Raw genomic sequence first — 121,896 nt, 5'->3', positions numbered from 1 at the left:
AAAATTCAACTTTTCCCATGAGGAGAAAGTATGGCACAATTCTCCTCCCTGAGAGCCCTGGGCTGGTAACAACAGTGCTGCTCCTTGTCCTGTGTCAGGCAAGGTTGAGACAGATGCCTCTCCTGGGGAGAAGTGTGACCTGCAGAAACATCAGGAAGCTGGCGATGTGGTCAGTGAAGACTCGTACAGTTTCCCTGTAAGAATTTCAAAACAGTCCCAAAGCATAACATGAGGGTTTTTCCTCCCTGTTCTCCTTCAAACTATCACTTATCTCTTGTACTAAAAAGGTGACTTCCATCTTGACAGAGATATAAAATGCACTGAAGGTAGATTATATAATTACCTTCCTTGTGTTGTTTGCTTTTGAAGGGCTCATCAAAGCATTACAGTGAGAGAAGGCTGGCTAGCCAAAGCTTTTCTCCCTGGGAAGACAAAAAATATCCTCAGTACTGCAGCTGGGCAGACTATAACACTTAGGAGTAGGTATCTTTCCTTGTGAGTTACCAATTCAAACTATATCTGAATGGGGGCCTTGGCCAATTACTTATCTATGGGAATGGACTCATGCTCCAGTTCAAGGAAGAATTTACATCCCAGCTGGAGCTCAGCAGTTTAGCTGTCAACAATCCCAGAAAAATGAAGCGAAAGATATCCTCCAAGATGACTGGAACACACTGCTAAGTGAATCTAAAGAAAAAAATTGCACCAGCTGTGTCTCATTTCTTTGACATATAGAAAGAGAGGGTTTATTTCAGTGCTAGCAAAACTGGCTATACAATTAGCTTTGCAATTACACAAGCTCTACAGGAAAAAAGTGTGCTTGCCTGTGAAACATTTCGTGTCATAATCCATCATCTCTTTTTTTGGTTTTGTGACCTGATCTGAATCTTTTTTATGGACACAGAAAATACGCTGCACAAAAGAATGAACAAACCAAGTAGGAAGACACTAATCCCAAGGGATTTGTAGATGGAAGAAAATGTTGACCTTACTTAATCTATTTCCTATGATATATACCATATTGTGGTATAGAAAAAGTGTACAAACATGGATATTTGCACCTGAAACAGATAAAATATATATGTGTTGATTTATGGTTTAAAAAGTCTTTTAAGAACATATATCAGATTGAATGTGATAAACATTTCAGAACAGAGTTCCCATTGTCATTTGGCAATTTAAGCAAGGTGTTGCAATTATTCCCCTGGTTTAGAGATGCAGGAAGAATCAAGGAAGCTTTGCCATTGTATTTGAATGTAGAAATGGTCCTAAGTCATTTCAGGGAGTAAATTAAACAGCTCAATTAAGTCCTAACACACAAAAAATTATTTGATTTGACCTGTGTAATTTTACTCTCCAAAATGAAATAGCAACAATCCTATTATTTGTAAAAATTTTATCTTCAGTATGATTTGAAAACCTTGGAAAGTCTATATGTAGAAAGAATATTAAAATTTATTTGGGGAAGGAGAAAAAGGTGGGAGAATGGTTTTAACTGTAGGAAATGCTATGGAGAACTGTATTCCTATCAATAAATACTGAAAGAATCCACATCAATTATTGTTAAGGAAAGCTACAAACCCCTCCTGGGACTTAATTTTAATCCATTAATTTTCATACATTGATTTTCATGCTACATGGATAATAGAAGTAAGAATTCAGAGCAGTAAATGAGTTACATTACCTGTCTATGCTGAGGTGCTAAAATCAATTTTCTGTAAAAGCAGTATGCCTTTGATCTCCCCCTTTTGTATTGTAGAAATAGGAATGCACACGTGAGCAGGGGAGACTGAAGCAGGACCTGGAATGGATGGTTCCAAGGTTTTTGGTCCTGAGCCCGGTTCTACAGGATAAAGATCACTCCTCCATTGCCAAATCAAGCAAGTCAACCTATGCAATTATGAGAAGGAGCTGGAATAATATGTTTTAGGAATAAAATATTTAGTCCTGCTTGGTTTACATAAGGGGAAAGACATGAGCAGATAAAAGGAAAGATACAAAGTTTATAATTAGAATTTTAAATTCCAGCGGTAACTGAACTACCTAATGGTTTATAACTGTAGGAAAAAAAATGCATTGGTGGACTCAATATGCAGGTTTTTGTATGCTGTTGAAGGATGGTATGTGTTGCAGTGACATGTGACTATATTAAGCAGAATGTATCTTAATGTTGCTGAAAACAACTGCAACTGCTGCAGAGAATAGGGTTACTGAGTCACTTCCAAATAAAACAGAAGCGGGTCAATTAATCTACTGATTCACAGTAAGAAATATCTCTGATCTCTGAAGGTACATAGAATTCACTGACACTGTGGCTAACTTTTCTGTACCACCAGAACACTGGCCAGGCTTGGCTTTCTCTGAGCCAGAGCCATCTGTCAGCAATGAGTCACAAGTAATAAATGATCCAAACAAAGAGAGGGAGTGGGTGTCTCCACTGTCAGTAAATAAGGGATAGGACGTTGCTCCAGCCCAACATCTTTTATTTCAGATCTCAAGAACGCAGTTGTGGTAGTTTTGAAGTAAGTGCCCACGTACCCCTTTATAAACCTTTTACCTCCTAAAGCTCGTAGGATTGCTCTAGCCAACGCACTGAACTAACCATTAAGCAATTCCATTTTGGAGCATATCATTTGAGTGGAAAGAGAAATGCTGCCCTTTGCTCAGCTCTAGTCCTGGAGCCGTGCATGCACAGCTGTGTTGGTTCTGTAACTGTGACTGATAGCAGTGTTCCTGTTCTCTGTAGGACCTATGGGTTTTGGGAAAAAACTGCTATTTTACATTCCATTCAGACTGGTGTAAACACCATTGATCAATAGCAAAATTTACTTCTAGCCTAAGAAAGATTTCTATCTGATTTGCATCAGAGAGTATCACACAAATAAGGCCATTTAAATGAAGTGCTGGTCTCCAGAAGCTTCTTTCCTTTATTCTGATTGTTTAATTTTTTTACTGCTACTTTTTAAGAGTGTCGAATTCTTAAAAAAACCCAGAATTTTCACTAAATTCACCAGTCACAAAATATCCACCTAAGTATTCTAAAACTTTTAAATTACAACAGGAAAGCAAGCAAAGGGCTATAATTTCAAAATGTGCTTGTAGTCTGAAGTACATGCAACTGTTTATAAGATTTGTCCACACTTCCCAAAAGATCAACTGCTGATTTGCTCATTTTCTTCCTGAGAACATGTACAGCACTTGACACTCATCACTGTGCAAGTTTATTTACTTACCTAAATGGGAAAGTAGACACCAATGAAGAATTGCCTGGCCTGAGATGTGGAAGCTGGCACTGCTGCTGATGCTGCCTCACCAGCTGGCCCTGTCAGAGCTTTATCAACAGAGAAGGGGCTAGAAAAGTTCCAAACCTCACTGGTCTTCCATGCAGCCACCTCAAATATTTATTAGCAACATGAATGCTGCAATTTGACTTAAAAGACTCACTGAGCCAGGCATAACCTCTCCTTTAAGCAGAGGCCTTTGAGGGACCTTTGAGGATATGAAGGGCACTGTGACAGCTATAAATTGAAGAAGCTTACTAGAGAGATTATTTTAACATTGTTTGCCTCTAGATTAACCAGAGGCTTCTTGTACAACCTTCCACATTCCTAAATCCAGAGGTACTTGGGAAAAAGGATCATGTACCAATAACTTGCATGCCAAAGTTCAGGTTACGTTAGCAAGGAAGAAATGTGAGGTATACACACTGTTAAAAACACAGAGCAGTACATGCATAACTTAAAGGTAACAAAGAGCTTCAGGACTACTACTACTACTACTACAACTAAATCAGAAAACTATTTTGGATTTGAAGAAGAATGTTTGAAGTACAGTTGTATTTATGAATTTTCTTTAAAACCCAAACCCCAAACTGACCAGCGCCTGCCCACACAGCAGGCCTGAAGATCCAGTTATAAAGCTGGGCAGAAAGAAACCTGTATCCAGATACACCGTAAAGACAGAAACCAGATTTTTCAATGTAGCCACCGAAGCAGGTTCTTCTGTCTTTACACAGTTCACTGCAAAAGCACATTCTGTAATCTGGGATTTAGGAGAGCTTCTCATTCAAGTGAGCAATGCCAAGATCTGGACAAGAACCAAGCAGCAGATTTTTCATAAGCTGGTTGTCAGCCACAAGGTTAAAACTCTTTGCACAGGAAGCACAGTTGAGGAGGGATTATTTCAAGCGCCTGGAATGAACTCCCACAAGAAGCAATAAACACTTTAAATGCAATCTTCTTTTCCTGACACACTTTGGCCTGGTTTTTGCTAACAAATATAGCATACATATATGTATATATATGGAATTAGAATATGCATTTGACAGGGAGTCCTTGCTTATTGAAATCTAGGACAGTGCTCACATGCAACAACTACAAAGAACACCATAGTAAATATATTTATTGACTTGGAAAAATTAGAAAGTTATAGCAGTATTGTGGAGTAGATTACAACACTTAGATAATTAAATAACATTATTACTTTTTGTTAACATGGTCTAGATTATGCATATTATTGTTGTAATACTTTTAAGGAATAGATCCACTGCATTTCTTGTACAGATGTTCTGAAAAACAATCTAGCTGGGGAAAGGACATTGTGTTTAGTGCAAAACTAACATTCAACATTGAAAAACAGTGCAAAAAGCACTACTGAAAAATTTACAGTAAGCCATTAATTCTCACAGTTTGCTAATAAACCCACAAGAAATATTTTCACGTTTTGAGTGTGTTAGGACTTGTTTTGAAGTCATATTATTGCTTCAGCAGTAGCTGTTTTCATAGAGGAGGTTTCTAAAGGCAGAGACCTCCATCTAGAAAAGAGAATTTGTTACATTCTCTGAGTTCCCGTATGCGTTCTCCAGAATTATCATTACTGGATTCTTTAAACTAGTAAACTGCCTCTACCTAATGGAATTGTTAAAAATTGTATTTTAAATATGTGCTTACACAATTTAAGAACTGTTTTGTATGACTCGGGCTCTTCCCAAATGTAACAGTCAAAGCAGTTACAATAAAAAGTGCAGATGAAAATTATTAAAGATTTCAGTTTTACAGTTTGAAACTGTGTTGGCAAGCAATTTTCTCTTAACCTTAAGAGAAAAGCTAAATTCCTGTACTAGAAACTTGTACTGAAGGTATCTTCCAGTACATCTTTCAATGTACTGGATAATGCAAAGACTGCACATATCAAATGACTGGTAAAATAAAAGGGTAAGAACTAGAAGTAGTTCTCTTACACTAAGGCTCTTTGTCTGTGGTCCTGAAACGCAGTTCTGCTCTTTTGAATTTTGTTAGATAATGATACTCTGGCTTTCAAGAAGAACATAACTCTTAAAGACAGACTTGACCTTTTCTTAGAGCTATTGCCCTGCCTACTGTATCAGAAACTTATATACATATAAGAACTTGAAAATGCCATACTTATCAGCCAGTTCTGTCATATACCATAGCTAGTACTGCAAGTAAAATGCAATAATAGTGAAACTGACCTCCACCAAAAACACAGCAGGTTTTAAGTTTTATTTCTGAAATGCTGATATACACCGTTATTAATTACAGATTTTTTTAAAAAGTTATCATATTAATGAAATGGGTTTAAATTTTAATACAATGACAAAATTAAAGATAAGAAGATAGCTGAATGTTGTAACAATTCTCAGTTGTCACGTTTCCATCCAAGTAATAGTGTTTCAGTCTTATTTCTGGCCAAGCTGGGACAGCTAAACATGAAGAGAGAAAAGTCATTAGATTGCTAATCTTATTCTTTCAGTCAAACTAATATCCAGTTCATACAGCAAATGTTTCTGTCTTACATGCTTTGCTTGTCTCTGAGAACCAAATGTCTTTTGGTGATAGAATATTTAACACATAACCTCAGAGGAGAAGACCTGAGCTTCAAATTTTCAGACCTGAATGTATCTCATGAAGTAAAGATACAGTGTACACAGCCAAGACCAAAAAAAAAGTGAATTAAGATGACTGAAGAGTTAAAAGCTAGTAAGTACTATTTGTCTCCTTGAAGTGCAACAAGAATTAATTTACTTCTTTAAAATGCAGTTTTGAATAACAACTTACTCTCATCTTAGTAGGACATAATACCATGGGTGGTGACAGCTACTGAAGGGCTGCTATTTGCTGACCACAAATAATTTTTATTTGTATTTGCATTGGAATGAGGCATAGAGAATAATAATGTTCTTAATAACACTAAAAGACAGACTTTAGTATAGGTATGGACATCAAGCTCCCACTAGGCCAGTACTTTTATATCTATATATCTGTAGATATTTATAAACCAGGACAAAGGTTTAAACATCTTGTAACTTGAAAAAGTTGCAAGAAAACCCTGGAAAGAGATGCTGTTTGTGGAAGTTCCAAGAACTGACTTAATTTTTTTCAGTAGGATTAATGTAAAGACAATTATTAGGAACTTGTTTACCTGCATTACCTGTGAACTCACATTGATAACAGGCCTTCAACAACTAATTAAAAATAATGACTTCAAAACCCCACTTCAAGCACATAAAAACAGGTAGCATGTATTAATCTTTCACAGATTAATTTGAGTTTTTTTCAGTAAAAAATCCATGGAGACATAGAGTTATGTAAGTCAACCTACAGATAAAGAAGTAATAAATATTATAGAGGTTATTGAAGTGATCTACCTGTTTTATAAACTGTGTAGCATTAAAAAGTTCACTGCAGCCATACAGGACATGTTTGCCTTGTTTACCCTAAAAAAGAAAAGTCCATAGGAAATCAGTTGTTGAACAGAGTGGTAGAAGATTAACAAGCAGTATTTTTAAAGCACCTACAAAGGGAAATGAAATGATGTACTGAATTCTTTTGCACACAACAGTATGCCAGCCTCTTTTTGGAAGCTGCCTATGGCTTGCCATTTTGATGAAATGTTTCCAGCATGTTGAATTGAACTTGGAAAATACACTTATTTTAAGGCACAGTCTACCTTAATGACAGTATAAACATTTACTTTTTGACATTGTGGGATAGTCTATTCTAGCACAGAACTACAAATAATTAGATTTGAAAGTTTCTCTTAATTCCTCTACAAAAAAATCCCAGAACGTCAAAGCTGAATGAACATTGCTTCCTGTTTTAGAAAGTTTTAAAATACTTTCTCTGTGCTTTCAGAAGCAAACTGGCAAAACTGATCGTGCTTAGAAAAATAAAGCCGTGAATAAAATCTCTGTGGTATCTGCTTGCAAGAACAGAGCTGTTGATTTTTCTCTTTTTTATTCTGGAGGAAGACTGATTGAATTTGAGAATAATTAATAAGCTACATCTGTGGAAACAATAGATGCCGGAAGTCTACCACGTGGAAAAGCAAATTTTGTTGGATAAGACTGTGTCACCTGGGAGAGGCACACACGTTTCCAGGTGGTGGGAGGGAGAATAAAGGTTTTCATTAACCTTGTTTTTTCAAGAGCAAAGGGCTAAGTGGAGTAAAGGTGAGGGAGTGTTCCCCCTTGGGAGGTCATCTCCCACTGCTCAAGTACACAGTCTGAGTGGAGAAACATACAGCACCCTTGAGCTGTGACAACTGTGATGAAAAACCTCTGTTCACAGGTTCCAGAAGGAGTATGCTCAACTTCTGACTCTCCATAAGATCTAACATTACCATTTCCATAGTTTTCAGTTCCTTCTGTTTGACCTCCTGTTTGCCCTCTTACTCCTCTGAAACTTCAGCTTCCTGCCACTTTGTACAAAGTGCTGAGTGTTTAACTTGTCATGACACAAGTGCCCTGTATATACACACACAGAGCAAACCTCAGCTCTGTCAGCACGCAGCTACAATCAGGGAAGTGAACTAACCTCTAGGGAATCCAGAGATTTTGTTTTTAGTAGGAAGTAACAAATACTCATCCTCTTAGGCATCTTTTGGATCGATACAGTAGCTAAAGTGGCTTTGGGTATACAAAGGAGCAACCTAAATGTTTGACAACACACTCTGCCACAGGTAGATGCTTCACTGAATTAGTTACCAAGGATAGTGACAAATGCTAAGCCAAATCTAAATGATTAATTTACATTCCTCTTCCTATCCTTTCCTCTATCCAGGCCATCTCTGTTCTGAAATGGATGCCTGTTTGAGGGAGAAACTCAGCACACATGCTCTGACTTTGCATTCTTCAAAATTTACCCGGACGTAAAACTCTCCTGTGCTTTGTAGAATAACTGTTTTTCAATGACTAATGCTCCATATTTATTCTTTTGTGTGAAAAGCCTCAGTGCAGTGTACTAGAAGACAGACAACTTTACCATGAACAAGGTTAAGATCAGGAAGAAAGAATGGTACAGTGCTGCTGTTGAATAATTTATTACCTTCTTCAGAATTTTACTAAGGTTACTTGGGCATTTTTTTTAATTCCTGGAAAGCGCTTGAATATGACTCCTGCCTCCCAGGAACTGTAACAATTTAGCTATTTTTCTCCATCCGCTGATTTTTGGTATACATGTGTTCTGCTAGTCTGGCCAGTTGGAAATAGAGAAATTAAACCTGCTACACCAGCATTACATAGTTGGTTACCTATTTTCTTACTTGCATATATGACACCTTGTATGATTTTTACATGGAAATAAATAATGCAGTTTAACAAGAATAAGCTTCTATTAACTCGCTAGAGAAAACTTCTAACTGTGGGTAAGTAACAAATGCTTAGATATTGGTGCCAATCTGATATTTCTTTTAACAGATAGCATAGTATTTGCATTATGTTGGTTTCTGAAACTACATACTTTATGCTCAGGTAAGACTGTCATACAATGAAATGTTGTTATCTGCAGGTCTGAGTTTGAACTGACTCCACATTGCAGTTGCATACAAAAAAGCACTGGGGTACCTCTTTTGCAAGATTTATGAAAACTAGAGAATTCTGAGCAGTTCCTTACTTTCAAGGTTATGATATGCTGCAGCTGCTTTATTTAACACCAGCACATGAAAACTACTAACAGGACTCTAAAAGAGGTTAATTCAGTTTGCTACATCTGCTGACAGTTTTCAACCACGTTGGTGTGTATGAATACAAAATAAAAGAGAACGCAGTTTATTTACTCAACTCCAAAGAACGACATGAGCAAAATACCAGAAACAGTAAGTCTTTGTTGGTCTGAATTAATAATCCACAATTTCTACTGATTTCTTACATTCATTTTTTCTCAAACTCTGTATAGAATATGGATGTTAAGGCTAATTTTATAGACTTTGTCTTCTAAATACTAAATATTACAGAAAACATGCTCTATCTGGTTTCTATCAGTAAGTTAAGGACTACAACTGACAGAAGTACACATACCTTTATGTAGTCAATAAGATTCTGATATTCAATATAGTTGCCTCCTCCAACTACGAACACTATGGCCTAAAAGGCAACAGACATATTACTAGAGTACGCATTCAAATTCTTAAAATTTCAGTAGTGATATACCAGATAATTAAACCTACAACAAAAATCATCACATTCAACTAGACACAGAAGCACTGCTTCCTGTCTGAAAGAAGATATTTGAAGCTTTGGTAGGATGCAGAATAGCAAGCTGAGAGCTTTTAACACATCACTCTCTTCTATAAGACATACTCAATACATATAAAGTTTCAACATGTTCCTTTTTTTGTCCAGAGATGTCTCCAGTGACCACAGGAACAGTTAAAATATCTCCATGGATGTTTAAGAATTCATTTGGGCCATAAATAAAATACTTCTATCATAAAGAAATACACTTTCTTATAATTTTTTCCCTTCCCATCTACTACCAGTAATAATTTATATTACATGTAAAGGCCATCAGTATTTTCTGGGCTGTGTTTAAAAGAGAACAAATAACGACTAGAGAAAGGAGACTTAACAATTGTATTATTGTTAACATTCATTATCCAAAATAGTTTGAGCTATATGGATTATATGGATTTTATATAGAATTTATCTTACTACTGACATTTTTGGTATGACCATCTGTAGCCATATACACATATATATATATAATCTATCTAGGATACCACATGGTATTTCTTTTGTTCCTGAGGATAATTAGGACATTTCATGAGAAATCTGAAACATTCATATATAGCCAAGGCAAATATTTTGCTTATGAAACTTGGTTTTATAAGCAAATTTCTATTTGTAAATATTTATGTAGAAAAATACTGAAAGTTACAGACATTTGTATGAAATTATAATTTTCATTATTTTGCTTTTTTCTCCTTTAACTGCAGAGACTCCTTTATATAGTCATTGACAACACTGTTGGTTAAGGCTGGACAAAGGATTAAATCTAGAGAGCATTCTGAAAATCTCGTCTAAAAATGGGCAGTTTAAATAGCTCACTCAGTTGTGATATTAGTAAATCCCTGTATTTACCTTCAGGAAAATTTTCTACATTTTTTTCTCCAGTATTAGTTAATACTTACATAGCCCTTTGAAGATGAAAAGCTTTAGAATAACAGCTAATTATAATTAATACTAGATATAATTAATCTAAGTGCTTTTTTGCAAGTAAGACCTCTCATTTTCTTTATCACGATTGTCAAAAAATGACTGTACTTCAGGATTTATTTATTTTTAACACATGAATTGAAAAATAATTTCTGTGTGACTTACCTCCTGGAATGGATTTTTATTTCTTGGAACTGAGCTATAAAAAATACAACACAGATTTCATTACACATTAATAGAAATACGCAAAATAAGCATCATTTATGCTTATAATCACATTTATGGAGTACTCTATAGTATTAGATAAAAATATAAAATAGAACAGTAACTGTCTTTCCATTTGTTATGGAAAACCATTCATTCTACAGGACTGAATACATGAGTAAATAGGAATTTTACTTCATCATTTCTAATGTTGCTGTTTGAATAATAAGCTTTATGACAACAATTCTTCCATCGTTTAAAAGCTCCAACTATAGCACTGTTACCTATGAGTAAATACAATGAGTAAAACGTGTCATCAGCATTAGCACAATCTATTGCACTTAGAAATCTTGCCTCCTGGAATCTTAGCTAGGTAAGCCAGCCACTTTGCAATGCCTGCACACACACCTACTGATGTTTCCAAATCTCAAAATCTACTATAGGCAGCAGGTATGTAGGATTAAAATGATTAAGGGAGGAAGAAGGAAATTACAGGTTTGGGTAGTACACACTCTTCTTCTCCATTTGAGTACATGGGCAGGTAGCAGGGAGAGGGGGAGAAACATCTTTTCCTGCATCACTTTGCACCTTCAGGGGAAGGGGAAATTGAAGAAAAAGCTGTGAAGAGTCAGTGTGCTCTCCTGCCTTTTGCTCACACACTGCCCTCCTGCCCTGTCCTGGCCTGCAGTCCCAAATAGTCAAATACACCTTATATTCCAACATAGCTTAAAACCACTGCATTCTCCCCTTCAAACTACCTTTTCCCCTGTTTCAAGATGTTTTCTTTGAGTGACCAAGAACAACAGACTCAACACAGATTCCAGTGTATCAGAAAAACAGGTTTGAAAATGGAATGGCTATCTCTAATGTGTTGCTTTGTCTGTCAGGAATACTACAGACTTCCCATAAGCAGAACTGTTACCCCAATTCTCTCATCTTGTGAGTACGATATGACAAATCCACATACATTTTGTGTCATCTTTTCAGAGGACAAAGCCTGTTTATACTTGAGGTTGGCTGTACACAGGATAGAAAGATACTGTTTTGCTAACACTGAATTACAGCAATGCAGTTACTACTCTATTTAAAACACAGTAAGGAGAAATGCCAGTATTTCTCAGAATGGGAGAAGATTAGAAAATAAAATCAGTCACTTTGTAATTAAATCCATTAATTGTACTATTTTATATCACTATTTTGTCAAGACAACTAACACATGTTTTTATTATCTACAAAAATTTGAAGGGAGAATTAGACAAACCACTATATGGGTTTTGCTATCATGTCCAAATATGATTTAAGGAATATAACTTGAGTTTATGTACAAATCCCAAACAAGAAATTAAAAGCTATTCACTATAAAGACTATTGCAGCTAAACAGAATGCCACATTTATGAACGGCTGTAAATTAATATTTCTACATTGTTTAAAGCAATGTAAGAACTATACAGAGAGGTCAAAAAATTGAGAAAACCCTTTGGCTTGAGTAAAATAAATATTTGCACTTTTGCACAAAATCCACCAAAAATGCTATAAAAGCATCACAAACCAGTGACAGTTGAAATCAAAATAAAACATAAAATACTAGTACTTTTCTCTTTTGATAATTTCAAAGTTTGCTTATCTTTGAAATTCCATAACCTGTAATACTTAACATACATATCCTCTGAAATTTATATCCTTACTTTTCATATTTCAAGAAAAAAGCAGAGACAGAATTTTCATGCAAATAACTAAAACCAAGCCTGGATCTGCTTTTTCCACACTGATCCTGTAATAAAGTGGTGCAACCAAATGAGATGATTGTTTTCCCACAGGTTCAATGACAGTTATTTTTAGAAGGAATATCAAAATTAAATATCTTCTCTGTTGCTAGGATATTAGATTAGGTGAGGCTTTCAGACAATTATTAGTTAAAGATGCAAAGCAAAACAAATGATTTATAAACTTCTGATGTAATTCCTCTTCCTCTCTTTTACTGGCAAAATAAACTATATCCAAGCCTCCCCTCATATGCACATGAACATAAAATGTGCATCTACTTAAACAAAACTGAATCCAGTCAAATTTTATTTTTTTTTTCCAACTTATTAACAAATTACTAAAGAAGGTTTGTATTCAAATCAAAATTGTAACTGTTTAAAAAGTGAGTGACAAAGAAATTTTGGTGCACTATCCAATGACCATTAACAGTGAAAACTCACAAAGTTTCTAAGAAACCAAGTAGTATAACTATGAAGAACTCTAACATTTATTATTGCTAAATATTAATGCACATTCCTGTGGCTAAACTAATGTACATGTTAGCATTTATTTTTTTTAGACTTTTTTTTGCAGTCTTATAAAAATTTATCTGATTGATCCAAGTTCCCAGTTGTGAATTCCTTCAAGACCAACTGTCTTAACTTAGAATTAATGATTAAAATAATTACTTGTAGTCAGCAAGTAAATAAAATAGATTTCTTAAGTTAGTATTTTCATGGAGTAAAAGAAAAGAAGCAAAACTCACCTGTCACTGCCTCGTAGCATCTTGGGGTCAAAATACCGGTAGTCATCTGTCTCCTATTAAAAGTATGTTTTTATCTCAAAAGACTGGAACTTTGTCTAATGAATTTTTGCTTGTATATATTGCATAAAACATTGTTCAAACAAGTATCATTTCCCACCACATCAACATTAATTGTGGTGTCCGCTAATATTTAAAAAGCTTGTATATAACTGAACTAGTATAGAATAAACAGCGAGAAGCTATGAAGGGTGCTATTGAGCTTTTTATTTCTGGTTCCCCTAAAACTGACTATCACATATTTCCCAGAAAATACATTGGTTGCATAATAAATCCCAACAGAAAGACAGCATGCAGAAAGAAAAATGTTGTTACCAGCTTTAGAGGAACACCAGTGGTTAGTTACAAACATTAAAATTTTCCAGGTTACGGAGATCTGTTATTGATTTAACATTATAAAACAAAACGCTTCTGTGGCAATGAGTGCTAAGGACAAGACAGATCAAAATCTGCTACTGTTATGTAACTTATCCTTCTCATTTCATGATTTATGACTACTATTAAACCAAAATTAAGCTCCTGAAGAAGAAATGAGTTTCACAAAAATTTGAAAAGTTTGACTGTCTAAACTACAGCAAAAAAAAATTTTCACAGAGAACACTGAGGTACTTTCAATATTTTTATTGGCAACAAGCAGGATTTTTTCCCAATTACTATGGATGAAAAACAAAACTTCTTCATAACTTCTTCTGACAACTTCTTGGCTTTCTCCTGTTTCTATACTACATTTTCATCCAGGTACTATGAAGCTTAGTTTGTCGATAAACTGCATGCAGAACTACAGCTGATTTTATCTGTGTGCTTACATGCAAAGACCTCTGAAGTTTGATGATTCTGTAGAGCAGAAATAATACTTCTTGAGTAGTAGACAAATTATCTGGGGAATTTACTAGAGCTCACATAGCATAACTACATCTAACATTAAAAAGTATTTAATATACATGTGGTGGTAATACACACACACAAAATAAATCTATTTGATATTACAAACTTAAATATAATTACATAAAATAACTCTCTTATCCTGCAGTTTGGCTTTTAAAAAGAAAGTAATTTAGATCTAATTTCCCACTGAATCTCTGTAAAATGCTTTTATATGCTCCACTGGGAATTTCAGCTACTGGAGTCTGCCAGCATTCATGATATTGCAGCTTCACACCTAAAGGTGATATAGTACCTCTGGGGTAATGAGAGAGCTGGGAATGGACACATATTGATAGACTAAAACTGAGAGGTATTTGAGAAACCTTTACCCGGGATAAAGAGATGCACTTTCTCTGCTTATTAGACTGAATTACAGATTAATGACAGAACTAAAAATCAGAGTTAATAAACTTATTACAAATATTTACTCCTGAATGTTTTACTGCTGTGTTTTTTCACTATGGGCTTGTGTAAGTAGATACACAGAAAGTAGTAAAGCAATAGAAATGTGAGAACCTAGGGATTTTCTGTCATTGCTGTTTAACTACACTATTCCTGCTGAAATCAGTGCTGAGGGTGTAGGGAAAAGAAACCCTAGCAGATTTTATTTTCTTTGAGAAATTGCAAGTCTGCCAATAAAAACAACTGTATAGAGTTTTCCCTACACATAACTGAATTTGCGACTTCCCTAAGCAATTCCAGAAGAAAATAAATACTTCTGAATGTATAAACTTAGTTCTCAATATTTCAAATTAAAATGGAAAAAGACCCATGGAAATGTCATTGGCTTTCAGTCTGTATTTGTTTTTCTGCAGAATCTAAAAGGACTAATTTGGATTAAGGAAACCTACCTTCAGAATTTTAATTTGTAGTGCATGAAAGATATATCCTAAGTCTGAAAGGTACCATATACAGTGAAAGGGACAGTATTAACCAAAATAGTTTTATTAATATATCACAAATAAGATCTATCTATTTCTTAGGTCAATACAAATGCACACACTGTATTGACAGAGGCTAAACCACTTTGTAAAGGTTCACTTTTCAAAGATTTTCCTCACTCAGTAATCAAACCATTTTCTAGAAGAGCCTTAGAAGAATTCCATAACTCTATAGTAAATGGTCAATTTCATAGTGATGGATTAAAATTTGTGTATACTTGACAGTAAGATTTTTTTTTTGTTTATGAAGATTTAAGGTTTTAATCAACCTCTATTTAATGACACCAAAACAAAACAACTGTTTTAAACGTTTTAGTTTTATGAACAGAATATTCCTTAATTAAAATATAACCTTAAAAGCAATTGCCTAAAATCGTGCTTTTAACAAGAAATATTATTATTTAAAATACCCACAAGTAAGTGATTACTTTTAAGGTCATCAAGGAATGTTTCTGAATATGTTTTTCAAGAAAAAGTGTAACTGTAGTTAAAGAATCTAGAAAAATTTAAAAAGTTACAAGATAGTATTATGGCCCAAAAGATCTGTTCTAGCTGTTCCTGCTTCTGAAAGACTTGGAAAGCATGGGTGTAGACTTATTTATCCTTGCCAGGGAGATAAAAGAAACAGCAGAGACAAGCAACACACAAAGTGATTTACAGACAACCCCACAGAGTTTTGTACAGGATATCATTCTAAATAAGATTTTAACTGACAATAATATATGTCAACGTTTGTGGTACAAGTTGTATGTACATTTCATGTATTTCCTCTATTGTTGCAGTTAATATCTAGAAAATAAGTTATTTACATTCATTGTAATTCTTTTTGACTTCTTAATAATCTACTCTAATTTTGCATTAAACTTTTTATCTGTATGTACATTTCATACGCTGATTACTATGGTTAATAAGATTTCTTGAATTATAAAGGAGACATTTTTCTGTGTTGTAAAAAAAATAAAGTCTTGAACTTTTTTTCCTCTCCCTTTGTATTTTGCCGGCAGTGCAGTTGTTTTCTATTCTGGGGAATAGAGAAGGATCCCACACATCAGAAGATGAACAGAAGCCACAGTGGTGTATTTCCATGCATTGACCTTTTCCAGACACAATTTCACTTCTGTTGGTAGTACAGAAAGTCTAAACACATTCCATAATGACTCTCTGGCTTGATTCTTTTAACTGAAACTTACTCCCAAAATTGCTGTCAGTTTTCCTGCAGGTTAGGAGAATCAGTCTTTAGGGATTGCCTGGTCTCCTATGACTTGAAAAGTGGGACTCCCTGTCCTGTGCCATGAGTATCAGTCTCTGCCATGGCAGTGGAACAGGAAGCTGCTGACTGACAGATTGGCTCAATTGCTGCTTTTTAAAGTGAGAAGATCAACGTTTTCTCTAAATTATCAAAGTGCCGGTAGCTGTTTTCTACTAAGTAAAACGTGAAAAAATCAAGTCAGAAAAAAACCTCATATGACTTGTAAACTTTTCTAAATCAACTCCCAAACTTGTAGCCTGAGGAAGCTAATGTTTCTTTTTAAAATATTTGCTTAATTTTTCACTTTCTTGTAAATTATCTGTAGTTTTAATTTCAACTTTCTATGGTAAATGTTCAGAGTGACCTCTGCTGGTTGACTAAATAAAGTTAGCCCTGTACTTCTTTTCCAAGTCTTTCAAACAGGAACAACAATCCACTAACGCTGGAAACATTAGTGTCAATTCCTTTGTTAGTTAAGAGAAAGCAAATTATCTGCTAAGAATCGTGACGTATATAATCTATGAAGTTCAGTTTAATAAAGGCTTACTTGCATTTTCATAATTTTCATATTTTACCATTATTTTTTCTCTCTGTACATACAGTTAATACATGCAGGTGAAAGTGGAGTAAGAAGTGTACTAACCAGTGTGAAATATTACAATTTTATCTCTCTGACTGACACTGATGGCATCAAAAGAGGAAGACTGATACAATATGGCAAACATATTAAAGCTTTCTAAATGATTTCTAAGAGGTGATTTTTTCAGGATAAGTTTGTGCACAGGTTGGTTGTATATAAGGAACAAAACACAAGAAGAATGACTTCATGCATAAACACTCAGGCCTACTTTTAGTTGTAAGTTCTAGCAAATGGCTTGACTGTGTAGCTAACACGTAAGCATTTCAAAACTTCATAACATATAAATTTAAAATAGTCTGAGTAAATTTTCACAGAAACAAGAAGAGGAATTTTCTTACAAAAAACACCTCTACTTGCAAACAGAATGACTAAATCAGTAGTAAAATATTTTCCTCTACATAGCAAAGTTTAAAGATGTGGGAAATGTAATTTTCTCTAATACTACTCTCTGCAAACATTTCACTTTTGAAATTGTGCTCTTTAGGAAAAAAAACAAAGACTTTGATGAAAAGAAAATTTCAGTCCACAGCTTAATGTAGAAATTTAAGAGCAAAAGAGGCTTAGTATATCACAAGTGTAATAGAATCTCAGAACAGGAAAAAACTAAAAGTATTAGTTCCAATGAGACACAGTAAATTGTCATTGTTTAGGACTATTTTAATGAGAGGGCTTATTAAATAATTATAAAAATGGTGCTATTCTTCAAATACAGCATGATTGGATTCAACTGCACTACCATGAAAACAATTAGCCATAGCAAATGTGATACTACATATCACAGCCTCAAGATTTAATCTGCTCCACCTCTCTCTGTGTGAAGGCAACTGTACTCACAGGGTTTGACTTCATCTCCATAAGGTTGTCCAAAATACGTGTGACTGGCAGATTCTGTAAAACATAATGTGAAATCGATGGAATGCTGAAAAGCTTACTAAGAACTATTCCCAGGCACATTATTACTTTTGGAAGAGTTCACAGAGCATTTGAAATACTATTTTAAACAGTTTTCCGCTTATGCTTTGTAAAGGTTAAGCTTATTTATTATCAACGAAATTACTTTTCTGTAAAAAAAGGCAAACATCTGAGATGCATATAACTAGGGGATAAAGATAAGACAAAGAGCAAAAACTGTGAAGATAGGAACAAAGATGTATTTAGGTATTACTAACATATGCAGATGTGATCAAATATGAATACTTATTAAAAAATACGCTGCAGTTAGGGAAAGAATTTTAATACTGATGCTTATAATTAAGTGTGTGATTCTAAAAAAGAACTAATGTTGTCATAGAAACGGGTTAAAAAAAAAAATCAACCTTGCAACAAATGTTTGGATGACCTGCAAAGGAATAAATGGAGGTGAAATTCAAGATTACTGTTCCTTATTTAGCATGGGAAATGTCAGCTGGGACAAAAGATCTGAATATTGAAGAGTTAAACTACTTCAGTTATAATAAACTGAGGGTGAGTTTACATAGCAACAGGATTGGAAATGAGTCTTGTTGACAGAATGTATCAAAAGAGGACATTCCAAAGGATGATCTACATATTACACTGGAAAATCAATGTGAATCCCTGAATTACTGAAGGAAAAATAAAGTTAGCTGTAACAGAAATACCACAGACCTACATTAGGCTTACAAATATGAGGAAGAAAGGATTCTCATCTGGCTACCCTAAAAAACCTGGAGAAGAAATGAAAAGCCAGAAAAGGCGTATCCTGAAAACATTGGCAAATTGGCTTTTTGCTCACTCAGAATGCAAAACAATGCAAGCCATTTTGTAAAGAATAATATTAACTCTTTAAAGCCAGACATTTAAAGAAATGACAAAATGTTTAATACAAGAAGAGGAGGAAGTCTCCTGGAGAATAGAATTATTTTCTATTATTACAAGTAACAGTTTATCTGAAGAGTTCTCTATAAAATAGAACACACAGGCAGGTTGCATATTTAAATTTTCCTCAATCATACTTCACTAAATACCACTGAGTATATATTTCATTATATACCACTGAGTAACTCTGCAATGCAGCTTATCATTCTAGTCATAGTGGAATTCCTGCAGAATTAACTTCATTAACTACCCTACAAAACTGAGATCCCAATTTTAAACTTTTATGGGATAGCTAATACCTTTCATGTATAAATTGTATGTATAACAGGCTGAATAAACAAACAGCGACAATGATAAGATTAAGTAGGTCAAAAAGATGAACCATTAGTTATGATTTAATTTTATTTAGTTCTGATATGCTGTATTTCTAATTTAAATTCTGACTCTTCAGCTAAATTATCATGTGATGAATGATCCCTTTTTTCAGAAATCTTGATGTGAAAATACTATACAATTAAGATTTTAAACTGTAAGTAAGTATTTATTTATATGTACAAAAGTACATATTGGGAAAATAATGTATCCTCTACAGAGAAGCAGGTTTCTGGGAACCACAATTCAACATTCCAGCTACAAGTTATACAACCAGTTTGTTTTTTGTTATCATTGTTTGTTTTCTTTGGGGTGGGGTGGGGGGGTGTACATTTACATGCAAGTTATGCTCAGAAATATTTTATAAAGCTAAGTGAATATTTGAAGGTGGTCATGTCATTATAAATACGTTTGCATTTTCATGCACATTACAAGATTATGGTTGCTGTACATTACATTTGCATGGGAAAACAAATGGTTGAATTAAAATTTCAGCCTTTTAATCACTCTGGAATAGTTTAACTTAATACATGTAGTTCTAAGTAAAGATACAGATAACTATATTTTTTTAAGGAAAAAAAAAAAAAAATTATGAAAGTCTAGTTTACTTTGAGTATTCCACAGCTGTTCTTTTCATAATGCTGAAATCTGTCTTAATTTCTACAAAGAGGTCTTCAAAGACAATATGAATTATCCGTTACTTATCTGATATCTGGAAGTTACAAAGTGATAGATCTATCCATAAGCAGAGATCTATGTTTATGTTTTCACTGTACAGTGAATTTTATTAGTATGACAAAGGTATTGAAATTTGTTTTTCCTAATGTTCACAATACTCATGATAAAATTATTGTTTTTCAAACTTACCTGTTGCTTCAGTACCAAGTTCTTCACTCCTTCCATTACAAACTGTGATCCTGTATTCATAACACGTGAAAACAGACTGAAAAAACAAAACAAAGATGATGTGCAAGATCTCTTTGTTTTTAATTTGTATTCTTAAATTTTATACTAACATCCAATTCCCAATAAAGTCAATAGGACCTAAGTACCAAGTATTTCAGTTTGTCATAAAATACATTCTTCATATCACATGGCAAGCAAGTGTACAGGAATACACTACCAGATAGACCCTCACCTATCAATGGGAGTCTTGGATTCTTAAGTCCATTGAACAGTTTATTTTACAACTTCCGTAACGTAAGGATTTGAATGCTCCTTTCAAGTGGGTATGCCAATCACCAGGGTTAACAGAGATGCTGAGCATCTCCAACAAACCAAAGAGAAATTTGTCCAAGTGAAACAGCACCAGAATTCTCTCTAACCATACTGTGCCAGATTCCTTACGACAGTGACAGGGCATTCCTGAAAGTAAAGTTGATAATGAGGACTGAAGTCCTCTGAAGAGTGGAAAGACCCAAGTCCTATATCCTATATGGGATGTAACCTTGGCTTAGTAATTTTTTTCTCATGTCTTGAAATAAATAACTACACCTTTCAACAAGCAGACAAACACCCAGACCAGGACATTCTAATGAAATAGCAGTGTGTTCTTGCAGCCCTGACAGTCTCCAAACCCAGGAGAGAAATGATTTTGAATATACAGGGCTGTTTTTATCTTCTATCATTGACTACTTAAGGCTCAAAGTGATGGCTGTCATAGATCCAGTTCCTGGCACTGAATTCTCCTCATGTGAGAGTGCGTTTAATGTGCAGGTGCAGATTACACTGTATTAAGATAGTTGGTGAATTTAGTCACAGATCCTTTTGTTTTACTCTCTGTGTGTAGTGCGCACTGTTAAGGGGAAATGAATGCTTGTCATTGTTGTAGCTTAAAAATTTTGCAAACAGGGAGATGTTTTGTTCTGGGCCCTATGTAACACTAACCACACTTCCAGCACTACTAAAATAAGAAAACCTAAAGGCTTACAAAAAATCAATCAAAAGCATACCCCAAAGGTTTAGGTGTAGCGTTTCCATAGCTGGTTGGAGCTGAAGCCATCTTAGTGAAAGCCCTGTGAAAGTAGAGATAGAAAACAAATATTTATCTCAGGTACACATTTCTGTAGAAGCTTTCACTCTAGTCATCTGAAAGTGAAAAAACCTGTATTTCTAACTCTTTCAGGAAGTAATTATTTATTATAGGCATCCCTCTTGCCTACAAATAAAATAGGAATTAGATTTTATAGTCAAAAGACAAAGATTTCATTCAGATAACATGTAAAACTACAATAACTGATATGCAACATGACTCCTTGGTATGAATTAATAAAACCTCAGAGTCTGAACTGGCACAACTTTTCATTTAATTCAGTAAGTTGTTTCTGTCCTGGATCATTAAGGGCACAACTATATGTCATGTTCTAGAGTGTTCTGGCACTACTGGAGCTTAGTTTTAAAATAAGATTTGCATGTATTACCATAACAAAAATTTATACCAAATGAATATTTAAGGATAATTTACCATTTAAGAGAAGTAACACATAATTCCTGAACACAATGCTGGCTTCTGTATTCCCCAGTTAGCCTCATATAGGAGAAAAAAGAAATTACTTACTTCCATTGTTTTATGTAGCTCAAAGGAGCGAGATTACAACCTGCATCCATCAATGCTTTTTTATACTGCTCCAAATCAATCTGAAATCATAAAGTGGAAAATTATAAAAGGTTGAAGCAACTCTTTTACAAAGACAAGATATACTAAATATTAAATAAGTAGTGCAAAGTTATAGCATTGACCCAAGCTAAAAAGTTATTATGAGTCTTAATCTCATTTCCTACAAAGTATGGAAATGCAACTTGAAATACAATTTGCAATGAGCAGATCCCATTAAACTGAACAGTGTTTGTGGAATTAAATCCTGTGCACTTTCAGACATGGAACAGTCCTTATACTAGCATCAACAGAATGCTGGTTTCTGTAGAATGTCAAAACAGTAAATAATAAACGAAGAGGAGCTAATGTACATTAATACAAATACTTTCTATTTGCCTAACCAAGCATTTTTTTCCATCAGATAATGTTTCTATGTAGTTAAAATTTTCCTTGAAATTAATCATCCTAAGTTCAAAAGAAATATGAAGAAATTATTTCCTGAATTAATCAGATATTGGCAGATGAATTTCTCCTTCATTCACCTGCTAGTCAACTGACTCGATCATTCTTGAATATATGGAGTAAAATGACTCATATTTTTGTTTTGCTTTATCTACTTCTTTGAGCAGTGGAATGGAATAATAGACAGCATGCTAAGATGTGTCTTGCAGTAACTCTGATCTAAATATGTCAAAATATGATATTCCTTCTTACTAGTCATTCATATCCTTTGAAATGGTGGCTAAAGCTTTGTGAGCAGATTTCCTGGCAATAAGACAAAATTTATTTAAAGTTTTAGAATCTCTTGGGCATTTCATACTTCACTTTTCAAAGGAACAGAAATATCTACTTAGTGTTGAAACAACACAGAAAAATCTTTGTGGTAGAATCTGGTGTTGGAAGCTGTAAAGAACATGGGTACCTCTGAAGGTGCCTGAGCTGAGCTTATGTAATAGATGAGAAATAATCGCATTTTGTCTTCAGGAGTTCCTGCTGCAATAAGAAAAAAAAAAAAGAATTAAAAACTACAATTGTAGTTTGCTGCTGTGTTTTGCTGCTACATTAACTGCTCTTCAGCAGCCATATATATGTACATGCAAATCATTAGTTATGACAATAAATGCTATCAATAACCATGGCCTTCTTCAATATGTAAAACGGTAGAAAGCCAGACAGCAATTTTAGTAAGAATTGGGTTAGATGTCCTCATTCTTTCAGAAAGTTTTACACTTTCTCCTTGTTTGTAGTAAACATTATTCTTCATATAACATAGTAAATATATTATGTAGAGAAATTATGACTTATTTTATGTGGAGATTGGAAACACCATCTGGAAGGAGGTCCATGGAAAAGCAGACTAAAAAATCATAGAAGTAAAAGCATATTATGTTTTAGCTCTACAACTTGCTTACACAGCTCTATGCTTCACTATATTGAAATACTTGAGGACTGCAAAAGCATTCATATGAACCTCCAGTCAGGAAAAAAAACCCTAAACTTCCAACTTGCCTTCAGAAAGGATTTCACCTCCTAAATCCTCTTTCATTGGAGAAAAACACTTCCTATTCTTGGGAAGCACTATTCATATGCAATCAAAATTCATCTCTCCAGATCAAAAGGTTGATGTAGCCACTACTTAGACTATAAAGTACTACATCAGTTTTTGGACAGAATCTTTTTTATTTTTCTAGAAGAGAATCACTGTTAGTAAAGACAATAGCTTCAAATGAAGTGTTCAGAAGAACAACTTCTCAAAACAAACACTGTAAATTAAAATTCATTATAAAAGCCTGATACGTTTATTACAATACTTTATAAGACTGCACTTTCTTGTACTTGTGGGTAAGAAAACTACTTTCTTTCCTGTTTTCCTTTTTCTGTTTTGTTTGTTTTGGGTTGTTTTCCCCTACTACGGAATGTGGATCATTTCAGGAGGAGACCATCTGATCTAATCTGCAAATTTTATTTATAAGTGAGCATATATTTAGTCTGGCAGAAGTTAAGAGTAAGCACTGTCATAACGAGCATTTATGACTTGGTACAATCTTCTCTGCAATGTAGGTTTTACTAACCTTTACCAAACACCAGTAAGTCTGAAGATCAAGAACTGAAGAAACTTTGTATTACCTAAACCAAAAGCCAAGTTTCAAGATAGAGATCCACCTGGAATTCACTTGGGCAAAAAAAGCTCTGATAAACAGCTGTAAGACTCAGGTCAATTGAAATTATTCACTACTTTTTTCTAGACTACGATCTGGCAGCACAGAGAGGCAAACTGCTCAACATTCTGAAGAAAATGTAACTTGGCAAACCTAGAACAGACCAATTATATATTCAATTGAAAAACCAGCAGGCAGCTCTTAGCTCACTACTCCAGGATAGAGTAAAACCCACTAAACTGGGAGGCAGCTTATAGTCCTGCGTGGTAGATTAGAACAACACAGTAACAAATAGGAGGCTGAAGCCTGAAGCTGTTGAGTGGTCACATCTAAGTGCTTTCATGACGAGCTCTGCAGATCTCATCGTCCACAAGACAAATATCCCCACACATAATGCCAATAAGTAGTTCACCAGTGGAAGCACAGGAAGACTTGATGTATTATTCCTTAAAAATGTTTTCTGCTGGCATTTCTCAGTGAATCACACAATATGAGGCTGGACAGTTTTACAGGACAGCATGCCTGGAAATAATCACTGTGATTTAACTTAAATCTTTTTCTTACATGCACTTAAACCTTGGCAACGCATATAAAATGCTAACATAACACTGTGAAAACCTAAATACTTAGCTTATGAAGAAAAACTCTAGCTTGTAAATCTAATCTTTCTCTTGTGTAAAATCCAGGAACCTTGCTAATAGGAATGTTGGTATGATACATCAGCCTTGGAAAACAATTTGCTTTACCCTGCAATCTAAAAAGGCATAGAATATGTGGATTCAGGTAAAAAGTAATTGATCCAGTAGGACATATAAGCAAGCATAAAAATTTGTTTTCATATCTAAGTTTATGCAAACATAAAAGCTGAAATCAAAACAGTACATGAAACGTTAATTCTTTACATTGAAAATTACTAGTTTGTATTGATGCTTAATAAAAGTACACATTATACATATTTTTATTAGCTTAATATACAAAATGAATATATTTACTGAATTACAGATTGATACCTGACATTAGATTTTCTGAAAGTTTATTAGTTTCTAGACTTGACCCATTATCCGATCTTCAAATTTTTAGCTGAGATTTCTACCAACTGTGCACTTTATCTCCTTCCTTTTGATTATACAGCATGGACACTATTAAAAGATTTTTGTCAGCAGGATGTATCTATACTCTTTCTATAAATATGAATCATTATACAAACTCCAAGCAGGCACTAAGCCCAGTATGTAGCTGCAAGTTGCACACATAATCATGCAGTAACAAAACATTTTCTTAAAGAGCACACTGGAAAAAGAGCAGAAACCCTGTGTCTCTAAATACTTGAGGCTTGCCAACATAATTGCCAGTATGCAGACAAGTCAGAGATCATAATTTAAGTTTTACAGTTTTGCTCTGCATGTTATTTTCTTCCAGCCAACCGGTATCCGATCATACTGAAGTCTGTCAAAGGGTTATGACACGCATCAGGCTGTGATAGATTGAAAGAAGAATTGATGCTGGAATAGTACAAAAAGCTGAGAATTCATTTGGGTCTCAGCCTTTCAGAGAAAGCCCCCTGGTGACTCCTGCTAATAGAGAACCCGAGCACCCCTGGTGTGCAATGCTCTGATATGTATGACCCATACCTGACACAGAAACTGAGATGCATTGCTTGAGCTCTTACATGATGAAAACAGACATGCCACAGCTGAATCAACACATGCAAAGCTTCAGGTGAGCCTCATTGAACTGGCCAATTTACATCTCTTGTCCCTTCTCTCCACTTGTCCTGTTCATCTCTTCCGTAACACAAGCAGGAGCTACCTACATTGCAGCCCCTTGATCTAACCAAATTCTATGAAGTTTTCATTGTGTTCGTGAGGTATGCGTATGTTGTAAAACATGCAGTAGAATTTTAAAGAATTAGTGTTGTTCAGACCACAGAATGCCATGCTACACTACTAACTATTGGAAAAGCACAAAAAATAAAATGTTGACCTACAAAAAATAAGGGGTTAGGAAAGGATATTAATCGAGCTGCAGAAGTTGCTAATATTTTGGATATTACTCAACTGAAGTATTAAACTCTCTAGACTGCTACTGAAGATAAATCAGAAGCTGTTTTCTTTACAAATCTTGCACAGGTTGCTCCTTACCAACCCTGAAATCCAAACAGGTAGAGATTTATTGTGTAGCTTAACAAATTTTATACCAAGTTCAGATTTAAAGTACTCACCATCTGGGTCAGAAATCATGTCCAGCAGAGATTTATCCAGAGTGGATTTGCTCATTATTTTTTCCTCATATTCAAAATACACATCCAGCTTTCGACTCTGTTTAAGAGTAAGCATTAGGGTTAACATCTTAAAACTGTGAAAGAACATTTCCTCTTTTAAAAGGTATGTAGTTTTAGTTATAAATACAGTTTAAAAGATTTTATTTTTAAATAAATTATCAATAAAAGTAACTAATGCTTGCATTATAATATGCTTTTATTAACTCTCAGAAAGTTTATGTGTATTTAATTATCATACTAAAAGTGAAAAAGCAAATTAAGCATGGGGTGACTGATATGAATACTGAACTGGAAGAGAAGCTTTGTTTTCAACTATGGCTTTGCCACAGCTGAAAACTACATGCCATCATATACATTACTATGTTGTAAAACGAAAAAATAATGGTCAAGTGAATATCATGTCAAATATATTCTGAACCTCCAGGCTCTCAGAACACAAGACAATTATTCAATGCAGATAAATGTAGGACATTCCTTTATACATTATGGCATCATGCCAAAGAAACATTGGTAACTGCCAACTTGGGTAGGTGCTGAAATACTACCTCAGATCAAAGGCTTGCAATAATTCACTCACACCAAAGATGGAGAAGTTTATTATTAAATTATCTTGTTAACATTGGAAAAGAAGTCTCTCATTATACAATGACACACCAAGATGTTGTGAAAATCCTTTTTAGGGAGGATGGCACAGGGACTATACAAAATTATTGAGGCAAAAGCTTTATGGAAGACATCTCATGGCCATGCAAGTAATGACTGCACTGCAGCACATCTGCACAGACAAGCTTTGCACTTATTGAGCATGATCTTACAAGCTAAAAACAGAAAAATACAGTCCAGAACTTATTTTAAAATATTACAATGCAGATCATTATGTGTGTTTGAATGTTAAAATGTAGCATCACAACAAATATTACAGCTACTCAGCTTACAAAACCTTAGTATCTGGTAACTAACTAAATCCTGATGTTTGAACACATTCAGCTATGTATTGGCTCAAACAGAAGACTGGCAGAGTGGATCTCCATCTTGCTGCTTTGCAAGTGTGTCAGCTCCACATCATCTCCACCGTGAGACTGAAATGATACTGCCAGAGTGAGCAAGAGTCACCTTGCTTTTCTTGGGTTAAATGACTTGAGAAATTTTGCCTGATAATGCTAAAGCATTTAAAACTGTTATGGCACCTTTAATCCAGTGCAATAGTTGTTGTAATGACAGTACATAAAAACTTTGAAAATTCGGCTTTCACATATTTATGAATTCTACTAAAATTATTCCTGAGATCACAAATAAAAAAACTATTTTTAAAAAAGTTATTTTGCCACCTCACCAAAAAAAAATAAAAAGGTGCTTCTCTAGCATAAAGCTATAAGGATGTTTCACCTTCTGAGTACTGTAAGTTCCTCAAAAAAAGAGCCAGAAAGGAGAAAACAAAGTAAAAAAGATAAGAATTACAAGAATATTTTTATATTGAAAGCATATGGTGATCAGCTTATGATGCAGGTAGCTATACAACACTTCCATTTCCCAGCTACTACTTAATGAACTCCTTGAGAAGAGCAGTTACTTGCAAAGCAACAACTTAATTTAAAGCTTTTATGGATGCTTGCAATTACAGCTTATAAAGTAAATTACCATGAAGAGCACTCAAAAATGACCCCCTTTTAGGGGCAGGAGAATGTGTTCTGTTGATTGTTATAGAGACTATGACTACATAGAAAGTGCATGAAATGAGGGAAAAAAAAAAAGAACCATAGCTTCTTTCAAGCTATATTTACCTTGAGCTTACGTTAAAAGAGTAGTATGAAGTCTGAATAGAACTGAACTACCAGCCTTTTTCTAAGACCTTACATCAGATGCAATTTGGTATCTGGCAAACCATGTGAGAACTCAATCCTACAGCATCTTGAAGATTTTTTGGGTTATAGTTTCCTTAAATCTCTCTAGAGACATAAAGCAATTGCAAAGAAACTAGCACTATTTTTTAAGTCTTTCCATTACATTCAGTTGCTTTTTGTGCTTTATCTACATTTGTATCTTGTTATGTGAGGCTAAATTCAATGTTTTTAAGTTTAAAATATTTTTCCCAGACAAAAGGCATCCAATAAAAAAGGGATTGTCTTGAAATGTGGAAACTCAATCTTATAAAGTTAAATTTATTACTGTTGAATTTGGCAAAGCCTGTATTATCTTAGCTGGTGATCTGTTTACAAGAAATTTATTCAGATGGCATGTAAAAATGTACAACATAAAAAGATTCACTGAGTCTCTGTATTTGTTTACAGATCAACTTCTAAATAAAATTTCGTAATTCAAACATCAATTACTTTCAATTGTAAGAACAGATTGGCAATTGTTAACTTACTTGGAGCCCAGGCTAGGTAAAATTCTTCTCAGCCATGTGCAACTTTATGACTGTATGACTATGGCTGTTGAACAAAACAGATTACCAGCAGCAAACAAAATTCACTGGTTGCATATATATGCTATACTTTGAGTCTAAACTGAAATATTAATGATACACGGACACTCACTCTCTTCAAAAATTTTGCACGATTACTTTTAAAGTGCAAACTCAGCACTCTTTTGGGGAAAAAAACCCAAACTGAAAATCTCAAAACTTTAAGTCCACGTTTTTCTATCCACTGTCTATTTTTTTTTTCTATCCACAATAGGAACATCAGAGGTAAGCAGCAATGTAAAACTTTTGAGACTCTTTCTGATGTGACAAACTAAAGAGACAGATCAATATGGTAAGTCTACTCAGCTGCTTCACTAGATAACTAACAAAAGTTACTAGCAAAGATACTAATTAGGGCAATATTTTTCTTAAACTGCTTTGCTAGGAATTAGGTGGACCCCAAATCAAATTTCATATGGGTTACTGAACAGCCTTAAACACTACTAGTTACCTTTTGACAGATATCCCAGATATGCCACATCAATGAGACAGTTACTTCTTGAAGAGCCAACTTGTCTAAGAGGTGCTGATAAGAAGCAGATGTCCCATTTAACTTAAATAAGTGCAATTTTGCTCACTCAATGGCAAACTCAGACATGCCAAGAGGAAAAGCTGGGGAATAGGAGCTAAACAATCCTGTAGATTCAATAAAAAAAACAAAACAGCAAAGAATATGTTCTTATGGGTGCCAAAATGGCGAGCAATGTGAAGAAAATCAATAATGATAAAAAATAATAAAGATGCATTTACATATAGTTATTCCTTTTCTGCCTTCTGCTCTTGACTTTTTACAATGACATCTTGTTCCACACCAATCTCAGTCAAAAGACCTTTCTGGCTGCCTTTTCAGAAACAGGATTCTATACTACAGTTAAAGTGCCACACTTCAGCTTGCTTTTTTTAAAAAAAAATTTATTTGTGAAAGCTTTCGACTTATCATCTTTAGAAATAGGCTGTTTGTAAGCCAAAACTTATTTTAGGGAAAATTACTAAAGTGCATGGGAAAGTCTGCTTGAGCACTGTATTCCAAAATGAACACAAAATTCCTTCTTTTTAAAGCAAGTAAGTGGAAGCAGGACCCATTAAAATCTCTTCGAGAGTAATTTTTTTAAGGACTTGCTGGAAGATCTCCTATCCTCTTTACACTACAAAAGTTCTTAATTTTAGACAGAGAGAATATGCAGAAGAGAGAAGACATTTTCTAAGAAACTATCTGAGGTCTTTTTCAAAGATGCTAACAGAAAGCAACCAGAAATAACTGCATCCAGAATGAAGGAGGCTGGTCAGGTAATTATAGTGTGCTGCTATCAAGAGGAAGAGAAGCTCTGGAAGAAAGCTGGAAGTGGCAGTCACAGCCAATTCCTTTCCACTGAACTGCACAGAATGACGATAGGAAGGTCACTGTAACTGAACTCAGAAAAATCTGTTTTGCTAGAAGGCTACTGAATTATCACTTCTGAACTACAGAAAAACAGCCTGGCCCATTGTGACATACATATTTCACAAACACATACCATTTCCCATGGTGTTAGACAAAAATGTAACCTTATTTAAAACGGAGTACTTAAAATAGTGGAATTTGAATTTAAATTAAATATTCATATTTAATATATGAATTTGAAAATTTGAAAGGCTATTGTCAATCTCAATTAAGGGACTCCAAATTAGGAGATCATTCAAAGTACCAGACCTTGAGATTAAGCAAAAGTACAGATACATAATAAAACTATATAGGAATTTAAAAAAACCCCTAAACCAAACAAACACAAGTAATTTAAGACAGACAACAATTCATATAAAAATCTGTCACTTAAATCCACATCTGTAGAATTCTAGCAAGAGGTTATCTAATCTATCCCCAACCGTCATTTTAGAAGAGTATATGTATGCATCTTTTTATATTCATGATTTAACACACATCAGTATTTCTATTCATATCAGAGTGAGATGCAAAGATCAGCATTACTTGAAATTTCAAAGCAGTTACATAGGCAAGTCTAGCCCTAAATCTGTTCTCTGTTGGGTCCAGACCTTCAATCACCAGGTTCAGCAGAGGAAAAACCAATAAATGCAAAACAAGGATGCATTTGTTCTAAGCACTGACCATAAACACTTGATGGTTTGCTTCATGAAAAAGTGATGCATACTTTCCATTATTTCACTAAAAACTTAAGCCAAAAATCTGCCAGGACCCGTAAGTATGTGATTAATTTCTGCTTTCCTCTTGCTGTGTCTTAGAAAATGATCCAAGAGAATGTGGAAAGCAGCTGAAAATTGAACATTAAAATATGACAAGAAAAATTATATTCACTTAGTATATCTGAAGGTTTTGTTGCATTCTTTGTATAGATCCTTATATACGCAGTGAAGAAAAATGCTCAAATAATTAATATAGTAAAACCCCATAATGGATAATGCAAATAGTCTATTTTAAAGTATGAATGCACTTCCTGATTATTTTAGAAATGAAAATATAGCAACCTGAAGAAGAGCATGGTGCCTCACTAGTTCTTCCTGACCTCAGCACTTGCAAAAAAACTTCTGTCTTATCCTAATCTGGTTTCATTATTTAACTGTATATAAAACCTATTAACCACAGAGTCAAGGTCTCATCAGAATTTCTTTTAAAAGTACTGGATGAGACACTGCCCTTTTTCAGAGTATTTTTGAGAAATTCATTAGGTAGAATAACATCCTGCATACTAAAATTCCACAGATCAAGACTGAAAGATATGTAGTTTCTAACACAAGAGGTGAAAAGAGAGGACAAAATGGTCAGGAGAAAGCAGTTGAGATAAACTTTACAGTGATTCAGTTAAAAGGTTTTACCATATGCAAATTTCAATAGAAAAAAACATGTCTGTCTGCATTAGTTTAAGACAGTTTCCCAAATATCTGGAGATGAACTGATGTTTTCTAAATCAAAAGAAAAGATGATGGAGATGTACATATCAATATATTGAAGAAACTGCATGGCCATTTGTCTCACAATTTTCTTTGACATTGATACAATAAGAAGGTAAAGAGCCTGCACACTTTGCAGGACCAGAATTAAGAATCATGGAGGAATGGACCACCACTCCTAGGGCACTCCCTAACAGCAGGCTCCCTATCAGGGCAGCAAGCCAAGGGCTGGCTGGGCACCCAGATAAGGCAATTCCTTCCACCTCTAGGTAATCAAGTGTGTTGCTATCATCTAATGCATCTGACTCCAGCTAATTGCCAACAGGGTACTGGAAAGCCAAACTGATGTTACTGCCATTCTACGTCTTGCTCTGAAACTTGTTTTCCCACCAAGAAACGATGTAAAGAACACTACTGGTCTAGGCCTGCCATTATCACACCGGTATCTTTCTCAGAAAAGGGAATTTATAGACAAGGCACCAAAATATCAATATTGTTGACTTCATTTTTTTTTCAGTGATATTAAAGTACTGCTTTTAAATTCTCAGATATGAAAATTGACATATCTAATAGTGCAAAAGCCCATATATTAGTCCCCTACAGTAATGAAAAAGTAAAGCACAGAGAGACACTCATCACCCCTTCTCCAACTTAATAAATACATAAAATTAATTTATTCATTTAATTAATGAAAAAATTAAAATTAAGAATTGATCCTTTGTTTATATAGAGAACTTCAAAGAAATTCAGTAGCAATAATAACTGAGGACAGATCTTACATTCTTTACAAATGTTAAAGCTAGCTTCAAAACACATGGCCTTCCATGAATTTTAAGTAGCTTGGGGTAAAACTCTAATAATTGATTTTCAGCGAGACTTGGTGCTTGAAGCACTTTCCAAAACTGAAAAGAATTTCAGGGTTTCTGAAAGCCTCGCCTACAATTTCTGTTTTCATACTGTGAAAACAAATCCATTTTCCAAGTTATCCTAGCAGTAACCAGGGCCTTCACTTGGCACCAATCCCTCTGCAAGGTCTCTGACAAAAGCAGCAGACTTAGAAAAGACAAACCCCCTTGTGAAGTTCTTAAATTATGCACAAGACATCTAACATAGACCCTGGTGGAAAGACCACTTCAGTAACTTGCACCATTACTGCCACATCTCTGGGTATGAGTTCTGTTGGTGAGCAGTCAAAAGTGCCCTTCTGACAAACACATACAGAACAGAAGATTGCTTAGACTGAAGTAATGAATTGCCATGACACATCTCTAAAATAAAAGAAATACTTCCATCATAGACTTATTTTTTGAAAGACTTCAATGCACAATAACAGTTGTGACCACCATTAAGAAAAATGAGAATATACTAGTAAATTCTGGTAAGAAAAAAACTGGTGTTCTTTGCTTTCCTTGCAGAGACACTCAAAATTCATTATTTTTACCCTTCAACGCCAAGTAATGCTACAGAGTGAATTCTGAAAAAGTAGCACCATTGAGAAGGCTCACTTTCTTATCTTCACTGCCTCAAATATATTCCTTCAGTTAAAGAGTACTACTGGCAGAAAACTCAAGTTAGAGAGCAATTGTACCTTTATGTGCTCCAAAACGGCTGTTGCAACATTTGTATGAAGATCAATGAGCCTCTTCTTTTCCAGAAGTTCTGGAAGAGAGCTGAAGAGATTAAATACAAACTAACTGTGCTGATTTGCACTGTTAGCTGAATTGTGTACTGTACACAGTAGGTATTAAAACATTTATGGAATCATAGAACAGTCTGGGTTGGAAAGGACCTTTAAAGGGTCTTAAAACCTAAAATTACAGAATAGGGTTGGAAATAAAAAATGACAGCATATAGATGTAATGATTCTCATAACCATACCTGAAGAAGAGGATTTCACTAATTTTTTTAATGAAAGAATGCAGAGGTTGGGGATTTTGGTGGAACAGTGCAAGAAAATTTATGATGCACTTAGATTACTTGTCTTTGCTGAGAAAACACTCCAAAGTCAAGCACATTGTGGAAATTACATATGCAAGCACTGTTTTAGGACACTGCATTTAACTTTATCAGAACTATAAAGCATTCAAACTATATTATAGAGCTGAACAGCCTACATTTAAAGATATTTATTTCAAAGAATACTGACAGTACAATAACAGAAGAAATTAGAAATGGTTCACAGATAATTAAAAAATAATGCATTATTGACTACTTACCTGACAGCTGAAGTTAGCTTAGCTGTATTATCTGAAAGCATACTTATTGCTCCTTCATCCTCCCCTTCAATGCCCTGTGTTTTGAGGAAAGGTTTGAAAAGAGGATTAAAAACAGCTGTAAGAAATACAAGTATCATACATGCAGATAAAGTCAGTACATTTAGAATTTATTTTCTCATAATGATATTAATGTCTGGATTGTGTTTTTCAGTTAGTATGGAAGTTACAATTGTAACACCAAAGAACAAGAAATTGAAACTTCTTATGAAATATGGTACTTCCAGTGTTACTTTTAAGATTGTATCATGCCTAAAATTCAGCATGCACTGAAAATTTTTGTCTGTGGGATGACAGGGTGGGCTAGGCATCTCTACAAGCCCTATTATGCTTTATGTAAAAACACATAGAGGTGATAAAACTTACCATGATACTTTTAAGTCTTTTGACTTCATCTTCTTGGGCTCTGTAAGATTCCAGTTCTTGTTGAACAGACTCAGCCACCTCTGGAAAAGGACTAATGCAATAGTCTGCATTAACCTCAGTTAAATCAACAAACTGAAATACCAGAACCAGACAATAAAAACCTTTTTGGAAATAACAATACACAAATCAAGCAGCAGAATCAAATCACTGAAAATAATCACATCTTCCTGTAGGTTTACTTAAGCTTTCTAAGATATAGCCACTGCTTTCAATAATTTTATATAATTTTGATAAGAACAATTTTGAGCTCTGTAACAAATAGCTAACAGACAAATATCATGGACAATGAATACTGGCAATGATCATTCCTTATGTGGTGGGTTGACCCTGGTTGGATGCCAGGTGCTCACCAAGTGACTCTATCACTTCTCTCCTCAGCAAGACTGGGTGAGGAGAAAGCAAGGTAGAAAACCCCCAAAGTCATGGGTAAAGATACAGGCAATTGAAAAAAGGAAAGCTTTTGTGTGAAAGGAAAGGAAAACAACAGGTTTTATTCTCTGCTTCCCACCAGCGGGTGATGTCTGGCCATTTCCCAGGAAGCCAGGCTTCAGTAGGCAGAGTGGTTTCTCCAGAAGAAAAACATTTTAAAAAAAAACATGGAATGCTGAGCCCTTCTCCTACTTTCTCTCAGTTTTTATTGCTGAACAGTGGTATGGAATGAAATGGAATGGAATGGTACAGAAAGGTGTGGAGTATCTCTTTGGTCAGTTTGGGTCAGCTGTCCTGGCTATGCCCCCTTCCAAGATTTTGCCCACCCTCAGCCTGCTGGTGAGGGGGAATTCCAGGGAGACAGAACTGATGCTGTGGGAGCACTGCCCAGCAATAGCCAGAACACTGGTGTGTTACCCACACCTTTCTAGCTACCAGTGCATCACACAGCACTGTGAGGGCTGCTGTGGGGAACATTAACTTCATCTCAATACAAGACCCAATACAACTTAAAAAAAACCCCAAACCCAAGCTAGAAAGTATTTTCAAATAAGCTTAAAAACAGAACTACTATATATGAAGAATACTTAGAATTTATACTGACTAAACTAATATAAACTGTATACCTTTATGGCTTACCTGCCCTTATGCTTTTGCCAGAATTTATCAGATGTAGTTAAATCATAGGACTTCTTATTTTTTTTCTTAGGTCTAGCACCTGCTGGAGTATTCTCTGTTCCTGCTGATTCTTCCAAGTTAACTCTATTCAAATGGAAATCCTAAAATAAAGAGGAATTTTATGTAAATATTTGACAGTTTAATTCTTTATTCAACATAAAGAACATAATCAACAAAGTATTTTCTAGATTACTTTCTTAAAAAATATGAACACTGCTATTTATTAGCACTTCAAAAGTAGGCAGGAAACAGTTTACTAGTTAACTAGATAATAACAACAGCAATATAAGGACTCCAAAATTACTCTGTTACAGAACAGTGATCAATTCAATACTAAACAAGGCAACAAATGGTATGCAAAGGTATTTGGTTATCTCATATGCAAGCACTCTTCTGACACTGAACTTTGAACATTGTTTTCTGCATAGTTATTTATTAGTTATTTTTGCAAAGTTATTTAGCAAAGACTGTGCTCTAACAACTCTCCAAAACTTTGAAGTAGAAGTTTCTATGTTGCAGACAAAAAGTGTTTCTAAGTCTGCTTACTTACATAACTACAACATATGTATCAAAGCTGCCAAGAAGCTGATAACATCAGCAACAGGATTATTCTCTCTGAGAACTATTTAGCCACAACTTCACAGCTCTTTCCCTAATTTTTTGAGCACTAGCAAAATACTGAATGTATGATATAACAAAACTTTGCAACAAAGCTGCTATTTTTCCATATAGTTTTTCTTCTTCCACAGATGAATGAATGCAGAATGCTTTGCTAGAGGACACAACTATGCTCACGTCACCACACTGCTCCCTGTGGCTCTTCTAGTTCTTTACCCCACTGCTAAAGACTGCCTTGTATTTTCTTCAGCTTAACTATTCTCTGGTTTTCAACAAAAAGTATTAACAAGTATTCCACTTCCTGACTTTGTCCTAGCCCTTATCAAGAACATTTAAAGCTTCTGAGGTCCTCTTTGCTTGACAAATAGAGTGAAATCTTCAACTACACAGAAACTGTTATGAACCTCTTAAAATAGATATTTTTTCCAGAAATAAAACAACACTATTATTTTCATCAAAGCATATAGATATGGATCACTGTGAGTGAAACTGTCAAATAAAGTTTTAAAATGTTTCTAGTTATCCCTTGGCAGGGACTTAAATACTACAAATTATTCATGCTAGAATAGAAACATAACCAAGTAGCTACTCAATAGAAACACATGCAGTTGATGAGTGCAAACCTCATCTTACAAGAGGTGTTTAAAGTTTCAGCAAAAAAATATCATTTTTCAAGTACACCTATTGGATAAAAACTTGGAAAGAATTATTTTGATTGCAAATTTAGCTGTAATTTTTAATGGAGATCTATGTTTTGGATCATTTTAACTCAGCAGTGACCTGCATTTTCAAGTTAGCTTTGGCATTTACAAGTTTTCCCAAAACGATTCTTATTGATTAGTGTTCTTCCTTTCAACTCCCCATTTTGTCCTTACAAGGCCTTCTAATCATGCCTCCCATTTTATTGTATGCACTGATTAAAGGTTTTTTATTCAGAAATAGGAATCTATTCATGCAAGCATGTTTATGTGTAGAAACAGCATGGTTATAATCTCAGTGGATGCAGTACTCAACTGGGTAGTTCAACACTGCATAGCATTCCTAGACTTTGATAACTGAGACCTTAAACAAAACCCAGTTTGTTTGAAAGTATAGTTCACACAACCAACATCTTGATAACACTTTCATGGTTACAATTTATGGCCTCTGAAAAGACTACTGCAGTTATTTCATGAAATATTATGCTCAGTACATGAATAGTTTGTCAGGCTTGCCTTTAAGTAGTTGACTAATTTTGAAATTAAACTTTTGCCCTTGTCATGGAACCACAGACCCCTCGGTTACAATTTCACTAAAAAAATTCCTAATCCTGTGTACTTTAAAGACTCAACATTTAACAAGCTGGTCCAGAGAAACTACAGAAGCCTGATGCAGTAGAGATCCAATGATCTTAGAGTAAGTCTTCTAGTGTTATTCCAATACCCCATCATATTTGTGGCACTAGTTGTCCTCAGCTTCCAGTACATCTTCGATCACTCTGCATTCTGATGAACTGGAGTCCTATCTCAACTCACACCTGAGGCCACCCAACACTATTTCAAGAAGAAATCTGTAGAAATTCACTACTTCTACCTGTGAGTCTCCAGCCAGTTCAACACTTACTGGAGAAAACTCGGTTCAAACTGTGTTTTTTTCAGGTACACCTTTCCTAAAGAAACTAGGCCAAAAACTGTTATTTACAGAAAGCACTCTTAAATTAAAGAGGAAAGGACTTGTGATAACAAATTAATTACATAAAATAAAATTTACAAGTGCCTTAAAACATTCCATTAGTGCTGAAATATTTTCATCGTAGCAACACAAGTTTCTGGACACTACGTAGGACTATACAGTTCACCATCAACTTTACATATCAACACATATGTGCATGTGCATATTTCATGTATGCTTCTAATAGTCTCAATAATCAACCCAAAATAATTCTCAAAGCTAGATACTGAAATGATTTTTACAAATAATTCTCAGCATATAAAAAGCCTCCAGATACTAATTATTCTACTCTTACTCCTTTTTTTAAAATTATTTACTCAACACCTATACACAAAATACACAAATCTGAGGTAAAAAGAATGAGATATCATTCAAGTACATTTCTACTATCTGTTTTATAAAATAAACTTGAGGAAATAAAGGCAGCTTAAGGCTATCTAAATTTCCAAAGAATTTTTCTTAAAATCTATTTTAGATTCCTTACAGTAGGACTGTATACCACTCTGCACTGAACACCTACACCACCTTGTGGAGAAAAACAGGAAAAAGTATTTTTAGAAGTTCAAACTAAAACCAAAACTGGTTTAAAAACACCATTAAAAGCATTTATTTTTCAAAATTGAGTTGCACTTAATGGAGTTTGGATATTACATAACATACAGATCATGAGCTACTAAATTAAACCCAGGATTGCTGAAACAGTGATCTTTTGATGAAAACAACATTTCAACTTTTAAAATATTTTAGAAATAATTGCTAAATAAACTTTCTAGAGAAAATCTTCCAAGTTGTTCTTTACTAAAGCAACTTCCAAGTAAAACAGACATAACAGATTTTGGATTAAGAGAGAATATGGTAATAAGTTTTAACAAGAAACTGAATGAATAAATAGTTTTGGTAACAAAATTGGATTTATCCTTACCAGAACATCATGCACTAAAGCTTGGTATGTCCAAGTATGATGTAGAGGAGTTGCTAAATCTATGTTTCTGTCAACAAGGACTAATAAGGGCCTTTGGAAGCTGAAAAGATGACACTGCGTTAGTACTTCTTTAAACATGGTTAAAGCACCCCAGTAACATCCTGAGTGATATCAGCCACCTTTATATCATATTTCAAGATAAACAATACTGCCTACTCCTGAGCTCCTCCAGCCTTCCTGAAATAACTGTGGCTGATCACAATGATAAATTCTATGAATCAAATCTTAGTAATGATAAAAAGATTATTTTATTTTGTGTTAAGTGAAATTATCAATATATAAATATTTAGCAGAAGTTGAAACACTGAATATCAACTAACTTTTTAGGTATTAACTAATACATCTCTGAGTGGATACACATTTGAGTTCCAGAAAGCTTTCAATGGGTAATATTTGACCTTAATGTCCATTACGATCCTCAAATATAAAATCTCACTTCCAAAGGTTTCTAATTTAATTTTTCTCTCTACTTGTACATAAAGTCCATACAAAAATAAATTATGAACTTCTGACATGCACTGTGGTAATTCCATCAATACTCAATTTTGTGGTAAAAAACACATTCATGCCTATAGGTCTTGGGCTATGGCTACATGAAAAATTTATAGTGAAGATAGGAAGATTGTGAGCTGACAACATTATAACAACCATTTCTCTTAAGCACATTATTCCTACAAACATGCAGTTAAAGAGCATTTGAACAGAGTAAAAGCATTAAAATTCCATGCTCTGGATTTCCTTGCAGTAAACATATTCACTTAAATATATAGTTTCAAGAGCCTTAGTCACCTGATTCTGAAAAACCAAACTACAGATCTGAAGCCATTCAACTAGTTAAAGTTTCCTATGTTTCCTTTACTGTGCACTTTAATTCTGAGGGCAATGAGCTACACTACCAGAAAAACAAGCCACACCTCTGAAGGAAAAGCAGCGCTTACAATTCAATTCCCATGAAAATGAAGAAACTGGAATTTCACAACTGTTCCGCTCTCCTTTCATTCTCCTTCCTTTTGCCAGCTTTGATGTTTTTGTGCCTTTTATCCAAGCTCTGATTTTAATTTGAGATAAAAGTATGGTGACTGTTTTATACCCAGTGAGCAGATGATAAGTTTCCCTCAGCTACAATCTTGCCAATACATCTCCTCCTTTTCATGTACAGTATAAAGTCTCATCACACACCTTCCTAAGGCAGCCTGTGGAGTATTCAGCTATCTGGAGGCAACAGTATACAGGGATGCTACTGAGAACACATCATCAGATGCACACAAGCCTCCACAAAGGATTCAAATGGTCATGATTTAACAGACCCTGATTATCCAGGTAGTAGTCCTCAAGCAGTCCTCTCCTCTAGTCAAGATAGGGATCAGCTGGGAAACACTTGCTTTTGATATAATTAAACTGGTAACAGTGTTCACAAGCAAGAATATGTCTTTCTTTTAAAGGACTAAGAGCTGCTCAGAGCTATGTTCAGACATCCAACTGCATTTCATAGCCCTGTTAACAGTGTATTTGCAGATGTTTGGCTCTTGCTGGGTTTAGAGGTTGAACAAAATTAAATGGTTTGTAACATCTGACTTACTGTCCTAGGACCATAGATTAATAATGTATGTACATTAAATAAATGGGTTATGCTGTGGGATTGGAAAACTCCCTTGAAAGTATGTAAATTCTTTCAATATAGAATTCAAACCAAATTCTTGTAAATACAGTTTTCAGTACAGTGGTGACTTATCCAGACAACTGAAATATGAAAAATAAAATTACTAACACAATACCTGAACTGGCCAGCTCCAAGAGTGTCACCTGTAAAAAGACTGTTTCTGGCATCTCTTAGATTCTCTCTGAGCTTCTTATCCAATTTCTGAGGAGGGGAGAAACAAAACCACTTTTAACAAACCAATGGCTACCTAACTTCTTTACACAATCGACATTAAAAGATTCATTGTGCCTTTTTTGTAGTTTATAAATGCCTTAAATGCAGGAAGACTAGGTCCAGTGCACATGGGAAAGAAAGATACCTTTATGTATTTTGTCCCTGCAGCTTTTATATCTATGTCCAGGACCACACTGAAGATGTTTCCCTTATGTCTACTAATCTCCCAGACAATTCGCACCCTTTCCCTGAACATGCAAGTAGAAAATACCAGTAGGAAGCATCAAGAGGGAACTACAGCAGAAGCAGCAAATTGGGCTATCAGACACTGCCACACAATTGTTTCATAAAAGTGAGATTATCCTCAATATGAGTGCATGCACACTGCATGCTTAGGTTTAATCAGTATTATCATTTCACTGACAAAGAAGATGTGAAGAAGATGGAAGAAATGAACCACAGTGACTCCTAATGAAGACAGGTTAATTGTGATTAATTGAGATTAACTGTGATTTAGTTTGGTCATTTCATCCCTATTTGAGGATCAAGTTCAATGTCAGTTTAATTTGCTATATTAAAAATATTTTGTACTTAACAGGGTTTCCCAGTAAGATAGGTAAAAATTTCTTATTGATACACACAGAGGAACACATGCCTGACAGCCACTTTTGAAACTGTGTAGATGCAGCCTAATTATAATGCCTATTAGAAGATCTTGATAAACTCTAGATTAGGAATAATTATTTATGTTTAAGTTTCTCATTATCTGATTCCTCAACATAACAGTTTCTACAGAAGTTCTGTGGAACTGAAATCAGAAAGGAAAATGTATGTATCTCTTTTCCAGTTTAATTTCCTTCATAACGAAAAGGATACAATGACAAGATCTCTACCTAGTACTGAGAAAAGCAAAAGTGATGTTTGGAAAGTTGTAAAGCAATGATAGATGCTTAGAAAAACAGTTCTTACCACTGCCACCATTTCAGCTGCAGTTCCTCTTGAGCATCTGATTATAGGTATAGCGCCTGATAAAAGACACATTGACTTCTATGTGCATTGTCATTTTCAGATTCTGTATTATATTACTTTTCATAAACAACTTTTACTAATGCTCTGAGATTAAATACAAACTTACATTAAACTTTTCCCTTGCACTCTTTATCTATGAAATAAAAAATACTATATAGAAATATTGAAGTTTTACAGAAGTAAGTGAATATCCCATACAACAATTTATAAGAAATAAGAGTGTATACTAGAAAGAAAGCTAATGTGCTGTTGGAGGGGACAAACTATCTCATACAGATGCATTAGAAGTTCTTTTCAAAAGGTTAGAAGTCCTTTGAACGCAACAATAAGAATTATACCACCACAATGTACATGTTACAACTCATTGCTATGTCCAGAACTATCTGCGGTAATGTTTTCAAAAGCACATTTTCCACTGGCTTTCAGGTTCCAAAATATTTAGCTACTGTTTCTCACTTATCTATACAAATATGAAAATTCTGAAACCACAGATTTTAAGTGATGGAGGAAAATACATTAATTTGTATCACACAAACACTTAAAAGAACTGAATAAGTCCATGAGAATCTCTCTTGAACAGACCGGCCCATAGCAATCCCAAGTTCTCCTTGTAGGAAAGCTATCTGAAATGGACCAATTTCATTTACTACCTAAATTAAATGTAATCACTATGAAACATATCAGCTAAGCATGAAGGAAACTCACAAATAAAATAAGTAAACTTAATATATCTTCTTATTATATCTTCCTAACTTTAGGGTTAAAGTTTGGAAAGTTAGGCTTCCTAACTTTGCCGGGTTTGTGTGAGGAGTTTTTTTCTTCTAATTCTACAGGGTTTAGGGGGTTGGGTTTTTTTTTTTTTTGAGAATGACAAATCCAAACTCAAAGCACTATTATCTTCACTGCAAACTAGGATTTTGTTACAACAGTGAGTCCAAACCTTTGCATTTCAGCATTCTTCTCCCATTGATACTGAAGACTAAGACTCAACTCCCATGAAGGACAGCTTTTATTGTACTTTGCAGTGATATAAAGAAGTAATTTGAGCAAGACCATTATCCAACCCTGTGAGTTACTGAGATTTTGGTCACAGATCTAATTCTGCTTCTAATTTTCTATATGAAATCACTATACTTCTAGTTATCTCACTGAGAATGGAAAATATGCTAGAATTTGGAAACTTACCAAGTGTAACAAAAAAACAGAAGAGACTATCAACAATAGTGTCCATTATAGTTTCCATTTCTGTGTCTGTTATATCTGGTCGGTTAATGGCTAAGACAGTGTGAAAAAAAGGATAGGGTTAAATAAGTTTATGCCACTTTAATAGTGAGAGAGCAATCTTCTTATGTGATGGCTGTTAATAGTCAACATCTTTTGTTGCAGAATAGATTACATCCTGAAATGCCCCTCATTGCACATCTATTAGTTTCCATCCCCTTTTTTTTCTGAGAAAAAAATTTGCAGAACTTGTTTACTGTATAAGATAAACCACTACACAATCATTTCCAAATCTCTCTCACTGCATATGTATCTTTTGGATTGCGTTAGTATTGCATTAACAAAAATCTACTAAGAATCATGTTATACAAGAGAAATGGCCATCCGCTTGGCAAATATTTTTCAGGAAGAAAATCCTCAAAAAATTACCTACAAATAATTAGGTAAAATAATTAGCTACAGTATGCAGTTATCGATATTTAAAATTTATAAATCCCATCTCTTGTATGGAGATTCCTTCTTTTTTATCAAAAATTTTACCATCAGCCTCTAAATTAGGGGCAATTCCCAAGTTATAAAACATTTTACTTCACAGATAAGAGATTTCCCTCCCACATTTAGGTCAGATCAGGGGACATGCAGCAACATTTTTCTTAAGTAACTAACCCTGACAAGAATATAATAGCCAACAGGAAACATCAAATCAAATCTTATCACAGATCTCAAGTCAAGCACTATCTCAGGATTCATGCCATAAATCCTTTACCTTTAAAAATTTCTCACATAATTACCTGTCTTATCCTCTTTCTTCAAACATGAGCTTTGCATCCTAAATTTATGCATGGACAGCCATAACCATTCTCCACCTTTAAAGGTGCTTTTTCCCCCCCAGCTTTTCTCCTGTAACAACTTTATGAGGCATGGATTATATTTCAGCAACTATACTCAGTAAGCCAAAGTTTTGACTAGGCTAACAGCTGCAATAGAAGTTTCAAGTTTCCGAAATATCAGCATCAAGAAAAGCAGACCATTCCCAATATCTGTATTTTTCTATAATGACAAAGCTTTGAAATTCACTGAGGTTAGCATTCTGTAGTTATCTCCAACTAATGGTCTCCCAGTTTACAGGGGGGAAAAAAACCCCTTATTTTTACTCTCTTGCCTTTTCCAATTTTAAAATTTATTTCCCATTCTGTTATTATGTTTAAAGCACTCATTTCTGATGTTTCAGTAATCTGCATACGGTCACTGCCTTCTAATTTTGTCTACCATGCACATTTTAGGAGCACATTCCTTTTCTTGTACTATAGCAACCAACACAGATACTTAATATTACTGCTCCTTAGATCACCCTTTGAGAAACTTCATTAAGAATCTTTTGGTAAAATGTTCTACCATGTTTTCTATAAGTTTCTCTCTCCACTCTAACAAGCTTACGGGGAACGCATCTATTACAGAAAAGTAAGCACGGGTCTCCTACATGGTCCTGTTGTACTACAAAATATAACAAAATTGTAAAGAATAGTAAAGAAGCACTCAAATAGCATGAAACAGGATGTCTCAAATATCAACTTTATACCAATATTGCTCATTTACTCTTCCTTCTACACATTCTTAGAAAAACAGAATCAGAGGGAGCCTGAGGGATTAACTAGTTGGTCCTCCTTTAAGGTGAGCTAAACCCATGTAATTTCTGTATCTAAACCAATTCGAAGAGCTTCCCAGTCCTAAAAATACCATAACATTTACAGGTAATCTAATATTTTTATATTCTATTTTTAAAGTTATAAAGTGCTCCTAATATCTGATCAGAAACTTTCTTGTTGCATTTAACTCATCACTTCCTGACCATTGCTAAACAGAGAGAATGTACGGTGTCCTTTCTGTCTAGGAAAGTCCTTCACATAATTGAAGGATTTTATGTTGCTTATTTGTCCTGACATTACCTCTCTGTAAAAGCAGTCATACAGCCAAGGAATCAGGAAACTGAAAAGTAACCTGTTTTGTTATATTTGTTCTTAGTTCACCCGTTCAGATACATTTGTGGTTACACACAGTGGTGCTGCTGCAAAAATAGCAGCCATCTTTAAGTACCCTCAGATTTACACTGACTTTTATAGATTATGAAATTGGCAGTCTCTTGCTAGGGTTACTCTCCATAGGCAAAAAAGCCCACTTCTTCTTCACCTCTGCATTCCTACTGCCTGTCTGTGTCAGATCTAGAACTCGCAGAATGAGACAGATCAGCTACCGAGCTCTAATGGAAAACTCATCACTCTCTGTGGGAGATTAGATTTCTGTTTGATGAGCTTTTGGAAACAACCCACTTCTACATTGGTTTAAACATATTGGCAAATTTCAGTGGCCCAAGACAGGAAAATAAACTGATGGGAGCAGAATATTTTCAGTTATTTTAATTCTAATTCCTTGCCAGCATAAGAAATCTTATGACAGTAAATTAAGTATCTTTATATACATAGGAATGCAGCACAGAACAATTATTATTGGAACTCTTCAACATCAGGTTCTTGTGAAAAAAATAAAATCTGCTTTTCAAACAAAAATGGCCTTCATTCTGCCAATGGAATCAATCCCTAGTGTGAGACACAACTCAATTATTACGGATCCAGTTTTAAAGAAAGGTACTGACTTCAGATATTGGGCAAGAGAGGAGAAAAATCTCACTGCAAAATATTAGACATACAGAGACTTCTCATCTCTATCTGGTTACAATGGAGTATTCTATGCACCAGGAATTAGCTGTGTGACATTGTAAATACACTAAAGTAATGAGAAGCTGCTGCAAAAAGAGGATTATCTTGTCTTCTGCTTCTTCCCTTACATTGCATTTGTACATCACACAAATGAGTTGGTATTTTCTAAGGAATGAGTCAATTAAACACACCCTGCAGCTCTGAAGTTATTGGTTCTGATGTAAAAAGAGATGAAGAGTGAAACTACAGCAGAAGCAGCCAGACAACATACCCTGTAACATCCAGAGTAAGGAGCAGAATGGTGGAGTGGTAGTTCTCTGCACATTTAGCACATTGAATGGGTCAGAGGCATACATAAAATCAGCACAATGGAGGAAGGAAAATCATGTGGACAATTATGACAACTAGTATGTATGTTGACTTGAGCTGCCATAGCACCAAGGTACCTGACCTAAGGCAGCCACTTGCTTTGCTAGTTTCCAAACCAAGCTGAACAGAAGTCTCAAGAAAAAAAAGAGGGTGCCAGGAGGCTGACTTCACTTGCAACTCTGAAACTTTATGAACAAGCTGACATACTTGGCTCACATGCTTGCAGTACTGCTCATTGTCATACATCAGTACTGCTTATTGTCTAGAATGACCCTTCCCACCCATAGTGACAATATGTAATTTTTCCAATATTATTCCTTGTATAAAAAGTGTTACTATCCATAGATGTTTATACCACAGTTTTGCTTTGTTATTTAAAAATAGGTATTTATTTTTCAGTATCACAATCACCATGTAATAAAAGATGCTGAAATGAGCATCTAAGAACTTTCATCATTTTACATATCTAACAGATTATCCTGAATTCTGAGCAGATCAAAGCAAAATGAAGTAATTGCTGGTTATTTGCTATAACTTCAAAACCAAATTTCAACTTCAGACTTCCTGGTATAATTTTTATATGAATTCTACTTACCACGATATGAAACAAGCTCTTTGTTTTGGTTACACAATACAAACATATCATCTTCTAAAGTAATAAAATTAAGATATTGATCAAATACCTAGAAAGCAAGGAATAACGGTCAGAATACTCCAGAGTAAAGTGTAAAAAAAAAAACTATATGTGATTTACTGCTACATTTTATAGAAGTATCTATTAAAAAAAAATGCAAGATATAATTTATGAATTAAAAAGCCTGTGTAAGGGTTGAGTGATCAACACAAAATATTAAGAGCACTGCAAAGTGCCAGAACTGTCCAATTGTTTCTGTGGACAAAGTTATAGCAGCCAAGTATCACTGAAAAATCACATACAGAGGACATTTCAATATTATAGATTCACTTTTTATGAATATGAAGGACTAGAACATAATCAGCACTGAGCTTTCAGGCAGAAGAAAGGAAAGAGGACAATATCTGAACAATAAGACATTACAGCTCATGAATTTTAACTCTTCTGTAACACACCAGTACATTCAGGAAAAAAATTAAACTTCTCTATAGCATAAACTATTAATGAGACATCATAACTGAAAAACAGATTTAAGAAAGTTAGTTTGCAGTGCTACACCAAAAGGACCAAAGGCTGAAACAATACTAGTACTGTTCATTTTATTTCACAATGAGTTCTTTCTCTCATGCCAGTAGTAGTAATTGGAGTGAGAAAAAGTGAATGTATTTAAGTATATTACTTAATATTTTACAGGTTTTGATACAGCCATTCAGCAAAAATAAAAGTAAATCCCTAACACATGCCTTTAAATCATAAAGGTATTGTAGAGTCCTCGTAAAAGTGTGTACATATGAACTATTATTTCAAATGAGAACCGCACTCATACTGCTCTTTTTGTGTATTTTGGAGATAATACTGAAATACATATGCCCTGAAAGCACTCGTTCAGCTGATGCAATCAGGAATCCTCTGAAACCACTGTATTTCTCCTCTTGTCATTTAGCCCAAAAGTATTGCAGCACTTGGGACTTTTGACAGCTGAAGTATGGTACTAAGCTGCATTATTAGGATGACTGTAGGTTCTGTTTTTTCCCCAGTATACCTGAAAATAAGAATGCAGTAACACTTTTAATGGTGCTAATATTAGAGACAGGGAGACTTTCTTACCTTAGCCACTTGAGTTACTGCATTAGCACCTATGGCAGCATTTGCAATATCTTCCAGTTTACTTCTTGAAATGGCAGAAATAAAGTTTAAATAATAAGATTCATAAAGCTGGTTTCGAAGATCCTAAAAGCAAAGAAAAATTTTCTGAATAAGTACTAATACATTTTTGACTAATTAAAAGAAGAAATCATACTTTTACTATGTGATGTTACAGTTATCCACAGTAAAACTAAACCTTTGGAAGTGCTTAGCTGTCTGTTCATACAGCTCTGCAAACGGTGTTTTGATTACATATCCAGATATAAACAACCTAACACAGAACTGCAAAAAAACAGGAAATGACACTTAAGCTAAAAGGCAGCAATTACAACTCCACACCTTACTGCTGACCAAAAATACCCTTTGCCCTTCTCCTTTGGCAAAGATGTCAACCTTCCATCCATCTCATTCCCAGGAATGTGAAAAACTGAGTTAGCCTAATCCAGTCTTCCCACTCAAAGGAGTATTAAATGGTGCAGGTGGTCCAGGATTGTGTCCAGTCAGGTTTTGAACCTCTCCAAGAATGGAGACTCCACAAATTCTTCAGGCAATCTGTTCCAGTGTTCAGCCACCCTTATCAAAATAGGTTATTCTAATGTTATATGGAATATTTGTACCCACTGCCTCCTATATTTTCACTCCCCAGACTCTCTCTGAAACACAGAAGGCATGTTTACCCTTCTACTTGCTGAGAAATTGAAGTTTTGCATAATAATATTTTAGGTAATGTTTTCCTGACAAATATGTGCTAGTTATATTCTGGTGAGTGGAGGATTACTTCACACACCTTGTTGTGTGGGCTCTTTTGAAACATTACACATGCAAGTTACCTGGCACATTCTGTCAATATTTTCTTCTGTTGGCATTACAAAGTACACAGCTGGAACATCTGGAATAGCATCCCGGTCTGAATGCAAAAGCCTGACAGGAAGAAAAAAGACATCTCTAGTGTGTTTTTTCTCTGATACATATAAAATCATAAGTTAAAGAAACTTTATTTGTACAGACAAATGTAATTTCCTACAATTTCCTTCTAGATAGATAGATAGATAGAGTTTTAGCAAGAAAAGAAATTATATTTGTGTATTTTTTGGCTGAATGTATTAATAGATGTGTTCAAAGTTTATTCAAAGCTCGAGAAAAGGCTTTACAAATGCTCAAAATCATCCATTCAGAGGAAGCTAAAATACCTCATCCATGACATTCATATGTGAACTATTGACATGGTAAAAAGCCATTGTATTTCATTCTATTAAACTTGTCTTTCCTGCTTGAAGACAAGGTGCTTAGATGTTTTCCTCATGTTTCTCCTAATGTGTCAGCAGGTTAAACTGTTTCTTCATTTCTAGCCTTCACTTAGCAAAAGTTAATAAACTTGTAAAAAAATAAACGTATGTTCAAAGTTTCTTCATAACTATTACCACAGCTAAGTAATGACAATGGACTAGGCAAATGTAATCCAGGGAAAAAGAAATGACAAAACTCTTAAAATAATACCTAAAGATTTAATGTTTGTCAGTAGACAAGTAAAATCCATATGTAAAAAGATAAGCAAAGAACATACACAGTCCCATGACAGAGTTTGTGCCAATACAATTTTAATGGATATGATTGCAAAAGGATTTGTAGAGAAAAATTCCAAAATAATACCTACTGGATAATTTTTATTTTTGAACAAGGGCCTCCTGTCTTGAGCAAGAAATCCTACTGAACAGTGTTTGGAACTATCTCTCCACTCCCTGGTTCTGCATAATGCCATCTGATTTTAGGAACAAGTCACTGTATAATCTTTATTTTAGCAGTTATTTGTTCAATGATTTTTCACTAATTTGTTCATTATTTTGGGGAATATTAAGTAATGTTCTTTTTAGAAAAAAACTCCCCATTTTTTAAAAGTACTTACAGATGTAAAGTGATCCCCATATCTCTCAGCTCTTTCACTGACAGCAAAGGTGAGATGATATCTTGGCCAAATCTGTCATAAATGAGAACCTGAAACAGATACACATCATCTCACAAAGTGCTGTAAAAAGTGGACACCGTAGAATACAGTGGATACAGGAATTCAGGTTCAGGGAACTACTACCCTAACTTCAGAAGTGTGTCAACATCTAGACACCTACCAATTTATAACAAATCATTAATTTGTCATGGACTTCCATTTGTGCTTACAAATAAATAAAATATAAAAGAAAAACCAAAGAGAAACTCAGTGATAAAGGGGGAAAAAAATTATCACTTCCATCTCCTGGAAAGTCTTTTGTCAAACAAGAGTTTGCTGTTAGAAATTTGTTATTGTATGTGCAGAGTTTTCCTGACTGTATTTGGAAGCAAACAACAGGCAAATCAGAAGAATAGGAATTAGTGAAAAAAGACAACAGATGAAGAGACAGAATATATGCTTTGTAGTAGCAAGAATTCCTCATGACCTACAAGTTACATGTTAAAGGTAATAAAGGTAGCCTGAGCTCAGCTTCTTCAAGCTATCAATAGCTTTTCAATTTGTATCGGCTTCCTTCTGACTGCTATTTTTTCAGCAGCTCTGATACTCAATTCTATAATAATATATAATACAGGAAAAATATTTTGTACAAGTTAATAACATAAAAATGAACTTGATTTAGTTAAAACCTGCAAACCTGAACTTTTCTGAACACTCTAAAATTCTCCTGTTCCAGTTCCAAAAGTTCTTACCTTCCATACTGGTTCTCCTGTGCTGTTTTTAACAGGAGGAACATTGAAGTTCAGCATACGTTTCAAAGCCACTGGAAAATAAAGCCAAAGAATGCTTTACTCTCTACACTTCAACAACACTATAGACTATAGACTTTAGCAGGATTTTATTATACATTTAATTTGAAAGGAAAACCATCAAAAAAATACAAATGCAACAAGTCACATTTTCATTATTTTTATGTAGATTTGATTGACAAGTGGCTCACATCTGCTTGAATTTGTGGGTTCCAGAGGACACAGCAAAAGGTAGAGGCAAGTTCTAAAACATTAACTCTCCTTAGCTATACAGGCTATATTCTAATATGGTTTGCCTTAATAATAATTCCAGTATCTTCTTGAAGATGCATTCTGTCCAGTGGGAACTGGTTTGCTTCATTCCCTGGTCTGCTTTTCCTACCCCACAGGAATGACACTATACACACCAACCAAAAAACACCTTTATGCCTGACTAAAAGCAATACACAGTTCGAAAGATTTTTGTAGGTGAAGACTGAGGCAAAGGCAGCACTGGTTACCTCAGCCCTATCTGTGTCTACCACCACTAAATAACCAGCTCCATTTAGCAAAGATCCAATGTTTTTTCTTATTTACATTTTTGCTTCTAATGTTGCAGCAGAAGTACTTCACCTTTCTCAGGATACATGCTGCATAGCTCAACCTCACCAGAACTCAAATCTTTCCTAATATCATCTATCCATGGCCAGGCAGTATTTCTGATGCCCTGCTTCCTCCTGTGTACAGTCCTTTCAAGTGACATTACTAGCAGTGAAACACGAATGCGGGAAAATCCGAACTATCACTGATTGCTGGGTCTTGATGGGCTCCAGCCTTGCACTTGCTTTATACTTTTTTCATTTCTTTTTTAAACACCATGAAGCAGCCCTGAAAGCTGATTACAGGCTGCTCCTGGATTCTTTGGCCCCACACTGCTGTTGACATCTTCAGCCACATAAGCAATTTTATATAAAGCTGTATGGTTATGTGCTTTGGTACTACAGGAGCTGAAGCAGCTGCATTGCAGTTTATAATCTAAAGTAAAACTTGGCATAAACTCTCTGCTAAGAAAGAGTAATCAGACTGTGATTGAATGTGCTGTGACAATCATGTCAATGTTCAGCAAGTGTCTGAGTTCCTTTTTTATCTTCATATTGCCATTTAATTTACATTAATGCTGAATATTCTCTGGAGTAAGGATCATGTTTTTACTGTGCTTGCACAATTATATGCTTTTGTTATGAAATAACAATTCTGGTTATGAACCAGGATAAAGGTCACAACAGATGGTGCACATACATGGTAATACTGTAACTAAATGATAAGAAACCTTTTTCTGAGTATACTTTAGTTGGTGAATCTATCTCCCTGGAAAAGACCTCCTTTTCAGAAGACAACATGGATTCAGTTGTAAAAGCTGACTGAAATAATCAAGTAACAATTGTTGGTGACATGGACAGTGGGACTGAGTGCACCTGCAGCAAGTTTGCAAATGACATCCAGCTGTGTGTGGCCACCAAATCACAGAATCACTCAGGCTGGAAAAGAACTCCAGGATCAGTGAGTCCAACCTTTGACTCATCACCACCTTGTCAACCACAGCACCAAGTGCCATGTCCAGCTGAACACCTGCAGGGATGGTGACTCTACCACGTCCATAGGCAGTTCACTCCAATGTTTAACCGCTTCCATGAAGAAATTTCTCCTCAATAAGTTGGAAAGAAGGGAGCCATCCAGAGGCACCTTGACAGGCTTGAGAGGTGAGCCTGTGTAAATCTCAGGAAGTTCAACAAGGCCAAATGCAAGTTCCTGTGTTAGGTCAGAGCAATCCCAAGCACAAATACAGGCTGGGCAGAGAACGGATTTACAGCAGGAGGACTTGGTGGTGTTGGTGCTTGAGAAGCTTGAAATTACCTGGCAATGTGTACCTGCAGCCCAGAAAGCCAACTGTACTCTGGGCTGCATCCACAGCAGCAAGGCCAGCAGGGTGAGGGAAGGGATTCTGCCCCTCTGTTTTCCTCTGGTGTGATCCCACCTGGAGTACTGTGACCACACCTGGGCCCAGTGTAAGAATAACTTGAACCTGTTGGATTAAGTCCAGAGGAGGACCACCAAGATGATCAGAGGGTTGGAGTACCTCTCCTGTGAGGAAAGGCCGAGAGAGTTAGGTTTTTTCAGCCTGGAGAAGAGAAGGTTCCAGGGAGACCTTATAGTGCCTTCCAGTACCTAAATGGAGTTACAAGAATCCTGGAGAGGGGCTTTTCACAAGAGCATGTAGTGACAGGACAAGGGGGAATAGCCTTAAACTGAGCAGGTTTAGATTAGGTATAAGGTAAAAATTCTTCCCTATGAGGGTGGTGAGGCTCTGGAACTGTTGTACAGAGAGGCTGTGGATACCCCATACCTGGAAGTGTGCAAGGCCAGGCTGGAAGGGGATTTAAGCAGCCTGATGCAGTGAAAGGTGTTCCTGCCCATAGCAGGCAGGGAGTTAGAATGAGATCATCTTCAAGGTCCCTTTCAACACAAACCACTCTATGAACACGGTGAAACAGAATAGAAAAGAATAAAGCTGTACAGAATATGAGCTCAAAGAAAATACGCTTTATTAGAAAGATAGCAGAGAGAAGATAGATAAAGGACTTCAGAGAAACATCAAATAGCACTATCAATGGTAGATGGCAAAGGAATGATATTACTAAAAGGTAGACTGGTACCAAAAAAATGAAGTGGACTAGCAAAATATTTAAGGTCCAGAGACTGCAACTGAGATTTTTAGGCAGATGATTTGAACTATTTAATGCTAACTAAATGCATCCAGAATCCTCTATAACACCAAAGATACTGCAGTTGTCAAGGAGAAAGTGTCATGATTACAGCTTAACTACTGACTACAACTTCGGCAAGCAAGGGAAGTAGAGGACTACGGAGCTGACATACCCTGTGCTTTTGGAGTATGTTCAAGGCTTTACGAAGCAGCATCAAGGCAGAGAAGAATCAGTTAAGGACTCCCAGCAATGTCTACGAAAGGACTGAATAAGAAACCCTTTACTCACAGAAACCCTCATGCACAATTAGTTAATTGTTATTATCGTATTCTCAATTTCTTGAGGGTCAGTACACGCTCGGACGCCCCTCTATTGTCTAAACATGAACGTGACAAGAGCAGCTTTATTTTTGCACCATTAAACGCTATTTCCCGTCGATCCTTCCCACGGGAAGAAAGCAATGAAACGGAGGGTGCGCTCCCACGGCCGCGGGGAAGGCACCGCTCACGGCCCGGGCCCGGCCAAGTCTCGCCCCGGGGGCGCCTTCCACACCTCGGCGGCACCTACGGCCACGTCCCCGGGCCTGGGGTCCAAGAGGGGCCGGGATCCCTGTGCGAGAACTGCAGCCCGAGGCTCCGGAGCCCCGCCGCCCCGAGCCCAGCGCCGCAGAGGCGAGGAGAAGGTGGTAGAGGGGCCGCCACCCCGTTGCCGGGAGACCCGAGCCGGGTGAGAGGGCGCGAATCCCCGCGGGGAGGCGGCAGGCGCGGCGGCGGCCGGCCCCGCTCCCCGGCCGAGCGGCTGGAGCGCGGGCAGAGCTCACCTGTCTGCTTCTCCCGGATCCCGGCCGCCATCTTCCCGCGCCGCCCCGCCTGCGCAGCCGCCGCGACACGTGGCGGGCCCGGGGCGGCCCCGCGGCAGCCGGGAACGCCCGCTGAGGGGACAGCACAGGCCCGGGCTTTGCCCCGCCCGGCAACTGCGCCGGGGACCGCCCTGGGGACCGCCCTTTGCACCGCTCCGCTGTAGAGGAGGCGGTAGGTTGTGCTCTCGGACTGAAGTTTCAAGAAGTAACTGAAACAGCTTTGATACGACCACCTCAAGACCAAATGAAAGGTCTGATGTTTCAAAACCAGGGAGCTAGCTACAAAGTCATGAAGTTTTAGTGAGTTATCACAGCGGAATATAGTTACAAGTTTTCTTTCCTTTGCCTCAGGTCGCACTGACAGCAATCTTACGGGGGGAAGAGCCCCTTGCTCCAGCTCCGCTTTGGATACAACGGTATGGGGATAAACACGCCATATACACCTTTAAAGAAATCTACAGGTTCACGAATGAAGCTAAAGAGAATCGTGTTAACACTTCTAGAGCTAAAACCCATAAATCAACAAAATAAAAACACGAAAGCTACATATTTAACCTTTTATTGCACTTTGGACATATACATGGTGTTCCCCACAGTTATTATTTCAACACTGATGCTATGTGTGTCATGCAAAACGTTGCTTGGAGATGCAACAGTTCAGGCACTGATCCTGCAGTTCAAGTTAGAGCTAAAAAAATTTACAAAATTACATTTCTTTGCATATCATTCTAAATACCATACCTTCAAAAAGAACATTGTTTATGTAATACAAAAATCAGAGGGTTAGACTAGTTTTTTTTACAAACATTAACATCTTGAAAATTATTTTCTCTATACATATGATTTGACATTTCAAAAGTTTTTGCATTTTAATTTTTCTTTTGTCCAACTAGATATTATTCCCTTAGGTAAGAAACAGTAAAGTTTGAGCTTTAAACATGTTTCACCATATAAAACAGATTCAATATAAACTTGAAAGAATGTTTTGTAGGCTTCAAAGTTGCAATCCTTTCAATTTGAATCAGATTTTTTGATACTATTTTCAAAATGCATATGCAGAATGTGAGTAGGATTTACTAATGCTCTCAAAATCTTCATGTTTTCAAATTCCAGGACTTAACATCTTAATGAAAACAATAAAATTGCAGCACACAAGAAGTTTAAACTTCTATATTTGCATGAACAAATTTTTTCTCCTTTGGATTATATTTCACTTAGTAAGTTAAAAAGGTTAACAGTTTTCTGGCAAGCATCCTCTGAATGGGCAAAAAAGCAAGTCACAGAAATTTCTTATTCCTTGGTCTTTCAAACACAGAGCTAAAATAGTTGAGGTTTTGGTGTTTTTTTTAAATGTATGTGCATTGTTAAGGAGACCATACTAAACCCACTAATACTAATATATTACTGCTTAGTAGAAAATTATCTCTAGAAAATAGCTTATTTGATGTCCTGATTTCAGATGAAAACTAAGGGTTTGATGCAGAAACTGTGGGATGAAGTTCTTTGGCCAAACACAAAACACAAACACTGTACTGCAACAGTTCTTTTGTGGCGTTGACAAATCCTATAAAAGATGCAGCTTCTCTAAGAATATATTTAACACACAACTGATGCATACACAATTATTCTCCCTGTGTTACAGAAATACTGAATGTAAGCAGCCTCCCTAATTTCCAGGTGTGCCTAGGGTTATATTTATGTAAAATGAAAACTAGCCCATAATATTGCACTTCAGTGATCTGCTACAACAGTAAAAAACCTATGGTTGTAATTGCTCTTACAATTTCAAGATAAGGGAGGCCATTCTGTGCTTGGAAGTTAGCTTATTCATTAGAATTCTAATGAACAGTTCAAATATATTTATGACTGGTCTATATAAATAAATGCTGAAAATGAGAAAATTCCTTTCCATAGCAGCATTCAGGAATACAACTTGAATATATGAAGTATTATATTGGAGCATCTAGATAGAGCTGATCAAACCAACAGGAAAGGAAATGACTTGTCTTGAATGGGTACACATCAGTATTAGAAAATGGGAACAAATTCTGTGCAAGAAAAACCCTTTCAAGCAATATTACACACTATGAAATTTTACAAGTTCAGTGTTTGAATATAGCATTGTATAAAAGCTCGTTATAAAGTTAACTTTTTTTACACCTGGCATATAGGTTAGGTTCTGCCTTTATATAAAGCCTTTCAACTGATGAGTTCAAAAGTAAAAAGCAATAAAAAGTGTAAACTCTATTTTTTGTAATCTCAGGAATGTTTTGAAGCATTATATTCACATTATTTTATTATTTCTCCATCAAAGGTTTTAAAATGCAGTTTATTTTATTCCAGGTTCTGTACAATTTCTCTTGACACTGCAGGTACCAGAAGTCCTTATCCTTTAAAATTACTCACACTCTGCTTGCCTGTTTTGTAAAATATGGAAGACTAACATTACAGAACACATATATCTTTAACTAGGCAAGAAAATAATTTTTAAATAATTTTTAAAGTGTAATATCTGCAGGAAACTCATATTTGAAAAATACAAACATACAATATGAATCCTTATTATGTAAACAAATTTGTGCCAAACCACTCTCCCTATAATGGTAATAGACCATTGTGAAGGGTAAGAATACAAAGAATTTATTGGCAGAATGAGAGTCATGCAAAGATCAAAAACACTGTATTATTGGAGAAAAGACACTGAGAAAATGCTTATATATAAACAAGTCAAATTACATTCTCCAAGAGATCATGTTTATTTTAAAGGAGACTTGGTTATGCTTTTGGCTAACAAGCAAAAACCATGGCTAATCCTGTCTTAATTTCTAATATTCCTAAATTTATAATGACAAGACTGATGAGATTAGATTGTTTTAGGCATTCAGTAATGAGAAATATCTGATCTAAGACTTGCAGTGATTTCCTTAGACTTTCTTATATTTTTTTCAGAACCACCTGTCCATTTATAGTTACTGTGGATGTACTTCCTTGCCAAGGAATTCAAATGTAAAGCAATCCTGCTTCTATTTTCAATTCAAACCAAGCTATATTAATAAAAAAGTATATGATTACTTCCCAGTATTTTGAAGAATGTGCATACATACAGACACATGTTTCTGTATTACATCTATAGCACAAGTTATGTTCAGGACAAAGTACAGGTGGTCAAAACTAACAGAGGCAAATCGTATAATTTCAAAACAGAGAACAGCATACATTTTAAAAGAATGTATTTCAATGTCCTTTTACTGCCATAGATGAAGCATTAGTAACATTAAAGTGTTTCTGCATAGGAATTTCACTACTTATCACAGCTCAATGGCCCGGCCATTTACACAAAGTACTGCAGTACTAAAATATATTTTCTACAGTGCTCAGAATGCGCCTATGACTGAATGGGAAGAGTTTAGAATAAAAGCTAGAAAAGTGTCAGGCCCAAACAAGCTTGATGGTAGACTGTCTTTAGTTTAACAAAAAGCTTTAGTACATGGTTGTATGAAAATACTTTAATGGAAGATAAGTTCACATGTCCTAATGAGCAAGAAACTTCTTTCATACTCAACAACATTAAGTCTAAGTAATATATTTCACTTTGAAAGACCAGTTATTGTTGCATGTTCAACAAACTTCTGGTGTTTACTATTATGGCTCTATGAGTAATTAAAAATTAATGTATGACAGTAGAATGCAGAAATGTGCAAATGTCAGATTTTGTTTAAAAACAGACACACAAGTTCAACCAGTTTTTGTTCTTATGCTGTATTATTTTACCAATGTTTATCAAAAGACCTTGAATGCACTAGCCACAATGACCATGAAACTACAAGTATTTTAACTTTCCCAGGTTTCTATGAACCATCAGAACATAAATGAATCAATACACAAATCAATTACTGAGATAATATACATGGAACTAAAGAACTGCATCAGAGTTTTACACAAGACAGTGCTCTACAGCAGTTGTCTTCAAAACGCACCTGGTTTGTTTTTGATAAATAATTTACCTAAGTATATTTGATATGATCCACATACTTACCTGTTACAGAGTGTGGTAACATTTCATATCTGTCTACAGCAAAAGCTGACATTTAAACTACTTCTGCAAGAGATGGAGAACTCTTAAAGTCAACTTCAAAAGGAAAATTATTTAGGATATAAAGGTTTTTTTTTTAATTTGGAAATTGTCTTCCCCCTCATAACATAACTTTTAGCGTAATTTTGGGGGAAAGGTTGAAAAATACTAAAAGCATAGTCCAAAAATATAGGAGTGAATTAAAAGCAGATGTTCCTGCAGAAAACTGAAGTGTCCAACGCTCAGTTTAATAGCAAAAATACTTATTCCTTTTCAACTCTTAGGGTGTTTCTGATGGTGAGCTCCATTTTATTTTTGAACTGCTGATACGTCTTTGTTATAGGAAGCTCTAAGCAATTAAGAAGTCTGTTTCCAATGGGATACGTTATATGCAAAAATTTAATCGTAGGTTCAGGATCAAAACCAATGGATGGTATATAACAGGAGCCTGTTACGAAGAGCAGAATATCCTCCAATGTCACTACAGACTCACCACCTAAAAAAATAGGATTAAGTTTTATCATTGATTATTGCACATAAACCATTACCCTGCATGTTAAGCGCTAAGTGGAAAAAAACCCAATCAAACCAATATGTTGAATAATTAGCAGTTATATGGCTACCTAAGAAAGTTTAGCAAGAAAAAACAACTTAAATTAGTTCTGAAAAATCTTAAGTGAATACAAGAATCTCTTCTGCAAGAAAAAGATAGAAAACTGGTCTTTAATAATTCAGTCTATCTAATAAAGGATTTTTCTGTATCTCTTAAGGTTGTGTGTTGGATTTTTATTTTTTAATTCACAAGAATCCTAGAGCAAATTTTTCAGATATTTACCCTGCTAAGGTTTTGGGCAACAAAAGTTTCAAAAATTCCAATTAGTAAGAAAGAGGGGGAAGAAGGAGCAATTAGGAACTGATAGTGACTACAAAACCTTGATTTATTTACACCACTGACCTCTAAAAATCATATGCTGTATGTATACCAGCAACCAAATAACCTGGACAGGGATGATTTTTAAATTAAAAAAAAAAAAAAATTAAATTACTTACTTTCCACATCTTGCAAATAGCCCATCCAAAAATCAGCACCTTCAACTTTATTTACATCTGATGAGGAATGGATTGTAAAGAGATCACAAACAGTTTCCGCTGAAAGTCTTTCGGGTTTGTGGCACAATATGCTAGAGAACACATCTGGGTGCATTTGCATTTTCTCTAGAACGCCAAGAGTTTTCAAACCCTGCTTAAAACTAGGAGGGGAAAAAAGAAAGAGTGACTACACATCAGATCTCTGCATTTTATAAAGCTGCAAGATGGGATAAAATAAATCTTCCCCATCTCCAGTCTCTAAATCTTGTCAGAAAGGTTACATAGTACTCTCATTTTATCTTGGGAAATGTGTTTAACTCTCATTTTAACAATCTAAATGTTTCTCTAGAGCTTTATGGGGAAATGAAAGGAATACCAGTGCTATGTAGAAACTGACCTTATTTCCAGGTACTAGACTGTATGTACAAGGTATACTTTTAACTTTAATGTGAAAATCTAGCAATTCTCTTCCTTAAAAATAGCTCTTTGGAAAGAGCTTAAATTCCTTGTCCATAGACAAAATAAGTTGTCTTAAAAGACAGCCTTCACTTGGTTTTTGCAAGTCTGCATGTGCTTATATGCTATTATTTCTGCCTGTGGCAAACGCAGACAGCAGCATCCTGGGCCATACTACGAACTGTGTTGCCAACAGTTCAAGGGAGTTGATCTTTTTCTGCTGCTTAGCATCAGTCAGGCCACACTTGAAGTGCTGTGTCCAGTGCAGATAACACTAGATAAGATATAATGTTATGATATAGATAACACTGTATGTGAAGTTTAAATCAGTTTAAATCAGGCTATGCTTGTTGGAAAAATTAGCATACAATAAATTTTTACAGAGCAGCTGAAGAATGTGAATTGGAAGTAAAGCCAGAGACCAATCAAAGAACAGTCAAGAGCTGAAACTTTTCCAGCTAATGAGGTCATCATTACCTCACAGTAACATCAATTCAATGCTTATGTTCTAAACAGGCCAACTTAACACTTGTTGACAGTATTGCACTCCTAATGGCACACACAAAGCAGTCAAGAAAACTCAACTGAATTCTAAACATATGCTAAGCATTTCTAAAATGTAAATATTCTAAATTTAAGCAATTCTGAATTAGAATTGAACATAAGCTAGAGAAAATTTATAGTGCAAAGGTCTTTGTGATGCTGTAGTTTAAAAACTGTGAATCTGCCTTCATTATAAGGTTGAAAAAGGAACCTTGACCGAGGAGAAGTCAGAGCAGGTATGTAGAGAAACAATTTGTCTTTCGGTTTAAGTACCCAGTTAACAGTTGCTACTTAATTAAGTTAAAATTACAGTACATTTCAGTGGTTTAAATGGAGAGGAAGTAAGAACATGTGAAAGTTAGTTTTAGCAACATATTATTTAGAGTTGCAGTGAGGAAAAGAACCAAGAAGTTCAAAAACTCAAACAAAACAAACCTTTCTAAGGGTAAAGTAATTCTCTTGATTACATGATAGATCAATAGGTCATTCACCAGCACGTTCTTATCACACAAAGCTGTTACAGGTTTTAAACATCCAGCAGCAGCAAGGAATTCACAACAGTCCTGTAGTGTAGACTGTAGGCTGGACAGATTATTTGCATATTTTATCTGCATAAAAAGATAAGTTAGGCACTTGTTTACTACATATGTGTATACATATATGTGAAAAATAAGCTTTTTAATTTCAACAAAATTTATATTCTGTAAGTCCTTCTTTATCTCCAAATATAGTCTTAAGTAAGAAATAAAACTTATTGCATATTACCGTTTTTATTGTTTGTGCTACATCAACATCAGCGACATCTTCCAAAACTGGCTTCACATTCTCTGGACCATAGACAAGGCAATCAAACAGCGTTTTGGAAAAAAACCCAGGAGATGGACCACCATGAACCAGACAAACTGCAATCATTTTACCAGCTTCAAAATAAAGATTCTCTTTTACAGCTGCAAATAGAAAAATATTTCTATTTATATGCATAGAAATTATTTCCAATCATTTTTCAATAGAAAATGTCATAGTGCTGTTTTTTCTTAATGACTTTTGCTATCTTCTGGTAGTTCAAACTGTAAGACCATATTTTTACAAAGGAGTACCACGTTCTTTTACACCAGCTCTTCAGCCACTGGCAAGGTGTGGGAGATGTAACTTCCTCCTCCACTTCACACCCAATGCTTATTTAATTATGAAGCATAAGAATTCAAAGAAACTAACTTGGGGTCTTTGGGAAGAAGCATGCTATGAGAAATAATGTTCTAGAAATTTGAGGAAGGGAAAATAATTAGCAGAGAATGTGTGTCAGCAAGAAAGAAATTCACTTGAAGAGAACAAATACACTAATTAAAAAAGCCCCAAATCTAGTTATATGCTGTTTTTCCATGGATGTCATCAACTTTTCCAACCAACCCAAATAATTTTAATTACAAATCCACACACCATCCCACTTTAGAATTGAAAAAACAAAAAAATCAACCCCCAATTTTTATCCTTCAGGACTGTACTTTTGAACTGACATTCATACTGGCTGAAGATTAAAAAATATTTTAACCTATACACTTGTCAATAACAAAGCAACTAATTACCTTGAAAATCGAGGGACAAATTCTTTCCAGAAGAGCCCTCAAACAATGATGAATTCTGAAGGTGATGCATTAATAACTGGAAGAAATGATGTTTTGATGCAGCAGAAGTTTTTGTCTTTGATCTATTTTTGCCGTTTGAGAAACTTACTTCAATAGTGTTTGTAGGACTAAAAATGCGCTGCCTAAATCCTTTTAAAGCACTACTCCAAATATTTTCTGCATTGATGTTAAGTCTTGTTGTTTTTGTTTTAACTTGTACCTTTAACTCCTTCAGTATATTACAAGCCTCCCATCTTTGCTTTCTTAAATGCCTACAAGAAAATAGCATGTATTTTCAGATGAAATGTTATGATTCATAATTAGCAAGTTACACAAAAAACATTTTAGTAGTCTATTAAGAACACTTCTCTGAACACTGTGGCACATTCAGGTATTGGCTGAATTTTATCAGTAAAACATTTAGTATAGATTTAAAAAACTTTGACACTGTAGTGGCAAATTTAACTGAAAAAAGGAGGTAGAAATAATTACCCTGGCATAAAACAAATTATGATTTTCTTAATTCAGTAACTCCAACACAGTGCCAAACAGCTCTCACACAATGAGCTGACATTTAAACAACTTGAAACAAGTAAGAAATTGAAGAGCTTATTTTACGTTAAAGATGTTTTGCAACCAAACGAGAACAATCTTTGTCACTATAATAAAAAAATATATTTGAGTAGGAAGAAAGTTCTCACTTAAAAAAGCAGGATGTTTCCTTAGTTTTCTAGCTTCCAACCAAAACTATCCCAAATACTGCATCTCTTAGAAATAACTTATTCCCTCATCAGAATTTTTAGCACATCAGGTAGAATCCATAAATTAACTACTCACAAGAGAATAATGAATTTTATATCCTTAAACTGAATATTCTATATTAAAACACGTTGTTTTAGCACTGACTTTAGTACAACCATGAATTATTCATATGATACAAATACAAAAACATTTAAAATTTAGGACCTGTCTGATTAGAAGAAAGCAATTAGGATTCTCTTTATTCCCTATTTTCTAAAGAATGTTTAGCCATCCATCAGTAAGGACAAATATGCATTTCTGGGTTTTGATCCTCTCACTATCTAACCTAAAAATTCTCAGTAGGTTTCATTCCTTTCTCCTCACACTCCTCTAGCATTTAGCAGAAGCCTTTCTCAAGCTATGACTTCAGGCTTTAAGTGTATACTCATTTTTGCAGTGACTATATACATATGTACATGCATAAATATATATGCATACTGTATATAATCACACAGAGAAATATATCTGGATACCGTATATGCACACAAATACATATGGATACTGTATATACACAAATGCACACACAGAGACATCCCCCAACCCCCCTGCATGTTCCGTAGGAAATAGAGTATAAAGCCATGAGCTAGATTACTCTTCAAAATAAGAAAAATAGAAGAAATACCTGTGCCTCAGGGACCAGTTCCTGTTTGACATCACTGGAGATAAGGACATTGTCACTCTGTTGGATGCTGGAAATTCTAGGTGTGAGCAAGGTGACAAGTTCTGGCACATTATCTTTGGTGATCTATAAGCCAAAACAGTATTTTAAGAAGAGATACAACTGAAGAATGCATGGACACTTCCTATTTCTAGGTAGCAATATAGTTTTCCCCTAAATCAGTACTGAATCTCATTTTCATCTTCATTTTCATCAAGTCCACTGGTGTCTGAACTACCATTTTAAATATAACAATTCTGTGTTTTAATACATTGTGGTCTTGGGATGGTTTTAGTTGCATCTCATACATCAGATGAAAGTCCTGACTGACACAGTAAGTAAAAACTAAAAATATTAGTTTCTACAAACTTGAAAAATTTTATTACAGCAGTGGAAAACATTATTATGAACATCTTTAAGTCAGACTTCTAGAACAGTATTAAAATGGAAAAAATACCAATAAGCAAACTTAAAGCCTTGCCATTTGTATACTCTTAAGCTACCACTAAATGGTTAAAATTTCTTTGACAAGGATTTATCTTTACCAAACTAAAAAGTGGTTTGCCACCAAATCCAAATAATTATAAAATATTTCCAGAGTTCATGGCTTACTCAGAAAACTTCAATCACTGAACTTAATCCAATTTGATTTGATTTGCAATCTAACGTAAGTTTCTCCTACAGAATAAGCCATCATTTCCTCATGTTTATTTTATGCAATAATCAGTTTCTGTGAGAAAACAGAAAAGTACACACTGGAGCAGAAAATTGCGTGGAGATCCAGATGACTGCCGAGGGGACTTTGGAGGTGGCTCTTCCAGCAAGCAAGTTGTTCCATTTGTTTTTTCAGAGGTAGCCAAAGCACGCTTTTTCCGTTTGCTATACTTCCCTGTATTGATTACATTTTATTAATTTAATGAATTTGCTAGTTGTAAAGTATGCTTACGTAACTTAAAGTTATCATTTAAGAAATCACTGCCACACCCATATTTTACCTGATTTTGCAAAGATACTTCTGCATTCCATGCACTCCCAGTTTTGCTCCCATGACCTCAGAGATGAACAGGCCAAATGAGTCCCACGAGAACCACAGTACTGGCAACGCTTTATTTCCCATTTACTAAAATGAAAAGCTTAGGTATTTACAATTATATAGATGAATAAGGCTACTTAAAACAAAGACTGTTCAATAGTAAGTGCAATCCAGACACTAAACCAACAAAACATAATTTTATCAGTCTGGTAGTACTGACTCTAATCAAGGAGACTTTTTTCACACGAGATGGACTCATTATCTGGCTGCAACAAGAAAAAAAGCTACTCATGCTCCAGCAGTTGCATTGAATGAGGCTATTGGTATTCCCCTGCCCTGAAGTCAACTGATTGAAGGCATTATTTTCTTCTCATCCTGCTAGTCAGCAAAATCCTCTGTGTTTTATGGGTATCCACCAGTCAACTTTTCCAAATGGTAATTCTTTTAAAGGAGAGCTCTCTAGGGAAACATTCTGACTACTAAGGTAAGTCTACTACTTTAACAAATCTTCTTGTAAAGGCTGTAAGTATTTTGCCACTTATTAAATTGCTGAATTAAATGCTGAATGATACATTCACAACATTCATTTAGGCACATACTATGGTGATGCACAAATTCTACTTCAGCCTGTATAAAATTAGGATAAGGTAACTGATAATCCCTTAAATTTGGTCTTCATGGCTTTTATAACCAGATCAAGTTAGAGACATTTAGTATTGAAATATGATTACATTAAGTAAAACAAACACTATCTGTACAGTGTGTTTGACATTAAAACCTCATGCTGAAAAATATCAAGATATTTAAGTAAATAAAAATATTAATAAATAGCAACAACATATCTAAAAACTATTTCATCCTAAGTTGTACTTTCCTGCTAAAGTATCATACCTGTCAGGTTCATTATAGTCTCTTCCTTTCTTGCAGAGACATCTTTTAACATCACAGTGTTGATAACAATGCAGCAAGTCTTGATATGCATTTTCTTCAAGTTCCCAAGACGCATCCCTGTAAACAAGGCAGAAGACTGGATATCAAAACTATTATTTCTGATTGTTTCAATGGGTTACTCTGTATTTCAAAAAAAGATATATGCAATAAACATATGAATATAATTCAATCATGTCATGTTCTACGTAACAGACAAGGGTTTCTAGGTAACAGAGGGGGAAAAAAGTCTATAAAATACAGATGTACTTTTTCTTCCATAAAGTTACTTTGATTTCAAGTATTTATTATTTTTCACATGACCTTAGTGCATGTTTGCTCTGTCTCTGTCCCTTTTTTCTCTCGCAGAAAACAAAGATTTGTTCAGGCAGCACACTTAAGTTACTGCTGAAACTGGTTTCATAAATGGTAACTCAGAATGTTCCAGGCCAGTATGGCAAAGTTCATCAATTATTTTGAGTCCTCTTCCTCTCCAGAATCTTAAGCTTTTGTTTCAAGAGGGAATTACTAGTGCTCTCTGAAGAGACTAATCATTACTAAGGAATAATACTTCTAACAAAGAAACACCATTCTGATCTCTTTCTGACATATTTTGAGCCTCATCAGGTGATAGAAACAGGAAAAACAGTTTGGAATTCTGGAAGCAGTTATTATACTAACAACCTTTGCAATCCCTTGGCAGAAGATTGAAGTCGTACAGCTGAGTAATCAGTCAATTACAATTCTGTCTTGACAGAAATTCAGATAATTAAACTTGGGCACAGAAAATAACACTTCTCAGCAATCTCTGTTAAGGAAAAGTTATTGTATTTAAGAAGTGCTTTTATCTTCTAATTGGGTTTAGAGTTTAAGTTGAATTATGGCATTAAAAATGACTTTTCAGAGCTTTCTGTTACATATTTGAGATAACTAACTTCACCTTTGCCAGTTCTTATGCATATCTAAAAGAAAACAGGCTACTCCTTACCAAACTGAATAACTCTACAATTGAAGGTAGAACCAACATTTATATTAATAGCTAGTTCATAGAATAAAATAAATGTTTGTAACAGTCTATCAAAGTTTTTATACAGGAAACAAATCATTAACAAAGTTACCTACCTTTCCGGAATGTGTATGCCCATTCTCAACATTTCTTTTTGAAAACTGTCCTTGTTATTACATACTGTGCACCTAAAGAAAAATATCCCAGCACTCAAAGCTTGATACTGTGCCAAGAAAAAAAAAACACAACAAAGAAACCAGACCAATTATTGAATTACTACCATCCTTAAGATGCCAATAAATTATGTCTTAATATTGACATGCATTACATTCATGGATACTATTCTGACATGGGTGTTAAAGCTGGTATCAATCATGACGTCACTTGACATTAAAGCAAACAGGAAGGATTTTCTCTTCCTTTAAAGGAAACAACTCATATGCTAGAATAAGGCTCATATATGAAAGCACTATCCTTTTCAGTCAGCCTTTCCAGATCCAGCATAAATTTACAAAAAGAATGTTGTAACTTTTTCTAGTCCTGGATTTAGCCAAAGAAAACTCGGGATGGATAAATTATATTTTTAGCACTCAGATTCTGCACATAATGACCTGCAAGAAAGCAACTATGTCGGTAGAACTTCAGTTCCTAAAAGTAGTAAAGGCATGAAGTATGTATTATACATGCAGAAACATGAGGGGCCACAGGGGAAGAAAAATTAATAGCGTTAAAACCTCAGAATCCTGTTGCGTCCATAACACAATTTTAGCACTGTTCTTCGAACCTAGTATACTTCATACATACTACATACACTTAACAGTAAGCAATTGTTCCATTATTTTTGAACAGAAATGTGGTCTCCATGGATGCAAAAATAATTAAATGGAGAACCTGTATTACCTGCAAGCATTCTCGATGAAACCAAGCATTTTTACAGCAAGGGCTTTTCAATACAGTGTACAATGGAAGATGTTCAACCAAATCCAGGCATATTGTGCACTGTGAAGCTTCTCTAGGTTCTTTATCCGTAAATGTTTGGACTGGTCTATGCTCCCAACAGTAAGATCTAAAAAGAGTAATTTATAGTTCCCTTAACAAAATAACATTTTAAGAACCTTCTTCATAAAATTTGGAGACAGTAAAATTAATTTATTAATCCATTTTTCATGAGTAAGTGCTACGCAACAAGCAAAAAATACAGACATACTGGTTGTGGCTAGGCTAGAGTTGAATTTCTTAATAGTAGCTTGTACAGTGATGTTTTGGATTTGTGAGGAAATCAGTTGATAACACACGGATGTTTCAGCTATTGCCCAGCTGATCTTGAACAGAGTCCAGACTTTTTCTGTTTCTCACCCCTCCCCACTAGTAAGCAGGCTAGGGATGCACAAGGAACTAGAAGGTGAGACAGCTGGGATGGCTAACCCAAACTGGCCTCAGGGATATTCCCTACCATGACATCCAAGAAACGCAGCTCTAGAAGAAACCTTTCTAAAAATGCCTTATCTTTACATGCACTTGACGTAATGCAAGTTGCTTTTATTAAGTGCCTGCCAGACTTCAGTCCACCCACCCTACAAACTCAGCTCACAATACGAAGGATAATGCACTTGAGAGTATTTTGACTACAGCCAAGATGCTAGACAAATGACAGTAAAAGAAAACAGAACATTTTATATTAAGACCATTTCCCCTGCAGTCTATCTCCAAATAACTTGGAAACAACAAAATGGCAGACACAGTTTTGACTGCTGAGAGATACAGGTAGCCAAAGATCTGCCATTTCAACAAAGACACAGGAGACTGGCAAACAAAAAACCCGAATCGACCATTATGCGGTTTATTTTAGAGTTCAGAATTTACTGCTCAATTTTATAAACAACTTAACTACTTGTAGAAGCATAAAGTCATGTATTTAAAAGTGTTGAGAACTGAGTTCATAAATATTAGGTATGCAATACAACTGTTTGACTTTCATGTCTTCCACAAATTGGGTATGTTTCCTAGACAATCTGATGCCATTTGCAACTATCAGCCTATCCAATAACAAGCCATGAAAGAAACCCAAGTCACCTCCTGTATAAATATGATGAATTGAAAATAGAAAAACAACAAAGTCCCAAAACTCACCTGAAGTCTTCCATAAACTGGAAAATGCATTCCCTTTGTAGCCCACAAGGAAAATGGTAACTTCGTTTGCATTTAGGAGCTACACATCCAATTGAAGCTCCCTTTTTCTTACAGATATTACATTTCTAGAAATAATTTGTTTTGGAAACAGAATATTAACATTTTAAATACATGTAAAAATTAAAGGAATTCAATAAAAAAGTTACAACAAGTGTAAGAAAGAATAGTAGCTAATAGATTAAAACTGTGACAAGTTTTACTCAGCTACAAAGAGTAAATATATGCAGTTATTTCACAGACTTTATGTATTGGTTTATATGCATATTATCTTCTGACATGCAAGATAAAATACAAGTTATTTACCAGTACCTATAGTTTATACAGGTATAATAGGCATAGACATATATATACTTATATATAGGCATCTAGAATTATTTATTGTCAACTTCAAGCTCAGCACAATGTCATGATGTATTAAGAAGGTTCAATTCACTCTTATTTATCTGCAGCTTACCCAAGGAATCAGAATAGTTGCAGACTGTAGAGGCCCAGGGAAGCTAACTTCAGTTGTGGGATGGATTGTAAATGAAGCATCCAGGCCACACTGTGATCTCAGAAACGTTCACTAGGCTTCAGCCTGAACAAACTACACTGGACTAAGCCTTTTAAGGCTCACCAGAAACACTGTCTGTTCGCAGGAACTAACAGGTATCTAATGAGCTCCTGTTTTATAACAGACAGCCTTGGAAACTTATTTTCCTTGCCTCAGTAACAACCCAAGTGGAATAGTATTTTTGTTACTGAAACTTCAGAGAAAGTTACCAACTCAAATTGCAGGCAGGATGGAAAATTACTGTAATTAAAGCCCATTCTCTTGTGACCCCATAAACAGTGCTGCAAAGTGAGACCCTTGGAGCTCTTGGTTCCCAGAGGACAAGGGGCTACTGTGCATGTCTCAAACACTAACAACTCCATGGCTCTGGAGTCAACCGGGGACTGCTGGCAGTAACACACAAGAACTGTTGGTGATAACCAAGGACTATTACCGTAAGAAAGAACAAGACTTGACTGGACCAGAGGGCCAGGCAGGCAGATTAATTTTGCTGTGAAAAAGAACCACAACACAGCACAAGCAGAGCAACTTGTGGCAGGAAGCAGACATGGACTATAGGGTAGGATTTAGACCCCCAAAGCCCTCCAACCCATTTCCAGAAAGGTCTGAAAGAATCGACTACTCATGATAACTAATTTACATAGAAGGCAAGAAATCTGCCTTTGGGGTGGAGAAACCTATCCTAAAAAGGTGTCCCCCAACAAAGCCCAGCCCACTTTCCATGCCAACTGTGTAACTGACCAACAAAACTTTCTCATCTCTAGTGGAGCCTCTGACTTTTGTCACTCTTTTTGCCCAATGAGCATTTATGAACCTTAGGTGCTCCCTTCTCTTTAAGGGTGGATCATTACAATTTCTGCAGGTTTTTTTTTTCCCCTGTGGCTTCCACGAATCAAATATACTTGTTACTTAAACAAAATTCAGGTGCTTGAGAGGGCTCAGCACATTGTCCATTGGAGGAAGAAAACAAACCCCACAGGCACTACTAAGAGCACTTAAAAGTTACTTTTTTCCCCTTGTAAATACCAAAGACATCATTCTTACCAGTTTTGCAGCTCTATTTACTTCTTTTCTAATATCTGTGATTAAAAATCCATCTACACCTTCATCTTCTTCACCCCTCTGCCAAATGCCACTTGACATCAACTACAAAAACAAATTAAGTATTTCAAAATATCCACCTCACCTGAAGATTTAAAGTTACGTACACTGTGCTTGTCAAATAAGAGTTTAGTCTAAAAAAGCTCACATGTAAACATTTTAATGATTAAAAACCTGACATAAAAACCATTTTATAATAACAAAATAAATTTTTGTATTTATATATACATTTATATAACAAAGCACATTTTTGTGTGACATGACAATAACCAGTAAAATGAAAATAAGTATGTCAAATATTTAATAACAAATATATCAAAGTATTGTATAGTACTGTAGGGCCTGAGATAGTGTATTTTGCCTTCCTTTTTGAAGTATACAGACTATTCAGATAATTGTCAAACAATTACTTTCAGCACATAAATCTTCAGAGGAAGTAAAATTAAATTAGCTTAGTTAATATAAATGACAATTGTGCTGTGGAGATAATGAAGCACAGTATGAAGTAACTGTACTGAAGTGTCACCTAAGAGGTAAAGTAATTCACTTTAGAGGAGATTTAAATAAACACAGAATCAAGTAACTAGGCAAATCAGAAGAGCCTGATGATAATTTAAAGTTAGGCAGCTACATTACTATCTTCAAATAACTGAAGAGTTTCACAACTTGATGCCATCTATATTCTTTAGAATCTCATTTTATAATTTCAACTTAGCACCATTTAAACTAGTTTTATCAATATTTTACTCAAATAAATGTAAGATTATATACTCAAACCAATTAAATATATTCTTCCAACTGTGAGACATTTGGAAAAGAATAATTAAACTGTCACTAATGTGCCTCTTTGTAGAACTCTTTTCTAATATAACATACACTATATTTAAGCAAAATCACAGCGCTTTGCTCATTTTTAAAAGAAGTAGAAACAAAAAAATGTAAAAGATACTGTGATGAGCTTCCTGGAGTTAAAATACCTTATAAGTCCTAAGGCTCAGTCTCGCATGCATGCTTTTTCCTAGCTGTTCATCAGGATAGGATTTTTTCTTATTATTTGATATGGCCTTATATAGGAAACAAAATTACCACTAACATGGTGCAATTGCCTCTATTTCCTTACAGCTGCTTAAAATTTATTTAAAAACAAATATTTCTATCTTTATGTAGCTTAAGAAAACCTCCACTCTCCTTAGTTTTTAAAGGATTCCCTATCCAAATTATTAAACCATCTACAATCAACACTCTTTAAAGAACTTGTTGAGAAAATGTACACTCTGTATTACTTTTAATACTTGGCACTTATTTTAAAATTGGGGAGAACAATTCAAATTATATGTATTAATAAACAAAAGACTTTTTTTGTAAAGTAGTATTATTCCAAAGACCTGCAAAAATTTAAAGTTTGAGAGGTAGTTTAAGTCTCCTTTAAGAATATGAATCTTGGAAAATGTCAAGGGTGATAACAAAAGCTGCAGGTTATATCCACAGCTTTGTTTAAATTAAAAACTCCTACTAATTAGTGAAACTGTACTAATGTGATCAAGAGTGTACATATAACTTAACTGAAAATTAGGACTTAAGTGTTACAATATTACTGTTCCCTTTGTCTTAACATGTACCTTCACTGCTATTTGCTCCGATAGGTTGGGAGAATTAATGAATTCCTTTAAATGGACCATGAACAGAATTTAGCTTTGAATAAAGGCATGTTAGGATTTACTTATTTCATCTGCTGCACCTGACAAGTACAAGCCTTCAAGGCTATGAGTTAAAGCTCACATTTCAAGCTTCATAACAACAAAATTGTTACAACAGCGTGTTAGTATTAAATACTTGTTGCACCTTTTTTTTCAGATAAAACAGGAAAGTCCAAGATCAATACCATACACTTACCAAACAGTAATAATGAACAGTGAGATTGTATTCCACATAGGTCCTTTTTTCTCCATACTTTTCAGGGCAGTCATCTGTCCGTCCACAGAGAGCACAAACTAAAATATAGAACCATGTTTATAACCACAGTGAGTGTACTGGAATTACTATTGATCAGCTACAGAGCAGTAGCTTTCACCTCTTTTAATCACACACATCTTCAAGTAGATTTCTGGATAAATGACAGTAGATATCACTTTCCTTAATGTTGAATTTTATCACAGATACAGAAGAATGTACTATTTCTTCCCCCTCCAGTTACCAGGAAGAAAATACTTCACCAGCCTGCTGATGCAGGAATGGTCTATCAGCCATGCTAAATTCACAAGCAGACTGTCCTCCCAATTGAAATATTCTTCCCAAAACAACCAAAGAGAATTATGAAATGGCCAACAATGTCCAGGTGCATGTGAAATGCCATCTAGTTGTTTTAAGTACTATACATGAAGTCATCCCCATGTTTGAATCCATGAATCAACCATTTCTTTGTCTACCTATATGATAACCTTAGTGATAAGCATGTGAATGGTGCCAAGTCATTTGCTACCACTGCTTTTAAAAACATTTAACAATTTGAGACAACACTGCATTCAACTAAAACCTTGAGGATTTCCCATTTACTGAAGTTTCTGGCCCACTATCATAGTTACATAGACTTTTAATAGCTTCCCTTTAATTCCCAGTAGATATATAAAATACATTTACAATATTCTAAGATTAAAAACAGTCAAAGTAGTAACAAGAATAGGGTTACTGCTTCAGCCTAAGAAAGTCCTGGAAGTTACATCTCAAACACAGCTCTGTATGATCTGGCTGCTAAATTCACAAGGTTACCTTCTTAAAACATCTGCAGAAAATACTATTTTAAAATAGTCTAATTACAGCAAACAAACCCAAGGAAGTTTGTAAATTATTTCTTTTTAATTTCCTGAGACAAGTGCTGGTTCCAATACAATTTCACAGAATGGCTAGGGTTGGAAGTGACCTCAGGAGATCATCTGGTCCAATCCTTTCTTTGCAAGGCAGGGCCACCTAGAGCAGGTGACACAGGACCTGCTGGTGGGTTTTGGATGTCTCCAGACAGGGTGAGTCCATGACCTCTCTGGGCAGCCTGTTCCTGTGCTCTGCCAGCCTCAGAGTAAAGAAGCTCTTTCTCATGTTGAGGGGGAAGCTCTTGTGTTTTAGTTCATGTCCACTACTCCTCATCCTGTCGCTGGGCACCACTGAAGAGTGACACCATTCTCTCAGCACCTGCCTCTCAGATATTTCTGTGCCTTAATGAAATCCCCTCTCAGTCTTCTCCTGACTAAACAGGTCCAGCTCCCATAGTCTCTCCTCATGAGAGAAATGTCCCATACCTTAAATCTCTGTGGCCTCTGCTGAACCCTCTCAGGACCTCCTTGTCTTGCTTGTACTGAAGAGCCCCAAACTGGACACAATAACTTGACTACTGGAACTCAACTGCTCTTTGAACCCAAATAAAACAAGTTCTAACTAGCATTATATATGCAGATTAAATATTTCTGAAATTATTTGATGAAAACTTTACTCACATGTGCTTTGAACATCAAAATTATTTGTTTTACTCATCCTGAGTTCTTCTGGCTGTCTGTCATGCAAAACAAACAAAGTATTAAATACAACCAGAGCATTAATGAACATTATACACCTCTTTTGTTTTATTTAAAACTGAAAAAAAACCCGCATAAACTCAATATACTAAAAGTGGGATTATGATAAAAGAACATAATAATTCAATTGTTATTATGAGAGATAGGGATTCAGAAAGCAGGATGCAATTGTCCAGAAAAAAAATTCATAGACCAATGAGAGATATAACAACTTTTAACTATTTCCCTAAACTAATAAACAATATATTTTATTTTCAGAATAGAAAATAAAGTCCAATGCAACAGCTAATTGTCTACAAATTTAATTGTATAGAAGAGTTTTTACTTCTTTTAAGCAACAGAAAAAATGGTCCACAGAAAACCTAGGAAACAGCTCTAATTTCTGCTCAAATGAAGATTGTACTAATACTAAAAACTTGGAAACAAAATATAACCGTGTAGTGATGTGATTATGAATAGAGCTCCTATAGTTTGGAGAATGTAGGATCCTGGCCTAATCAGAGAAATCCTGATGCGCAAAAATGCCAAAGGAAAAAAAACTAAAAAGGTGAGGAAACCAGAACATGCATACAAGGGAACTTAATTTACACCATGTAGGACAATGTATTTTATCTTCTGAAGTGGGAAGTAATTTATTTAGAAACACTGATCTAACTTGCATTTCTTTCAAACATCACGTGAGCTGCCCTTTACTGTGTGCCACACCATGCATCCTATCCTAGCCCACCTTGGAGAAAAAACCAACCCAAACCAAATAATCCCTAGTTTCTTCACCACAGCACCAAGATGATTATTCTTTCTCAGAACCCTTCTAGGAACACATCTGTACATCTCTGATTTGCCTTCCCTTAGGAAGCTGAAGAAAGAATTACCTAAGTTCTGCAAGCCAAAAATCATGAGTGATTTTTGAGCCTGCATCTCCAGGCTAGATCTCAGGTAGGCAGACAACTCACTCTCGCATGCTGAAGCGAACAGGGAAGCAGCCAGTAACAAATCCAAGGTTCAAACCAGAAACCTGACAAGACTGAGCTATCTGTGGTCCAGTATTTACAGTTTTGATGACTACCAGATATCAGCCTCAGGAACAAATTTTAGGCTAATTCAAACTCTTGCAAAGAAAGCACTGTAGCAATTTTACTGGAGATTTAGGGAAGGAGACAATAATATTGAGAAAGGAAAAGGAAGGGAGGCAGAAGTCTCAGGCACAAGGCAACTGCCCTATGCCACTGAGAACTGGAATAGTTACACAAAGGACCTTGGCCAAAAAGCAGTCTAAAAGAAAAACAAACCAAAAAGCACCAGCACTAAATTAGATGAAAACGTTTCTAAAGACACATCACACTGACCGTCAGATTAAATAGGTGACTACAATGTTCCCAGAAATACACTTCCCTTTTTCCAAATTAAAAAGGAATAACTATACTTTATCAGGTAGAGGGAGTAAAAGACAAGCACTGAGCTCACACATTCCCTTTCTTCAGGATTTCCCCAGGATGGCTCCACCGTTCTCAAGCTCCTTCGATAATACAACAAAGAAACTACCCACACACTGGCACACAACCCGAGATCTTATTTGCAAAAAGCCCTACAGGTGGACAAAACACCTATGTAGCTAGAAACAAGAAAATCACCATCCCACCTTTCCTTAGCTCCAGCAAAATAGAAAGAAAAAAGAAATCGCTACACCACCCCCACCCGCAATTCCCTCTACTTTTCTCGAATTCTTACAGGTAAACAATCCCAAAGTTCGAATTTACAAGTTAAAAGATACCCGGATCAACCATTGAGGCCCCCTGCATAAGTCCTCTGGGGCTTTTCACAGGAACAAAGCAATTCCGCATCAATCTGTTCGCAAGACAGGAACTACCACATTACCGCCCAGCGTCTAGAAAACCAATGTAAATAAAATGTATCTACTTAGACTAAACATGCTAGAAAAGTCCTGAGTGGGTGTTTAGATTTTGTTAATTCTGTAATTTTTTACTGCTCCATAACGTAAGGCGTTTCAAGAGTCTTTTAACTAGAGGTTGAAAAGGAAAAAAAACAAAACCAGCCCCAAGAGGCACAAATCAGGTATCAGGCACACGTTTTCCCCAGCACAGGAACAAAGGAACTCTCCCGAAGCCATCCGTACAGCCTGTGTGTCCTGAATTCCCCACGGAGGGACCTCCAGGTGCACGTCCCGCGGAGCCGAGGATGAGGGCTCAGGGGCCGCGTCCCCTCCGCAGGCTCAGCCGCCACCCCCGCCCGGCACAAGGGCCGCGGCAGGTCCGGTGTGCGACGCCCGCCCGCTCCCCTCCCGTGCCGCCCTTCCCGGGACGCCGCCCGTCTCCCGCTAGCGTGGTGGCAAGAGGGAGCACGCTTGGTTAGCTACTCCTGGAGCTCCGCCGCTCCGAGCGGCGGGAGACAAGCGGCGGCGGCTCCGCAAAGCACGGGCTGGGAGGCTGCGGCTCGTCGCTCACCCCGCGGCGAAAGAAGGGGCTCCCGGCTCCCTGCCCCGGCAGTTCACACAGCCCTTGGAGCGCCCCGCCGCCCTGCCTGGCCTCGGGCCGGGCGGCACTGGCCTGTCCCCGCCGCGGAGCCCCGAGGGCGGCACTCACCGCTCGCAGCGGGCCGGCCGGGCCGCACCGCGCGACAACCGACGGCCGATTCAAACGCCAACATCCGCCCCCTGCCGGAAGCACAGCCCGCCCCGCCCAGCGGCCCAGGAACACCGGGCAGCCGCCCCGCAAGCCTCTCGTGGAGGGTTTACCTAACGAAACAAAAAGTTGCGGTTTTTGTAAGAAAACCAGGGTTTGGCTTTATTATTTTTTTTAAATTTCTGTCTTCTGCAGCTTGTTCTCAAGGGGCCTAACCTGCAACAGTGTAAAGCCGTGCTGACCCTTTTCCCCCCTGCAGCTGCAATAATGGAATTTCTCAGTGAAGCTCTGTATTTGATGTTTGTGCTGATGTGTTTCCACTGGGAGGCCACTGGTGGTGCACTGTGTCACAAGGGAGCTCACTGCAGCGGCTTTGGGGTTTGCCGAGGTCCGAGCGGCGGGAAGGCCGAGCGGCTGCCAGCTCCACACCCGCCCTACCCGAGCTGGTCTCTCCAATACCTGCTCCAGACCTTTATTCCCCCTGGAAACTTGGCTGTTGAGCCCGGAGTCTCTACAGATCCCCAAGGTAGATCCCAGATCAGTTGCCCTGGCTGGGAGTTCTCTGGCGGCACACAGACAGAACAGAGAGTTAATCTGGAACCTGGAGTTGGCCAGGCAGGTGTGGTGACCTGCAGCTTGTTTTCACACAACTGGCCCCACTGTCCCACTGCCTCTATTTTCCTGTGCTTGTTCATCTATAATGTACCTTCATCACACCCGTTTCCCTAAACATCTCTAAAGCATTTTTGCGCAGTCATATAAACACCCAGAAATACCCCATAATGACTTTGTTCTTTCCTGACAAATATGTGATCATCTTTCCCCCTCATCAGTTAGAAAGTTCCATTATTCATCTCTATGGGATGGAATGTTTGCTTCAATGGCTTATCAGGCCTGGTCTTTGTCACAGTCTCGGTTTCCTCCTGGGTTTGTGTATCTGGGGCTTACCTACCTTCTGTGTGTTGCCCAAGTCTTGCATGTTAAACAGCTGTTAATCCTTCCAGCCTGTACTTCTGAAAAGAAGGATGTCTGTGGATATGAAACAGGGTGAAAGGTAGAGAAAGACAATTTTATGTTATTATTTTCTCCCTTAAAAAAAAAAAAGAAATACTATGTTTATTATAAATGTACCTCAGTATGGTAGGTGTCCCATTTTATCCAATAAGCGATGACCTACCTGCTATCCAGAACAGCTTCCATTCTCCTGCATGGAATCAAATGCACGTTTTCAAGAAGCGTAGAGTATTGCTCTTGTCCATACTGTGTCTGGCTTGCTGACTATTCTAATATATAAAAGGAATTGTTATGCTGCCAATGGAAATGATAAGCCTTAATGCTGTCTTTTGAGAGTCTGATCCCAGTCTGCCACATTCTGGAAGTATCTGTCTCAAGTAATGGCCTACCAGATAAAGGATATTATTATTATACTAGCTCTATCTTTTGTAATATATAACACTATTTCTGGTATATATTACAGAATATATTTGGTGTATACTCTTATGTATGCTGTATGATTACAAATACATAATATTTAATTTTGGTTCAGCTGTTAAGTTATTATTATTATTATTATTATTATTATTATTATTATTATTATTATTATTATTATTATTATTATTATTATTATTATTGTCATTATTCTCAATCAGAAAAAAAACCTGAACATTTTTTGTTTTCATTCAGTCTTTATCAGTCATTCAGGTAGTCCTACCCATAAGAGAGAAAGAGCTCTAAAGGAAGAACATTTGAATGTATTTCTGTACTCTCCTGGGTTTTGTGAACTTTTTCTTTTAAATTTAATGAGACAGCCTCAAACACTTTTCTATATTTATGTAAAACTCTTACAAGCAGTGCATCCTCTAAACATCTGATGCATATCTAAAACTCTAAACCACATATGGAAATACTTAGTAGTCATATCATAGCTTATAAAGTTCTTAGGACCATGATGGCAGCATATTATACTTGGTTTACATGGTTATATAATAATAAAACTAACATAATAAAGTCCGTATTCTTTAACTGCTTTTAAAAGAAATATGTCCAGTTTACCTTAAAATTTATATATATATTTTAAATCATGGACTGTCTTATTGTTTTGTTCTCACATAACCCTTTAAAAAGCACTAGCTTACTATTTACCCCAAAACACAAGTGTTTTGTTTTTTCTACTTCTCCCCTATTATATTTTCGGTTTCTTGTTTGAGTGGTTCATCTGAAATCACTTCCAACTGTTCTTGGTGTCTTTTAAACTCAAACGTACAAGCCCTTGGCAGCAGGAATTTCCTCACAAAGCAGCAGTTTCAGGTCTCCTGGTCCCGGCTGGCTCTGCTAACAGGCAGGTGTGTGAACAGCAGTGCTTGGGGTGATGTTTCTCCTGCTGTGAGACAGCGGGGCTTCACCCAGCAGAGATCATCTGCTGCCTGCATTGCTTGATGGGCCTGTATAATGCAACAATCCTGTTCCACTCCTCGGCTTTTCAGATGGGACATCAACAAAATTGCTTACGACTTTTCCTCCCTAAGCTAAAATTATAAATAGGTCTCTTTTGTGTATGTGGACACTTGTGTGGACCGGGGTAGGGAGAAAACAACTGCATTTATTGAGTGAAAGTAATTGCACACACCTTATCTGTAAGGTGTTCTTTCTGAACTGACAAAGCACTTTAAAATTTTCTTTCTACATGTGATGACCAATTATAGTTTATATATCTCTATTTTTTTATTTGATAGTTCGTTAAGATTTTTAGGTTCAATAAAAAAATTTTAAATTTTTTTTCTTTTTCATCCTGTAAGAGCCAGAAAAACTTTCACTTCTCCCAGTCAAAATGAGCGAACTCTAGTCTGTAGACATGAATGTGCTGTTTTACTTCAATAGTTCATATCTTGTTTTCTGTTTGAAAGTTGTATTTAAATATCAGCTAATACTTGCCTTGCAGAAAGCATTTTGTAAAGTAGATTGTGGGTGATGCTGAAGAAGTACTTTTGATTCAGAGACTTATAAAATATTCCAAAAGAAAATTGTATCTGTTTTTGCACAGTAAGTAGCTTTAGGGAAAATAGCTCGTTGGGAAAATGTTTTGAAATTCTACTGCTACTTAGTTCTCTGAATGTTGATGCCTTCCAGTATTTCTTAAACCTTTAAAATAGGTTAATGTTTCTTGAGATGTTTGTTTGAGCATACAAGTATTTGACATAATTTGTGAGGTAAGTAGCCTTGCTTATGAAATTCCTAATCCACCTCAGGAAATAATCTTACTTATAAAGGTAAAGTAGAATATAAAATATTTTCTTAGAGCATTTAGATAAATATTTATTTTAAAGGTGGGCAGGGGTTGTTCCTTTAAGGACTGGTATTTTCTGTTTAATTTACTGTGAAACTCTTATATGTTTTACAAATAAGCAGAAGTGAGCAAACTTAGCTGAAATCTGATGAAAGTTTTTCAGTTGGATATTCCTCCAGTAGTAACTAAACAAGAACGGAACAAAACAGTTTACCTTAAGCAATCTAAGACTCAGATGAGGGAGCAATCAGTGGACACAGAAATCAGACAAAATTCAAACCTTGAAATCAGTCAAAGGTGCATGTTATAATGATAATTTTTTATTATTATTATTTGAAGGTTTCTGTCTGTTCTCCCCTTAGCATGTTATTTCTGTCAAAATCTTATGGACAGCCTTACTGAAGAGGTGATTAGTACTACTTTAGTATTAATTATTATTATTATTATTATTATTATTATTAGTAGTAGTAGTAGTAGTAGTTGTACTGAAGAGGTGATTAGTACTAGTTTTTCTTTCTTGATAGTCTGGGGCTTATGTTGCTCCTCAATGAAAATATCAGGAAGAGGCACAAATTTTGGAAAGCACGGTAACATTTGGACATACCCCTGAATTGTCATTGAGGGCTGACATCATTCAGAATTGACTCTAAATTCCTTCCACCTAATATCCAGTCAATCATATTTTCTTTTCCTTTGATAATGAAGCCCTGAATTTTCATTCACAAATTCACAAATTTTTACAGATAAAAGGACAAATCTGAAAAGGAATCTGCCCTAACAAAAATGAGTTGTTGGATTTTTAAAAATACATGTTTTTTTAAGACCTTCGTGTTTAGCTGTGACAATCAAGATGCTAATTTTGCCTTCTCAGGCAATGGTGAATCATCCTTCAGTGCACCCTGCAAACATTTTGTTTTCATCAGACCCAGACAAGACAGAAATACACATCCACTCCCACATGAAACCACTGATGTACCCTGAGAGTGTAATTGCCCTGTGCAGCACAAATACCTTTGAATTACATATGAATGAAGATCCCAGCTCCAAGATGCAGTGTCCCTTTGCAACTTTGTTGATTTGTAACAATTAATCTATTTTAAAAAGATTTTGATGCTAATACAGGAATTTCACCACAAAAGCTTAGTACTGGAGTCTGACAAAAGCAGAAGAAAAATGGTAATGGCCTCAGTGATTGCTCTGCTGATGTATTTTAAATATGTATGGGGTTTGCATGGTCAGGTTTTGGGGGCTGGGGGTGGCCACAGGGCTGGCTTCTGTGAGAAGCTGCCAGAAATTTCCCATGCCTGGCAGAGCCAATGCCAGCTGGCTCCAGGATGGACCCACTGCTGGCCAAAGCTGACTCCATCAGCTGTGGCAGTAATCCCTCTGTGATAACATATTTAAGAAGAAAAGTTAATGTGCAGATGTAACACATCTCTGTGTCCAGAGAAGAGCAGAATGAGAAAATGAGGGAAACGACTCTGCAGACACTGAGGTCGGTGGAGAAGTTGGGACAGGACGTGCTCCAGCTGCCAGAGCTGAGATTCTCCTGTAGCCCATGTTGAAGACTCTGATGAGTCAGGCTGTGAAAACAGTCCCGTGGGGGACCACAGGAATGCAAAGATCCTCCTGCAGCCCATGGAGGAGACCCACACCCAACCAGGTGTATGCCCAAAAGAACACTGAATCCTTCAGAAGCCTGCACTTCAGCAGGCTGGCAGGGATCTGCAGACCTGTGGAGGAAGTGTTGACACTTTTAGGAGCTCTCCAAACACAGACACAGAATCTGGTTTAGAAAGGAGACATTGTTTATTCTGTGCAGGGTGCAAGGTGGAGATTTCTGCAAATCAAGCACACCAACTATCAAAACTTTTTACTATTTATATATTTTACCAAACCAAGGCATTGATGTTTATTCGCTATAAATTACATAGTTTTCTTATTAATTAATATTCTATTTTCTACTGGTTAGTTGTTCTCTTGCTTCTCATGCTAATTCATCTGCATACTCAGTCTTTCTCTTGAGTCAGTGGGTTTCCTGAGTTGGTGGTCTGTGGATTTCACCCTGCCGGAATTGCCTTTTACTCAGTTGGAGCTGATTCAGCACAGTTGCTGAGTTGGTTTTATTAGTTTCTTCCTTATCATGGATATTCTGCCAAATGTCTTTGTGGCCTGTGAATTATGCATTCTTTGTGGTTTGCCCTTCTTCCCAAGTTTTGTTTAACCTCCCTTTAGGTCCAAGATCATTAGAGCATGTCAAGCCCTAAACCTTAGCAAGGCAAGTAAGTAATTTTCCTTTCTAACACCTGGACATCACTCAGAGCTTGCTTGTTGGCTATCTGTTTCACAGATTAAATCTTTGTTGTTGATGAGGCTTGAAAGTATACAAAGATCAAAAATCAAAAAACATCCTTTCTTAAGAAAATTATTACATATTCCACCTTTTACAAGAGTAAGGCAGGACTCTGTTTCATAACCACTTCTCATTCCCTGGAACTCTCTGGGAAAATTGTTAACATTTTGGTGACTCCTGAGATGTCAGATCAAGAGGAGCCCACACTGGAGCAGGTTTCGTGTTAGGACTTGTGACCCTGTGGGGGATCCGTGCTAGAGTAGGCTGTTCTTGAAGAACTGCACCCAGTGGGAGGAACCCCATGCTGGAGCAGTTCGTGAAGAGCTGTAGCCTGTGGGAAGGACTCACACTGGAGAGGTTTGTGGAGAACTTGTGTTTCCCGTGGGAGGCAGTGGGAACCCCACACTGGAGCAAGGGAAGGACTTCTCTCCCTGAGCAGTGGCAGGAACTGACCATAACCTCTATTCCCTGTCTCCCTGGGCCATGGCAGGGAACATGAGGGGGGAGGAGACAGAACCCTGAGGAAGGAGGGAGGGCAGGGGGAAGGTGTGCTTAAGATTTGTTTTATTCTCATTATCCTTCTCTGCTTCTGATTTGTAATAAATTCAATTAATATCCTCAAGTTAAGTCTGTTTTGTCTGTGATGGTGTTTGGTGAATGATCTTTCCCTATCCTTATCTCAACTCATGAACCTTTTATTACATATTTTTTCCCCTCCCCTGTCCTGTTGCAAAGGGGAGTAGAGTGAGAGAGCAGCTTTGGTGGGTGCCTGGCATGCAGCCAGGGGCGTCCCACAACAAGTAAAAAGCAGGACGGTATCAGAGAGGTCACAATACCTACATTTTGTTTGCCACAATTAACAGTCTGGGGAGGAAAGACCTATGCACTGGTCTTATGAAGTTTATGGATAGATGTAAGGAAAACACCAGATGAACTAAAAACAGCTAAGGAGGCATCATTTGCTGGTGACAAATTAGTCTGTGTCCTGATTTTTGTATTTGTTACCAATTATTTATTTTGTATTTATGAAGACAGGAAATTTGATCATAAATCTCTTTATTGCTTCTTCTCAAGTGCTGAGATGAGGTTAAGTCTTCAGCTCTGAAATGGCTAGACAGCCTGAAATCTTGATGGTTTTAATGATGATGATATATTCTGCACCTGTCTTAGGCTGTGCAGGTGCAGTCTAGTGCTGTGCTGTGCAGGCTTAGGTGCACTTACATAAGCATTCTGTTTATTTTAGTATCCTCTAGGAATTCTTCCTCTTGAGGAAGACCGGCTTTGGAGAACAGAAATTAGATTGAGATGTTGTCTCATAAGTGTTATGTCATTTCAGAAATTTAGAGCTGAAATTCACTACCACAATCCACGATTATCCAGACTTCCCACATTCTGCAAATTGCCCAGGATCTGAAAACTGGCTAGACAAAAGATTAAAAATAGCAGGTGATTACTTAATTCCTGGAATACATTCTTTTATTGAATGACTATCAAGGGAAAACAGCCTTTATTCTTTTTAAAAGTACAAACAGTTACAAATAAAAAAAATTATTACAAAACGGATAGTTTTTAAACTAGAGGCATGGAAAATTATTCCTATTAAAAAGTCTATTCTGACATTTTTCTTTCCTCTAAGGCATGATTGTAATAGGAGAAGGTTCTAATGTGCAGCTAGAGGACCACAGTATTGGAATTGTGCACTGGGGATCATCTCTATGGCGAAATTTAAAAGGGAAATAGAAAAGTGCCAGTACCTGTGACTGGTATTTTTCATACATTAATTATGTTACTTACAACTCTCTTTGGTGCATCACTTACAATGAAAAATACAGTTACTGTATTTGTTTCAACATTTATTTTGTTGATCTACATCTTATTTATGAATACCAAAATATTAATCAGATGCTGTAGAGGATGTAATATATCCTAACTGATAGATCTCTTACTAGGCTGAAATAAGCTCTTATTAAGATCTGAAGTTACCCAGTATCTCCATTACTTGAAAATTTGAAAAGAACTTTTCCTCTAATTTTTTGTTTTGGTAATCATATCTGAGACATAACTATTCTATGAAATTCCAGCATTTTTAAAGTGACTAGCTATGGAGTCACTCACAATTGGCTAGGGAATTATTTAAAGATGCTCTGTTCATCTATAGGTGTTGATAAGCTCAGCATGTAGAATACTTCTACTTTGTCCTGGAAGCAGTGTACTGAACATAATGGCTTGGGAGAACAAGAGTTTGTAGCTAAGAATTTCTTCAACCCAGTGATTTTTTACTAGTACTCTTGTCAAAGAGAAGATAGGTTTGAGTGGGATGGGGTTTAGCTGTAGAAATTCTGTGAAGCAACTGTGGTTGACTGAAACCAGCAGAGGGGAAGTAAGCATCTTTATTGACATGTACTGTTTATACTGCTTTTAGGAAAGCACCGTGTTTGCCAAGTTTACTTCCTCAAAATAATCTTTGGATAAATTCACCAGTGAGTGCTTTCAACATTCAAATTTTAGCTCTGAAAGCCCATTTCACTATAGTATTATTCCTTCTCTCAGCGTCATAGCTTTTTGCTGTGCAGCCTGTGACTGACAAGGTAGTGTTAATCAGCTCAAGCTAGAGTTGAACTCCAATCATCCTGCTTATAGAATGATGTTTATTCCTATCAGCAGCTGACATTTCCCTCATAGCTGTGGACCAGTTCAAAATTCATTGATAGCTTTCCAAATTATTAATTGGGAAGACTGTTATGTATTTGACTTTAAATAGACTAGAATAGTGACATTTTTGTTGCCCTGTCATGGAAACTCTGGAGATGAATACTGTATCTCCTTTTTGATGTCCACTATATTGGTTGAATTTACAAGTATTGTTGTAAAAACAAGAATAAAAATTAACATTTTTGATGTCCACATTCCCCCAAAGCCCCAAAACTTCACAATGTTAAAATCACTTTTCTCTATAATTCCTTAGATTCTGATCACTATGGACTTCATTTTTCTTTCAGTTGCCCTGAATAAACATGTGGCTTTCCACATCTCACACCTACATTTTAGTAGTTATATAAACAAGATTACCCAAAATTACTTATCTGGATTAAATGCTTTTGAAAAATTTTTGAAAAATTACAGTGTGAAAAATTGCAGTTATTGCCCTGGAGACTTGACCTGTTGTATGGTTTTGTTTGCTTGTTGTTATGTTTTGTGTGTGTGATTTTTTTTTGTTTTACACAATATTTATATTTTTATATATATATTATTTTATGGAATTTTATTTTATGAAATGAAGTAGATCATCAGTGAGTTGCAGAGTAAATTTCTTCATGCCATGCTTCCACTTTGATTAAATTATACATTGTGGGGGCTGAGTAAGCAGAGCATGTTCTGAGGTCTGATTCTTTATATTGTCTCAGCAGCTTGCAAGCAGGGTTACTTGTAATGGTTAAGGTGGTGGCTGCAGTGATATACATCCCTCCTCTACGTTATGAAAAGGAAAAATACAATTTCATTTAATTCCATTTCATTTAATTCAGACTAGCTGTCACCAGTAGTCTACTAGTAATCTGAGGCAAAGATATCCAAGGAGAAAAATTGCCTCCATTATCCTGGTTCTCTGAGGGACAGCCCTGTGGCTGGGGAAGCTGAGCCCCCTGTCCATATTCTGCCACTGGCCAAAATTGTCTCATTTCCCTCCATCTCAGCTTCCTAAACTATACTGTATGAAAAATGATGTGACTTGCTTTGCAGAATATTTTGAGCACTGCTCTCGCAAGAGATGTGGGTTGATTTTCTTGATTGTTGTTTTCTGTTATTGTTTCTTGACTTGTAACAAATTAAAATGGAAGTTTGGAATTGATTTCTCTACTGAAGCAATTGCAAGTGAAAAATTATAGAAAATTACCACTAGATGGAGTCAATGATTTTCTAAATTATTCTTCATAGCTCAATATAATAGAGTTGCAAAATTATTATGATCACTGAGTTAAGTGGAATATGATAATTTAAGTAGCTCACCTGTATCCTGTTATAATTGCATTATCTGTTCTTTGAACTTTACAATTCTATGATTTTTCACTCCACGTAGAAAGATTTTTTACAATTTGAAGCTGAATAACAATATCTTAATATATAATTCTTTATTAGATTTACAACATCCTGTATCAGTGCTCACTTTCCCTATTCATGACTCTAAGCTGTTCTTATGATTCTTCTCCATCCTGTCATTTCACAGGGTAAGTTCAATTGTAGTGGTTTCATCCTTTTTATTAATTAGAAGCTGATAAGTAGGGTGAATTGCCAGACATAATTTTTAGTTCATGTCTAACTAAAAAGACTGTTATGCATTGTTCTGAAAAGCAGCTTGGATGTCATCAACAATCATGAAATGCCAGTGTTAAGAGTGAGCTGTGCTAAATTTATAAGCACAGAGATTATTCTGTTGGGACCTGCAACTTCAGCTTAGACCAGGATTATTGCAATATTTTTTTCTTGTTGCATTACTTAGTACAGTCTAGCTTCCTTATCTGAAGTTAGCTATCCAGTCAAAAATGTCATTCACTTTCATTCTGTAAAATAAAACTTGTTTTCACTAAAGAGTTTAAGTGAACTTGAGTTCACTTAAAGAGTTAACCATTCTCAACTTCATTTTCTGATACTTGTGTCCTGCAGACTCATTGCAGTTGTCTATTGGACAGACAAATGAAAAAAGGATGTAAGATTTCTCTTCAATATTAGACTACTAGTAACAGGCAGATTTTTAGTAATTTGTTGAAGAAACAACTTAGTTTCTTGCAAAGCAAATACACAACAGTACTTAATAGGAACTCTTTTACCTCTCAGTAAATATGATCACTAGTTAAGAACTCTTTTACCAGCACTGAATCTTTTCTAATTCAGCTCTTACCTTATTTTGTTTCTTCTGATAATAGCATGGAAAAAAGTAATATGAACAAAAATTTCACATTACAATTAATGTTCCTGTTACTAGGCAAATCAGTTAATGTTAATTAGAACTTCCAAGAATATAAATTTATACCAATAAAGGAAAAAATAATGGTACAAAAAATAGAAGATGAAAATATTGTATATGTATAATACATAGTGAAAACCCCACCCAAACAGAAAGGTTTCTGTTACCTAAATATTATAGGGAAAAATGAGAAAAATATGATTTTAAAATCTATTGCTGGCTGTAAAAAAATCAAAATTATAAATATTTAAAGAAAGCAGATAGTTTATATATTTTTTCAAAATTTTCCTCATCATAAATTGATACTGAAAAGAAATTAAGAGATTTATCTGAATCCCCTACTTGCTTGTTTTTCAACATCTTGAGTTTAGTGAAAAACTTAGAAATTATGAGGAAGAAAAGAAAACAGATGTTTTTGATTCCAAACCTGTGCTTTGTAATATTCTAAAACCTGACACTAATAGTCATATTCAAACCTATGTATAGGTAGCTTTTTCTCTGTGTCTTGCTGAAAGCAGGACTGAGAATTTATCTAAATTCTGCTAATTATTTTTCATAGAATCATAGTCTATCCTGTGGAAATGGACCTACAAGGATCATCTAGTCCAACTCCTGTCCCTGCACAGCCCCAAGACCATGTTTCTGAGAGCACTGCTCAAACTCTTCTTGAGCTCTGCCAGGCTGGTGCTGTGACCACTGCCCTGGGGAGCTCTTCCGGTGCCCAGACACCCTCTGGGGGAAGAACCTTTTTCTAATATCCAACCTAAGCCTCCCCTGACAAAACTTCAGGCCATTCCCTTGGGTCCTGTCCCTGTCATCCCAGAGCAGAGATCAGTGCCTGCCCCTCCTCTGCCCCTCACAGGGAGCTGGACTGCAGTGAGGTCTCTCCTCAGTCTCCTCCAGGCTGAACAGACCAAGGGAGCTCAGCTGCTCCTCCTAAGGCTTCTCCTCAGCCGCTTCACCATCTCTGTTGCCCTCCTTTGGACACTTTCTAACAGCTTTGCATCCTTTTTATTTTGCAGCACCCAAAACTTCCCCCAGCAGTCGAGGTGAGGCTGCCCCAGCTCAGAGCAGAGGGGACAACCCTCTCCCTTGCCCGGCTGGCCATGCTGTGCCTGATGTCCCCCAGGACAGGGCTGGCCCTCCTGGCTGCCAGGGCACTGCTGGCTCAAATTAATTTTTGGTAATGTATTGTTGAAAATACAATTATTTTGCAGACTAAATTCATGTTCTTTAAATCAACTATTGCTTCAGGGCTATGGGCTTAAAAATACAAAGTACAATTTCTTTCATACAATGTAGCAAAGACTTTAATAGTTTGTAGTATCTTTTCACATCTAAACAATTAAATTGTTTTGCAAAACTGTGTTGAATAAAGGTCACACACTAACAAATTAAATTGAACACACTAGCTTAATTTTGAAAAGTTTACAAAGATTATTTTTAAACCATATGTAGGCTTGGAGTCAGCTATATTGTGCATCTCTTGGAAAAATCATTATCCAATCAATTACAGAATTATACTGTATGGATTTGACGTGTTTGTTTTACGCATTCATAGCTGTTATCAAGAATTTTAATGGCTTACTAACCCCCACTTGTGAATAAAGCTTTATCTTTTGTAAAGCTGGAAGGATGTGGCAGAATAGAAGCAATAAGTTTTTACACCTCCTCTTGTCAGTCTGAATGATTCACTAGTCATGGTAGGCTCTATGCTCTATATCAATACAATTAAATAATCAGTACCTGTAAGTTAAATCACTTCTCACACCCACTAGTAAAAATATGACAATAAAGCTATTCCCACTATAGTTTTTTCTCTTTTCATTGGAAGTACTTGCATATAGTTTAGAGACTAGCACTAAAAGACATAAAAAGATACCTAAAACTTCTTCTCTGTAGCTAATAAACTAAACAGAAGAAAAGATACATTTCTGTAGAAGTGCAGTATGTAATTTTTACAAGGAAATGACACTGAGAGATGGTAAAGTATCTTTTGTTTATTTAATTGTAGGCCCTGTAAATGTCATTAGGATTCTAGACAAGTGGTATTTTTGACTTGAGAATCAACTGTGTGATGCAGTAGTTATAAAATGAATAGATTTTTTTAAAAAGTGAAGTATTGGCTTAAAACTTAAACTCATTCAGTAAGAAGAAGGTGGTTATTTTTTCTATGAGTTGCCTGGCTAAGTCTTCCAACAGCCTGGATTGAGTCTTGACAGCTCAAAAGTTCTGCTGAATCCATATAAAACCTGTGGTCCTTATATTAGATTTCCTTTAAAGTTTTTTGTGAAAAAGTGAAAGTTAAAAAGTGAAAGTTTTTAAATCTAAAATGAAGTTGTTACCAATGTGGTTGCTATACAGTAAAAAATAACTATGATTAATGAGAGTTAATGTCTCTGAACTTGTGACTTTCTTAATCTACTCTCAGCTATATTCAGGTGCCATGAGAAGTCCAGCTTACTGTCTTTTTAATTTTCGTTTAACAGTGCTTTAAAGAAATAGTGACAAAACAATAAGGTTAATCTCTATGGGTTTATGCTCTAAAAAGATTAATGCTCTAGAGGTGGCTCTAGCTCTCCAATCTTGGGCTGTCTACAGGTAAAACATAACTCTTACCTTTTGTTGTGTTTGAGTAATGAGTACCTAAATAATGTAGTTGAGCCCTTTTGGCACATCAGCACTGGTTTATGAAATAAAGCATTTCAGGGAAACTCTTACATATAAAATTTAGATATTCAATCTAGACAGATAGTACAACTCAGCATTAGTATTTTGAAGCTGCATGTGACATTCAACATACACACAAGGTGATTAAATATATTATACATTGCCTTTTGGTAACTTTTATTGTCATTGTAATGGAAGGAGAATAGTGAAAACTTTGAAGTGATGCAACCAGCCATAAGTGAGCAAAGGCTAGAAGAGGAAGAATTTCAAGATATCTTTTTGTAGTAACATTCCATTTAGTCTTGTGAACTCTTATATAACCCCATCACCCGAGAACATTTTTAGTATAAGAAAAAATTGAAAGTCTTCTTTAGGGAAAATATTAAATTTTGGCTTTTCAGACATTCTATCTCTTTGCCAGGTTTAGACTGAGAATAAATGGCTAATTAAAAGGCAGATGAGTTTCTGACTCATTTTGCAGTTTCTTGAGCAGGGAAAATACTATATGAAGAAGTTACAGAGCAGAGCAACAAATTTTGAAGAATACATCTTGACAGACTAATTTTGTTGACTTGCAGTGAAATGGACTGCAGACTTCATGTACTGAAATCTGAAAATAAGTGTATTTTGGCACTTACATATGAAACTCAAGAAAGTTACCTTTATTTTATAGTATAATGCAATGCCATCTTAGAATGCACAGTATGTCTTCACTATGATAGAGTCATAGGAAGAGGGGTGGAAAAATTGTGGGTTTTTGGGACAGACAGCGCTGTTAGTATTGATACATTATAGGATGTACTTGGTTGCAGGAAGCTTTTATTTTTGGATGGACATGTAGAACAAAAGCAGAATCTTGTGTTGATCTTAAAACTGGTGCTTTTATTACAGAGTTCACAGCTAATCTTAAAATGAATATGGCAGAGTTAACATATCTGATAGATTACTTCTGGAGGATGTCTGCAGAGCAGCCAGATAGTGTAGGATAGGTTACACCAAAAGTGCAAAGAGCCCCTACTGCCCTGCTCCCTCACGTTTGCTGAAGCACAGTTCTGTGTCTTTTAGCAAAATGCAGGAATCAACCAGCCTCCATCCAAGATGCTTTCTGAGACTCTTCTAGGGACTAAGCCATTCACATGTATGCCATAGGTCTTCAACATGCCCTGAGTCCATCCTAAACCCTTCAGGCCCTGTGAAATGCCATGCAAATATAGGTATGCTGAAGTAGCCTTTGTTCCTCTTTAAATGGATGTATGGTATTGTTCTGTAGTAGAATTCAGTCCAGGGATGATACAAAGGATCAGAGAAGAGGAGAATGCTAAGAATTTTTGTTCATGTCTATTCCAAAAATTACCTGGTAGTATTTCAGAGATATCTCAGCTGAGTTTATCAGCTGTGCTTCCCAACTGGCACAGAGGTTCAGATGTGCTTCATGTCATCTGCTGTGACTGACCATACAAATTGGGATAAAATGTCTTGTGGTCAGCAGACTCATGACAAAGTGAGGGATGGCCTGGAGTGTCATGGAGAAGGCTGATGTCTGATGACTTCTTTTTTTGTTGGTTCTTTCTTTTGGTGTGTGTGTGTGTGTGTGTAGAAAAGTGCTTTTCCCAAAATTGATACTGATGGTAGGCTACCCTTTGACACCCCCTGAGAGAAGTGAGGAAAAAGAAATCTGCCCAGTTTGTCAGCTATTACCTTGCAAAATGGCTTAACAAATACACATTGTACTTGAAATATGTTCAATTTACCATGACTAATAAAGTCTATGTGGTTGGGTTTGCTATGGATATGAGAGATTGTTAAAACAGATTATGTGGAAATGCTGGCAAAATGTGCTGGAGCAGAGGCTCCAGAGGGCTGGGACAGGGGGCAAGGCTGTGGGAGGTATGGTGGCAGCTATGCGGGGAGCTATTCAGGCTATGCATAGACAAGGGTGGCAGGCCTGCCTGCAGGCCTTAGCATATATTCTTCTTTGGTTTGTGACAATACTGAGATCCCCCCGGCAGGTATGTTACAGCTATGGCAGCATGCCTGGTCCAGGGCACCAGTCCTAAGAATATGGAAGATAATGGACTGTAATTGGTGAATTTTGTGAGTTCTGGGTAAATGGCAGTGAGTATCTGTTTTCTTTACATAGGTAGATGTCTGTAATGTCCCATTTCCCAGAGTGGCTTGAATTGAATTTTGGTCTTGGGGCAGTTTTTTGGACGTTTGTAATGTTTTTTCCAGTATTAGCGTAAGTAGCATTTACATCAGAATGTGACTCATATCAATAATTAGATCCTTACTCACACAGCTTAGTGAATACTCTGCTTATAATATTTAAGTCAACCATTTCCTTTCTGAGACAGAAAGAGTACTTTGAAGAGTTCTGCCATATGAATTCTGATTCTGTTTTGTAGATATTTGAAGTAATTCCTCCACTTTATTTATATATCAGGTATTTTTCCCAATGATTGTCAGACTCGAGGAATGTCCTTATATGTTTGAGACATATTTTGTATGTATCTCTTTGTCTTTTTATTTAACTGAACTGTTTACTCAACACAATATAAATAGAAGGATACAAATGAAGTTTTAGCTGGAATGCTGATTGATGAGTTTTCCAAGAGAAAGACATCAATGGCATTTTATGTTTTTAAGATGCACAACACTGGTGATATTTATGAACACATGGTAGGTGTGCATAAGTCAGTATGATTTTTATTGAAGTAATTTTATTGAAGGGCTTGAGGTGGGTTGTCATGGTGATTAAAAGCTTCAAAATGCTATTTATTGGTATTAGTTTGCGGGGCATAGGGGCATATTCATTCTGCTATTCTGAAAATTTTGATGTAAAAAGAGCTATATTTCTACCCGTATTGCAAGGAATAACAAGGGATACTTATCTAGCAGGATATTTACTAATTTATTTACTTTATTTACTAATAAAGAGCCAATGAACACATTAGACTTAAAGAAAATATACTGTTTTCTATCTTCAATCAACATAACAGGTTTTTTTTGGAAGCCATTTAGAAGGTTTTCTTTTAACTGTGTAGTGTTTCAGCCTATTTATAAGGTAGCAGAAAATTGTCAACTTCTTCAAACCTCTGTACCCTCCATCAAGAAAAAAATCAGTTCTGGTAACCGGTAAATGTAAGTATTTTCTGCAGATGGTAATGTTACAGAAATTAAAAGCATCAAATATGTTTTTCTGGTACTTGCCTTTACAATAATATATAGTCTATATGAAAAGCTAGAAAACTTCTGGTGCTTTTTCCTAAGTAATTAGGAAAAAGACACTTATAGACCAGTTAATCTTGTTAAAAGCAATGCTGTTTTCTGCATGAGGTCATTGATGTGTTGCCATTAGTATGGTCGGTTTTTTAACAATTAAATCAATGAAAATGCTGCAACAAATGCTGCATACATACACAACATCACACACACTCCGAATGAGTAATACAGTTTTCATAACAGACTTGAAGTGATGATTATTAACTAGAATTATATATATTTATATTTAAACTGACACTACAGAATTCTTTTGAGTCTTGACAGATCTGTGGAATATTTAAATGGAGTAATTGTAGTTACCAGACCTCCTGGGATTAACCTGCTGGAAAGAAAGTGACATTTTGCAAAGAGAAAAATGAATTTATAATGTGAAAAAAAGCTAAAAATGAGGTTATGGTGTGCCTGTTTATAACCATTCAGGAGGAAAATATGTTTATATGGAGTCACTAGTACACTGTAGTGATATACTTCACTTATACTTAATTACAGAGGGACTTTGCATGTATCTTATTGGGTTCTGTGTTTCCTGAAATAGAATAATCTATACTGAAAGGAAAGTTACCAGATATTTTATTTTTGGTGCATTCATGTTTAGGAGTGGATGCTCTGCTACTTGTGTTTTCACCATGAGTAACTTGACTAAATTCAACATACTCAGTGGTAATAAAGAAAAAAGCCATTCAAAAGTGAAAAATACCAACCTCTCCTTCTGTGCCACAAACTACTTTGGATAAATCACACTCTTTCACTTATAACTGTCAGGCATACTCGGATTTTCAATTAGAATAGTTTTTTTGGTGGTAAACACTGCCTGCTGAGCTTTCCTGAACTGAATAGAATCACAGAATCACCACATGATTTAGGCTGGAAGAGAATTTTTGAGGTCATCTGGCTCCACTCAAAGCAGGATCAATTTAACTAGGTTATTCAGTGCCTTGTCTGAGTTTTGGGTGGTGGCGATGCCACAACTTCTCTGGGAAGCCTGTTCCACTGTTTGACCATGATGAAAGCATTTTTCTGGCAATCTAGCTGAAATTTCCCATGTTGCAATTCATGCTACCAATGCTATTATTGTGCCCCATAGAAGGGCGCAATTCTTCCAGACCATCCTAGAAGCAGTCAAAGACAGCAAGAAGATCATTAAGATATCCCCTTTGCTTATTCTTTGTAGGACTGAATGAACCCACTTCTTTCAGACACTTTCTGTACAGTGTGTGGCCTGGTGGCTGGCTGGTACACACCATCAGTGCCCATGGAGATGTCTGGTTGCTCAGAACATAACTAGGAAAATTCAGGATTAAGTGGAAGGAAGTGGTTTCAGCAGAAGGAAGTGAATAAGACATTAACTGTTCCTTTAGGAACTTGTGGAGACCTTAATATTAAGGGTATGTCTAATGCAACAAATAATGCCATCCATGAGCTGTCAAGGAAAAGTAAGCCATAAGAACCTATGAAACTGAAATTCAAGGCAAAGATGGCATTCGTGTTGAAGTGACTTTAACCAATATTCTACCTATGTACTCTGATATTGCCTACAGCACAAATAAAAGTGGGGTATGGTGGGTGACAACTATGTCTTCCTACATTATAGAATTTTCATTTAATCATGATTTTTACATTATCTATAATAAATACAATATTAAAAACTTAATTAAACATATTTATCATATTTTCTCACCATCCTTCTATCCGTCAGGACACGAGGAGTAATTTTCATTTCCTAAATGCTCCAGACTAATAAATTGATAATGCATGACCAAGATGAGGTGAAATACACATGACCTTCCTTCTCTGTTACATGCCATTTAGCAGCTAAAACCTGAAGTTCCTACCATTGCTTTTCCTGTAACTGTGGTTATTAGTTAATTTCAACTGCTATTACTAGGGAAAAAAAACGCTTCCACTAGTCTCTTTTTAGCAGCAAAAATGTCTTATTTTCTTTTTTTTTCCACAGTAGAATCATTCAGCCTTTGCTGAAATTCAGCTATACTGAAAGCTAATGTCCAGAAATAGTACCTGCTGCTATGCTCTTTAGTCTCTTTCTCTCCTTGACCAGGCAGCAAAAGAGGATTTTAAAAAATACATCTGCACTAATAATTGCTATAATGAACCATGCAACTTGTTAAATAAATGTTTCTTTGCAGGACATTTGACTAAGTATTTCTTGAAAGTAACAACATGCAGTTCCAATTACTGGATTACCCCTTCCTTGAGAATTAACCATGGTAAAAGAAGAGTAAATAAAGGGGGGAAAAAAAACCCCACAAGCATGCAAAATTCCCTTTAAAATATTTTACTCTGTTGTCACACTATCTTGTGTCTTCATCAGAGTAGTGTCACCATCTTGTAGTTGTGCATTAAGCTAAGCGTATAATGGATAGTTCATTCCCTTTCTTAGCTTTTCCTTAGGGGGAGAATTAAATGTGTGCTCCTACGTCCTGTTTTGGTGCAGTTTTATTTGTTAATTTTTTAGAAAATTTTTGCAGAAGGTGCCTGAATTGCAGAAAGTTGTCAGAGTGAAGGGCTCGGGGGACAGAAAATTACAGAGCAGAACATTATTATGTATCCTAGTAACTATTCTTTTAATCCTGTCTCAGCCTATACAACCACAGAGGTGCAGAAGGAGGAATAAAGGCCTATTAGCCTTATTTCTCACATCTGAATGTCATTCTGCAAAGCAAGACAAGCATTGAAAGGCTGAACTTCTGTGAGCTCTGCTGGACAGAGGCATCTTCTCGGTGTGTGGAGGAAGGTAGGTAGTGTCATTCCACCCACAAGCTGCTCTAGTGGTTTTTCTTTTTAGGAGCTACACACAGCAGGGAAAAAACATTTTGGGAAGCGGTCTGGACATAAGCCTTTGCTATACAAGGGATATGTACTACCTACCAAACAAGAGGTGATAGGTGTGTTTCTGAGTTCCTCTTGTTTGAGGCCACTTTGCACAGATATTAATGCTTCATTTGAGATAAGAAGCTGGACAGATATGGGAGTCAAAGGGTTGAGGGCTGTATAGAGTTCTGCAAAATGTCTGCATGCCTAGCACCCATATAGTAGAGAATTTTAAACAAGATTTTCGTCTTCTGTATTTTTTCTTTTGGATTGTCACTGTGAAGGAAAGGGAACACTATAGCAAAACTAAGTAGAATCTTTAGATAAAACTTGAAAAATGTCTCCTTTTCCCCACCTTATTCTTTCTTGTTTTGCTGAATATTGAGTGAATAAAAATACAAGTGAGAGAGGGAAATGTTTCCCTAATATGAAAGAGAGAATTACAAAATGAGCATTCAACTTGAAGAGAATGTCAGGGAACAACAGTACCTTATACTGCACTCTGAAAAATTGTAAAAAGTACAAAGGTTCATAACATATTGTAAAGAAAATTCTTTAGAACTTGCTCTGTTATCTTGGAGGTAACAGACACACCATATGCTGTGTCTGGCAGTTGCTATGGCAACTACTTTTAAAATTTAAGCATGGGGAAGCTATTGCCTAAAATCTCCACAACTTGGGGCCAAATCTTGCTTGATGCTGAGCACCAAGGGAGAGTAAAAAAAAAATAGAAAGGAAATACTAAAATATCTTTCTTGTTGGCTACTGAAATTTTATCTTAAAATCAATACTAAAGGAGATTTTGAGTCATGGACTCCCGAGGACATTTGAAAAGAGAATAATGGGATGAGTGCAATACCTTAAATTTAATACCATATAAACTGTTTGCAATAAAAATTAGGAAAAACCTATTCATTCATTGAGGCATTTTACATAAAAATGATGATATTTGAATGAAAGTAATCTGTCACTGTTTTATGTATTTGAGAATTCTTAGAAGTCAAAAATTAGTAAATTTTTGAAGGAAATAGATGGGAAGGTAGCAGATCTTCATAAAATGTTAATGCTTATTAAAACATAGCAAATGCAGATTTATTTCCTTGGGAAAATAGTTTTAAACTTTGAATAATGCTTGGACTATCACATCAGCAGTCTGCATAATGCACTTCTAATGCAAAAGATGCTTAAAATTTAGAATAAGGATGCTTCCGAGGAAAAAGCAATACAAATAAAATTAAGAGTATATTATTGTTCTTCACCTAAAAAGGTCTGTTAGACCATGGTACAATGCATGTGGTTATAAGCAAGATCAGCACTTCAGTAGCTGAATTTCTGTGATTAAACTGTAGCACAAATTCTATCTTGCCCACATGTATTCTAGAAGATGTCCTCGAGAGTTTGCAAAGGAGGGACTCCTTCCTCCTATTCAGGGAGGAAATAATAGTGGTGTACTGTAGCTCTTTACAAAACCATACAAATTGAACCTGTGGCTTGGAGTCATTCAGTAATGGTCGGGCCCAATGTCACTGAAATTGGTGTTCTCTCTATAGATGTCCCCAGACTGTGTTTGAAGCACTGCCCATTCTGTTTACCTTATAGTAATACTTTTTGGATTAATCATTACCAAGAATATCTGATGTTTTCAGCACACATCAATGTAACACTGGCTTTTTAAAAGTAATTTTTAAAAATTGCATTAAAAATTCTTAGATTGCATGAAATCACAGAATCCCAGAATATGCTGAGTTTGAAGGGTCCCACAAGGATCATCAAATCCAACTCTTATTTCTTCACAGGACAGCCCCAAGAGTCACACCTTGTGCCTGATAACATTGTCTGAACACTTTTTGAGCTCTGGCAGGCTGGTGCTGTGACCACTGTCCTGGGGAGCCTCTTCAGTGCCCAGACACCCTCTGGGAGAAAAACCTTTTCCTGATATCCCACCCAAACCTGCCCTGACTCAGTTTCAGGCCATTCCTTTGGGTCCTGTCCCTGTCATCACAGAGCAGAGATCAGTGCCTGCCCCTCCTCTTCCTCTCACAGGAAGCTGGAACTGCAGTCTGGTCTCGCCTCAGCCTCCTCCAGGCTGAACAGACCAAGTGACCTCAGCTACTCCTAATAAGGCTTCTCCTCCAGGCCCTTCACCATCTTTATAGCCCCACTTTGTACACTGTCTAACAGCTTAATGTCTTTTTTATATTGTGGCACCTGAAACTGCCCTAAGGATTCAAGGTAAGGCTGCCCCAGCTCAGAGCAGAGCAGGACAATCCCCTCCGTTGCCTGGCTGGCCATGCTGTGCCTGATGCCCCCCAGGACAGGGTTGGCCCTCCTGGCTGCCAGGGCACTGCTGGCTCAGATTGAACTGGCCATTGACCAGGACCCTCCAGATCTCTTTCCATGGCACTGCTCTCCAGCATTTCATTCCCCAGTCTGTTTGTACATCCAGGATTACCCTGTCCCAGGTGAAAAATCCAGCACTTTCTCTTGCTGAATTTCTTGTGACTGGTGACTGCCCAGCCTTGTCATTTGTTGAGGTCTCTCTGCACAGCCTCCCTGCCTTCAGGGGAGTTCAACAGCCCCTCTCAGTATTAGTGTATTAGTGTATTATGTATACACTATATATTATTAGTGTATTATGTATACACTCAGTATATTTTGTATTAGTGGCAGACTTACTCTGTATCCCTTCCAGTCCTGCATCCAAGTCACTTATGAAGATGCTGAAGAGCACAGGGATGAGGATGGAGCCCTGCAGAACTCCACTAGTGACAAGTCCCCAGTCTGATATCACTCCATTCACAGTCAACCTCTGTGCCTGACCTGTGAGCCAGTTGCTCACCCATCCCATGATGTGTTTTTCTAGATGTGAGCTGCATATTTTGTCCAGAAGTATCTTGTATCGACAGTATAGAAGGCTTTACTGAAAAGATCCAAAAGGATTACTTCAACTGACTTTCCCCAATCAACTATGTGGGTCACCTTGTCATAAAAGGAAGTCAGGTTTGATGAACATGACCTTCTTCTTATGAAGCTGTACTGGCTGTGACCAGTGACTGTTTCGTCTTTCAGGTGTTTTTCAATGGCTACAGAATAATTCTTCCATAACTTTACCAGACACTGAAGTGAGACTGACAAGCCTGAAGTTTCTGGGCTCCTCCTTCTTGCCCTTCTTGAAAATTGGGGTAACATTTGCCAGCTTCCAGTCAGCTGGGACCTTTCCAAGACCTCTCCAATATTAAGATAGGTTTATATATCGAGATCCAACATCTTGCAATATTGCAGGATCCTTGCAAGAAAGTATTATTCATCTCAAATGTCCTTTTCTCATGCTGTTATTTCTCACTGGGTTGAGTCTCTAAGTTCTCCCTCCAAAATGATGAATTCTGTAAGCTGTGGTTGTCATAAGCTGCTATGAAATTATCACTGCTACTATTGACAAGAGAAAGACTTAAACACTGGTTTAGGCAGTAGTCTACTCAGGGCTCTTGAAGTTAATTATTTACATTGTATAGAAAAATACGTGTTTTAAATGCACTCTGTTCTGCTACAAGGATCATTATTCTATCTTCCTTGCTTTCCTGCTGCTCATTAATCAATGCCCCTTAATTTAACTTCTTGGAACATTTTTTGATGGACAGCAGCAGTGGAAAAAATTGGTGACCATCTTCTTCTCCTCTGTTCCCTGTCCACTCACATTAGTGCCTGAAAATCATTGCCATGTCTGAGACAAAGACTTGCTGACTGGTTGTTCCAGTTCCTGGCCTTTGGCTCTATCCTGGTACTATCTGTCCTTCTAGAAATGTCTAATATTTGCTTGGCAGACCATTTCTGAAGGGGATGTGCATAATTTTGCCAGAGATTTGACAATTCTTCATGTCACATTAAGATACTTGCTTGCAAAAACTGACTTGTTGCTGAATAGACACTAAGGAACTGATGTTCACAGTATAGCTGATAGCTGGTGGAAATGAAATAATCTGTATTGACACATTTGGAAGTTTCACATCTTTTTCCACTTAACATGCTAACGTGATAATTGCTAGACTGATGATTTTTCCAGTGACACGCTTCCTTTTGTCAATATTTAGACCTGTGTATAGAAAACTTATCTATCACACCTGGCTAATTTTCACTTAATTTAAAAATAAATGAAACATATTTAGTTTGCAGGGTTAGCAGAACAAAATGAGGTTTTACAAACATTTTACTTGAAACATGATTTGAAGGATAGATAAAGAAAGGAAAAGATAATGGCAAATGTATATAAAATCTGGCTCAAATGAAAGTATATTCCAGGAAATTCTTTTAATGCTTAAATAAAACTAATTGAACATTTATGTTGAAGCTTCATTCTGCTTCCCATTTACTGCAAGTGAAACCTAAACATAATGCCAAATAAAAATAGCAACAAATACCAAATAAAATCACTTCGATATCTGTCCAGGAGATGTGAATTTGTAGCCAAAGTGATTCTATGTTTCATTGTACATTTGTTAATAGGGTTTAAATAATGAATCCAAACAATTAACTCATCTAGGCTCCTATCATAGCATTTATTTGCTGTGTATGCCATGACTTTTTCTATTAGTGATTAGGTAACAATTTGTCAGTGAAGGAACATAGGCTGTAGTATTTTGACTATCCTGACATAATTGTAAATATTATTAGCTTTAGTTTTCTTTAGCTTTGGTGCTTTTTGCTGGACTGAACCTCAGGAATGAATGTGACCATACTGTTCTGCAAGAATAGCTATCATGACCATGGAATGAATCACTTCACCATTATTTTCAAAGGTTAAAGTCACCACTATTCTTCTACATGTAATTATCATTGTTGCTGTAGTTCTGTTTTAACACCCATGTCTGGTAACTGTGTTCTACCTGTTGGGGTGGAAGTTTATTCCCTTATCTTTGGTTGCAGCTATTCTGTGTAAAGATAGGTGTTCACCTACTGGGAGCTCTTACTCCACAACACTTCTTGAATAGTTCACTTCAGTGTGGTAAAGACTGATATTGCAGTCATATGATTGAGAATTCAGTCATGGTCAGCTTTTACTTAGTCTGAATGGTTATGAAGTCTTACATGTAATACAGGTATTTCACAAGGTTTTCAGTGCTATAGATATTCCACATATGCTAATTTTGGATGTCATTAAGCTTGTTAAGGTGTTTTTCTTTCACACCTTTTTCTTCAGATAATGAGAACCCCCTTTGGGTTTTGTGGAGACTTTTATCTCACAATTGAAAAGATGGACAGTATTCTAGAAAAATGCCCCTGTGAATTTGAAACAGGCACTGACATACAAAAGAGGCACGATTCGTACCTTTTCCCACTAGATCATCTTATTTCCTGACCTGTCTTTGATATTACTTTACTTAAAATACCACAAATATGTAATCTGAAAAATAACTTTTGAACATTTTTATGAAATACAATAAAGAATCTTTTTCTGCACAACTGCAGTCATCACAACAGCTTTGTCTTGTAGTTACATGCTTATTAATACCATCCTGCTGTTCCTTGCATTATGTGGTGCAACTTGTGCTGAAACGTGGAAGCTGACTGCTTTTATTGTGTGTCACTCAGTGCTTCTTTGCTGAAAATCTGTGGAATTGTTTCCCTGTGTCTTAGAAACAAACCAGATATTTACCATTTAACTATATTCATATTCTGCTTTAATGCCCATTCAGTATTTTTTAGTTAAAAGACATTATTTCATATGTTATATCTCAATAGATGGTTTTAGTTTATCTTTCAGATAGTTGCAGTTGCTCATGAAATTTCTTAAATAGCTTGCCTTTGATCAGACATCAGGGATTCCTTATGCAGCTTTTACTGGGCTTTAAGCTTCATATACTTCACCATTATTGTGTAGGCCTTTAAAATCAGAAATGTGGGTAAGAGGAAAGAAAATGTGCTTTTGCAATCATTACTCTTGTTAGAAATATTCTGTATTATTCTGTCTTGCAAGCCTTGCAAAGGACTCTCATTTTGCAGAAAGATTGTATCGTAGCTTTCTATAACCGGCAGACACAGCTGAGTATCTGATTTCCTGAGTGATAGTGCTTTTTTTCCCCCTACAAAAATCTGGAAACATTTCCTTCATTTCTTTTACTTCTTAAGTTCCTATCCAGACTAAGAGAATTAGAGAACTTATTTTTTTCCAGAATAAAAAGAAAATTCCTCCAATGCCAGATAAGTGTCAGAACATTTTCAGTTACTTGAAAAGTCAGTATTATAGTAGGTTTGTACCCTTTCATGTGACATAAACTTCTGGAACAATAAAACTGAAGTGCAGCCAATGGATCCAATATTGTGATCTTCCAGCTTTTTTCACTGTCTTATGATACATGCTGCGTTTCTGTATGTTTCAGCTGCTAAAATTATTTGGATAGAGAGGGAATCTGAGGATTTTTTAAAATAAAAAGACAAATTTATAGACTTTGTTTCTAAAAAAAACAAGAATGTATTATATAGATTTTCACAAGGTTTTCAAAATGAAAAGTAAATAAAATTCTAAAATGTGTGATTACATGCATAATTTAAATATTTAAAATTTTGATCCCAAAGCAAAGGACAGGAGGTGTTTTATAATGCTTGAATACTTCTGTCTGATAATGTTGTGAACCAGGGCACAATTTTTCCAAATCCATACCATTTTTGGAATATTAGTTTATACTCCAAATATATATTATACCAATTTTCTATATAAGTTTGTTCTTTTGTGGATATACTTGCACAGAGGAGGAACATTAGGACTCTGGTAGAGTTTCTGGAAATGCAGAGAAACAAACCAAGACACAGAGAGACTAATTTTTCCTTAAGACTAGACAATGTTATAATCACCCTCCACTGCTTTGGGAAACAGGAGTCTTGCTTTTGCATTTAAATCTGTTTGGCAGTATGCACTATGTCTCCCAGCCACTTGGTTATTTGTAGAACTTGCTGTATTCAGGGGGTTTGAAAAACTTTAAAACAAATTGAGCTGAATGGGCATCTTAAACCATTTCCTGATTGGTGTGTCTTCTAGCCCCTAATGTGCCTTTCTAGGTCTTAGTTATTTCCTTTTCATAAAAAAATAATTGCTCTTAAAAATGTCTGCTTAGATTTCTTTTGTAAAGAGAGCCAAACTGAGGAGCTCTAGGCAGATTAACTGGACTGCTTCGTTTAGTAGGCTCTCTGAGCTTTGAAGAATGCTTCAAAAGTATGGAATAAAGCTCTTTTTCTTCCTATTTTTGCATGGGCTAACAACTTCCCAGTCTTTTAATTTGCTGTCCTGTTGCATTAGAGTTCATTATCTTTGTGTTTCAGTTTAGTAATTCTGTCTGAGTTCCTATCCTTTCTCTCTTCTGAGTCCCTGCTGAAAATGGCAATACAAGTAACACAGCAGAGAAGCTTGTATACAGACAGAAGATATAATGAGAATAACACTTCTCGTGGGAATTAAATGCTGCATCACAGGGTTTCATTTGTAAATATCTTGCAATGGAAAAGTATGTTTAAAAGTGCATTCAGATTCACTGTTTGGAGTCTCTTCTCTTTTGTACTATGCCCACACTTACATATTACAAAACAAGGGATGCAGTTCAGGCTAGATTGAGGGTTAGATATGTAAATTTGGAGAAAACAAGGCCAAAAAATTCTTTTAAGGCATAGTAAAGACAAAAATGACTTAAAATGTACACCAGAAGCACAAAACATTTGTGCAAGTACCAGCTGATAATAGCTTCATAAATGAGAAATTCAAAGAACAAAGACTGCAAGTGACTTATTCAGTGCTGTCTGGCCAGATGGTGGCAAAATGCAGGTCTTCAAATGACAGTTCCCATGTGCTGACTTCTCAAGGAGATCATCACATTGGCTGTGAACACACAGATTGTTTTCTGAGTGGAAAACTTGACCTGTCTTGTACGAGTCCAGAAGTCTTTTACAACGTCATACATGGTGGGGATAATGGACATGGATAGTTCACACATGGAACTACTATTCAGTGAAAAGGCTAGCTGTTTTCATAACTGAGAGAAAGAAAAAAAAAAAAGGATTGTGTTGAAAAAACTAAACTGGCTCTTGTTTGAGATTTATTCCCTTTGGCCTAGAAAAGATCTTCCATCAACTCCTTTGCTTTTTTAAGAGGAAAATTGAGAAAAGCTTAAAATGTCAATGTAGGTATTTTTTCTTTTAATAAGAAAGAATGCACAGAAAGGTAATCTTGATTTTCAAAGAGATCTTGTCAGTTCTGTTGATGTCAGTATCAAAAGAAGTTGATAATTACCTAAAGAAAACACATTTCTCTTACTTACTTTCTTTTTCATGAAAATTTCTCAGGTTAATCACAGCAGCAGATCTGCAAGGGTATGTACTGTGCACCTTCACTTCTGCAGCACATTGTCTACCAAGATTCATACAAGCAATTACAGCATTGTACCTTCTCTGGCATGACTAAACTTATGCAGGATAGACTGCAAAGAGAAAATCCTAGTAGTTATCTTAAACCACTATTTCTTGTACAGTGTAATTATGCAATGGCATGGGTTAGCTTTCTATAGATCATGTTTGGCCATGTTGTGTTTCATTTCAGGGGGACTATTGCAGGTGCTGAAGGTGAACAGGTATCTCATGGAGAATTGTGAATGCATTTCACTTCTGCATGACTAGTGTTTATTTAAGGCAAATAAGCCTCTGCATTATTATTAAATGAGTTCTTCAGCCAGAATGGGCTCTATTACATGGAGCATTTGTCCTGATAGAATCTGTACACCATTTCTCCAAGAGCATTAACTTGTGAAGCCACTGGAGGACTTCTCGATGACAGTTTAATTTCTAACTGAATTGCTATCAAGATCATTTCTGAAAATCATCACAATGATAAAAGAAATCAAAAGGCCTTACTGCAAATGAAGCAGAGATAATTTTTTTGGTTTTTTATAAGGAACAAAAGAAGTTCTCATACACTATTGCTTTTTGGATTCTCTATAAAATTTCCTTCAGAATGCAAGAGCATAACCTTGTCTACAATTTCCTTTGGTTTGGATCATATGTGATTCAGACAATGACATCTTCAATTCTGCTCAAGAGGACTTATCCACAGAATAGCGAACAGAAACATTTATTCATTTATTATGTTTCATTTCACAGACTTTTTGAAGGTCTTATAGCTTAAAAAGCTATGTGTTTTCCCCATTATGTTTCCTTCAAAGCCGCATCCACTAAAAGAAAAAGGAGCTTGGAAATGCTAGAAATTCAAAATTTCTCACATACTAATTTGCTCTCCTTTGGATTTTTCATAAAGACAAATCAGGCAGAACATTTCTGTGCCTTAGTTTCCTCAGCTGGAGAAGGAGGGGGGAAAAAAAGAAGCTGTGATAACTCCCACATATGTTAGGAGGATACAAGAATTTGATAGGCTTGAATGGAAAGCCTTACATGATTATATTTGCAATAACCAATGCTTTTATTTTGTCTGGCCTCTCATGAAAAGAAGCACAGGGTTAATTCTGGATGAAAATTCTTGGAGCTATGCTGTTGCATAAATCCAACCTTGGCATTATTCAGGGCTATATTCTAAAAACCACAACATTTTTTTTCTCTCTTCCCCCCCCCTCCCCCAAATAGTACTGCACCATAATTACAATTGCCATAGAGGCAGGAGCAGAGGAATTAAATTCCCTATAGGTGTCACATGTAATTGTTCCTAGAGAATCAGAAGATTAAACATGGCAACAATGCACAGCACAAGATAGCCTAAACCTAGTTTTCCTGCAGAACTGCAAATAGTGGCAAATCAAAAGACTGTTCTCCACAATTACCACTGTATGAGGCATCAAGCTAAAAGCAGGCTCACTCCGTAATGTTTTCTATAGAATTACAGTATGTACATACAATGCAAGCCCTTATGCACCACCTAATAGACAATATTATACACACAATTATTGTTGACTTCTATTTTACAGGGAGAAATCACTGGTGAGCCTAGGACATTGGCCTCTCAGCTTCCCCAGCAAGCAATATGTTGACTAAACTAAGGGAACAGTTTTACTTCCTGAAGCCAGTAGAGACTATTTATACTTAAACACATTTCTTCACAACTTACAGCCTGTTGTATTAGGTGAGAGCTTGTGAGCTGGATGGGCTGTAATCTCTGTGAGGTTTGCAAGCTGGAGCTTGTGCAGTACTTCACGAAGTTTACACATTTTCTCTCTCTCTCTCTCTCTCTCTCTCTCTCTCTCTCTCTGTGTATTCTGAAATCAGCCACCCTGCTGATCAGAAGTCCATTTGGGATTTGAACTCAAGTCAGCAAGAGTCAAAGAGCTGAAACAATAAAAACAGTGTGGGGTTTTGGGGAAGAAATTGTCATTCTTGTACACTGATCTAACACATAGCAGTCTGATCAATATTTTCTGTTGTTGTTCTGCACCAAAATAAGTATTGGTTCAAGCTGAAATATGTGTCATTGTCCTCGCTGCCACTTTTGCCAGGATTTTATACAGTTTCATGTCGTTATTTCTTTAATCAGATTTCAGCTGCTATAAGGCAGCAAGGCATTCCAATAATGAATTTCTTCCTGTTGTAGTTTAACTGCTCATTGAAATTTCCATTCAGTTGGAGAAACCATTTTGCTCTCTGACATGTTTTTACTGATTATCAGGGTTACTGGATACACTGTGCACTGAATTTTAATTGGCACCAAACTATATATTTTTAGTGAGAAAAATGGGAAGTGCTTTTCATTAAATTCTTGGAATTCAAGTGCTGTCTTTGAGGATAAAATGATTCATAAAATATACTGATTTACACATCAGAAGCAGATTATAAATTAACTGTGGAATAAATAAAAGAAAAAGATAGTGATAGTCCTTCTTTAAACAATACCTATTTATACAATAATTCATGTTTTAACAGCAAATTTTACTTGCTGTACAAGGTCACCATCTGACCAGATGGATTTTAACTTTCAGCATATTCACCTACTTTTATCTAGGAATTGAAATAACTCAATAGTACTAAATACTATCTGAAAACAGTTGCATTTTATAAGTGTTTCTTCTAGAGATATTAGTATGCCAAATGAAAGTTATCTTTTTTTATATTAATAAAATGAGCTGTTGTAGATACAAAATATCAATACTTTGTCTGAAGGATGGTAAATGAGCAAAGTCCAGGTAAGCACATTTGCATTGTTTTTAACATTAATAATCAGAGATGCACATTTTTTCCATAACAAGTGAATCAGAAAGAAATACACTTTAGGAAAGCATGAAACAGTTGTTAATTATGACAATTTCATCCACCTAGGAAGCCCAAGTGCTGTCTTTCCAGCTCCTAGCTCTGAAATTCATTACTTCTTGGAAAGAGAGAAATATTACGTATTCTCTCAAATCATAACAGTTCAGCCAGCTGGGGGGCAAAAAATGAACCCTCTAAAGCAGCTTGTAATTCTACATATTTGCCATCAGTTAAGAGGTAATGTCCGTAATCCATACTTTCATTCCAAAGGAAATAAAAGGATAAAGAGAATCATTAAACAAAAGAGAATCATTAAGGAATACTGTAGCTGAGGTAACATCACGTTTTTGTGTAAATTAGATAGACACCTTTGAGACTGTTTTATTAATGCTGATTACACAAAATAAAAATTTTCATTGTAGATATTAGGAAAGAAGTTGCTTCTGTTTTATTAATTTAGAAATGTTTCAAACACTGCAGAATGAAGCAGCCTAAAGATAAAATATACACTGTTTTCTGACTTGCAGGGTATGATAAGCCACTGTTAAGCTACAAATCATGGAAAGAGAGAAAATTAAAAATATACTTATGAAGATGTTGCAAAGAAACTCTCTCAATGACTCTCTCAATGCCTGAGTCTATTTTCCTTCAAACATGGCCTGATTTGTAGCTGTTTGTACAGTTATTAATAGTTTAATTTTATTAGTTCACTGCAGAAAAACCTGATTTACATCTAGTGCAATTAAATGATGAGTCAGCCTCAATCACTTACTAATCTCGATTTCTTGAATGCTGCATTGAAGGTGACCTCAATATGTTTTTGACATTGAATTTACAAAAAGCATTCTGGCAAACAAAATTTTGTATTGCATCTAGAGAAAAGTATACCCCAAAAAGACAGCACATCTTTCAAAACTGATGGTGGTGGCTGAATTCTGATTCCATTCAGACCATAATTAATGAACTTCTGGTTTTACACTGTTGTAAATTTTAGAAATGTAGCTGGTAGCCATCTGGTGAAAAAGGTAATCTTGCACATACAGAAAGAATATTTTAGGATGGGAAATAGTCTAACTTGTGTGCTGAATAGCTATGTGGGAATTTGCTGCAGTAATTACCCTCCTATCATTAGTGACAAGTAATTGCTATAGCAACCCTGCTGCCACCTGTCTCACACACTCTCTTTCTCACACACACACACACATGCACACACACACACACACACAGACGCTCTCACACGCTCTCTCACTACATATTCATAGTTTTGAAACAAAAGCAGAAAAGCCAGTAGCTTAATGTCATTTACTGAATCACTGTTTTTTCTAATCATCAAAATATAACCTCTTTCTCCCCTGCCAACTCCTCATAAATATTTATTAAAAATAAAACGTTTGTGTTGTAGAAAATAGTGCTGTTCAACCAAAGTATCTCTATTCAACACTAATTCTCTGAGGGAGAGAAAAGAGAATGCTCACAGCTTGATTCCTTTTTTTATTTTATTGCATACATTGGGCCTGAGACTGATTTTGCAGATATGGACGTGAATTCCAACAAAGGCAGCCATATAATATATGTAACGGGTTTGGTATTCACAACTAGGGCAGCTGAGATTTGTTCTCTTTGATTTCAACACGTCCCAAATCACCATGCGACTCTGTCATCACCAGGTATTTCTTTATTGCAGGCAAACACTTCCAATTTGCACACAATATTTTTATCTTGTTGGCAGTGGGTGGAGACTGAAGAACAGGCTGGCTATCAAGATTTCACTATGGCATCATCTAATCCCAGTTCTAGTTCTCTATTTTGCTATTGCTTTTGATAACACTAGCTGAACTTGACTTTGAAATTCTAGAATAATCTACAAGAACAACAGTTCCTTTGTATTTGAAAGTACCAGAAGTTCACAATTCCCTATGATTAGGCAACGAAACAAGAGAATGGTTGCTGAGCATTTTCTTTTTCAGCTTATGAAATGCCAGCTTTAAACCCACAGTTACAAGCATTCTTCATAAAGCGATGATCCTGCTACATCAGCACAGGACAGAAATCTGGCTAAGCGGTTTGTAACCACAAGATGTCAGCAAAATACCAATGAACAGGGCTTAGATGTGCGAATTTAAAACCACTAGGTCTCTCTAACCCTATCGCTCAGTATGTTCTAATGTGAGGATGAAATAAAACAGTGTTTGAAATGTGAAAGAACAGTGAGGAAATTCGGGAACAGCATGCCTCGACATCCAACATTTGTGCCCCACATGCTTTTTCCAACTCTTTTGATCAAAAGAGACCATTCACATTTAATTCTTAATATGTGTACTTTTTTCCAAAATAAGACAGATTTTCTCATGCTGCTCACTCCATCTAAAAATAATTCTGTGCCACAGCTTTTCATGTTGCTGAGGAAGAGAAGAAAGATATCTAATAAGTGCAGAGGTATTAAATTTTTTCAAATAAGCAAATTGTATGGAATATTGTTTCAGATAAAAGCTTGCATACAAAAAGTAAATCTTGTAATATTTTTATAGAAGTGAAACCTATAATTTTCATTGGTTTTCTGAATTAAAAAAAAACCTCTTAAAATTTTTTCAAATCAGCTGGGTAATAGTTTTAGTTTTAAAATCACCTTACAGACTTTTATTAAGGGTGTTAAAAGCCATGTGCCTCCTTAACATCTCCCTGCAACTGCCAGCAATCTGAATGTTTTATTTATTTGGTTTAAAAACTGGCAGGAAGAAATCTGCTTCTGATCAGCTCACTGTTTAGTGTGGAATGGTTGTCCAGTCATGTGAAGCATGGGTAGACTTCAGCTTTCAAGAAGGAAATCCATGTACTGTCCGTTATACAATTTGTCTCATTTATTTCTGATTAAATTATTCATTCTTTTTCTGACGTTCTATCTCAAGACAATATGGCCTGTCAAAATACAGGGTTTGCAAGCAGAAAGCAGTACTCATTTCCCAGACATATGTAGTCCTTCTGTGCTAAATCTTTAAGCAGTATACATAAATCTGAGGGATTTGTTGGTAAATTGTCCTGTATTCTGTCACCTGTTTGTCTTAAATTGTTCCACATATTTGAAGATTAAAGAACCATATATTTTGTTAATGGAAATTTTCTGCCTCATAACAACTGGGAACAATTAGAAGACAAATAATAACAAAACCTAAAACTCCACAAACATATAAAACATGAAATGCAGTCTCAAAAACATTATAGAAAGAGCTATCTAATAGTTTATGAGGAGGAAGAAATGGGATTTTTAATGTCCACCAGAAGTAAATCAGTGCTATAAATGAGTTGCAGGTGTTGCAGTGCTTTCTTCAAAAGTGCCAGGAGTGCATTCAGCCAGTGCCCAATACCATGATGTAACTCTGCTGTACTGCACATTGAGACTATTTCAAGTTTTACAGAAAATACTGGTCTTATGGATTTGGGTACCTATTTTGAGTACTTCAGAAAAAAAGAATTCCAGAGATTTCCCTGAAGTTTACCCTTAGAAATGAACAATTCACTCCATTACTTCTGTGTTCAGTTCAGCAAACAAATAACTAAACTTTGCTTTCAGCAATGAAGAGGCATTTGTACCTTCTGAATATCAGTACACTAGTAAAGAGAAAATCCTTTGATGGTGAATATCAAAATTCAGTAACTACTTAAGACTCCGATGTTTAGTAGCACCTGAGCTTCTTATTTCATCTCTTCCTACCTATTTAGCAACTCTTACCAGAGGAGGAGGCAGAGCTTCCTGGGGCAATTCTAGGAGATTATAGGTTGGTCGACGCTTGCAAGAAAACCCACAACAGTGCATTCATATTTGCTGATGGAAATAGTAGGGACAGCTCTTGAGTCCATGGGCAGCAAGATGGTTATTTCTCTAATGAAAGGGAAATAACAGAAGAAAATATCCAGTTCACACCTGACTGTGGGTTCTGCAGACCTACGGATCATTCTATTAAAGTCAAAGCCCATTAGCAGTGTGTAAACAACATCTTAGACACTGACTGTTCATGTTGAATATATTTTTACATGTTTTCAGTTCTCATTCAAGGCAGAAATGTCAACACTTTTGCCAGACAGTAAAGGGCAGACATTAAAGGGTGCTACAATCTTGAGGCTGCCATCTGTTATTCTTGAGTGCCAGTCCTGATGGAAAGGAGAGGTGATACTTAAGAAGGATGACAACGGAGAAGCAGTGGGAGGGATTCAAGGGGAGGAGGCTTTGTCAGGAATTTCTGTTGCTCTTTCATATTGACTTTTCACTAAAATCTTGCACACATATTTTTTGTTTGTTTGTTTGTTTGTTTTGGGTTTTTTTGGTTTTTTTGTTTGTTTTTTGTTGTTCTGAAGATGAAAACTGCTGTGCTCTCAAAATCTGCTTGGTATCTTATGAAATCTCAGTGCCTTATGCATGTGATTCAAATACAAATAAAGGATTGATGGCATTTATAACATCTTCTACAGAAGGCATATTGATGGGGAATCATGAGTCACAAACAAATTGCACATATGAAAGCAAACTGTATTGGAACACATTGCACTTCCATCCAGAGGCTGTTTTAGGAAGCTAAATACTATGGCTTACTCATTATGGAGGAAAACTGCATTTCAAATGGTAGTGGAATATATTGTCTGACACAAACAGATAAAGAAACTTCTTTTCCTTTTCCTCCATTGCCCAAATAGTGAGAAACACCATAATTTTAGTAGGATGGCAAAGGTTTGAGGATCCAAGAGGATGTAGATTGTGTTTTTATCTCCTCACTAGATTTATGGTCAAAAGGAATTTCCAAGTCATTCCTAGGTAAGTAGGGATGAGGAAGTCAGAATCTATTTTATATTTTCTGTCAAAGATCATTGGTTTTATTTTGCTTTCTGACCATCTGCTTCTATCCTTAAAACATCAAATCTACATTTACATCCAGAGACTTTTAGTGAGATTCTAGATTTCTAGCTGTGATGACAGATATTTGGAATCATTTTTCCTGAAAAATCTGTCAGATAGATATAATAAGTATTCATTCAGTTAATGAAGTTGGATGATTACTAAAAGACTAACTGTGTTCTAGAAACTTGGTGTGTACTTTGACCCTCTATTGTCCTTCATGATACAGTATTCACAATAAATTGTGTATCAGTAGACTAACACACTCGACAAAAAAAGTATATTTACACTGGTGTAACTGGAAGCAAAGATAGCAAATATGAAAAGCATCAGACCAAGGTGTTACTCAGATCAAAATTATGAGACTGTCTGGTGCTGCAAAATCAACCATTAAACATCGAGGTTTCCATTCGGAAGCATCACTCAGAATGCGAGTTAAAATATCTCCCAAGATAGGTCATGTGGAAAATGATGCCAAACTAACTGGTAAGTCAGTAGCAATCTGCAGATTCTTTCTATCCTCTTGCAGACTGATCGTATTTTTAAAGTGAAAAACTGGGGTGTTGTGTTCAGGGGTTCTCAGGGAAACATTCTGGCACAGGGAAAAGGAAAGTTGGCCAGGAATTCAGAAAAAAAAAAAAAAAAAAAAGAAAAAGGGAAAAAGGGGGCACTCTTCATCGTACTTTCAGTGCTAGAATAGCAAACTGGGACACCTTGTAGTAAGGACAGGTTGGATGCGTCACCTCTTCCCTGTCTTCACTCTCAAATTCATTCATTCACATCTAGCTCAAGCCTTGTCCTCTTACGTCAACATGCACACTATCAGATTTGTATGTGATTTACTTTACATTTTTTTTCTACTCTGAGTTTTGACAACATAATTGAACAATTTTTACTCATAATTAAGATCTCCAAGATAAATTAAGCTCTGTCTTCAGAAATATCCCATTTCATGTTATGATTTCCCTTCCTCCTGTTCAATCATTTTAGGACTAACACTAACACTGAAACTTCCATCTGACACTTTGAGGCTTAGGGTATTACTCTTTTCTCTTTCCTTTTCTGCATTCTCTTTCAAGACCAAAGCTTTTCATTTGGTTGAAAACTCACTTTCTTTTATAATAAAGCCCAAACCTCACTGTAGCCCTAAACCTCACACATGCATACCCTATTTTGCACAACCACTTACTGACTGAAGAGTCTGAGCATATAGTTTGAAAGGCAACGATGAATTTTGCATGCAGGAAGATTGCCTGTGTTAGCTACAAACAGACTTTTCTACCTCTTCATTCTCCCCAAGAGAATAGCCTCCTGAACTTTCACAATATTTATCTTTCACGATATTTAATCAGAACCAATAACTATCAGTTTTATAAGAAGAACATATACTTTAATACCATATTTCAATACGTTGTTAGCAAAAGATAGTAAGCAGTCACAAAAGAGTCCAGAAATTCTACCCAGAGCAATGATGGCAGAGGAATGCCTGACAGTTATCCAGCAATAACTTGGAAAATATGTTGGAGTTTAAAAAGAAAGTAGTTGGAAACCTATCACAGTAAGAATACTATCTTTATCAATTTATAAATGGTCATAATTGTAAGGGCTCAAAGTTCAATTTGCAGGAAGAACAGATGTTATTCAACAAAATATTGTTTCTCAGACCACAAACATCAGCTCTTCTACTATGGCAGAACAGCCAGATGAAACATGGAAACTTTGCCACATGGAAAGCTTTAATGCTTTGGGATTCAATTGAGATAAAATCAATTAAATTTAAGCATGCATTACACCTTTACAGCTCTGGCACATGAGTAGAAAATGCAGATTATACTATTTAAATCTGTACAGTAGAAATCTGTAAATACGGAATTAAATTCAGTCAAATTAATTGTGTCTTTAATTCTATAAAGTTTCAATCTGCTTTCGGTTATCACACTGTTGACTTCTGTGTTTAATTTGCATTTGTTTTAATGAAGTAGTTGTCCTAGAGGTAGGTTAGAGGTTGAGTGTTCATCCCTAATATGTTTTAATGGTATAAACATTTAGTAGGGAGGACTTCAAACAATTTAAAAAGGGGAAAGAATAAAAAGTGGAGGCAAATATAAGCTAACTTGAATACAAGTAGGTTAGTATGGTGAGGTTGTGGAGTCTTCATCTGTGGAGATAATCTTAACACCTGGCTGGACATGGTCCTGAACAACCTGCTTTACGCCCTGCCTGAGTAAGGCATGGGCGTAATGACCTGTCAGCCTCAACCATTCTATGATTCTGTGATCCTCCCAGGCTTATTTCTTTCATTATCTAGAAACAGCCAAATTTTTCTGCTAAAACTCTGTTGCTGCAAAGTAGGATATACAGAATATATCCTGTTTATAAATATGATCTTGTTACCACCAGGAAATAAACTGTCAGTTAATTTAATTAATTAAAAAAATAGAAACACATCTCAGATGAAAGCTAGCTTGGAAGTAGCCCAGAGGTCAGAAACTGAAATCTTTGATGTATGCTTGATTATCTCAGTCTTCAACATATGTCCTTGCATGCTGCTGTCTGTAAGTTTCTGAAAATGGTGAAGACACTCCACATTTCCAGTGGGTGTAGGAACAGCGAAAACAAGCAAGAAAGTGAACTTCCTGGATAATGCAATAGAAATAGCATCGCTATGCCCATCTGAAACTTCATTTAACCAGCTAAGGTTTACAGTCAGTCTAACATTACAGTGCTAAATTCATTCAGAGGTTCAATTGGCTTGCTGCAAGTGAAAACAGTATTGCAAGCATGGATGTAGTTTCTGAATTTGACACTAGGCACAGATATTTTGATGGGTTATAGATCATTTGAGTCTGAACATTCAAGTCTGCCTATGTAAGCTACATCAAAACAACAACAAAAATTTGTTTTAAAATCATAACACAATTAAAAGTTGTAAAATAAATCTGCCAGTATTGAGGAATCTCTGCAAGAAATGAAAAGAGTTTAAAGAGATTAAAATGATGAAGTTTTCACTAATATTTTGCAAACTGAATGCATTTGGACCCAAATTTTCAGAGCATTTTAAAAAACAATCATAGATCCAATTCATTTCAATCACAGCTGCGATCATTTGGCACTTTCATGGATCTGCCAAGGATGACTCAAATAGTTACCTAGAAAATGTGGCCATTTTTAGCAGCCATTAGCAGCCATATGAAAATTTTAATTTAAGTGTCTCAATTACCATCACATTAGAACTTTGTGGTAGATTCAGTTCTCACTGTCACAATTCAAATCCATTATCCTTCACCTGCCATTTCCAGACACTCTCTGGTCCTACAGACTTTCCTAGTTACATGATGGATGAATCAGTTTTCTTTTGATCTTTATTCTCCATCGCAGTTTATCCTTGATATGTTTCCAGAACAGAGGGTATTCTATTCAATTAGGCAAAATGTGAAAAATCTTCTTCCAAGGACAAACAAATAAGGACCTACCACCTAAAGCATACATGTAAGGCCTGAATTAACATTGCTGAAGCAACCTTAATTCTTGGGTTTACTAAGTTTTTAATGTAGAAAATTAATATTCTTGCACTGCAATACATACAGTTTTTGAGGCTTTTTTGGTTTGTTTGTTCATTTTTTTCCCCAGAAAACAAATAGCAAAAATTAGCTGCAAAGAAACCATGTTGCATCTTGCATGTAATCCACACCACAGAACTTTAGTAGCCTATCTGGAAAAACAGCTGGTGAGTCATAGGCTATTCTTTCTAAGCTGATGTGACAGACATATTCCCAGCATGCTTCACAGGTATTTTTCTCACAACAGAAAAATTCTGGAGCAATTAAGCTGGAAATAGTATAGTTATGTTGGCAGATCGAAGCCCTGGAGCTAATGAGCCTATGGTCTTAGCACAGGCTAAGTGTTTAAGAATTTATGTGTTAGAATGGATGCAGTTTGGAGCTGACATGCCTAAACCATTTCAGGACTATTTAAACTGCAATACATTGGACTGTATGGGCACGTTGGCTGCTGGGTAGAGTTGAAGCATGTCTAGTGCACAGTGTCACGCACTACTGAGTTACGCATGCTAATTGTTCAGGAAATGACATTGCTCAATTCTAAAAGCTTCCTACTAAGATATAGTATGATTCCTTACTACAAGATGAACTGTAGTATCTTGAAGTTCAAACTTGGATGTATTTGGCTGGACAAAACAAAGGTTATGCTTCAAAGCATAGGCTGAGAACTCCTTATGAAAGATTTTTATAGTATAAGGAAATATTTGAAAAGTATTCAGCAGCCAACACCTGACATGAGACTTTCAGTCCAGAGCTGGAAATTTTAGGAAATGTAAATGCAAGTCAAATTTGAATACTAAAATAGTAAAGTGTTAGACAACCTTAAGTCTAGATATTATTTAAAATTAGTGTCTTTTATGTGTAGGAGCATGTGTAAAAATGATAACATAAAACTGTTACTTTTTTGTTAGCCTACTGCTTATCTGCTTTCAAACAAACTAAAAAGCACATTATGGTTTCTATGATCCTATGTTCTTTTCTCCCCCCATACCTTGAAACATGTATAATTCAGGTTTTATAAGGCCTCATCAGAAGGGAAATGGATGTTTGCTTCCCTTTCCTGTGATGGCAACTATGTTACTAAATATAGCCAAGGATGTAAAAACTTGTGTAAGTAATTTCAATGTGGAATTAATGGGAAAAATAATACAGATAAATCTCAATGTTTCAGATAGAACAGATACATATTCTCCATGAGAAAAAGACAATCTTCCATGTCACTATCCACATTATTGTGCCTTTCTCAAATGACGAGTAAACCAAAGACTGGGAAGAAGTTTGGTATGGTTGTCTTTCATGATATTACTAATATTTTATAATGTATGGCAGTGATGAATAACCTTCCATGTATGTTTACAAAGTAATGGCATAATTGTTCATGCTTGCATGATAATTAAATGTGTTGATGTTTACAATTAGATGCAATAACATAAAGATGGTCTGAACATTTGCCAATGTATCTTCTATCTGGATCTTTAAAAAAATAATATAGAGTAGCAACTAATTAGGTGACTAATCTTTACGACAATTTATGAATGGTCTGCATGATACACACACAAGCAGACACACATATACACATTTACATTCTTATCTACCTTCACAGAATAAGGTACATAAAGCCAATACATTTTTAGTATAATGCCTTACTTCAGTCTAAGGCACATTATCGTTACAGAACACTCGACTGGGTTTGAATTGCAATAAATATATGCAATACTGAAGCATTTCATAATGAAGTTTACACTATCTGATATAAAAAAAAAATCTTAGTGCTCTGATTTGTATGTATATTTTAAACTAGTACCATGAATCAATCAGCTCCTGTAGAGGAATGACAAAAGGGGTCTTTTAGATGTCTGACATGAAGTTGCGTAAGAATAGATGGTTTTTGTATTCTGATAAAGGTGTTTCTTGTTCACTAAAACTGAAAACTTTGATTTTTTTTTTTCAGTGATATTATAAAGGACAAAAAGCTTTAAGTATTAGCAAGTTAGAAACATGCACAACACAATTGTTGCAATTAACCACAATTTCCTTACAGAAAACTGATGACTCATGGGCTAATAAAATATCTCTAAATAAATACTAATACATTTCTATTTTCAGATGTTCTTTGGGAAACCTGGGCTTAACTTTCATATTTGCAAGGAGTGGGGATTTATGTGGCCCCATTCTTGAAGAAACAAACATTTTATTAAAACTAACCTGTAGGAAACTTAAACACAGCAGGAGTTTAATAACCTTTGTCCATTGCAGTTTTACAGATCCTAAAAAACGGGATAGTGCATAAGTTCTGTTTAACACATCTGATATGTTACAGTTGTAAAACTGTAAACATGAGCAGTTAATCTAATTTAAAAAAAATAACCAGAATTGATTATTAAGCTTCAAGGGAGCTGTGAACAAGGGTTAGTGATTGAAAAATATAGGGACTTCCATTCAAACAGGCAAATTAAGTGTTCAGCCCCTATTTAGGAGCCTTTTCAATATACTTTATACCCTGGGGAACCTAGATCCAACCAAGAGCCATGGCCTGTGGTTGTTCTGCCTACATTTGCAACAGCTTGAGGTATGCCATCTCACATGGTTTAGGGAAATTGCTGCCAGCATAAGACAAATAATTCCCTCCCTCTGGTCCTCAAGAATAGCTGGAAAGTGTAATCTCTCATTATCAAACCTTCTGCTTTATTCTGTCCTGCTGTAGCTCTGTGTCATTGGCCTTGTTCACAGTCATCTCATCTTTGTCACAGAGACTTTTTTTAATGTGTCAGAACTGCATTTAGTAATCATGAGCTTGACAGATATGTATTTGTAAAACAAAAAATTAGAGTGTAAATTTGAAAGTTTCTATCAGTTTAATATATACATTTTTGCCCGTGTAGGTTCACACATTTCAGTTGAACACATAAAGTCTTGATTGTGATGTAATCCTATATGTTCTTCATTTAAATAATAAAGATGTCATCCTACTTGAAGATTCCTTGTATTCAGTGTTTATTCTCTCCATTCCAATAATTCCTTCAGATTTGTATATTTCAGTAACTTCAAATTGAAATTCTAAAATCAAAACTTGAATATTAATTTGTCAGAACCATTACTTTATTGCTTCCTTATAAGTAGGTAAGTCTACCCAGCGTAAACAGATTTCACTAAGGATAAAATAGTGCTCGTTTGCCACTGTCGAAAAACAGCCCAAAGGTACAATCTTACCATTCATACATTCAATCTTGATTTTTACAGCCAAGAACTTTCAGATATAATTACTTTGACTTATTCAAATTATTTCACCTGACTCTAATCAGCAACAGGGGTGCCCTATCTCATAACATCTGAGCAATCTGAAAACATTAGGCTTTATGGCTCTCTATCCTGAATGAGAATATCGCTATTGCTCAAATTGGCAAGTCAAGCTACAAGCAACTGAAAGCCTCATGGTCTTTTGGTGACTACAAAAGTTCTCAAGCAGATCTCATCCCCTTCTGGTCTGTGGGAATATATTATATGAGTGTAATCAGTAGAAACAGGATCTTGATTTCTGAGTAGTAGGGAAAATGGCTCCAACATCTTACAAGAGCCTTGTTAGAACTGTTACTGGAAAATCTGGGAAGAACATTGAGTTTGATATTTTATAGCAAATCAGAGGCAGAATCAAGACTGGCATAAACATTTTTGAAGAGCAGTTCTATAACTAAGCCCTGAAAATTCTACATAAGACAATTTACACATGTACTTTTTTTTTCTAGCAACTTTTGTCTACAGAGGGGTTATTGGATATTAGAGTACAATGTAGGTATAATGCATAATGATAAGGAAAAACAGGAGGAAAAAAGTGCTTGAATTTATATACCCAAAAATACACACCGAGAGTTGTTTCAAAGGGCCACTACAAGAAATTGTCTCACTTGTACAAACTCAGTGCTCTTCTCTTTGAAGTGTGATATAAAATTTTTCATTTTGAAAAAGATATCATATGAAGAAGAAACAGCAAAGGCTTTACTAACAAAGTGTATCACATCCCTTGAAGACAGTGCTCATTCCCAACCACATTCCGGAACCTGATTTTACTTATCCCATCACAGCTAACTTCCAACTAATTCTTCTCAACAAGCACCTTTAATAATAATTGGTGAAAAGCTTCCCTCTTCTCTGACTGATTTCCAGTATAACCTAGGTTACTTTCCTCAAAAGAACAAAAAGCACCAGTGCAGCTAGAAACACATTAAGATGAATAGGGAGAAAAGAATGGCTGGACAAAATTGTCTCTCACAGTCCAATCATTGCACATTAACTCACATATACTATGTATATCTGTTCTCTCTACAGGTTGATGGCCACCTAGCCTTTCACATTTTAGTCCTTGGAATAAAATTCAATTTAGTGGATGATGGTTTCATACCCTCCAAGTTAATTTCCTGGACTTATTCCACTCTTCACTTGTTTTACTGCAGGAGGAGGCTAAAACATGGGAATGTTTATATGATTGTCACATGCTTATGTGGAATTCTTGAGAATACCACCAACACACTTTCCTGGGAATTCAGTGGTCCATCACTATCAAAATTCCATGCTCTCACATTTATCCTTTTCTTAAACTGCACAAACATGTACAAATTTCATAAAAACCTGCCATCTATACAGTCTACATAATTAACATACTGTGCCCAGTACTGCAGATGACACCCATGGTCAAACTTTCCCTATTATGTCAGTCATTTCAAAGCTGCTATTGCAGAAAGTTAGATCTTTTATATCAGAAGTCATTTGACCGACACATTCACTTTCATCAGCAACTCTGCAGAAATGTTTTGTGATATTTCATTAGTAGTAAGACTTCATTCAACATAGAAAAAAAATGAAAAATTCTTATTAATAAAGATGACCATACAAGTTATTTTAATATTGGGGTTTGAGATTACGCATGATAAAGCTGAATTTAACTGATCCTTATAGCCTTTGGACATCATCTATCCCTGGTGAAAGTACTTATAATACAGAAATGACATCTAAGTTGCTTATCTCTGTTGTTTCAAAGAAGAGCCTGGTTTCCATCATGAAAAGAGGGCATAGTGCTCTGTGTCCCTCTTGCGTATTTGAACAGCTCAGAAGATGATATGTACAGACCTCCAGACCACAAATCTGGCATAGTGTGTCACTGTGACACTTGTAATATCTTCCTATGATGCAATATTTTCCAGACACCCCTGCTACATTCCTCAGATGGCAAAGTTTCTCTGAGAAAATTTTAATTTCTATCATGAGCTAAATTTTGCATTGTGGAAATGAGGTTTGTGAACAACCAAAGCTGTAGAAAAGAGATTATAAGACACTTGCTAATTCAGCTTTTATATCCATTTCTTTCTAACCTGAAGATATTTGACTTTATTGTTTTAAACACTTTTTGGACTTGCATTTTTGAATGTATCTTTCAATGCAGTATTAGAAAGGAGAAGCTGAAGCAACCCAAACCCCATCTGATCTTGAGTTAACCCCGTCCAATCCAACTACTTACACTGACATTGTTTTAAATTTATACTCTACTGAAATTTAATCTAAATAGATTATTTTCTTAAAAGGCTAATTTTGACAAATAATGAGAAAATAATTGTAAGCTTAAAAAAATTACCCATCTTTTTATTTCCGTATTTGTTGTGAACCACATTTAAGAAGGGACTGGGGTCAGTATTTAAAAGTTTTTTTGGTGCTGCTTTGATGTTATTATCTAATTGGTTATTATAATCACCTCATCATAAATTGTTAAGAATTCTTGAACACTTCCTTCTGAAGAAGGGTAAAAGGTACATAATGTTTAGGACTAAATTAAAGACAACTGTTTTTTCAGTGTTTCAAGTGTTTAGAATGCCATAAGCTAGGCCTTGGCCTGCCTGATATAGTATAAAGCTGAGACATGAAATAAAAGGAAACTTGCATATAAAACTCATCAAGAATGAATTCCGATGGGAAGGTCAGCCAATTTTGTTAGAGTTGGTGGTGGAAGCAGAAAAGAAAGAGAGGCTGGTACAAAAATGCTGACAGGTATTTTTCAGAGGTTAAAAATAGCAGGGAGTTTTCTGACTCTTAAACTCACTGGAGTTACTTGTCATGTAGGGAAAAACAGGTGACAGTACAAAGAGGTTCTTCACCCCTTGGGGAAAAACAGTGTTACTAAGCATGTTGATTAATGTTTCAAAGCCTAGGAGTGGAGGATTTTTTTCCAAATCACCTAGTGCAGCTATTGTAACTTGATTTTAGGACAGGGAACATGGGTTTGTGTGTTCAGACAATGTTTCTCTAACTGAGATTCTACTTTCATTACAAGGAAATTTGAGGAGATGGCAACTTTTCTTTGTTTTACACTGAACCAGTCTTCTGACAGGTACTCAGTAAGTGATGGTTGTTGGCTTCAGTGGCTATTTCAGTGCAAATTATATCCTCTTATACAGTTTTATTAATATTTTTTAAATCAAGCAAGACATATCTGTTCCAGTTGCATTCTGGTTTCCTAAATTACCATTTGATTTTTATGCAGCTCATCAGTAATGACACTGTCCCAGG

General features: G+C 36.0%; 2 protein-coding genes across 3 annotated transcripts; both read right to left on the bottom strand.

Annotated features, from left to right (window-relative positions):
• Positions 1-4,389: 4,389 nt before the first annotated feature.
• SCFD1 (sec1 family domain containing 1) lies at positions 4,390-54,076 on the bottom strand. Its single transcript, XM_058859224.1, has 25 exons — positions 54,008-54,076; positions 50,387-50,457; positions 49,596-49,684; positions 48,523-48,613; positions 47,654-47,776; positions 46,508-46,595; positions 42,794-42,883; positions 41,549-41,604; positions 40,482-40,567; positions 38,647-38,746; positions 35,358-35,497; positions 34,230-34,320; positions 33,807-33,880; positions 33,179-33,260; positions 26,163-26,259; positions 22,705-22,775; positions 21,744-21,823; positions 21,139-21,201; positions 20,054-20,129; positions 17,813-17,866; positions 13,168-13,220; positions 10,619-10,652; positions 9,317-9,382; positions 6,668-6,736; positions 4,390-5,722 (listed from the first exon to the last, which is right to left on the bottom strand). Exons 1-25 carry the CDS (start codon positions 54,036-54,038, stop codon positions 5,699-5,701), a joined length of 1,899 nt encoding a protein of 632 aa, XP_058715207.1. The 5' UTR covers positions 54,039-54,076; the 3' UTR covers positions 4,390-5,698.
• Positions 54,077-54,598: 522 nt separating this feature from the next.
• On the bottom strand, positions 54,599-76,286 carry G2E3 (G2/M-phase specific E3 ubiquitin protein ligase). 2 transcript variants are annotated; one of them, XM_058863350.1, is made up of 16 exons: positions 76,261-76,286; positions 73,583-73,638; positions 71,991-72,088; positions 70,041-70,142; positions 68,384-68,508; positions 67,154-67,319; positions 66,370-66,476; positions 65,212-65,328; positions 64,283-64,407; positions 64,044-64,176; positions 63,252-63,374; positions 61,790-62,100; positions 60,972-61,153; positions 60,642-60,814; positions 59,169-59,368; positions 54,599-58,614 (listed from the first exon to the last, which is right to left on the bottom strand). In XM_058863350.1, exons 2-16 carry the CDS (start codon positions 73,617-73,619, stop codon positions 58,382-58,384), a joined length of 2,232 nt encoding a protein of 743 aa, XP_058719333.1. In that variant the 5' UTR covers positions 73,620-73,638; positions 76,261-76,286; the 3' UTR covers positions 54,599-58,381. The 2 variants fall into 2 exon arrangements, with proteins under 2 accessions (XP_058719333.1, XP_058719341.1); XM_058863358.1 differs by lacking the exon at positions 76,261-76,286 and adding an exon at positions 75,795-75,941.
• Between the last annotated feature and the right edge of the window lie 45,610 nt (positions 76,287-121,896).

Source organism: Poecile atricapillus, chromosome 1 (assembly GCF_030490865.1).
Source record: "Poecile atricapillus isolate bPoeAtr1 chromosome 1, bPoeAtr1.hap1, whole genome shotgun sequence".
In the NCBI taxonomy this organism is placed as follows: Eukaryota; Metazoa; Chordata; class Aves; order Passeriformes; family Paridae; genus Poecile; species Poecile atricapillus.
The sequence above is the reverse complement of the archived record's forward strand: the minus strand, read 5'-3'. Positions and strand labels throughout refer to the sequence as shown.

Bases quoted from the DNA above. Each gene is read 5' to 3' on its own strand.
- SCFD1 (XM_058859224.1), bottom strand. From the start codon at position 54,038: ATGGCGGCCGGGATCCGGGAGAAGCAGACAG. The intron at 50,458-54,007 runs GTGAGCTCTGCC...TTTATTTTCCAG, and splicing joins GATCCGGGAGAAGCAGACAG to TGGCTTTGAAACGTATGCTG. The intron at 5,723-6,667 runs GTAGATCACTTC...CTTCATGTTTAG, and splicing joins CTACACAGTTTATAAAACAG to CTGTCCCAGCTTGGCCAGAA.
- G2E3 (XM_058863350.1), bottom strand. From the start codon at position 73,619: ATGAGTAAAACAAATAATTTTGATGTTCAAAGCACAT. The intron at 66,477-67,153 runs GTAATACAGGTT...TTCTTGGCACAG, and splicing joins TTCATCGAGAATGCTTGCAG to TATCAAGCTTTGAGTGCTGG. The intron at 64,177-64,282 runs GTAAAATATGGG...TAATCAATACAG, and splicing joins AAGTATCTTTGCAAAATCAG to GGAAGTATAGCAAACGGAAA.